The 134,561-nt window shown below is 62.1% G+C and overlaps 5 protein-coding genes across 9 annotated transcripts; 3 read left to right on the top strand and 2 right to left on the bottom strand.

Moving 5' to 3' along the window:
• The first annotated feature begins 52,402 nt into the window (after positions 1-52,402).
• SLC38A10 (solute carrier family 38 member 10) lies at positions 52,403-92,228 on the top strand. 2 transcript variants are annotated; one of them, XM_055323774.1, is made up of 16 exons: positions 52,403-52,787; positions 56,446-56,563; positions 61,013-61,058; positions 62,232-62,325; positions 62,565-62,708; positions 63,660-63,784; positions 66,583-66,685; positions 67,325-67,507; positions 70,421-70,532; positions 71,562-71,668; positions 80,547-80,703; positions 85,970-86,137; positions 86,425-86,880; positions 87,432-87,578; positions 90,307-90,468; positions 90,691-92,228. In XM_055323774.1, exons 1-16 carry the CDS (start codon positions 52,689-52,691, stop codon positions 91,740-91,742), a joined length of 3,273 nt encoding a protein of 1,090 aa, XP_055179749.1. In that variant the 5' UTR covers positions 52,403-52,688; the 3' UTR covers positions 91,743-92,228. The 2 variants fall into 2 exon arrangements, with proteins under 2 accessions (XP_055179749.1, XP_055179742.1); XM_055323767.1 differs by having other exon boundaries at positions 80,547-80,718.
• A 1,851-nt stretch (positions 92,229-94,079) lies between these two features.
• On the bottom strand, positions 94,080-96,261 carry NDUFAF8 (NADH:ubiquinone oxidoreductase complex assembly factor 8). 2 transcript variants are annotated; one of them, XR_008665263.1, is made up of 4 exons: positions 96,087-96,261; positions 95,850-95,960; positions 95,012-95,516; positions 94,080-94,383 (listed from the first exon to the last, which is right to left on the bottom strand). XR_008665263.1 is itself a non-coding variant. In XM_055331637.1 (3 exons), the coding sequence occupies exons 1-3, from the start codon at positions 96,168-96,170 to the stop codon at positions 94,354-94,356; spliced, it is 225 nt and encodes a 74-aa protein (XP_055187612.1). In that variant the 5' UTR covers positions 96,171-96,249; the 3' UTR covers positions 94,080-94,353. The 2 variants fall into 2 exon arrangements, 1 of the variants encoding a protein (XP_055187612.1); XM_055331637.1 differs by lacking the exon at positions 95,012-95,516 and having other exon boundaries at positions 96,087-96,249.
• Positions 96,262-96,402: 141 nt separating this feature from the next.
• Positions 96,403-104,869, top strand: TEPSIN (TEPSIN adaptor related protein complex 4 accessory protein). Its single transcript, XM_055331622.1, has 13 exons — positions 96,403-96,539; positions 96,647-96,719; positions 96,844-96,935; positions 97,054-97,147; positions 98,839-98,906; positions 99,108-99,186; positions 99,321-99,392; positions 100,171-100,380; positions 101,324-101,501; positions 101,589-101,702; positions 101,785-101,863; positions 102,118-102,252; positions 103,204-104,869. The coding sequence occupies exons 1-13, from the start codon at positions 96,492-96,494 to the stop codon at positions 103,750-103,752; spliced, it is 1,791 nt and encodes a 596-aa protein (XP_055187597.1). The 5' UTR covers positions 96,403-96,491; the 3' UTR covers positions 103,753-104,869.
• A 3,374-nt stretch (positions 104,870-108,243) lies between these two features.
• Positions 108,244-124,948, top strand: CEP131 (centrosomal protein 131). Of its 2 annotated transcripts, XM_055332606.1 has the most exons (26): positions 108,244-108,444; positions 110,422-110,623; positions 111,255-111,358; positions 111,794-111,908; positions 112,091-112,218; positions 114,570-114,683; positions 115,165-115,320; positions 116,111-116,228; positions 116,637-116,753; positions 116,983-117,130; positions 117,756-117,850; positions 118,210-118,392; positions 118,771-118,953; positions 119,030-119,149; positions 119,306-119,431; positions 119,810-119,926; positions 121,011-121,113; positions 121,778-121,979; positions 122,067-122,174; positions 122,251-122,368; positions 122,583-122,657; positions 123,385-123,527; positions 123,609-123,786; positions 123,877-124,073; positions 124,560-124,620; positions 124,703-124,948. In XM_055332606.1, exons 2-26 carry the CDS (start codon positions 110,438-110,440, stop codon positions 124,775-124,777), a joined length of 3,270 nt encoding a protein of 1,089 aa, XP_055188581.1. In that variant the 5' UTR covers positions 108,244-108,444; positions 110,422-110,437; the 3' UTR covers positions 124,778-124,948. The 2 variants fall into 2 exon arrangements, with proteins under 2 accessions (XP_055188581.1, XP_055188574.1); XM_055332599.1 differs by lacking the exon at positions 108,244-108,444 and having other exon boundaries at positions 110,035-110,623.
• A 4,960-nt stretch (positions 124,949-129,908) lies between these two features.
• On the bottom strand, positions 129,909-134,312 carry PVALEF (parvalbumin like EF-hand containing). Of its 2 annotated transcripts, none has more exons than XM_055333807.1 (5): positions 134,239-134,312; positions 131,522-131,634; positions 131,190-131,325; positions 130,850-130,965; positions 129,909-130,047 (listed from the first exon to the last, which is right to left on the bottom strand). In XM_055333807.1, the coding sequence occupies exons 2-5, from the start codon at positions 131,625-131,627 to the stop codon at positions 130,001-130,003; spliced, it is 405 nt and encodes a 134-aa protein (XP_055189782.1). In that variant the 5' UTR covers positions 131,628-131,634; positions 134,239-134,312; the 3' UTR covers positions 129,909-130,000. The 2 variants fall into 2 exon arrangements, with proteins under 2 accessions (XP_055189782.1, XP_055189790.1); XM_055333815.1 differs by lacking the exon at positions 134,239-134,312 and adding an exon at positions 133,842-133,869.
• Between the last annotated feature and the right edge of the window lie 249 nt (positions 134,313-134,561).

Raw genomic sequence — 134,561 nt, 5'->3', positions numbered from 1 at the left:
TGATTTCAGCTCAGTTGACCTGTCAGATTTTTTTTTTCAATTACATAGGCTCCACGCCCAACGTGGGGTTCAAACTCACAACCCTGAGATCAAGAGTTGTGTGTTCCACCAACCGAGCCAGCCAGGTGTCTCATCTATTAGAATTCTGTTTTTAAATTATTAATTTATTTATTTTAGAGGTAGGAGGGGCAGGCAGAGAGAGAGAGAGAGAGAGAGAGAGAATCTTAACCAGGCTCCATGCCCCACGTGGAGCCCGACATGGGGCTTGATCTCACAACTCTGAGATCATCACTTGGGCCAAAATCAAGAGTCGGATGCTTAGGCAGCTGAGCCAGCCAGGTGCCCCAATCGATTAGATTTCTTTTGTGGCCCAATAAATGGACAATTCTGTGACTGGTCCATTTGTGTGAAAATAGTAGAGCTTCTGTTCATCCATCACAAAGTTCTACTATAGAGATCTGTTGGATCGCATTCGTGAATGGTGCTTTTCGAAGCTGTCATATACTTGATTGTTTTTTGTTCACCGGGTCTCTGGGTGTCTGAGAACGCTGTGTTAAGATCTATGTGCAGATCTGTGTGCACTATAATCTTTTAAAAGATTTTATTTTCAAGCAATCTCTACACCTGATGCGGGGCCAGAACTCACAGTCCTGAGATCAAGAATCGCGAGCTCTACCGACTGAGCCAGCCAGGCGCCCCCTATAATTTTTTGCTCTTTGTGTTTTGAAGGTGTGTTGGTTGGTTTATAGCAATTCGTGATTGTTGTGGCAAACTGTGTGCCTTGAAGCGGGGGCGTCCACGTGACCTAGTGCTGGCCAAGGAGATGTGGGCAGACACGTCTAAGGACTTCTCCTAAAAATAAAAAGGAAACTTTGTTGAGATAAAGCTTTACCCCTTGGCCCTTCCCTCTTCCTCATTTTTGGAAACAGGATGTAACTAGAGGTGCAGCAGCCATCTTGCCACCATGAGGACACGAGACACATGCTGCCAGAGGCGGAATCTGTGCCTCTGACCATTTCCTCAGGTAGCTCTCTTAATCTTGGACTGCCAACATCTGCGTTTTGCCTCATGAGACCAACAAACTCTGTGTGTGCAGGTCACTAATAAGTTTTATGTTATTTATTTTTTAAAATATTTTTAAGATTTTATTTATTTATTCATGAGAGACACAGAGAGAGAAAGGCAGAGACACAGGCAAAGGGAGAAGCAGGCTCCCTGCGGGGAGCCCAGGACCCCGGGGATCACGACCTGAGCTGAAGGCAGATGCTCAATCACCGAGCCACCCAGGCGTCCCAAGTTTTCTGTTATTTGCAACCAAACAGCTACGGAACAGCTGACGCAATTGGCGCGGCTCTGTGGTGGCTGGACGTGAAATGCGGTGGCCTTCGGGGGGGTCTCTTCCGTGCCTTTTGCCTTGAATTCCATTTCTTTCACTAATATCACTACATATGTTCCTTTTTGTTAGCATTTGATTCAGCATGTTTTCTGTAATCCCATGAATTTTTCTTTCTTTTCGTTGTGGTAAAATATACATGCGAAATTCATCATTTTAACCACGTGTAAGTGTAGGATTCCGTGACACGAGGAACATTCACAATGCCATGCCACCATCACACTGGTCTGGCATTTTAAATTTTTGAATCGAAGCACAAAATACATACAGACACGCACCTATATTAAATGTGTAGCCTACTGGGGCGCCTGGGTGGCGCAGACGGTCGAATGACCAACTCTTGGTTTCGGCTCAGGTCATGATCGCAGGGTCTTGAGATCGAGCCCCACACTGGGCTCTGCACTGCGTGGAGTCTGCTTAAGAGCCTCTCCCCCTGCCCTTACCCCTGTACTCTGTCTCTCTCTCTCTCAAATAAATACATCTTTAAAAGAGTATATGTGCAGCCCTACAAATTCCCGTGTAATGGTCACACCGCGCACCCCACATGCAGATCAAGCAGCTGCACATTTGCCTGCTGTCACCTGTGAGCCTCCCTACATTTTCTCTGCTTGTGCAGTATTTTCCTTCGTGAGGGTGTGCAGGGGCAGGAACTCTGTCTCGCACCGACTGGCGTCACCAATAATGAAGTTTAACATTTCACACGGCAGACGGGGCAAGCCCCGGAGGTCCAGCAGTGTCTCCCAGGCCTGGGGTCCTGTGCTCCGACTCAGAGGTGGGGAAGGGCCGGCTCTGCCCTCAGCCTGGTTGCAGGCTTCCCACCCAAAGCCAGTAGGATCCAGGGGGAGACCAGAACATCTGGGAGCGCGCCCAGAAATAATGAGCTTGTGCTGGAGCACGCGTCCCTTTGCAGGCGTTCACACCCACCCCACCCGGGTCCGCCTTCAGCAGCAGAGTCACCAAGTTTGGCCTGGGCTCTTCTGGGCACCTAGGGGTCTGTGGATCCCTTCTCAGAATAAGGCCTTAAAATACAGGAAGCACATACGATTATTATAGAAACCAGTTATATTGGAATACAATCACCAAGGTCTATAGGGTTTGTGTGTGTTTTGTATGTGTATATTGATATATTGTAACAATCAATATGTGATATTTGAGCATCTTCGTTAACACATACATCACTACAAAATTTTGGAAGTATGGTGGACAGAAGCAGTATTTCAGGGGTGCCTGGGTGGCTCAGTCAGTTGGGCGTCCGCCTCTGGCTCGGGTCGTGATTTCAGGGTCTTCAGAGGGAGCCCCGCATTGGGCTTCCTGCTCGAAGGGGAGCCTGTCCGCCCCTCTGCCTGCAGTTACCCCTGCTCATTCTCTCTCTGCTGAATAAATAAGTAAAATCTTTTATTTTTTTAAGATTTTACTTTTTTTTTTTATGATTTTACTTCATTTACTCATGAGAGATACAGAGCGAGAGAGAGAGGCAGAGACACAGGCAGAGGGAGAAGCAGGCTCCATGCAGGGAGCCCGATGTGGGACTCGATACCTGGTCTCCTGGGTCAGGCCGTGGGCTGCAGGCGGTGCTAAACCGCTGCGCCACCGGGGCTGTCCAATAAAATCTTTTAAAAATAGAAAAGAAACAGTATTTCAAGGGGTCTGCAATAATTGCAGCGTGGTTTGAGGGAGTGTCATTGCAGTCAAGTTGTGTATTCATAACCCGAGGCAACGCCAAGTTGCAGTTGGGAATGAGAGAAAAGATGGGAATAACTGTGTCCCAGGCAGCCCCGTGGGTCCTGGACTCCATCCAGGAGCTTCCCGCCTGGGCTCTTTCCATGGGCCCGGGTTGAGTGTTGGGGCCAGCCTCCCTGACAGCACAGGTCTGGACTTTGAACTTTTTATTTATCTTTTTTTAAGATTTTATTTATTCATGAGAGACACAGAGAGAGGCAGAAACACAGGCAGAGGGAGGAGCAGGCTCCATGCAGGGAGCCCCATGTGGGACTGGACCCTGGGTCTCCAGGATCACTCCCTCGGCTGAATGCAGCCGCTCAACCTCTGAGCCATCCAGGCGTCCCTGGACTTTGAACTTTTATTTATCCCTTTTATTTATAAAGTCTCTGCCTTTGAATGCATGACTTTAACTTCTTCACATTTATTGTGATTCCAGTGTACTGAAACCCAGTCCTGTGATCTAGCCTCACGTTGCCATTTGCAGGTTTCCTGCCCTCACCCCCCACCCGCCATCCCCCTCCCGCCTTCATTTCCTGTTTCTGTAGGATTCGAAATTTATCTTTGTTCTAATTCTTTCTTCTAATGGTTTGGAAGTTGTTGTGTTTTTTTTCTTAAATCATATTTCTATTCACCTAGTGGTTACTTAAAATTTTTAGCATTCATATTTGAACTTACCTTTCCCTACCCATCTCGAGAATGAGTCAGTATCCCGATAGTCCACAGGATTAAGACACACTTTCCAGCTTTATTTCCCTCCTCCTCTCCCCACCCTGCTCAGGATGAGATCATCTGGATTTTCCTCCCAGACTGTTGAGAGTATTTTCCAGCACGAGTTCCCCGATAAAAATAGTTTCACTGACTCCTGTAGGCCATGTCTTCCTCTTGGATTCATTTTTCGTTTTGCTAGAGCATATAATCTAGTAATTATGTCAGATAGTATTTGTTGGAAATAAACTCTCCGAACACTTGGCATGACCCAAAAAAGTGTTTGTTTTTCCTCCCAGCTGAATGGCTGTTAGGCCTGGCAGAGAATCATAGGCTCAAATAATTTTCCCTCCAAACTGTGAAGGTGCCCCTGGATTGTTTGCAATCCAAAGTTGCTGATGTCTGACATCAGGCTTATCCTTTTCTTTCTTTTTTTGGAAGTAACATGTTTTCTTCCTCCACCGCCCTCCCCTGCCCCCAATGGGAGCTTTTATTTGCTCACTTTGTGTTCCAAAGTGTAGTCATGTGTCTTCTTGGGTCCAGGGCGGCTTTCCTGTACTCTTCACTGACGGAGAGCGTTTCCCCTGGTCTCTGTCCTTTGGAATTCCACTTAAATAACTGGATGTAGGAAACTGTGAAATCGTTTTTCTTGTTTCTTAAATTTTCTTCCTACATTATAACTTTTTACCTTTCACTCTGTGTTGTACAGAATTCTTCAGCCTGACGTCCCGCCTCACTAGTTCGTGGCTCAGCCGTTTCTAGTCCGCTCCTTGGCCTACCTATCGAGTTGTGGTTGCTCGTCTCTTCATTTTTTTATTTTTTATTTTTATTTATTTATTTTCTTCTTCTTCTTCTTCATTTTTTTAGTCATCTCTATGCCATACGTGGGGCTCGAACTCACCACCCTGAGATCAAAAGTTACATGCTCCACTGACTGAGCCCACTAGGCGCCCTTGAGTATTTTTTTTCAGCATTTTTTTTTATTTCAATGTCCAAATTTTTTACACCCCCAAGATAGTTGACCTCTGGAAGGTATCTTTTTATTTTATTTTATTTTTAAAGATTTCATTTATCTATTTTCCAGAGAGAGAGAGAGAGAGAGAGAGAGAGAGAGAGAACACATGCAGGAGCAGAGGGAGAAGGAGAAGCAGGCTCCCTGCTCAGTGGAGCAGGACTCGATCCCAGGACCCCGGGATCATGACCTGAGCCGAAGACAGACACTTCACCGACTGAGCCCCCCAGGCGCCCTTGGAAGGGATCTTTTAAAACTCATTTTAATTTTTTTTTCCACAACAAACATGTCTTTGTTGTTTTTTCCTCTGAACATAAAAATAATACATTCTTGTAAAAAAAATCTATGATACCTAAAATTATCAAAAAGAAAAAGAAACCAAACATCATCTGAGACTTTGCTTCCTCAGATGCTGTTTTTAAAGGATAAAAATTCTTTTCTCCCTGATGGTATTACCGATGATGTTTTAAACATTCTACGTGTTCTGGAAACTCTTGCTTCTTCATGTGTTAGTGCAGCTAAACTAATGTCACACGTACACTCCGCATGTAACTGCTCACACTCGTGAGAAGCTTCTGTATCTCTCACCACCTGCCCAGGGCAAATGTTCCAGTCGGGGGTGTTCCACCTGTGACACGTGGCTTCCGCGGTCCCCCTGACTGTCCCCGCTCCAGCCGAGGGAAGGGGAATCATGGAAGAAGGCTCAGAGGAGGTCTCCGTGCTAGTCTGCAGCTAACACACGTCGCTCCTGGCACATGCTTTTGGGCAGAACTAGTTACCCGGGGAGCCCGGGAACTTCGAGCATCGGGGGCCCGTGCTGGACGCGGACACATCTGCCCTTGGACCTCCAGAGGTCCAGCAGCGCCCAGGCTTCCCCTGCATCTCGGGGCGAGGGGAGGCACCCACCCAAAGCCCAAGTCTCTCACATGTGTGCAGCCTCCCACTGGGCCCAGGTGTGCATCCTTCCTGTCCACCTGACGGTCTAGCTGTCCGGGGACCTGCCCCCTGCCCCCTCCAACCTCATCCTTCACTGGATCTTTGCTGCAGCCCCCCCCCCCCCACCGTTGGCCGAGCTGTTTTCCCTGAAGGCCCGGGAGCAATCGGGGTTCCTGCTCTTCGAGGTCTAAGCGCTCGGCTCCCGTCCAGAGGGCCCCCGGCCCCGGGGCCACTCTGCAAGCCGGCCCTCGCTTTTCGCTAACGCCACAGCGAAGCAGCAGGCACCTGCCAGCGCGCCCCCGGGCCCTAGTCTGTCACTGCCCCGGTTTTCCCAAATGTGCTGCCGCGACATAACACGGGAAGTGTGTTATTATTTCCAGCTCACCAGAGCCGTTTCCCCGGCATCCACAAGCCAACCGCTAAGCCAACACCACATAGTTTAGGGCTTCGTCACACCAGCTCCCTGGGCACCCATTTCTGCATCAGTGAGGGTGGGCGTATTAGTCAGCTGTTGCCACAGCAATGCTGCATAACAAACCACTCCGGGTTCGCGGCAAAGCAGCCTCCCCGATGCTCACACCGCAGCTCTGAGGGTTGCTGCGGGCCGGGTACCGGCGGCTCTGGGGCTCCCCCCCGCCCCAGTGAACGAGGCGGACCCCGCTGGCGTACTTGGAGCCCCCGCTCGCTTCACGCCTGCCACCAACGTGTCGGCCGAGGGAGTCACACTGCCGAGTGCAAAGACCAGGAGAGGGGCACATCCCGCTCACCCGGAGGCCGTGGCGTGGCGGGCAGACGTGAGATTCTGGTGCAGGGGAGCGAGGAGCAGGGATCCCGGGAAGTTAAATCACCTCCAACGCACAGGCCCTGGTGTGACAGTGCAGACCTACGAGAAGCTTCTTTCTCTCTGGCGAAGCCACAGGAAAGGCCCCAATCTGGCGGTGGCCTTAGCTCCCACCTTTGTTCAGGGCCCCACGCTGACGGCAACCAGCGGTCTCTGAAGCTCCCGTCACCGGCTGCCACCGGTTAGGCCCCGGGAAGGGGAAGCCTGCGGAGCAAGGTTCTAGCCTGGAAGGCGCGTCTGTCCTTCTGCTCAGGCTCCTCCGGAGAGAGGCTGGTGTCCTGGCCACACTCCCCGGCTAAGGAAACTGAGAAACCGGGGATCCCTGGGTACCTCAGAGGTTTGGTGCCTGCCTTCGGCCCAGGGCGTGATCCTGGAGACTTGGGATCGAGTCCCGCGTCGGGCTCCCTGCATGGAGCCTGCTTCTCCCTCTGCCTGTGTCTCTGCCTCTCTCTATCTCTCTCTCTGTGTCTCTCATGAATAAATAAATAAAATCTTAAAAAAAAAAAAAAAGTAAACTGGGAAACTGGGACACGGCGTCCAGCCCGTGCTCTTGGGGAGGGGCACGCGCCCCGGGGGACAGCTGCAGCGGCCCTGCGTCGCGCCTCCACTAGTGCTGCTCGGTTGCCCACGGGTTGCCGATTCCAGGTGGGTGCTCCTCCTCGGACGCCGAGTTTGCCATTTGTCCGTCAGCAAGCTGTCAGTGGCCTCGAGCCGCTGGGTGGAGGGCCCAGCACGCTGCCGGGGGCGTCGGGGACCGCTCAGGGGGGACACGGGCTCCCTGTGCCTTCCAGGTAGCAGTCACAATAGGGTTTCTTCCTTGTCCACCGTCCGCTGCCGGGCACACCCCAGACCCCTGACCCCCGACCCTGCAGCTGCTGCCCCTGAGCTACCGTCACCTGCCAGCCTGGCTGCCTCTGGGCTTGTAGCTTGGTTTCTTCCCTCAGGCCAGGGCGACCGTTCCCACCATCACCCATCTCCCCAAAGGCCCTGGGGATTTCTGGTCCACTGAGGGCACCTTATTGTTCTTGTGGTTAGAATGGATTTTATTTTATTTTTTTAAAGATTTTATTTATTTATGCATAAGAGACATAGAGGCAGAGACACAGGCAGAGGGAGAAGCAGGCTCCTTGTGGGGAGCCCGACATGGGACTCGATCCCGGGTCTCCTGGATCACGCCCTGGGCTGAAGGCAGCGTTAAACCGCTGAGCCACCCGGGCTGCCCTAGAATGGATTTTAAACTCTTCTGTCATTTCCTGGTTATCGAGGGTGGGAGTCCAGAGACTGCTAGGAAGGGTCTAGACCACCATCTGTACTCAATCTCCTTGTGGCATCTAAACCTGATCGGTTCTCAGGACGTGGGACGCTTCTTCCCTGGGACAACTTCCAAGGCCAAGCTGATGGGGTCTGTGGGGCCTGGGCCGTGGAAAGCCGCTGCTGGCCTTCTTGGACCTGCCTCAGGATCCCCTTGGCCTGGAGTGGGGAACCCTAAAGTGGACACTTAGAGGTCACTGTCTTGTGGCCTTGGAAATAGGGAACTGCCTGGTGACTTTGGTGGCATCAGCTCCAGTGGGGTGGGGACCGAGAATCCTACGAGTCCTGGGACGGTTGTGACATGGCAGGTCCCTCTGGCAGCCAGCACCTCAGTCCAGTGTCCAACACCCTCCAGAGCGGACATTCCAGCGTCTACGTAGGTCCAGAACTTTCAGAGTGAGCCACCCACAGACTGCAGTGCTCAGGTTTCTACTTTGGTTTATTTGCGATTTTATTTTGAGCCCAGATTTGGAAACCAAGGCAAGTTTGGAAGCCACCCTCTCTGAGGCCCGGGACCACGCGTCCTGATTGTGTCTCCTGGTGGAACTAAGGCTGTAGCTTCTTTTTTTTTTTTTTTTTTTTTTTTTATAAATTAATTTTTATTGGTGTTCAATTTACCAACATACAGAATAACACCCAGTGCTCATCCCGTCAAGTGTACCCCTCAGTGCCCATCACCCATTAAGGCTGTAGCTTCTACCTCCAGAGAAGGTAGGGGCGCGGGGCGCGGAAGCCCCCCCAGGAAGAAGCAAGCCAACCTGCTTTTCGTGTGTCTCCCTGGGGAGGAGACCGGGAGGAGCAACTTGGCATCCTGGGGGGGGGGGGGGTTCACCTGGAGCGAACAAGGACATCGTGGAGGGGCCAGAACGCGTCCCCCGCACGGGGCCGGGCGTGCAGGAGGGCTCGGCGGGGACCCTCCCCTGGGTGGGTGCTCCCGGCGGGGGGCGACCCCGCCTGCCCCAGGAGCGGGGCGCAGCAGGCACCAGCCCTGGGCATCTGGGAGGCTCCGCACCTTGCTCAGGGGCGACGGCAGGGCCGCCCCCTGCTCGGGGTGACCCCGGTGAGCGCGGCCACTCCCACCCCGGGGGACCCGGTCTGGGGCGGAGACGCCTCTGAGCCGCACGTCCCTGGAGGCTGCGGCGCTCAGGGTCCCGTCGCTCCCCCCCCCCCCCCCGGGGACACGCGCGGGTCCCGCCGCGCACGGCCACGGCACAGGCGGCTCCGAGAGCCTCGGGCCCCGCCGCGGGCTGCCCGCCTCCGCCCCGCCGCGCACCGCCCGGGGCCCAGGCTCCGCCCCCCGCGGCCCGTCCGGGCAGCCCATTGGCCGAGGCGCGCGCCGCCCGCGTGTCCGCGCGCTGCCATTGGCCCGAGCCCGCGGCCCAGACAAAGGGAGCGGCGGCGGCGGGCGGTGATTGGGCGGCGGCGGCGGGCGGGGGCGGGGCGCCGGGAGGGCTCGGCGCGGGGGCGGGGCGGGGCGCGCGGGAGGGCGGCGGCCGCGGGGCGCGGGGAGCCCGCCCCTCCGCCCAGCACCCCTCCCGCCCCGGGGCTCCTGCCCGGACCGCGGCCGCCGCCGCCTCCTCGTCTTCCCCGAGGGCTCCGCGGCCGGCTCCGCAGCTCGGCGGGGGACGTGCGCACGCGGGGCCCCGGCCGGGGAGGATGCGCCCGGGCCGGGGGCGGGGCCCGGGACCCGGGACCCGCGGCCGGACGCGCCGCTCCCCGGCCCGCGGGGCTCCCCGGGCTCCGCGCGCGTCCGGGGAGGGAGGGACGGGCCGCGGGGCGACCGGCCGGGCGGGGAGTGGCTTCGGGGGCCCCTCGGAGCGCCGCCAGGTACGTGCGTTTCCTCGTTTCCCGCGCGCCCCGAGCGCACCCGGGTAGGGAACGGATGAAACCCGGCTGGTGTGTAAGAGCCTTTCGCTGCAAGCGAGTTTCCGCGGGCTCCGGGGGCGCCGCCGGCCCTGCGGGCACCTCCTCCCCGCGCCTCCGCCCCTCCGGGGCGGGCTCCCTGGAATCCCCCAAAGAGACCACGAGCCCCGCCTCGGCCCGGAGCTGGGGCGTCCGGCTCTGTTCCCCGCACTCTCCACCTTCTCCCCTGGAAAACCCGATTCCTTTGAGCGCTGCGATGCTCAGCTCGCGGGGAAGCTGGGATGGGGAGACCCGAGCTCGGCCGGTGCAGGGCTGCAGCTCCCCTCGTGCTGCAGCGAGCTCCTCCCGGCCCCAGGAGCCCCGGACGTGCCAGTCAGGGCAGGCCGTGGGCTTTGTTTTTTGGGGGGGCTGATAGGGGAGGCCGCATAGCCGGCCTGGGGCGGGCTCGTCCCCTCCCCCATGCCCACGTCAAACAAAAGAAGTCCTCGGAGAATCGTTTTGGGGGGAGAACTCCTCTGATAGTGAACCTGTAACCGCCCCCCCACACCGCCCCTGCTCTTAGGACTGGAGCTGAATCTTTGCAACAAAGGGGAGGGTTGGAGAGGGTCGGTGGAAAGGGCGAAAGGGCGCGCTTCATTTGGGGGATACTTTAAGGAAGGGAAGGCATCTTCCCCTGCCCGCTCTCCCACCCTGACTGACGGCCTTTAGGTGATGCTCGGATGCGGGGTGTTTTTGTTTGGAGACTTTCACAAAAGAATCCTACGTGGGAAGCTGGGAATTCGGCCTCTACCGGGTGGGGGGAAAATCCCCCTTTGGAGTGAAATGTGTTCCTTGCCGGTAGAGGGGAGGCTGAAAAGGAAGAGATTTGATGATTAAAGCGGAGGGGGGCATTTTGTGGCCGTTTCTCCCGCTCCCCCTCCCTCCATAAATGAGAACAAAGGGCCCAGGCGAAAAGGGGTGGGGGCTCCAACGGGGCACACTCTTAAGAAAGGCCTCACCTCCCAGGCCCCCTGCACACCCGAATATTGTCTTTTGAGTCTGAACTGGGAAGAAAAGGAGGCCCCCACCCGGGCTCGGGCTCTGTACCGATACCTAGTCCCTAAGACCCTGCTTCAGTTCGTCCCAAGTCGTGGTCACCCGGCCGGGGAGAGGGGCCCCGATGGCAGGAAGGGCCCCTCCTCCCAGCAAAGTGCAGAGTTTCGGTTTCCAGCTCCAGGGCCGCGGCCGAGGGGTTCGCGGCGCCCTCGCCGAGCGCGTCCCTGGTCGCCCGGACGCGGCGGCCCTGGCGCAGACCCGCATCCACCAAAGCCCCGAATAAAACTCAACAAACCGTAAAGGCTCCCGATTCCCGGAGAAAAGGCGCCGAAGATTTATGGTCCCCCGAATTCCCCACACTCTAATTATCCCTGTTTTTAGTTGACTTATGGGTGGTGACCACTAAAGTCATTTTCCATTTTAGAATTCTTTTTTTTTAAACATGAAAAATGCAAGTTTCACTCCTTTCTTACCCGCTTGGGCGGATCTTTTATCTTGTGGGAAGAAAAGAAATCCGGCCTCCCTCTGCCTTCTCTACTGCCTCCGGTTGGGCGCACCCGGCCGAGCCCCCTCCACGGACCCCTCCACTGCAATTTAGGGGAAGTATTTTTTTCTTTCTCCCGCCGCCCCAGGGCACTCACAGGGAATCCTCCCAAGGAGCCCTGCCTGCTGGCCTGTTGGACGCGCTACCGATGCGCCAGGCTCGGAGACCGGCCCGGGGGTCTCGGCCCCCACCCTAACCGGTGGCCGAGAGTGAGCCGGCAGGAGAGTGAGCCCCCGGGCCTGGGATGGTCACCCTCCGTGGGGGGACCTTCGCCTTCCTGGAGACCCAAGCAGGGTACCGCCTGGGGCATCCTGGGGCCCCCCGCCGTGCTGGGGGGGGACCCCGCCGCTGCCTAGAGGCCCATCCCCCATCCTCCCTTTGTTTGCTTCTCTGGACACTGAGTTGAAAGTGGCAGGAACAAAATAATTAGATGGAAGTCAAAGATTAGGCGGGTGCGCTGGCGGCCTCGGCCAGGCCTGGCCGACACTCCGCCGGCGCCTCATAAATCTGCGGCCGCCTGACACCGAGCCGCGTCCTCCGGTTACCTGGGAGTTTCGAGCCTCTCGACCCCCTCCCTGCCGTCCCCCAACAGCCCTCTTCCGGAGCGCGGGTGGAGAGTCCCTGGGCGCCCCGACTTCTGGCCGGTGCACACGCTGGACCCAGCCTGGAGTCAGTTAATTCTGGAAAACGGACAGAGGTGTCGCCGAGGGAGGGTGTGGTCTGGGCAGCGAGGGCTCGGACCCCGGCCCCCCCTCCCCCGGGCGGGCACGCAGTGCAGCACCCCGCACCCCGGCTGCCAGCCAGGTAACCGCTGCCGGGGTGCTGGACGGCCTGCTCCGCGCTGCTGCAGCACGGCCCGGGGTGGGCACGGACAAGGGGGTGCCGAGTAACCCCTCGTGGGCGACTCCTTTGTCTGGCCCGGCCACCGCGGGGAGCCGCCACCGGCGCGCTAGGCCGCAGGCCCCTCTCCGGCTCAGGTGTGCAGGCTGCGCGCGGGCACAGGGACGTCGGCAGGGGCCGGGCCACGCGGTCCCCGCACGGGGGCCACAGGGCCGGTGCCCGAGCTCTTCGGGGCCCATGTGCGATCCACCCGGGAGTCCCGTCCTGGACGCGCCCAGCCACCGAGCAGAAGAGAACGCCGAGGACGTCCCGGCCCGGTTCAGATTGTTTTAAAAACTCGAATTAATTGGTAAAACGGTCACCGCGCTTCCCAACACGGAGAAGGGGTGAAGGGGGGAAAGCCTTTTTTTAATTATCCCCCCCTGTTGTGGCGGTCCCACCTGACCTCTTCCTACTATTAAAAGAAATGTTGCCACATTTAATTTTTGTTGCCATGAGATATGGAGAGGGTAGCCCCACATTTTGAAGTAATTTGATAAGCCTTCAAGTAGCAAATCCGAAAGGGAGGCTGGCCCCAGGTATGGTTGCCTGATAGCCTGAATTTACAATGAAAGCATTCTCCTTTATGGATATAATAGATTAGATTTCACAACTTAATTCACCGGAATGGCTCCGTTTAAGGGAGCTCCGGCTGATTTTATTACGCCAAGCCAAATTGGATGTTTGTGGTCTTAACGAAAAGCGATTGTGACATAAAATATATAATTTTTTAAAGTAAAAAAGAAAAAAAAACACACACACAACGGGTTCGACCCTGTCTCCCCCCCACCCCCATCCTTCCTTCCCACTCCCCGGCTCCCCAGTTTGGGAAATACCGAGAATTGTTTGTTTGTTGATTTCTGCCCCAGAGACAGGAACTCACACCCCGGGCGGGGGCGGGGGGGAGCAGGGGAGGGGTGGCGGGAGCTGCCGCCGCGTGTCCCCCGCGGCCTCTCCCGCCCGGCGCCGCCGGTACCGCGCACTCGGCGCCCTTTCCCCCCAGCGGGCTCAGGCGCTCCTCTGGGTCCTTCGCGGTGTCGACAGCGCAGCACAGGGCTCCGGAGTCTCGGGCCGTCCACGCGGGCAGACGCGCCCCCCCCGCCCGGCAGGGCCCGCGGGGACCCTGGGGACCGAGCAGGCCCGGCCTTGCCACCGCGCCACCCGCCTGCGCTCCCCGGAGACCGGGGCTCGCGGGACCCTCGGTGCCCTGCCCCACGGGCCCGAGCGGCCGGGGTGGGGGGCAGCCCGGGGAGCCTCCAGGCCCAGCCGGCCCGCCCGGAGCCCGCGCCCTGGGTGCCCCGCTGCCCCTTCGGGTGGCGGCCCTGCCCGCTCCCCCACGTACTGGGTGCTTCCTTGAGCCCTGCTCGTCCCAGCCTCCCGGGGCACAGCCCCCTTCCCTTCCCCCAGGGCAGGGCCTCGCCCCGCCGGCCGGCCTGGACCCGGCGGCCTGGATGCGCCCCAGGCTGGGGCTGGAGCCTCCGGGCCCGAACCCCGCACCCGGGCGGCCAGGGCGGTGCGCGCCTTAAATTAGATCTCCGCGGCGCCTGACCTGGTTTTTTTCTCGGCCCGATCACAGCAGCAGCTGTTTTTTCCAGAATTCCTGCTGCTGGGGGAGGGGCGTTATTATTATTATTATTTTTTGATTGTCACAACCTCCTGGAAATATTCTCAGGCCTCGGAAGGTGTAACAATAGCCCAGCGGATTTCTGGAGGAAGCGCCCCCTCCCCTGCCTTCTGCCGGGACGCCTTTGCCCTCTGGCTGTGGCAGGGACCTCAGCGGAGAGTGGGGACCTCCGCCCCTGCCGCAGCCCCTGCCCCCACCCCCTGCTGGGCTTTGGGCTCCGGCCCTGAAATCTACCTCCGCCTTGGGGGCCGCAGGGCCCGGAACTGGGGACCGAGTGGCCTTCTCCACCATCAGCCCGGCTGCCTGCTGGGCCTCAAGGTAGAGCCTTCCCACCTGCCCCCACCCCTACCCGGGGCCCACTCCAGGTGGCCCCCAGGCGGAGTGTCCCTTCCCCAGGAATCCTATTCCTGTTTGCTTTCGGGGTCAGCGCTAGCCCAGAGGCAGTTAAAGATTAATGGGCCTGGGGCCCTGGGGGCTGGGCTGGGGGCGCCGGGGATGGAGTCCGCACAAGTGTTCTGAGGGCTCTCGGTGTCCCTCTCCGTTGGGCACAGAGTCTCATTCAAACCCCAAGGTCGAGCCGAGGTTTTAAGAGGGTCACAGCCGTGTGTTCACCTGTCCTGCCCGCCGAGATGGGGAGCTCAGTTGCCACCCGCGGTCGCGATCAGCCCTGCAGGCTCCTAGTGGATAGTGTAGAAGGAGAAGGGGACCCCCTGGGCCTCCTGGCTCTGTCCTGTCGTGGTGCAAGAAGCCCGGGAAGGTGGGCTCGGGGAAAGCCAGGCTCGCGCCCGTCCTTGTGGAGTGTGGCTGATCTGGGTCTCTCGCGTGAGCCTGGCCACGTCAATCCCGTTCTGCTCCTCGCTCCCTGGGGGTGTGCAGTGAGTGTGGAAGGGCTGCCGGGGCCCTTACACAGCCATGTTTGCATCGCCCTCCTTGGTCAGGAAAGAGAGTGGGGGGGTGTCACAGCCCCACCCCCTCCTGCCCCAGGCACGGAGCTCTCTCTTCCCAGGACCCCCTGACCCCTCACTCAGGAGGCAGGGACTCCACCTGTAGCCTCCAGGACCAGCCCCAAAGCCTCTGATTCTGCCCATAAATTTATTTACGCTCGAGTTACGCAGGTGCGTGGACGTGACCCCAGCATCCCCCAGCCTGCGTGGACAACAGGAATTGAACTTTAGTCTTGAGGCGATTAAGGCCGCAGGGACTAGACTTCATTAGTAGTTGTTATGCAATAAAGGCGATAAAATGGCCCCTACTTATGATTTCAAAATGCGATTTATTTTAATTTACGTTTTTAAGTACTTCTGGGGTTTGATGGGGCGCTAGGGCATCAGCGGAGGGGCCGCAGCCCCTCCACCGGAGGGACGGGAATGGCCTGGCCCAAGTCGGCCTAGAGCAGCAGGAGACGGACGAGGGGAAGCTGCAGCTGCAGGCCGAGGCCATAGGCTGGCAGATGTAGAATATTCTGGGCTGCCTTTGAAAAATCGGTGAAAAGTCACTCTGAGGCCTTGCCCTTCTGTTCCTGGACCCTGCGGGGCGGGCCTGGGGAAGCATTCCTGAGCCAGACAGCTGGAAGCTTGCTGGCAGGACTGTCCCCCAGGGCCCTGGGATCTCGCGCACAGTGGTCCTCAGCTCATCCTGCGGGCAGCAGGGCTGGTTCCTCACGTTCACAAGGAGGCTGCCCCGAGGCTTTAGAAGCACCCCCCGACCCCCGTCAGGAGCCCTACCTTGGCTCTGCACCACCACCCCCAACTCCTGGCCTTATGTGTGGATCCCACTCCCGTTTCTGAAGGCTCTGGAGGGTCCAGCTGACTCCTGCGGGCTCTCTCTGCCAGGCCAAGGCCTGGGGGCCCAGGGAGCCCCTGCAGGTGTACCTCCTGGTTTCCTTCTGCACCCCTCTGCCCCCTCCCCATCCTGTACGTGGACTACGGGCCAAGGCAAGAGCCAGGACGGGATTGGGGGGCGGTTCCTGAGAGGTGGAGGAGCCAAGGCCAGCAGAGTGGCCCCCAGCGTTGAAGTGGAGGGGCCTGGCTTTGCACAAAAGGGAGAAAGGACGTGAAGGACGAGGACTGGGGACCGTCCAGCAGGACATCTGAAAACCTGAAACACACTCGGGCCCTGGTTGTCACAGGATCCAAGGCCACCAGCTCCTGCCATTCAGACGTGCTGCTGAACTGTCAGCTTTGCTGTTCACACGTGTACACTGTGAGAGCCAGGGCTCCCAGCCCAACCTACCACGTCTGGCCCCCAACACACACTCACACACTCACAGTCTAGCAGCAACAGCCCAGAAGACCAGGACCAAGGCAGCCTTGCCCCTCCTGCCATTTGCCAGTGGCCATGGGTGGGTAGGGGCTGGGGGCGGCCTCCGAATTCCTCTGTGGCCCTCTGAGCTCCTGAGGATCATGGAGTCTACACCTGCTTCCCCCCACGGCCCTCGCCAGGACTGTCCTGGGTCTCTGCCTGCCTCTCCCTACCTACTCTGGGTGCCTCGGTTTGCTGAGTTAATTGGCAAACTTCCCCAGAAGTAAACTTGGGGATGGAAATTAATAATTTTCCTGGCATTGAACTCACTGCTAATCATGCCAGCTGGGAGTCGGGGGCCCGGGTGCACAAGGACCCCTGAAAAGCCATTAGTCAGGAATCCCCCATGCAATTTAGGGGCTGCACAGCCCCGGTGCCCAGGTGGAGCCTCAGCAGGGGTGAGGGCGCTTTGGAAGGGTTCATGCCACCCCGCCTCCCTCCCACTCCAGGTCTCTCACTGGGTGACCTGGGCCTAATGGGGTCTTCTGGGTGCTTCCAATTGAGGACTGGAAGTCCTCACAAGAGAGGTGTGGGAAGTAGGGGACCTGACTGGGTGCCCAGAGACCTCCAGCTATGGGGGTGGGGAGGCCCTGAGAGCCCACGAGGGGAGGCCGGAGGGGGTGCCCAGGGGCCGGGGTGAGGGAGCAGGGCCACCTGCCCCTGTTTGGAGCTCTCCTTTTGGAGATAAGTGACCGTGGTCTCACTGGTCCACTCGCGGCAGAGGGTGCCTGGTGCCGAAGACCTTGTCCCGGGACTCCCCCAACATGGAAAGAGGCACAGCCTCCTCCCTCTCATCTTAGGACTCTGGGCTGGACAGGCCCTGTCCTGTTGGGGTTGTGAGGGGCACGAACGCTCTGGCTGAGCAGGCCTCCTCTCGGATCCGCCGTCCCAGGAGGGAGGCGGTTGGGTCCCCAGCAGGACCTCCGTCCGCTGCTCCACAGGTTCCTCGGCCAGGCCTTCAGCACCTTCTGAAAGATGTGACGGTGCAGGGGTTCTCGGGGTCCCTGGCAAAAACCCTGACGCCAGGCCCTCCCCTGGAGAGAGGCCTGGGAGGCGTGGGGGTGACGCAGGGAGTCCAGCTACTGAGCACCCAGGACACTGGGAGGCGCTGCCAGGCCGGGAACTGGGGCAGTGGCCTGGGATTCATCCGGCCCCGCAGTCCAGCCCACCTAGCACCTCCGTGCTGCCGAGATGTGACCAAAGTGCAGCCGGAGGGGCCAGGCTATGACCGAGGGGGAGGCAGTAGGAACGGAGCCAGCCCTGCTGGGCCGCATGGCATTGCTCACAGCTGCCGGGCACCACTGGACGGGCCTCTCTGCTCACCTGGCAGGTGCAGAGGCCACCTGCGGCCACCTCAGCCATCCTCTGTTTACCCCGAGCCGTGCTGACCCCGCCTTGGGCTTGGTGGTCTTCTGCTAGGCCACCACCCTGCCAGCCCCAGGCACCCTGAGAGGACTGCCAGGCTGCTTGGTCTGGAGGCCACAGGGACAGGGGGCAGGAGAGAGACAGGGAGGAAGAGACCTGGCTCCTGCCCGCACCTGTACCTGCTGCATTTACAGCATTAGCACCCTGGGTCCCCCTGCCTGGGGACGAGGAGCACAGAGAGCTTCGGTAGCTTGCCAGGGCCACACGGCAGGATTTGAACCACGTCTGCCGACTGGGAAGCCGGCCTTTGTCCAAGACCCGACAATACTGCAGATTAATTAAAATCGTCATCCCAGCAGGGCACCCGAGGGGTCCCTCCTCCCACCTGGGACTGTGTCCATGGCCCTGAGCCACCCAGCTGACCCAGCTTCCTGGGCTAGGTGGGCTGGGCGGCCTGCTTTGGAGGCTTCCCGCACAGCTCCGGGGCCCCAGGGTGGGCCAGGGGGCTGAGGGCACAGGAAGCTCTGGAGGACAGTGCTAGGAAAGGGGCGACCCTTCCAGGAACAGTCTCACTTACCCCCTGCCCTGACCTGTCTCTGTCCCGTGGGGTGGCCGGGTACGTGGGTCAGATCAGCACAGGACACAGTGCCCCGTCGCTGACCCCGTACCTCCCCCAACACACACACCATGGCCGAGGGCCTCCGCGCACCCAGGGGGCCTGTCCCTGTCACTGCAGGTGATGGTGTCCTTGAAGGAAGTCCCCACGGGCTTGGGGGAACTTTGCAGATACGGCTGCCCTGGCAAGGCCCCCTGGGTGAGGGCGTCTCCAGGCACCCCGGGGAGGGGGCACGGCAGGACCGGGGAAGCAGAGGGGTGCCGGCTCTCTCTGGGGTTGCAGCCCCTTCTCCCCACCCCTAACCTCTGGACACGCCAAGTCCTGCCCGTCCTGCCCCTGACCTCTTGTCCGTAGCTCCACATCCCCTTCGGGGCCTGATCCCTTATGTGTCACGGCCCCGCTCCCGGCCTCCCTGACCCAGCCTTTCTCCCAGTGGATGCCATCCACCTGGACCCACGCATAGCCAGGAGTGTCCACAGTCCACACACCGTCCCCGGTGCCAGGCCTAGCAGGCCTCCGTCCTCCCTGACCACGTCCCAGCCCCGGGATGGCCGTCCTCACGGCATCGCAGCACCGGGGACATTCAGAGGGGCAGCGCTGGCCCTGGGGAGACCCCGGAACCACGGTGGGCAGCGGGATGCACTCCCCTTCCCACCGGGGTGGCCCTGACAGGTGCGTGCAGGGGCCCAGCTGGGGCCTTGGGCTCTGGGCCCCCCATCCTGGGGCTTGGGAATCTGCTGTTTGGTGATGCTTTCATCGAAATGGAATTTGCTGGGATCCCTGGGTGGCGCAGTGGTTTAGCGCCTGCCTTTGGCCCAGGGCGCGATCCTGGAGACCCGGGATCGAATCCCACATCGGGCTCCCGGTGCATGGAGCCTGCTTCTCCCTCTGCCTGTGTCTCTGCCTCTCTCTCTCTCTCTTATGTGACTATCATAAATAAATAAAAATTAAAAAAAAAACCTATAAAAAAAAAAAAAGAAATGGAATTTGCTCTCTGGTTGTTTATCGATTTGGATTGCTGTGGCCAGGTGGGCATGGCTTGGGGGGGCCACCCCCACCCTGCTGCTCCGACCCTGAGTGGGTGGGTGCTGCTGGTGAGGAGGCGGGTGTGCTCCCTGTCCCCGCTCTGGGCCGCAGCTCTCAGGGCTCCCGTCCCCCTGGGCTCCCGGAGTGCCTTCTGTCCAGGCCCCGGACCTCCGGCCCTGCCGGCCCCCTGCAGGTGCCCCCACGGCTCCCTGTGGGCGGGCACAGGATCCCCCTGTCGGGGGATCCCCCTGGCAGATCCAAACCACACGCTGCTCCGATGGCCTAGTGCCCACTTGGCAGCGGCAAGGCGCACGGGCTGGGAGCGCCGGAGACAGCAACAGAGAGGCCCTCCCCGGGCCCCCAGAGCCCCCACACCTAACCGGCGGGGCTCCCCTCTGCTGCAGCCACAGCACCTTCGGGATTGTGTCGGAGGAGGGCTTGGGGAATCAGGGAGGCCGGCCCCCTCCAGGGAGCCCTGGCCTGACCCCACGCCCCTGGGGCTGCAGGCACTCCACTCCCCCCGCCCCCCGGGGTCCCGTGTGCTCCTCGCTGGCCCCCGGGTCAGCTCTGAGGACGCCCCGCAGGCAGGTGCCACGGCGAGGAGCCTGCCGTCCGGGCCTGGGGGTGGCGGACGGCCCCGTGGAGCCCCTGCAGCAGGAGGGGGAGGCCAGGCCCGCGGTGGTGACCGACTCGCCCCACCTCTCAGAGCCTCCGGTCCCCCGGGTGCCTCAGGTGGCGGGTGTGATGCTCTGTCCACGACACTGGACCTGAATCGAGCCCCAGAGAAGAATGAGGAAACCCCCACCATAGGACGTTCCGCCAGCAACCACTCTGGAGACTTTCAAAGGTCAGCGGCAAAAACGGCGAAAAGGTGGGGTGTCCACTCTACAGGAAAGGGGGTTAAGGAGACGGGACAGTGCGAGGCCTGGGCAGGGTCCAGCCCCCGAGGGGACCTGGGAGATGGTGCCAGCTCCCCCCCCCCCCCCGGGAGTGTGTTCGAGAGCCCAAGAGCCCTTCCCGGACACCAGCTGCCCACCTGCTGGGGCCCGCCCGTCAGATGGCGGAGCATTCCGGAGTGAAGTGTCACAGCGTCCGCCACCGACTCCCTAGTGGTTCAGCGATTTTCTCTCAAGGGAGGAAAGAGAGCAGATGCCACAGCATCTTTTAAAAAAGAGCTGCTGGGAAGTGGGAGGGCGCCGGGCTGGCTCAGCCAGAGGAACATGTGACTCTCAGTCTTGGGGTTATGGGTTCGAGCCCCACGTTGGGTGGGAAGGTTACTTAAATACATAAACTTAAAAAGATTTAAAAGACCAAGAAGCGGGATCTCTGGGTGGCTCAGCGGTTTGGCACCTGCCTTCAGCCCAGGGCCTGATTCTGGAGACCCAGGATCGAGTCCCACGTTGGGCTCCCGGTGTGGAGCCTGCTTCTCCCTCCTCTCTCTCTCTCTCTCTCTCTCTCTCTCTCTCTCTCTCATAAATAATAAATAAATAAATAAATAAATAAATAAATAAATCTTTAAAAAAAAGCTGTTGGATGCAGAGTGAACGTGCACAAATATATTTTATTTGTAGGTACTCGCAGAAAGATGCCTCCTGGGGCCCTTGGGCAGCCCCCGCTCCCGCCAACACCCGCGGACTGTGCGGATCCCAGCGCCCGCTCTGGTTTCTGTGGCTCCAATGGCCCTCGCCTTGGCAGTCTGGGGTGTCCATGGCAGGAGGGTTCTGTCGCTCAAGGGCACCTGAAAGGAGTGCTCACAGCCCCCCCCCCCACACCTGTCCTCACACCTGAGGGACAGAAGAGCCTTGAGGGCCACCCAGAGGCACTTGAAGGGGAAACCTCAGTAGTCACACAGTCTTGTCTCAAATACAGACACCAGGAGTCTGCTGTTAACTCATTTTTATTTTATTATATTTTTATTTTTGTTTTTTATTTTTTATTTTTTAAATGGAAGCAGGCTCCTTGCAGGGAGCCCGACGTGGGACTCGATTCCGGGACTCCAGGATCACACCCCGGGGTGCAGGCGGTGCTAAACCGCTGCGCCACTGGGGCTGCCCTATTTTATTATATTTTTAAAATAAATATATTTTTTAAATATTTTATTTATTTATTCCTGAGAGACACAGAGAGAGGCAGAGACACAGGCAGAGGGAGAAGCAGGCTCCTCGCAGGTAGCCCAATGTGGGTGGGACTCGATCCCAGGACCCCAGGATCACGCCCTGAGCCGAAGGCAGATGCTTAACCGCTGAGCCCCCCAGGCGCCCCTTAACTCATCTTTAGATAGGAAACAGAGGGGCACCTGGGGGGCTCAGCAATTGGGCGCCTGCCTCTGGTTCAGAGCGTGACCCCGGGGTCCTGGGATCATGTCCCACATCGGGCTCCCCACAGGGAGCCCACTTCTCCCTCTGCTCGTGTGTCTCATGAATAAATAAAATCTTAAAAAAAAAAAAAAAGGAAACCAAGGCCAGGAAAGACTAAAGCTCAGGAGAAGCTGGTGACACCGTGGCTCAAGCCGACGCAGACCTCACCATGCACTGGGCCCACGTCATCCGAGCCTCACGGCAGCGCCGTTCCGCGCATGAGAAAGTGGAGGTGCGGACATCACCACTGAGCCCAAGGCCCCCAGCCGGGGTCGGGGGAGCCGGGCCAGGCCCCGGGGCAGCAGCCTGAGCCCGCCTGCGTCTCCCTGCAGCCCCTCCGCGATACCCCAGACTGCCCACGTCCCCGCGCACTGGCAGGGAGGGCACATGCTCCCACCCGGGGGCCTTACTCTCGGCCCACGGGCCTGACACCCGGCTGAGAGCGTCTCATGCGGGCCAGGTGCAAACCACAGAGGAGAAACTGGGCTCGGAGACGGTATGCGGCTTGTCTGGCTCGTGTGGACCCCCCTGGAACCCGCCCCCGTCCACGGTCCACAGCCCTGGGAGGGCTCCTCTGCGCCACTGAGGACGAGGGTCCCGTCCCCGGGAGGGAGGGAGGCACAATCAGCACTGAAGACTGGGGCCCGGGCCGCCTCATTGTCGTGAGGTGGAGCCTCCTGGGCCGCCTGGGCCCTCCAGAGGCGTCGGGGAGGCCGGGGCCTCTCGTCTCCTGCCCCTTGAGACCCCAGGCAGCCTGCAGAGCCCCCTCAGCCTCCCCCCGGCTGCCCCCAGGCCCAGCTCACCAGAGTTTGCCTCTTCTCCTCCCCTGGTTAGCCTTTCCTGTGCATGAGACCCCACACCCGCCGGGGGACAGTGGGCCTCGTGGGGGTGCAGGGGGCACGGAGGGCAGGGCCGGGGCTCTGGGCCAGCTTCCAGGCCTCCAGTCTCTGCTGTCCCCGAGGCTGGGGGTTCCAGGCCGGGGACGGACTCCCAGCCTGCTCCTCAGAGCTCACGTCACAGCCCGGCTCCCCCAGGCTGCCGGCTGCCCGGGGCCCCCCAGGCCCAGCCGAGGCTGACCGTGCTGGCCTCCCCAGCTCAGACGCCTCCCTGGTTGGGACATGCCCTCTGCCTCTGTCCGCTCTTGGGCACGCCTCCCCCACAGCACCGGGCTCCACTTGGTCCCCTCGGGCCAACGGGCATGCCTGCGTCCGTGTGTCCATCCCTTGGAGGTGGTCAGCAGGCTCAAGACAAGAATCCGTATTTCTCTGATGGGGGGTGAGCCTGGAATGCAGGAGTCTGGCTCTAACCCCCCATGTTACAGCAGCACTTGGACTGGGGGGGTGGGGGACCCCAAACCCACGCCCATCGTGTGGGCCTTACCTCCCCCTCAGGGCTGCTCCCCTCCCACGTCACCGGGAGGCCAAAGGACAGGAGTGAGTCCCCCGGCCAGAGAGGGAGGCAGGCGTGAGGCTCGGCCCGGGACACAGCCCTTGTGCACCCCGACGCCAGGAGGCCCTGGCCATCTCCCACCCCCTGTTCCCCACAACGTCCCAAGTCCTAGTTCCTGGTCCCCCGGACCGAGTCAGCCTGGCCCTGCCCAGGAGCCACCGCTCTTCGCTCTGCCAGGAATTTGTTCTCTGCTCCCCGGCAGCATCTCCTTTGTCAGGACTCAGCCAGCTCCGGAGAGGCTGGGTGTCCTGGTGCCACTGGCCCTGGCAGACAGGCCTCTCCTGCTGCCGCCTGGACTGGCCCCCCTTACCCCCCCGCCAGCATGTCCTGAGTGGTCCCAGCCCCCTCCACCAGGGAGCGTGTGGGAAAGCTCTGATCCTGGTGTGTGCTCCCAGGGCCCGGAACGCCTAGCCCTCCGCTCCAGGGGACAGAGGGAGGGGGTCAGGCTCTAGGTCTCGGGAGCCTTGGGGGTCACCTGTGATGCCTGCAGAGAACCAGGACCAGGTGCAGAGGCCCGGAGAGCCAAGCGGCTCACCAGGGATGGAAGAGCACAGGAGCCTCAGTTTCCAGCCCTGCCATCAATGCAGGTGCTCCCCGCCTCGGGTGGAGCCCCCCCTAGCTGAGTGCCCGGGACTCGGGCCTGGATCCTGGGTGCTGGGCCCCGGGGGGAGCGCAGCTGCAGTGCCAGTGCGGGGAAGCTGCCAGGCTGAGCCGGCCGCCCTGGCCCGAGGCCTGCGTGGGTGTGGGAGGCAGCCCGCAGCCCAGCCACACCTGTCCCGCCGCGGGCCCTGGGGTGGGGTTTCCCATCTGTGCTGGAGCCGGCTCAGGTTTCTCACTTCACCCCGGGCCAGGGCGCAGCGCGAGTGGACCCTGGCCAGCGAGGAGTGGCCGCCCAGCCTGCGGCCTGCCTGCCAGGGCTCCCCGGACGGCGGGCAGGGCCGGGCTGGAGCATCGGGGCGCCTGCAGGGGCGGGGGGCTCCCTCAGGGCTGGGGGGGCAGCTCCTGCTGGCCTGGCCCCTCCGGCTGCTCACCCAGGCCCCTGTGGGGGGAAGGGGGCACACGTCCTGAACCTGGGTACCCCCAGGCCCCAAACCGCTATTCGCCCCACACACCTCCTGTCACTTCACAGGTTTCTTTTTTACCTGCTCTTGTCCTGGGAGTTAGTATCTGTGCAGTTGAGGGCGTGACGTGTCAGTTTTGTTTTTTCTAGCACATGCTCAGAGAGATCATGCATTTAAACCAACTTCGCGGGGCCGTCTGTGGATCGGGTCAGGCAGCCCCGCCGGGGGCAAGGCCAGTCCCTGCTTTGCAAATGTGGGGCCCACAGGGGGTCCGGGCAGCGGCGCAGGTGATCTGAGCCCGTGACCCTGAGTCCAGTCTGGAGCCCCCCGCCTCACCTTTGACAGGCCTGGACCCCCAGAAGCAGCCTCTCTAGGCACAGCCGGGGGTGCCCGCAGTCCTGGGGACAGCGTGCGTGCAAACCCTGGGTCCCAAGCAGGCATCCCGTGGGCCCCACACCGACCTCCCCGCTGCCACGTGTTCGGGCTGCGACCCTCGTCTTCTCGGCCTGCACGGGATGACCTCAGCCCCTGGGACCCACGTCTGGGAGAGACCAGCATGGCCAGACCTTCCAGCGGGGCCTGCAAGTCGGGGCGGAGCACAGCTGGGCGCGCCCCAGGCCCAGGGCCAGCGGCCAATGCTGGGCGGAGTCCACAGCCCCCCGGGAAAAGTCAGGGTGTTGGCGGGTCGCGGAGGCGCCCCCTGCCGGGCAGAACCTTGGGCCGCGATCGGCCTCCTGCCCTCTGCCGCTGGCCGCCCCTCTCCCCCTCAGGGGCAGCCAGCGAGGAAGGGAGGAGCCTGCGCCCCTCTGCCCTCCTCCCTGCACCCCGGCCCCTCCTCCAGGCTGCCAGGTGCACCCCTGGGGCTCTGAGCCTGGGTCTGCGGTGGGGGGGGGGGTGCCTGGGAACAGTTTAGAGCCGGACACAGTGTAGACAGGGCCCCTGAGACACCTGGGCTGGGTACTGGGGGTCCGGGGCCATGTTCCCCAGAGGGAGGCTGGGTGTCCCGAGGCCAACGTTATCAGGCACTGGTGACCCGCCAGTGTGGGACTCGTGCAGGCCTGTGTCCACACTCAGAACCTCCAGACAGGTACATGCTGCTCTGGGCACCTTTGACAGATGGGGAAACTGAGGCACAGGGTGAAGGAGTCACCCCTGGACTGGGTTGGGCAGGGCTGGGGGGAGATGCCTGCTGGCCCAGACTCCAGGCAGTCGGCAGGTCAAAGCGCCCCACACGGCCGCCTGCAGGACCCTCAGCCACCCGCAACTGCTCCCCAACATCTCCCACCTTCCCAGATTCCCCTCTGGCCTCAGGGGAGACAAATTTTTTTTTTCAAAAGTAAAAATGGGCTGAAAGAGGAAGGGGGTTTGGTAGCTCCTTAAAAAGCCAAGCACAGAGGGGGGCCTGGGTGGCGCGGTCGGTTGTGTCGGACTCTTGGTTTCAGCTCAGATGTGATCTCAGGGTCAGGAGATGGAGCCCGTGTCGGGCTCTGTGCTGGGGGTGGGGGCGGGGGGTGAGGGGTCTGCTTGGGATTCTCTCTCCCTCTGCCCCTCCTGCTTGCGCGTGGTCTCTCTTTAAAATAAAGAACTCTTGGGGGATCCCGGGGTGGCTCAGCGGTTTTGCGCCTGCCTTTGGCCCAGGGCGAGATCCTGGAGTCCCGGGATCGAGTCTCACATCGGGCTCCCGGCATGGAGCCTGCTTCTCCCTCTGCCTGTGTCTCTGCCTCTCTCTCTCTCTATGTCCATCATGAATAAATAAATAAAATCTTTAAAAAAAATAAAGAACTGGGATCCCTGGGTTGCGCAGCAGTTTAGCGCCTGCCTTTGGCCCAGGGCGCGATCCTGGAGACCCGGGATCGAATCCCACTTCGGGCTCCCGGTGCATGGAGCCTGCTTCTCCCTCTGCCTGTGTCTCTGCCTCTCTCTCTCTCTCTCTCTGTGTGACTATCATAAATAAATAAAAATTTAAAAAAGTATATATTGAAAAAAAAATAAAGAACTATTTTAAAAAGCTAAACATGGAATTACCGTGTGACCCAGCAGCACCACTTCTAGGTCTACACCCCACAGAACTGAGCACAAGGACGCGGACACATGTGGACACCCGTGTTCGCAGCAGCGTCGTCCACAATGGACAAGAGGTGACACAACCAGAGCGTCCACCGGGGCGGGGCGGATAAGCAGGAGTGCTCCGTCCAGGGGTGGAGCAGAGGCACCGGGCCTGGGGCACATGGGTCTGGGGACCTCGTGCCGGGTGAAGGAAGCCAGGTGGGAAGGTGACATAGAGGGTCTGATCCCACATCTCGGAAGCACTTAGAGCGGGCAAATCCGTGGAGTCAGAAAGCAGTCTGGAAGCTGCCAGAGCTGGAGGGAGGCGGAATGGGGAGTTACTGCTTGATGGGGCTGGCTTTCCATTTGGGGTGATGAGAATCCTGCAAATTGACAGCACCTAGGGTCCAGGATGCCGTGGACATGCTCAAAGGCCCCAAGTTCTACACGACAAAATGGTTACGGGCGCCTGGGAGGCTCAGACGGCTGAGCGTCCCACTCTTGGTCTCAGCTCCGGGCGTGATCTCAGGATCGGGGGTTCGAGCCCCGCGTTGGGCTCCATGCTGGGCGTGGTGGAGTCTACTTAAAAAAAAAGGTTAAAAGGGCTGATTACATGTTATATAGGTTTTACCACATTAAACCAATGATTTTAGAAGGAAAGGGCCCATGAGAGGCACGTAGGGGCTCCCTGGGCCCCCGTCCCTGCTCCATCCCTCTGAGGCCCCAGTCCCCAGCCCACCTCCTCGGTGACTCGGCTGCCAGACAGGCCCCGCGGAACGGGAGGCGAAAAGCAATCCTGTCCACTTTGCTTTTCTTCAAAGGTGGATGGGAAAGGACGACGCCACGGGCACAGATATGGGCAGGGCATCACCTGCAGCCTCCTGCACCCCTCGTGGGTCAGCCGCTGCTGCCTGGACTCGGGGGCTCCGTCGTCCCCCTCCCCCCCCCCCCCCCCCCCCCCGTGTGCAGCCCCACCCCTTCTCGGTCACCAGCCAGCACCTGAGCCCCCCCAGTGGCAGGAATGCCAGCCTGAGTTAGGGCCTCCTTCTGCCCCTGCCCGCCGCGTGGCGTCGGGTGCACCGCGACCTTCCTGGGCCGCTGAGTCTGCCTGGAGTCACCCCACAGCATCAGCAGTGACCTCCGTGTGTGAGCCTGAGACACCGGCCCCGGTGGTGCTCCAGGACGGTGCTCCTCCCGCGGGGCCTTCAGATGGCGAGGCGGAGCCCCTGCTCTACCAGAGCCTTCGGTGTCACTTGGCAGCGCCCCCCCCCCCCCCCCCGCCCCAGCCAGTGGGAAGAGCACAGGCCTTGTGGGAGGCAGCGCCACTGCTTTCAAGCTGTGCTGCCTCGGGGCAGAAGCTTAATGTCTCTGACTCCTTTTTCCTTTACCTCTAAAGTAGGGTAACGCCATCCAAGTCCCAGAAGTGTGAAAATTAGTGTAAGAAAAGCACTTATTGGTAGGACACTTATACAGCATATGACCCCTCACAAGTGGGTTCTGGGTGAGGCTGGTCTCTATGTACTGGGTTGAATGGTAACCCCCCACCCCCACCCCCAGATACATCTACCTGGAACCTGTGAGTGTGAGGTAATTTGGAAAAAGGCTCTTTGCCAGGCCACCCTCACTCAACCCACTGATGCCCATCGTGCGGGGCCCATTGTTACACCGTGTTTCCTGCCCAGGTCGCCCTGTTCAGCCCCCAGGCCGAGTGCAAGGGCCACCATGGGGTGTCCGGCCTCCTGGGAAGGAGCCCCGGGCCCACTGCTCCAGGAATTCTGCTTTGTCCCCTCCCCTGGAGCTCGGGGCCCGGGCGCTGGGTCTGACTGGCAGGCAGCGTGCAAGGCGCCAGCAGGCCTCAAGAAGAACCAGTCCGCCTGCAATGGGCCCGGGCACGTCCAGGGTCCTCTGTGAGCTTCCGTGTCCTCATTGGCTGAACCCGGGGCACCCTTAGCTCACGTAAGTGTTGGAGAATCACTGGCGTCATATTTACCCAAAGGCCTCGGTGGCTTGGAAGGCTGCTGTGCTGTTACTGCCGCGAGCGTGCAAATGCTCCCCGGAGGGGGAAAGGCCCCGCACGCACGGTGTCGGCCTGGAAGGCTCAGGGTGCAGAGAGCGCGCTGGGGACTCCCTGGGCCCAGGCAGTCCTTGGCTGACCTGGCCGCGGCCCCGGCCTGACCCCAGCTCCCGGGCCAGCCCTCTGAGGCCTGGGCAGGCTAGGACACGAGGGCCTGGCCCTTGCAGCTCGGCCCTCCAGAGTCGGGGGACGGTGGTCCCAGTGAGAGGAGGAGCACGGTGGGTGCCCCCCGCCTGTCCTGGCCGTTGTCACCCCCACAGGAAACAGGCCCCGGCGGCGGTGGCCTTGGCCTGGGTGCCAGGGTTCACGCGCTGGGCTGCCCAGCCCCACGGGTGTGGAACCGATTTATTCGGTAGCTTTGCTGCTGATTAGTTGCAGGTGAGTGGATGGCACGTGGTTCGTGTTGTAACAATATTTTGGGACAATTAGATTGAAACCACATTGTTGGAGGGCCTGCTGGCAGCTCGCCGCAGCCCTGCACTCTGTGTGCCCTTTGCGGCTCCCGGGCTGGCCGGGCCACCCCTAGCCCTCTGGGGGCCCCGGGGCCTCCCCCTGCACCCCCAGCCGGCTCTCGCCACTGGCCTCCGGCTGACCCCCGCCTCCCCGTGCCCCAGGAAACAACTGCTGGGAGCCGTCCAGGGGAGGTGGGGGGCCTGTGGGGCCCTGAGGGGGCTCCCGGGCTGGAAGGCCACCCCCGCCCCCAACGTTATCTTGCACATCCCTGCCCCTCCTCCGAGAACAGCCCCCTCAGCGCTCCTGCTCCACCCCTGCCGACTGCACCCCGAGACCACACGCCCTAGGAGACAGCTCTCAAACGCAGGACCCCAGAGGAGGAGGGGGTGGGGTCAGGTTGGCCTGCTGCTGTGGGGGTCCTCGGTCCCGCCCCACCCCAGTCCCAGGCCATGGGCAGAATGGCCTAGACGCCGGGTCATCCCTCCCACAACAGGCGGTATGGGCCGTGCACCCTACGCAGGCCCTCCGAAGAGGCTGAGGGCCCAGGGTCCATCCTGCGAGGGGACCCCAAAGGCCAGGCTCAGACTCAGGAGGCGGGCAGGTGCTAATGTCCAAGCACTACAGAGTGGGCGGAGGGCGGAGTGGGACAAGGCCAGCCCCCGCCCTGGAACAGCCGGTGTCACCCCTGGGCAGGGCCGTGGCGGCAGCGGGGGGCACCTGCAGACGGGGATTTTACACCCAGACACACCAGGTCTGAGCCTGGACTAGTGCAGGATGGGAGGTGATGGGGTGGAGGTGTGCTGCCTCCTGGGGCAGCATCAGGGGCTCTGACCTGCCTCCGCTTCTAGAGAAGCTGGGGGGGGCACACTTCAGGCAACAGCCCCTGCCCAAAGCATTCTGGGATAGCCCCTGGGGTGGGGGCTACGCTGGGACCCTGCGGCGGGGGGTGCGGCATGAGAGGAGCACTGGGCCCACCACTCAGCCCCCAGTCCGGGGTGCTCCTGGGTGCTGGGTGCGGGGCGGGAGTCTACCCCAAGGGCCCACCCCTGCCCCCGGGAGACCCCCCAGGACCCCCGCAGAGACACCAGTAGGACCATGGGAAGGAGAGACTGCGTTTTGTGACCAGGTGACGGGGGTTATCCCGACGCGGTCTCCACGGGGCTCGTTAGCAGCCTGTGTTCCTGACGCTTCCAGAGCACCTACGAGTAAGTTTTCCGAATGAGATTTCCCTGGAGTTCTGCTCACTTGCCCACTTTAGCTCCTGCTGTTCCTTGCCTGGGACCCCGGGCTCTCCCGTCTGCCCTTCTGCTCCCGCGCAGGCCTGTGACACGGGCCAGTTCCAGGGACCAGACGGGAACAGGCCCAGGGCCTGAAAGCTCGGGTGTGTCTGACGTCCGGAAGCCACCTGGCAGGTCCCCGGCACACAGAGGGGACAGCCGGCCTTCCCCTCCAACCCCACACGCCTGGCTCCATCCCGGGAGGCCTAGCCTCGCTCTGGGGCCTGAGGCTTGGCGCTGTGGAGGCCCCTCTGCTCCCTGGGCCCTTCACCTCGGGACTGTCTCTCTCTCTGAGTGACTCTGCCCTGTGTCACCGTCCTGTGTTCACGTCTGTGTCCTACCAGAACCCCTGTCCTGGCCCAGGAGTGAACAGGGGGCCGGCGGTATGAGGGCCAGGGAATGGCCCTGTCCCGGGTGGGCAGGGGCCTCTCAAAGCTTCCAGAAGGCTGGCCCATGTCCCCTCCTTTCTGGGTGTCCCCAGAGTAGCTCTTCAAGGCCCTCCGCAGCCCCGGGGCCCGGCAGGGAGAGCACCTTCTCCAGGGGCAGAGAGGGACCTGCTCCCCGTTGTGGCTTTGAGGAGGCCTCAGAGTGGGGGTGGGAAGTACGCACAGAGCACCCTTCTGGGCTGAGGGGGACCAGGCCAGGCTCCCAGCCCCGAAGCAGGAGCTCAGACCCACCTTGTCCCCACATATGGGGTGCTGGCACGGGGACTGGATTCAGGCCCTGACAGCCAGCTCAGGGGGCCCCTATCCTCCCGCAGCCTGGGGGTCCCCGGGCCTCGGCAGCCACTGGCGGCAGCAACCCCCCTCCCGCGGCTCTGGGCTGACGCTGGCCGGCGGCCTTGTTAGGATCCGGGGGTGTCTGGAACCGTGGGGAGCGCCTGCCCCAACACAAGCGCTCCCTCCCACCCACAGCCCCAGGCAGGTCATTCGAGGGCATCTCTAGGGCCTGGCCTGAGTAGGAGTCACTGTGTGCTTGTCACATTGCCTGTGGGCGTGTACACACCTTGGGTGCCCCCAGGGAGACCCCACACTGACAGGTGTGGGAACAGGAAGCGGGAGAGGTGGTGAGGCCCCCACAGGTGCACCCAGCCTCAGCTGCAAGCGGGGGTCCCCTGGGAACCAAGTCCTCCCCGCCCTGGGACTCTGGCCTGGGAGCCAGTGGCCTTGCCTGGGGACAGGGCATCTCCCTCCATCCCTCGCCGTGTGCTGCGTGAGCCCGGCAAGAGCTCGCCTGTGACAGGCCCAGGCCTTAGGCTCAGGCTCATGCAGGCAAGGGCGACACCGCGGTGGCCATCCCTGTGGGGCGCCCAGCCCCTCACCGGCCCTCAGGCCGCCACCAAGGACCCCGCATGAGAGTGGAAGGGAAGCTCTGGGAGGGTGCAGGCCATGCCCAGCTGGGTCCAGAGGGCGGAGCCACACACCTTCCCTTCTGATTATAACCAAGGCCCTTGGGCAGCCCGGGTGGCTCAGTGGTTTAGCGCCGCCTTCAGCCCAGGGCGTGACCCCGGGGTCCCAGGATCGAGTCCCACGTCTGGCATCCCTGCATGGAGCCTGCTTGTGTCTCTGCCTCTCTCTCTCTGTGTCTCTCATGAATGAATAAATAAAATCTTAAAAAAAATAAAGCGAGGCCCCAGGTCACCTCCCATCAGCGGGTCAGCCCCAGGACCCCGCGGAGTTGGGGCAGGGGCACTGCCAAGCTGGCCAATCAGAGCAGGCCACACGTTGATCACCTGGGGGGGGGCCTGGGCCTCCCCCACCTTAGGAGAAGGTGGCCACAAGCAGGGGAGATGCACCTGCTCAGGGTGGCCCAGCACCTCCAGTCGGGCACCTGCAATTAGGAATGCAGACCGCGGGGTGCAGACCTACCTGGAGGGGCGCTGGTCTGCGGCTCGCAGGGGGGTGGGGGGAAGGACCTCCTGCAGCGAGGCAGGCAGACCCCAGGAGCAGGCAGGGAAGAGGGCGGGAGGCCTGGGGCTCAAAGACCCAGCCTGGAAAGCATCTGTATTTCTGTAAAGACAACACAAGCCTGGGGAAACAGATGTATGATCACGAAGTTACAGGATGGGCTGAGAATGGGGGGCCGGCCCCCCACCCCGACTTGCTTTGCTGGGTCCTCCCCATGACCCCCGTGTGGCCGGGAGCCCAGTGTGAGGCTGCCTGGCTCCCAGTGGGTGGACCTGGGATAACCCCGCCCCCCCAAACCATAGTGAGGCTCGCCCGCACCCATGCGGGTGGGGGGGACACAGGAGGCCTGGCACCGTGGGGGCCGGACGCACATCCAGGACTCGGAGGGGCTCTCGCATGGGCCTGTGGGGCTGGGAAAGGCCGCCGCACATGGGACCCTTGCGCTCCCTCCCTTCCAGATGTGCGGGGTTGCCTGCTTTCCCCCACAGATCAGCCCGGAGTCCAAAGCACCCAGGCATCCTCCCCGCCACCCCCGGGGTCTAACCCACATCCCTCCCCCTGCCCCCACCTTGCTTCTTCCCGAGGCTCTGCTCTACTGAGAAGGTGCCATCTACCCGCCCTCGGGGCAGCAGCTACCCCCAGGAACACCCCCTCATTGGCACCCACCCCTGCCAGCACCCCTCCCCCAGCACCCTTCCCCCTAGCACCCCTCCTCCAGCACCTCTCCCAGCACCCCTCCACCCCCTGGCCTGGGGCTATTTGGGAGGGAGGGCTGGGGGACACGGGGGGGGGTTGTGTCTGAGTGGCGTAGGGAGCAGGGAGGCATGAGGTGGCCCTGATGCCCAGTGCAGCCCCCACATGGTAACGCCCTCCTGTGCCCACAGCCCCCAGGGGGGGCCCACCCTGCCCCCGGCACTGCCTCACCGGGGAGCCGCAGACCTGTTTCTTCGGCTAAAGTGTAAAATCAGAGACCCTGGTCCCTGCGGCTGAAGCCCCCAGCTTGGGGGGCCTCGCCCCCACCTGTACAGAGGCCACACTGCAGGCTGCCTTCCTTCTGGGGAGCTGGGATGGAGCTGGGATGTGGTGAGGAGGCGGTGCCCTCAGGTGAGTGGTGGCGGGAGCCCCCCCCCCCCCCCCCCCCCCCCCCCGCGGAGCTGGCATGGGAGGGAAACATGAGAACAAAGGCCAGGGCCCCCCCCCAGGGGGCCAGCAGGGGGTGGGACCCTGGGACAGGCCCTCAGGGGAGGTCCCAGCAGGGGTACTGCGTGCTCAAGCGGCTGGGGGCCTGGGAAGGTCAGTGCCACCCCCCCACCCCCCCACCCCCGTCACAACGGGTCTGGGCCCTTTGGAAGCATCGACTATCCGATTACTTCCTTGGCTGCCCTGGTTTCGCCTCCACACACCTCCCTCGTCTGGCCGGTGGGCGCCAGCGTGACAGCGGAGCCCTCCCTGGGGTGGGCACACGGGGGGCCCAGAGCAGGACCCGGGTTCCTGGAGCTGCGGGTGCCCGACCGCCCGCCGGGTCCCAGGGGCACGCCACAGCCTGGGTGGCCTTCCCGAGCACACATCGGCTCTGGGCTGGGGGCTGGGGGGCTCTGCGCACGACTGCCGTGGGCCCCCCGAGCGTGAGCCTTTAGGGGACACTTCTGACACACGTGTTTGGCGGGCTGCAGCCCAGGGCCCCGCTGCTGACCCCTGTCAGCGCACCTGCATCGGGCTTTCCTCCATCCCCTTCTCACCCCTACGCCCTGGGGTAGCTCCCAGGGCCCACAGGGCCTGCTCCCGGGGGCGCGCAGGGAAACCCCAGCAAGCCTGCTCGTCTCCTGGGGCTGCTGGCGCGAGGACCACAGGTCCGTGGCTTTAAACAACGGACACTGATTCTCTCCCAGCTCTGGAGGCCGGAGCCCGAGAGCCGGGTGCCCGCAGGGCTGGTCCCCTCTGCGGCTCAGAGGGGGAGCCCTGCCTCGCCTATGTCCCAGTTCCTGGGGCTCTGGGCCACTCCTGGCACCCCTTGGCTTGTGGCTGCTTCCCTCCAGCCCCCCCACCCCCGCCGCGTCTTCACATGGCCTTCACCCCCTCCGTGCATGACGTGTATCCTGTCCTCCTCTTACGAGGACACCTGTCTTGGGTTTAGGGCTCCCCTATTCCAGCATGACCTCTTCTCGGGATCCTTACCTGAGTCACATCTCCAAAGGCCCTTCCTTGACACCGTGAGACTCTGGGTGGACACACCATTCAACCCACCGTGGGCGAGTGACCCTGGAGACCCTGTTGTCATGGTGTCAGGGAGACAGTGGGTGGCAGCTGGCCTGAGCCTGAGGGAAAACTCAACAAAGCAGATGTGACAAGAGGAGGCAATGAGGGAATGAGCCCTGGGGGGCTGGCTAGGAGTGGGGGGCCCCCCCGGCAGGGCAGGGGGAGCAGGCCGTGGAACAGAGGCCGGGGCCCTGAGGGGGCATGGCCTGTGCATGCTGACCGTGGCTGCACCTGTGTGCCAGAAAGGAGAGGGGACAGGTGTGGGGCTCCCTGAGCACGCGGCCTTGGCTCACAGGTCAGGCCCACTGGTCTGGACCGCTCCCTGAGCCCGCTGAGCGCCTCGGCCCTGCGGGACCTCCAGCTCCCTCCCTGTGGCCCCAGGCACCCACAGACAGGCTCACTGTGTGGGCGCCTGCAGCTTCCAGTGGTAACTTCCAGCCTCCTCCAGCTGGGGACCCAGGGACAGCTGTGGTCAGAGGGGTGACAGTCGGGAACTGGCGAGCTGTGCGGATGGCAGGACAGGACCCTTGGCGTGGGTGTCAGTGTCCACGGTCGGGGGGGGGGTGGCGGTGGTTGGGAGCCGGGGTGGAGGCCCCAGCATGTTGCAAACACCTGCGAGTAAAAGGGGCTCAGACTGAGGGGCCAATTTCTGGGGACTGAAGCCGTCGCTTCACAACCCGGGTCTAAAGGGAAACCGATAAAACCCGAAACCACCAACAGAAAGAGAAATTTATTACACAAAATGTTTGAAATGTCTGCATGATAAAAGCATCATTATTAATAAATGTCAAAAGGCAACAGACTAATCAGGCAAACGCAGCTCGGAACCACAGGGAGACCCCCCCTGCTGCTCCCGGGGAGCTGGGGACCCAGCCCAGCTGCGGGGAGGCAGCCTGGGGTGCTGGGAAAGCTCGGGCGCCCCGACGCTCCCCCCTGCGGGCTCACCCTTGTACGAGCCGCCTCCTGCTTGGGATGTTCCTTAATAGACAACCCCCCCCAGAACAGCCCCATGGGCCAACCAAAGGGACACACCTCGAATGTGGTCCACCTGGGTCACGGTCCCTAGGCGGCAGTAGGAGGATACACACCACAAACAACGGATATGTCTCAAAATCGTCGTGCTGGATGTAGGAGCTGCTTGTTCTACATGATTCCATTTCTTTTTCTTTTTCTTTTTTTTACATTTTATTTTAATTTATTTATGATAGGCACACAGTGAGAGAGAGAGGCAGAGACACAGGCAGAGGGAGAAGCAGGCTCCATGCAGCGGGAGCCTGACGTGGGACTCGATCCGGGTCTCCAGGATCGCGCCCTGGGCCAAAGGCAGGCGCCAAACCGCTGTGCCACCCAGGGATCCCAAATAATGATTAAAATACATAAAATAAAGTAAAATAGAATAAATCCACCAGGACACGAGTTGTCACCTATCAGATGACAGAGGTCAAAATGGTGAGACCCAGCTGCGCCAAGGACACGGGGCGCGAAGCTCGGGCCTGCGGGGGTGATGCTGGCACACTCTTGCTGGGCGATTTGGCAATAGCAATCGAGATTTGAGACATGCTTGCCTTTTCACCTAGAATATTCTCTTCTAGGAATTGTATCTTCCAGATAGGCTTGCACAAGGGCGCAAAGATGTGAACAGAGGCGTCCTCTGCCGCAACATTTGGTACATGGAGAAACTAGAAGCGTCCAGCCGTGTAGGAGTGGGCGGGGCGCTCGGAAGCTGAACATCTGTCCCAGTTTCCTGGGACCGTCCCGGATTAGCCCTGAAAGTCCCCAGGCCTGGGAAAGCCCCAGCGGATAAGATTAAATAAAATGACCAAGTTGCAGGTGGCATGGAGCCATTCACAGACGTTTCCTCCGGAGACCCGGGGTGCTGGGGAGACGCTACTTCCCCTTTACACCTCCTCGTGCCACTGGTTTCATTTATTTTGTGCGTATACGGATTTTATAATTAAAAAAAATATTTTCTTTAGGAAATGTGACCTCGGTCTGCAGTCAAAAGCGGTGGGTGGGGCCTCTGAATTACAGCCCCCCCAGGCAGGTGGGGACGGGGAGGGTTGTCTCAAGGTCACAGTCTGGGGCCCCGGGTTCCCCCCGCAGGGGAGGCTGTGGACCTCTGGGCGGCCTCCAGCCCTCCACTGCCTTTGGCCGGTGTGGACCCCTCTGAAGGCGCCCCCACCCGGATCCGCCCCCCGGAAATTGGCTGGGCTGCGGCTGCCTTTGAACCCAGGGCCGCCAGCGGCCGCCTCCCCAGCCTCAGCCAAAACAACACAGCCCAGGATTGTCACGCAGATCCGCTGGGGGGGCCCCTGAGCCCGGCTAATTCCTGTGTCTTAATGAGTGGGAAGACGAGCTTTTTATTCATCACTGGGGCTTTAAAGATTGCAGTAAAGTGGCCCACTTTATAAAGAAAAAATCAATAGAGAAAACAGGAGTATGTAAATGGACAGAGTGACAAAAAGCAGGCCAATTACCCCCAAAACGAGACTCAGTTATGGCTCCATTAACTCAATTATATTTTCAAAAAGATTTCTTGCGAGGCCCCCACCCAGCCCACCCCCACACGCCTGTAATTTTTACATCAACTTCAAGCCATTAAGTTGCATTAAATTATTTTGTGGGAGAGAGAGGTGTGTCTGGGGAGGGGGAGCTGCGGGCCTGTCCGGCTCCGCTGGGGGGCTGCGGGCACCCGGGGGCAGGGGCACCCAGCTCTCAGCAACCCCTTCCCCCCTGCCCCCCACTGGCCCCTGGGACAGGGTGAGGAGGATGCCGCAGGCTCCCCACCACGTGGCCGCACCAGGTCCTGCTGGTGTCCCGGCCCGAGGCCCCCCACGCCCTGCCCCTGCACTGGCATCCGCAGACCACCCCCCTCTGCAACCCACCCCTATCCCCACCTCGGGGCTGGTCCTGAGCCTGCAAGTCCATAGTGGGTACCTAACCTCCCTGGCTTTGTGAGCCTTCTCTTTGTCTCGTTCCAGTTGGAAAACTTCATTTTTTTCGAGAAATAGGAAAATTCAGTATTTTTAAAAATCACCACCCAAACTGGAGACTGAACAGGGATATATCCGACTCCCTTTGCCGTCTCCCTGAAAGTGAGGACCCTAAAGGACACTGGGCAGGTGGTTGTCCCCATGTGGGTGGCCCTTCTGTTTGCCCAGGGGTCCGGGGGTGGGGGAGGCCTAGCAGCCCCCTTGCCCTCCCCACCCTCCCTGCCCCGCACTGCCCAGAGCCGGCCCACCTCCGCCCCCTTCCTCCACGGCTGCCCAGCCGCCCCGGAGGCCCGAGGCGCCGGCTGTAACCTGCTTTTCTGCCAGCCGCCCCCAGGGAGCCCAGGCCTGCCCTACATAAGCCTGTGTCTGGGCCAACCGGGATGGCGCTTAATATCAAGGATTCCAGGAGGCTGGAGGAGGAGGAGGAGCGCTGGGGCACAGTGGGGCGGAGGAGCCGTCAGCCTCAGTGTCATTAGGCAAGATGTCCAGGGACATGGGGCCAGGCCTGGGGCCAGAGAATATGAAACCAGCGGAGAGGCAGGCTAAGCAGGGGGTGGGCGACGCCGAGGCACGTGCCAGGGCCCCTCTAGGGCTGGCACAGCCAAGGCTTAGGTCACAACACAGACAATCACCAAAGAATCAACCCCCGCCTGCCATTTGGGGCACGAGACCCAGGCAGCAAGGGGCCCGCTCAGGTCAGGCTCCGGGGACAGGTCTCCAGATGTCGCCAGCACCTGCCAGGGCCTGTGGGGGCGGCGGCAGGGAGGGAGGAGGGACAAGGTGAAGACAGAGGCCTCTGTGACCTGGAGGAGGTGGCCGCAGGGGCAGCTACTGGGTGACGGCAGCATGAGGGCACTTGTGTGACCTGTGGCCCCTCATAACCCCTGCCGCCCACACGCACCCCAACCTCATTGAGCTGATGCAGCTGCAAGACAGGCCCCCACTCCCAGCTGCCCACAGCGGCCTGCTCAAGAGCCCGGGGCAGGGATCCACAGCCGGGGGAAGGGACACGCACATGGATGTGTGTGCACAAGTGAGTGTGTGCGGAAGAGCAGCACCTACGCCCGCTCCTGCCATCTGCGTCCATGCCCTGGGGAGCCTGAGGCTGGGCAGTGTGTGCGTCTGGACCCAGAAGCGGATCCCACAGGAGAGTCGGTGCTCCAAGGTGGGGCCACCGCGTGGCCTGGGAGTCCCCAGGTGGGGGGGAGGCGTGGGGCTGGGGGGGGGTGGTGCCAGGGTGTGGAGGCAGCTGGGGCACCAGGGCTGGCAGGCTGGCCATTGTCGGGGCCCAGAGGCATCAGCCAGGGGGTGCGGGGGTGACAGGCTGGCGGGGTACTGGGGAGACCTTACGAAGCGGGCTGGGGAGCGCCCCACCCCCACTGCAGCCCTGCCCGCAACCAGCACTCCCCAGCATGTGCCCTTTTATCCCCTCATCTGGCCCAGCACCCCCGTCGGGGACCCCCTCTCAGCCCCCAAGCCCTGAGGATGCCTTCCCTAGCAGCCCTCCATCCCCCGGGGCCCAGCATCCCCGGCTGTGGGGGACCCCGCCTCCCTTGGGCCTGGATCCTGGTGTCTCCTTGCTCCATCTTCCTTATCAGTCATCTGTCTGCTGACTGCCAGGCCACAGGCCTCCAGCCAGACGTGCCCTTGCCAGCAAGTGGCCTGAAAGGGCCATTGTCCCGAGGGGCTCGGCAAGGGCGTGGAGACCCGTCTGCTGTCAGCCAGCCACGAGGTCAGACCCAAGGACCGAGGACCGGGGCCGGGCCAGTCTCAGGAGGCTCCCCAGGGCCAGCAGTGCCGGGACAGACAGGGGGGCCCCGGGGGCAGTGCCCGAGCGAGGCCTGGACTCCGTGGCCACCTTCTCTGCGCGTGGTCCTCCTTCCGAGTGGCGAGTCCAGGGCCCCGGAGCCTCTGGTCCAGCTGAGCAGCGGGAGGGGCTTCCCGCGGCACCCCAGCGTCGGTCAGTCCCCGTGTCCTCCTCCTCGTGTGTCTCTGTCTCCGGGCATGTCTCCACCTCACCTCCGCACCCCCTCCCGTCCTGCCCCCAGTGGCCTGGCCCCCGCAGCAGTCAGGCTGCTGGGCCATCAGAGGACAAGGGGTGTCCAGGGGCACCACACCGCAGCGGGCACCGGGTCACCTGCCGAGGGTCCCGCAGCTGGGCGCTGCCCCTGAGGGGAGGGTGCCTGCGCGGGTCTCCCCCCCCCCCCCCCCCCCGTCTGCTCAGGGGGAGGCCCCTCCCGTAACTTCCCCGGCTTTTCCCTCCACAGCATGAGCTGGGGGTCCTCGGCCGAGCTCTGTGGGCACAGTCCGGCAGCCTGAGGACGCGGGCGGGGGCGCGAAGGGGGGTGAGCACAGGAGCTCAGGGAGCAGCTGCTGCGGTGGGCCTGGAGGCCCAGCCCTCGGGAGGCCAGGACCCCCTCCCGCCCCCGGGGACCTGAGGGGCAGCGAGGTCTCAGGGCCCCCCAGGGCTGGTCCCATCTCCGCCCAGGGCTGTGTGTGCGGGGGGTGCAGGTGCGGGGGTCGCCCCGGTGGGAGTGGAGCCCGGCGGGGGGGCCCGGGCCAGCCCGGGCTCCCGTCAGGCCCACGTGCTCTTCCCACCGCAGAGCCCCCCAAGCTGATGAGGGCGACCTTGAGGGCTCTGGCTGTCCCACACCAACGTCCAGGCATCAAGGTCACCGCCAGCCTGCGCTGCAGGAAGGGGGAGGGGTGGCTGGGAGGTCGGGGACGAGGAGGGGGAGGGAAATAAAAAGAGATTAGATTTTGTAAAAGGTGCTCTCGCCGGCTGCTGACACCGTCTCTGGTCTCCATCCGTTTTATAGCCTGACGGCTCAGGCAGCGGCAGCTGGGCCTCCTCCGTCAGGGCAGGGCGGGGGGCGGGGTAGCCGAGGAGCCCCAGGCGGCCTGCTGGACGTGCCACCCCTCCCCGCCGGGCCTCTGCTCAGGGGCCGCCGGGCGGCAGGACGAGGGCGCCCAGCGCAGGCAGGACCCCGAGGAGGGAGGAGAGCCCGGCCCCCGGCGGGCGGCCACTATCGCTGCCCATCTATCCCCCCTGACAGGTCAATTTTCTCCCATGTTTTACAGAACCTTTCAGAGCAGGAAATGTGATCCGGCGGCTGATTTATGTCCTTACCTGGTCTTTGTTCACAAGCTGCCCTCTGCAGGGCTGCGCCGGGTGTCCGGCCCGGCTGGAGGACATCTCCGCGAAGGGGTTCCCACCCTCTCTTCCTTCCGGGGGCGCGTGACTGCAGAGCTCACCTGGGAGATGGGGGATTGGGCCTCACCTGGGAGACGGGGATTGGGCCGCCACTGCGTTCCGTGAGGGGCTATCTAGGGGGTGGTTTGAACCGTCCCGTCCCGCTGGGCTGGCCTGGGGACATCCTCCTCGCCACCTGCGCTCTTGAGTAGCGTCCTGGGGCCCCATCTGGGTGGGGAGGGGTTGTCCCTTGGCAGCGTCTCCCCGTTTGGAAGGGACAGTGACGGGGATCATTGTGCTTTTTCTTTCCACAGTAAATCCACTTTTGTTTCTCAGACTGTGTTCTTTGATGTCGTAGCTGAGCTCCCAGGGCACACCTGGGCACAAGGGTCGCCTCCCAGCAGGTCCCCCCTGGAGGAGAGAGTTGTCCCTTCAGCAGCTGCCTCCGGAAATAATGAGAAATCTTTTGTGTACAACTGATGAGCTTGCAATCTTCCATAAAGTGGCGCAGAACGTACTTAGGAAACTTCCAGTGGACGTTCCAAGGGAAGACCGCTCAGTGTGACGCAGCCCCTGCCCAGCCCTGGACAGGCAGACTCTCCCTGGCTCTGTCACCAGGTGAAGGCCCAGATGGAGTCCCCCCTGGTGTGGCTGACCAGGTGACCTGTCCAGGCTGTGCCTCCTAAGAGGTCGGTAATGCTCTTCCTGCTTCTCATCTGCCCGGGGTCTCTGCTCCCACGTCCACGCTTTAGCCGCCTGTTTCAGCTGTGAGCGATCCCACTATCCTTCCCACCTGATTGATGGTGAGAACAGCCCTGGTTGCTGTCACGTAAAGCTGACTGAAGACATTTGGCCGACACAGGACCCACCAAGATAAAACTGACAGGGTTGGGACTTGAGATTCCACTTGGAGGAACCTGTAGTCCAGGTTATACCCACCCACCCACCCATCTGTCCATTCATCCACCTACCTGCGCATCCATCTGTCCATTTATTCCCTCATCCATCCTTACCTATCTATTCCCACCTCTGCCACTCACCTTCCTGAACAGGCCGCCAACGATATCCCAGGCCTGGTACTAGGCACCGAGACCACCATGGTACACAAGTCCTTCCATTAGTCTTGATCTAGGGGAAGAGACAACAACACGTAAGTCTTGTTTTCTTCAAGGTGCATGGCCCGAGGAGGCCAGAGAACAGAGCTGGGGGCCAGGAGGAGGGCTCGGAGCTGCGGGCCTGACGTGATGGGGCTCACTCTACCAATGGGAGAGGCATGAGCAGTCCTGTGTTTTGGTGGCTGTGGCTGTTGCACTCGGGGTGGGGCTCTGAAGGGACGGGGCACACCAACCAGCTAGGACACCCCAACACCCAACTCCAAGAGACTTCCTGAGGTCCAGCAGGAGCCCTTCCTCCAGCCCCGGGCTTTCCTTCTCCCGGCCACCCTCCCAACCCTCCAGCCACGACTGGCATTTCGGCAAAAGTCTCCTGACAAACACGACTGGTTTCACAGACGAGCGGCCGGGGGGTGCGGCACGGGCCCCAAGCCCAGAAGGGCCCTGTGCTTTATTGTTGTCTTGAAATTCTGAATAAGAAAGAAAGAAAGAAAGAAAGAAAGAAGAAGAAAGAAAGAAAGAAAGAAAGAAGAAAGAAAGAAAGGAAGGAAAGAAGGAAGGAAGGAAGGAAGGAAGGAAGGAAGGAAGGAAGGAAGGAAGAAGGAAGAAAGGAAGAAAGAAGGAAAGAAAAAATTAATTCTGAAAAAATTAATTCTGAATAAATTCCTCTTTTAGCCTGGGTTTGGTGCATGGGACCCTGGAGTGCAGCGAGAGCAGAGGAGACAGGTGCGTGGCCCATGCCGTGCGCCTCGTGGGCAGGGTCCAAGAAGCCCAGGGAGCCGATCTGGGGGCCGTGATGCGAGAGCCCCGGGTGAGCACAGGGTGTCATGTGTGGGGAGCAGGGGGCCCCTGCAGCCTCCGGGGCTCCGCGCTCTGCGGCTAAGGAAGCCAGGGTGGGGGGGTGGGCACGCAGGGGGATCAGGTGACCCTGGGGCATCTGCCTGGCCTTGGGGTGCACTCCGGCGTGTGCTGACGGTTTACAGTTTTCTTCACTGAGAATGACCTTAAGGAGCCAATAAAAGCCCCACGAGGAGGGGAGGACGGCGGACGAGGGAAAGCTCTGTCCTGTGTCTCCTTCCTTCCCCGGCGTCGTCCCGGCCTTCGGCACTGGGCCCCACAGGGCAGGCGGTGGGTCCTGCAGATGACAGGGGGACGTGCTCTTACCCACGGCTGGGGGGCCGCGTGAGAGAGGCCCGGGCTGGCACCTCTCAGGAGTCGCCTGTGGAGGTGACTCCCTCCCACCGGCTCGGGTGACCTCCGTCCCTTGTCTGCTAACAAACTGAGGTGACCCTGTGGCTCAGCCTCCAGGGAGGAGCTCCCCACACAAAGCGTCCCTTTCAAGACCCCCGCCCAGGGCTGGGGCTCCCCGGGAAGGGTGACTGCTTTCCCCAGAAGAGTCGGGGCTTCTAGCCTGCGTGGGCCTCCTCTCTGCGCCCCCAGAACGCTGAGTGTGGATGGGCGGTCGTCTGCGTGGACAGGAGGGGGCAGAGGACTGGCACCGCCGTGGTAAACGGCTGTGGGTTAGCCACTGTGCACTCTGAACCCCTGCCTGCTGGTCCGGGCCGGTGAGCACCCCACTGCCTGCCCCGCGTCAGGGGAGGAGGAGGGTCCTCCCTTCTCCAGACACACCAAGGGGTGGGGAGGACTGGAGGAGCATGGCCAGGAACCCGGGTTTGGGGGACCAGTGGGCCCTGGGTGACTAAGCTTGCTCAGTGCCCCTAGCCTGAAGCCTGAAATCTCAAACCCACCTGTGTTACATGAAAACGTCGTCTGTGTTTGTCCGGGCACCCAAACGACAACGACAGTGACACCAGCTGGCATGGATGGTGTCCATGTCCCCAACACACCTGCTGCTTCACCTCTGACTCCTGACAAGGCAGGTGCTGCAACTGCCCCCTCCATCCCCAGGGCACAGGGGCCTGTGAGGCACCAAGAGCCCAGCGAGAGGAGGCCTGTTTCTCCGGTGCAGAGATAGTCATGGCCCCTTCGTGGCTACTTCCAGAGTGAGGGATGGGCGCCGCCGGGGGTGGGGTCCTGCGGTGCTCCAGCCTCTGTGAGACTCCATTCCTTTTATTTTATTTTATTTTATTTATTTTTTTTGAGACTCCATTCCTGCCTCTGCCATGGGAGGGGTGGGTTAGCAGTACATTTCAGGAGAGGAAACTGAGGCGGGGGTGAAGACCCTGGTCCAGGCTGAGGGCAGCAGGGTCGGGAGAGGATGTGGGCCTCGTCTGGAGCCTGTGTGTGGTGTGCCTGGTGTGCGGGGAGAAGAGGGCTGAGGCCGCCTCCCCCCACGCTAGGCAGGGGAGGGGTGGGGGTCCTGCAGCAGGTCAAGGCAGAGACCACTCCCCACCACGGGAGGGGCCTGAGGATCCCCACGGTCCTCAGGAACTCAGGGGTTAGTCAGACCCCTGCCCCAGCCCTCCGTGGGGCCCCCAGGGACAGCCTGTCCCACCCCTCCCACCTGTGCTCCTCATCTCTATCCCCCCAGGGTGTCACAGGCTCCAATTACCGGGGCTCCATCAGCCCAGGGCCCCTGCACAGCTGGGGAGGCTCTCAGGCTCGTCCCTAGCCTGGGCATGTCTCATTCCTGCATACCTCCCTGTGGCCCAGTGTCCTGCTCTAGTGCAGGGCAGCCTTGGGGGGGCTGCAGCTGCGGGTTGGGGGAGCCTGGATACAGCCCAATGGAGCCCCAGGGCTCCCAGCTGTGTCTCCCTCCCCTCCCCACTGCAGCCCATCCTCCAACCTGGCAGAGAGAGGAGGGTAATTCATCACTCAGGGCCCACGGGCCGCCTGGGGAAGCGCTGGTGTCCTGAGGGCCAGGGGAGGACTTCCCCAGGAGGGCAATGTCCCAGAGAGGCAGGACCATCTGCTTGGCTGGGGTCTTCCCCCATCTGCTGCGGGTCGTGGCCTCCCCTGGAGCCTGGGCAGGGCCCCGGGGCCTTGTGGGATGTGGACAAGCCCTCCCTGGGGGACACCTTTCAGGGGTGGGGAGGATCAGTTCTGGGGAGGCGTCCCTGCATCTGGGGCCCGCCCAGGTGGACCAGTGTAGAAATGGGCATCTCCCCCTGGGGGTGCTGGAGAGGAAGGCCGGCAGGGACCCCCAGGACCTCCAGCCCCTGCAGGCCACACCTGCCCCGGGGGGGCTGCTGCAGTGGAAATGGCTGTTCCCCAGTCTCTCTCAGAGCCTTTGGGGTGTTTCACCCACGTGGCAAGCCTGGGGAGCCTGGGGAGGGCCCAGCAGTATGAGAGTGGCTGCAGGGGGCCAGCGAGGGTGGGGGGGCCCGGGAGGGCTCAGCAGGGGATGGTGGGGCGCTGGCTGTGCCGGCCCCTGAGTGAGAAGGGGCTGAGCGGCCCACAGCCTGCCAGGAGGCCAGGGGAGCGGCTCCTCAATGAGGAGAAGACTGTAGCGATCCGGGAGGCAGATGGTAGCCTGGATCCGGGTGGAACAAGCCGAGTGGTGAGAGGTGGTCGGAAGTGAGACTCTCTGAACACGGGCTCAGCAAGACTTCTCGACAGACCAGATGGGGGCTGTACTGAGAGGGAGAAGCTGAAGACGCCCCGTGGCAGCTGGAGCTCCAGCCATCACATCTGCATTCCAGGCAGCAGGAGTGAGGAAGGAGGGGAAGGTGAAAAGGACACTGAGAAGCCTTGCGGAGGCCGGGGACAGACATGTCTTAGCCAGCTGCCTGCTCTCAGCACTGATGGCGAAGCGTAGCTAACAGGGGAGAGGGGAGCGTGGTGGATGCAGGTCGGGGGGCCGCTCGGGGGAGTACGGGGAGCACAGGGAGCACAGGGAGCACGGAGCCCAGGGCCAGCTCCCTGCGCCCGGGCCAGGCAGCCGGCTGCCGGACACCCCTCCCCTCTGGAGAGGACCAGCAGTGACGTCACTCGGAGCCGATCGAGCTCCAGCTCTCCCCGCAGGGCCTGCGGTCCTCCACCCTGGAACCCCGGGGCCCGACACAGTTCCAACTCCAGGAGCAGCATCGTTTCCACTCTTGGGGCTCAAAAAGGAATGAGGATTTGTTTTCTTGGGGGGGGGACTTTCACCTCTGCCATCCAGCGGCTGGGAGGGGAGGGTCCTGCGTCTCCCAGGCACCTTTGCGGAGAAGCATGACAGGGAGCAGGGCAGGTGGGAACCCAGCCCCCCTGCTCTGTCCTGACCGGGCCTGTCGCTCTGTGCTTCTTCGTCTCCTCACGCGAAGACCACGGGGATCCCATGGAGTGATGGCCTCAGACCCCCAAGCCATCTAGGGGGCGGCCTCCTCACGCCCGCCCCCCCATCCCAGGGCTGAGCTCCGGTCCCTGCAGCGTCCCCCCCTCACCCTACAGACCTCCCGCTGGAGCAGGTGCCTGAAGCGAGCAGCGCAGGCCGGAAAGCTCTGAGAACACGGGAGGCTGCCAATGCCGAGGTGGACACCCCAGCACCCTCTCGTTCCAGAATTTGCTCCAGGAGAAGAGAGCCTGCAAGGCTCTGGGCCTCTGAGCTGGGGTGCGTTTGCGTGAGGGGAGCCCTGCAGGGACTCCACGGGACCCGCGCCCTCTGGGCGGCCGATGCTACAGAGAAGGGCAGAGGGCACGAGAGCCTGAGAAAGCTGGGCTCCTGCCAACAGGGTCTCCGAGGGTGGCACAGAGCCCGGGCTTCAGGCCAGAGTGGCCACCTGGCGGGGCAGGCCGGAAGCGACAGAGGTCAGAGCCGACGGGGAGCAGCACGGGTCCCTGGCGGGCTCCTCACCTTCCCACCTTCTGCGCCCCGCAGGCACCTGCTGGAATCAGGGCAGGTTTCCCCTGGGCATGTGCCTTCAGCAGGCGGCCCCCCGGGTGCTCCAGGGTGACTGCTTCCACTCGGGTGGTCTGTGCCGGGTGTGCAGCTGGCCTGGGTGGCCAGGGCGGTCAGGGTGGCCAGGACAGACGGCGTGCGGGGGGCGGGGGCGGCAGGGCCTGGAACCCGGGGGTGTCCCGAGCGGGCTGCATGCCCCCGTCCTGGGGCCCAGAGCCGAACTCCGTGAGCCGGGGCGTCCAGGCACAGGGCTCTCCCGTCTGCCAGGTGCGGACACAAAGCCCGAGCTCAAGGTGTTGGCAGTTCCGTGCCTGCCGAGCTCTCTCCCGGCGCTGACGTTGCTGGCACCCCTGGCCCGCGGGCGAATGGCTCCAATCCCTGCCCGCCTTCCTGGGGGTGCTCTCGCTGGGTGCACGTCGCCCTCCGCCCTTTTAGCTCACCAGTCACTGCATTCGGGCTGCTCTCCTCACCTTAAGCAATTACATCTGCAAGGATCCTATATCCTTCTCAAAGCTCCTCAAGGGCCCGCCTGCCCCAGCCCTGCCCCCACCCAGGAAGCCAAGGCCAAGGCCCTGGGCAGCTGGGGCATAGTCCTCGTCGTGCCTGGGGGGGGCGGGGGGTTCCAGAGGTGACCCGCAGAGGGGATGCTCAGGGATTCCTATTCCTTCTGCTGGGCCTGCTGTCAGTTTTACAGCCGCCGCGGGGTTGTATAAACAGCAGGAGGTGGGGACGAGCTGCAGGCCTGGGCTTCCCCCAACCCTCCACCAGACACCTCCCAGGGTTTGGGGCAGCCTCAAGCTCTGCAAGGGGGAGAACCAACCCGAGAGGGATGCAGGCTACAGTTTCTAGAGGGTGCACCCACGGGGCTGCAGTGAACAGTTAACCTGCACCTGCCCGGTCCCACACAAGGTTCCCCAACACCCATATAGCCTGTACCCCCCTCCCCAGGTCCCTGACACTCATTTCCTGGCCTCCCGTCATGCCTGCTGGGGGACAGAGATAAAGGCGCTCTGTGGGAGAGAAGGGACCGGTCCTTGTCAGGACGGTTGTGTGCCCCCTCACGGGGAAGCCCGGGGTGGGGTTATTGGCTCCACCGTCCACTCACTAACACGGGACTCATCCTGCCCACTGGCCCACGTTCTCCTGCCACGGGCTCTCCTAGGGCCCTCGCTGAAGTGACCACAGCTTCCACGCAGACTGAACCCAGGGTGGACCCCTGCATTTCTTCAGTGAGGATGGAGGTTGGGGGAGGAGGGGGAGACACACCCCTGGCAAAGCAGCACCCCACCCCCTCCGGCTGGGGAGGAACAGGACCCTCACTGCAGACAAGTGCCAGTGTCCTCCTCTTTGAACACGGAGGCTGGCAGCACCCAGAGTCAGGACCCACACCCAGCCTCCTTCCCCAGATGGTGGTGGGGTGCCCCAGATCAGCCTCACAGAGGGTCACGAGCGTGCCTGGGGTCACACAGCCCTACAGGTGTCTCCCATGTGGCCCATCGGCTGTGGTGGTCAAGCTCACGTGCCGGTCGGAAGTGTGGACAGGGGTGCGGAGTCAAAAATGGCCACGGTGCTTCCTCTCCCTGCCCCTTCCTTTCCCTGACTTACACTCCAGTCCTAAAAACTTCAGGGGTGGGGGTGGGCAGGATGAGGTGAGTGTCTGTGCCAGCAGGGATTGGGAGGTGGGGAGGCCACCCAGAGCTGATGTGGATAGAGACAGGGTCCAGGTAGGGGGAGAGGCGGCCAGGGGTGGGGACGTGAGCCCAAATGAGGTGGGAAGGCATCAACCAAGGTGTTACTGGTGCAGAAGGGGGGCTTCTGGGCCCTGGACCTCCAGAAATATTCAGAGGTCCTGCTGTCGCTTGTGGCCTTCACATATACAGACAGGCTTGGGCTGTGCTCTGGATGGGAGTGTGCGGTACATACACCCCGACCTCCTGGCGCGGCCCACCGAGGTGCCCCGCAGCCGTGAGCACACCTGGGGCTCAGGCCTTGGCTTCTATCACCATTCTCCACCAGAAGGAACCAGGGTTCCTCGGAGGAGCAACTGATGGCAGGAAAAGCACAAGATAGTGATAGTAATGGATCGTAGCCCACCAAATGCAGCAGGAAACCGCGAATCTGCACTGACACCAATTGATAAAATCGGAAGTTGACAGGGATCGGGATATTTGGTTTCACATCACCAGCCTCCAAACCACTCTGTACTTATAAGGGACAAAGGGATGACTTCACGATGGAGAAGCCTGTCTAATCAAGCTGTCCACGGGAACGTTACCCATAATTGGACAAAGCAAAATCTTGCAGCACCTGATAGGATTCAAAGAAAACATGGCATCACCTTTACGGTATTCCTGCCAAAGGAACACAACTTAAAATCTCAAAATGGGGGTGGTAGGTAGGATAATGCCCTCTCCAGAGATGTGCACCTCTTAATCCCTGGAACCTGTGAATATATTTCCTTATATGGCCAAAGGGACTTCGTAGGTGTGACTAAGGTTACAGACCTTGAGATGGAAAGACTATCCTGGGTCATCTGATGATCTCAATCTAATCATATTTCCTTAAAACTGGAAAACTTCCTGGCTGGATCAGAGACATGCACTGCGAGAGGGAGCTGACGCCTTCCTCCCTGGCTCTGAAAGTGGAGGGAGGGGGCCATGAGGTGGCCTCTAGGAACTGGGGGGGGGCGGCTGTCAGTTTGCAGTTGGCAAGAAAATGGGGGTCTTGGTCCTGTCTTCCCGAAGACGCGCATTCTGGCTACTGAAGGAGCAGGAAGCGGATTCTCCCCTCGAGCTTCCAGAAAGGAGGAGGCCTGCCTACACCCTGACTGCAGTCGCAGAGATCCATACTGGATTTCGGTCCTACAGAACAGTAAGATAAGGGACTTGTGTTGGGGAAGCCGACAGTTCAGTGATTTGTGACAGCAGCCATGAGAAACCAATATAGCGAGGAGACAGCAGATAAACCCAAACTGAGGGACACGGGGTTAGTTATCAAACACATAGAAGGAATTCCTGAAAATTGATAAGGACAGAGATAAACAGTTATTTAGAAAAATGGGTAAACACGAATGGGCATTCCACGAAAGAAGTATGACTGGACGATGGAATTTGAGTAGGTGATTGGCCTCATTTGTAACTAAGGAGAACAAAGTAAAAGCAAAATGAGATTTCATTTTATTCACCAGATTGGCCACATTGATGGTACCAAAGGAAGGGGATAAAATATTTTATTTTATTTTTATTTAAAGATTTTATTTATTTATTCATGAGATACAGAGAGAGAGGCAGAGACACAGGCAGAGGGAGAAGCAGGCTCCCTGCAGGGAGCCCGATGCGGGGACTCGATGCCCTGAGCCAAAGGCAAATGCCCAACCACTGAGCCACCCAGCGGGAGACCACAGCATACAGCGCTCAGGCCAAATTGAGCTAGCCAGTGCTTTTGTAAATAAAGTTTTATTGGAACACAGACACTCGTCTGTTTATGTACCGTCTAGGGCTGCTTTCGAAGAGCTGCAACAGTAGAACCGAGTAGTTGTGACTGAGGCCATATGGCTGCACAGCAGAAAATACTTGCTATCTGACTTAAAAAAAAAAAAGTTTATTTATTTATTTGAGGCAGAGAGCACAGGCACGGGGAGTGGCAGAGGGAGAGGGAGAGAGGGAGAGGCAGACGCCCCACTGAGCAGGGAGCCCAGCACAGGACTCGACCCCAGGACCCCGGGATCATGACCTGAGCCGAAGGCAGGTCCTTCACCCACTGAGCTGCCCAGGCGTCCCCCGCTCTCCGATTCTTTACAGGAAAAAAATTTCCAGCCTGTGATGTAAACGAGCAACCCTCGTAAGTCCTGCGAAGAGCGGTAGCTGGTGGCAGTGAGGCTGTGGCTGCTCTCGAACCCAGGGCTCCCCGGGAGGTTTCTGCTCCGCAAACTGATCCAGGGGGAGCCGAGGCCGCAGCAGCCACCGCTGTCGCTGCGCAGGGGCCAGGTCGCGGGGAGTGCTCTGGTGCCGTGGGCAGGAGCCAACACTCCGTGTTGCGGGCGGTGTGAAGAGCAGAGCTCCAGAGTGCAGGGGGAACGGAGGAGTCCGACGAGCAGTACGATGGCGAATCTTGCCAACAGTTGAGCGGAAAAGGACGTTGCAAAACAATACGTATGTATGAAGCCATCGCTGTAAAAATAAAACGTGCGAAGATGCTCTGCCCAGCACACTGCGTGGCTTTCACGCAGCAGAGTCCACGGCAGCAGTGGCCTAAGCTGGGCTGTCTGTGTCCCTGTCACGGAGCAGCACAGCGAGGCAGCGAGGGCTGGGACGCGGCTCTGCTCCGTGACGTGGCCCAGGGATCCAGGTTCCTTCCAGCACCGTCCGGGTGGCCCCACACAGCTTCCCCCGTGACCCCGATGTTGCCGTGGGACGAAGCTCCTCTAGCTGCAAGGGAGTCTGGGAAGTGCGTTCTTTATTCTCGGCGGCCCTACGTGCCGGCAAACCTCGGGAGACAGAGTAAATGGATTCCAAGGGACAAACAGCAGTGTTGCCCGTAATTGCCTGGGGGACGCATCCATGTGCCGTAAACCTTTAAAGAAGAATAGCGGAGTGATGGTACCCGACGGTGATGACCCCAGGACAGCTGTGAGGAGGACAGGAGGGTGGACGTGTGGGGGCACCAAAGGGTGTTCTCTAAGTTTCTGTTAACATCCTGCCTCAGAGCTGCGCGGTGCAGTCATGAGAGTCATTACTCGCTGTTAAAACACACCTTCCCGGGCAGCCCGGGTGGCCCAGTGGTTTAGCGCCGCCTTCAGACCGGGGCGTGGTCCTGGGGACCCGAGATCGAGTCCTACATGGGTCTCCCTGCATGGAGCCTGCTTCTCCCTCTCCCTCTGCCTGTGTCTGCCTCTCTCTGTGTGTCTCCCATGAATAAATAAATAAAATATTTTAAAAAATGAAAACAAAAACATACCTTCCCGCCCCAGAGCCTGTCATAGAAATTTAAGAGGTTGCAGAATGAATGTATGGTTTACACAAAGGTGAACGATGGCGTGGACTATTTTGGCTTTGAATTAAGTACTTTCTTTTTTTCAAGATTTTATTTATTTGAGAGACAGAGCAGTGGGGAGCGGCAGCAGGAGACAGAGAGAGAGTCTCAAAAAGACCCCTGCTGGGGGGATCCCTGGGTGGCTCAGTGGTTTAGCGCCTGGAGACCCAGGGTCGAGTCCCCCGTCGGGCTCCCTGCGTGGAGCCTGCTTCTCCCTCTGCCTGTGTCTCTGCCTCTCTCTCTCTGTGTCTTTCATGAATAAATAAATAAAAATCTTAAAAAAATAAAAGACTCCTGCTGGGGGCAGAGCCCGATGCAGGGCTGGATCTGGGGCCTCGAGGTCACCATCCGAGCCGAGCACCTAGAGCTGCCCCTTAGCCAAGGGCACCCCCCTCCCCGCTCCCGGGTGCAGGACGCCTCCCCTGGGACCCCTCTTCTTCCCCTCCAGCGCGGGTGCAGCAGAGCCTTGCCTAGGGCTGCCCTGGGGAGCTGAGGAGTCAGCTTGTCCTAGGACATAAGGTCCCCCGCGCCCCATAAACGCGGCGGCCCCTGTCCCCTGTCCCGCAGCCTCAGGTTCTTCCTGCACCCTGCTAGGGCCCACCTGCCTGTCCGGAGGAGGCCTTTCCTTCCAGCTCCCCTGTCCCCGCATCCGTTCCGCAGACACCGGGGGGCTGAGCATCTGCCAGGTGCTAGGAATTCACACAGGTGGCAGGGCCTCCCTCCGTTCCCGCTGCTCCCTGGCAGCCACCTCCTTCTTGAAGCCCCCCTGCATTTCTCCGGTCCTCCCCACCTGTCACGTCGCCCGGGTCCGCGTGCACTCCTGAAGGGCGCCGGCCCAGGGAGCAGACCCCCACGCGCTCTCCACGAGCTGTGTGCCCACCGCGGAGCCGCCAGCCCCTCTGTGCCTGCACGTGTCCCCCCGCGAGACGTGGGTGCTGCCTCCGCGGACCCGGCTGGGTGTGCACCTGCAACGGTGACGCGGCCCGGCAGGCCCCGCCCCCGCCGCAGGCCCCGCCCATAGCCAGCCCCGCCGCAGGCCCCGCCCCAGAGAGTCCGCACCCGCTTCCCATTGGCTGGCGCGTCCTCCGAGCCCCGCCCCTTCGGGCCACGCCGCATCCTTCCCCTCGCCAGCCCCGCAAGACTCCCGCCTGCCCTCCCAGGCGCGCCTCTCATTGGTGCGCGCCCGCGGAGCCCCGCCCCGTGACGGCACTTCCGGGAGGAGGAGCCTGCGGAAGGCGGAAGTGTGCGCGGAGAGGCGGCGGTGAAGACCAGGTGAGGTGTCCCTACTTGGTCCCAGGCTGCTCTTCCGCGTCTGGGCGCGGGGACCCGGGGGCGCCCAGCGACGGCGAGTGGGGGACGACGCCATGAGGCAGCCGCAGGGCCTGGCGGGGGCTGGAGGTTGACCGTCCCTGCCGCCTTCCTCGGGGGCCGCCGCCTCCAGGCAGTCGCCCGTCCCTCCCAGCGTGTCGCGTCCAGCCGTGGCCCCAGCTCCTCGGCCCGGGCTCCTGGGCCCTCGGCGCCGCGCAATGACCGCGGCCGCCGCCTCCAACTGGGGGCTCATCACGAACATAGTGAACAGCATCGTGGGGGTCAGCGTGCTCACCATGCCCTTCTGCTTCAAACAGGTGAGTGCGGCGCGCGGGGCTGCGGCGGCACCTGTCGGGCCGGCCCCGGGGTCGCGGGTGGACGGTGGCCGCAGGGCTCCGTGGGGTTTCCCCTTATTACTGTTCCTTTTTTTTTTTCTTTTATTTCTAACGATTTTAAGTAATCTCTAGGCCCAGGCTGGGGCTGGAACTCTGGGGTCGCCCGGGCCCCCGACGGAGCCCGCCAGGCGCCCCCTCTTTGCTCCTTTTATTATTTTTAAGATTTTATGTATTTATTCCTGAGAGACACAGAGAGAGAGGCCGAGACCCAGGCAGAGGGAGAAGCAGGCTCCCTGCGGCGGGGACCCCGCTGTGGGACTCGATCCCTTGACCCTCGGGGTCACGCCCTGGGCCCAAGGCAGGTGCTGCACTGCTGAGCCTCCCAGGGGCCCCGCTACTGCTTTTAAAAGCTCTGAGCAGACCCGCACCTGCTCCGGAGCCCACAGGTCCAGCCCTGCCCTGCGCGCCCCGGGACTCGGTGGGGGGTGTTGGTTCCAGGGTGATGGGATTGTGGGTTTCACCAACGTTTACACGTTCCCGTGGCTGAAAAAAAAAAAAAAAAAGTCTGAAATGTATTTCGAAAACAAGTGTCGTGCCAGCGTTACAGACCGCATGGAAAAAAGCCACGGTTTTTGCACCGTGGACCCATGTAGCTTCTGTTTAATCCGCAAGTAAATGGGTATTTGGGGCTTTACAAAAGGGAGGCTGGTGACGTCATCCAGCGGGGCAGCTTTTTTCCTAAAATTGAAGTCCTCGGCCTCACCTTGACCAGGGGTGGGTGCGGTTGCTGGTCCCCCTGGGCGCTGGAGGGGGCTGGCAGCATGTGGGGGAGGAGGAGTGCGGCACCTGGGAAGGGCAGGTGGCTGCAGGGCACAAGGACCAGCCTTAGGCAATGAAACCAAATAAGGAGAAAAATGGAAATAAAATGCATACTTTGGAACTGAAAGTGGGCACCCGTAGTTTAATTTTAGATTAACAAACGTTTTGCCTTTTCGAACGTAGCATCTTTTGGACAAAAATAGCACAAACTTTTTTTTTTTTTTTTTTAACTAAAATCTGGCCATCACCGATCCCCCACTTCGAGCCGACCAACCTGAATTGCCTCAGAGTTCCCATGTGAGTTATTGATGACTGCGCTGGCAAAGGCGTGGGCAGGAGGACAGGGCTGCTCTAGAGCCCCAGGGGCGGCCGCTGTGACCTAGCACCGTGGATCCCATTGCGCTCGGCCACTTGCAGGCATTTATGGAAGGACCACGTGTCCCAGGGTGCACTGCCACTTGCTAGCATGGAGCTACCTCCCGGGGTAGGTGTGGCTGTGCATCTGCAGGCCCAAGGCCTCCATCCTCCACCGGGGCCTGACTGTGCTTTGCACGCACTTGGAGTCTGCTGCGTGGTGGGCACAAGGCCCCTGTCAGGGCATTTAAACGCGGGCCAGACCAGCGCGCCTGGGAGGAGCGCACACTTAGTGGTAGAGGCCCATGTGCAGGCAGAGAACCGCAGGCGCTTCCCCCCCATCCTGAGGGCCTAGCAGAGTGGGGACCCCTCTCTCGGGTGGACGCAGCATCTTCTCCCGGGGAAGCCCTTGGCCAGAGCACAGCGGAAGGCCAGTGGGCAGCTTGGGGATGCGTGTGTTAGCCTTGGACAGCCATGTCATTTATTTATTTACTTATTTTAAAATTTATTTGAGAGTAAGAGAATGAGCACAAGCAGCAGGGAGGGGCAGAGGGGGAGGGAGAAGCAGACCCCCTGCTCAACAGGGAGCCCCACGCGGGACTCGATTCCAGGACCCCGAGATCATGAGCTGAGCCAAAGACAGACGCTTCGCCCACTGAACCACTCAGGTGCCCTCAGCCATGGTATTTAAAAAATTTTCGTTTTGGGGTTTTTTGTTTGTTTATTTGTTTGGTCTTAGTAACTTGGGTACTTTTCATAAAAATTAGCATTTCACACACACAAAAAAATTAGCATTTCTCTGAAGTATAACACACATATAGAGAGGTGCCCTCTTGGGTGTATTCTTGGTGAGTTTTCAAAAAGTGAACAAAATCTTGAACTAGCTGCCAGATTAAGGAAAGGAGCATGGCTAGCCCCCCTCGTCCCTACTGCCGGGCCCACCAGCCCACCTGTGGCACCCTAGGTCAGTAGTACCTGTGTTGTAACTTTGTTCTGTGCCTCCTCCTGGCTCCCTGTAGCCCCGTGTGGCCGTGCTGCCCTCTAGGCCTTTGCTCAGCCTTCAGGGTATTTCTGACCTGGAGTTCTGCAAACACCTGTGCACAGGCTTTGACGCCATGTGTGCAATTCTCTGGGGTGTTGGTCTTGGAGCAGAGTAGCTGCATCGTAGGGTATGTGTGTGTGTTCACCTCTGGGTGAGACTGTAGGACGTTCGTTTCTTCAGTTTCTATTTTTTCTCTGCGAATATGTTTGATACCGTAGATTACACAGAAGAGGGAGCAGGGCAGCCCCGGTGGCCCAGCAGTTTGGTGCCGCCTTTGGCCCGGGGTGTGATCCTGGAGACCCAGGATCGAGTCCCGCATCGGGCTCCCTGCATGGGGCCTGCTTCTCTCCCTCTGCCTGTGTCTCTGCCTCTCTCTCTCTGTCTGTCATGAATAAATAAATAAAATCTTTTAAAGAATAAACATAAAATAAAAAGAAGAGGGAGCAAGAAGGACAATACATCTAAGGGAGACACCCAAAAATTCTTAAAAAAGTCCCAGGCTGGCTGCAGCCCTCACGAACCGAGTCACCATTGATGTTAGACACTAATATGAAATTTTAAAAAAAAGTTTGCTTATTGCAGCACTCAGGTACTTGTCCAAAAGGAGGGCTCTCTCTGCAGGCTCCTGACTGTGATGGGGACCCAGGTACCTCACCTGGCGCAGGGGACCTGGAAGCCAGAGAGGAAAGACAGATGGAAACACACAGTCAAGGACGTTCTCTGCTGGTCCTGCCTTTGGTTTTTTCCTTGCTCTCACCGCAATCTCAAAACCTGGTCCCAAGACCCCGTGCTTATTTTAAAAAATGCTCTAGCCCTTTAGACTTTCCCTGAGGCTTCCTAGTTCCTGCCCTGAAGCTGTTTCTTCAGCTTTAAATCACGGATGAACCCGCTATATATAAACACGGGCAGACAAGTTTCTGCATGAACACGTGTTCGTTTCTTCTGGATAAATAGCGAGGAGTGCAATCACTAGGTCAGATGGCGTCTATTTAACTCATAAGAAAGGTGTAAATGTCATTTTTAATCTCTCCCCGCCAGAATGTGTTCACCACTCCTCGCTGTTGATCCAAGTGGCTAGAAGGTGCTATATCGGGGTGTGCGCAGGGAGCTGGGGAGGCTGGTTGTTGGCAGTGCCTCACTGTTCGCTGAGACTCGGCGGGGCCGTGGAGGAAGTGGTTCCCTGGCACTTTTTCAGGGTCACAAAGCATGTGGCCACCACATGCAGAGAATTGGTCCCTTTCAGTGCTAGCAATGTCACCCGTAGGCAGGGAAGCGAAGCAGAGCTGGGGCCTGGCATCTGCAAGAGTCTGGGGTGGGGGTGGCGGGGGCGGTGGCGGGGCAGCGGAGAGGGCTCTCAGGAGCCATGTGTGTGAGGCAGCAATACCGGGTCATGTCATTTTGTCTCTTTTCCTTCTCACCCTTCAGTGTGGCATCGTCCTGGGGGCCCTGCTCTTGGTTTTCTGCTCTTGGATGACACACCAGTCCTGCATGTTCCTGGTGAAATCCGCCAGCCTGAGCAAACGGAGGACCTACGCAGGCCTGGGTGAGGACGCCGGCGCTCGGCTGGGTAGCCCTAAGCCCTTTCTTGGGAAGTGCAGCGTTCGAGATCTGGGTGCAGGGCCTTGCTCCTTTATTTACTTTACATCCACTGTATGCTTAAAGAGTTCCTTGAACAGCAGGTTTTCTTCCTTATTTTAAAATTTAATGCCGTTTTTAAAAACCATTATGAGAGACACATGCTTCACCGGGGTGACACTTACTCTCCTGTCTCCCGTTTATGCAAATTCCAGTGGAGCGCCTCCCTTTCCAAATTCAGGCAGGACCAGCGGCCTTCAGCCCCACTGTGCACTTGCTCATCGTCTGCCTGTCCTGAGCACCCAGAGCTTTCCTTCAGAGCTGCCCGCCGGGGGTCTGTGGCATTTCCCTGCTTTGAGGGTGTGGAGGAGACAGCCGTCGGGCCCGGGCTGGTGGCTGGGATCCAGTCCCCCGTCTCTAGCACTGCTGTTTCCTGATGTTGTTGGTTGTAATTTCATATCCTTTAGGTCTTTCTTCCTTTGATTTCGGCCAAGGGTGAGGAGGCTGTGCTTTCTGCTTCCTTTGGGTTTGGACTGCTTCCTGGGCCACTTGGCTCTGAGAGCAGGGCCCTTACATTCCCACCGCCCTCCTGCTGCTGTGCTCTGCATCCTGTGCTGGTGGTATTTGCATGGGGGTTCTCAGGAGCTGAGGAGACTCCCCGGGCTCTGGATGAAAGCCCCGCCCTACCGCCTGCCTCCAGCCAGTGTGTGGCCAGGTCCATGCAAAGCTCTCACAGGGAGAGGAGGCGGCAAGAGGAAGTGGTGTGCAGATTCCAAGGGGCCAAACAAAATAAAAACATCTGCAAGGTCCACGCGTGGGCTTTTGGCAGCACCACCTCTGGTTTCCTTCCAGTTCGTCTGCTTTTCATTGGCACCAAGATACTAGCATCTGTTCTGACCTCAGAGCTGAAGGAGTGCCTCCTTCTCTCCTTTCCCATGAGAATGGTGCCGTGAGGCTCTCTCACTGTTGCTGGAGTCACTTGAGGAAGTGACAGTTACAGGTAAAGGGGCCACGCTGATGTGACCTGACGCAGTTCAGGATGCCACGTGCTCCAGGGCACCCCTTCCTCCCCGCCTGCAGGGCCGTGGCCTTCAGGGTAGCCTATTTCTCCCCTCCAAGGGTCTACATATGCCAGGGTTCCTGTGGCACGTGCCCCTCGAAGTGCTTGGCTGTGTTCTGATGGGACAAGTGGCCCTAGACCGCGGAGGCTGGTGGCTCTTGACAGCGAGCTGTCTGATTATTCTTAGAAAGTCTGGTTTGGCCAGGTGGGAGAGGCTGAAAGGGAAGTGGGCAGTGGCCACCCTCACACTTAGCTGCCTGGGGCTCCTGCCTTCAGCTGCTGGCCGTGACTGCAGCCCCAACTGCTAGAAGCACAAATATCCCAGACCACCTGGGGTCTTCAGTTGTGTCTTTGGTCTCAGAGGAGGGGGCTCCATTGTGTGAGCTCCCACGGACCCTGTGGCCCTGTCTGCAGCATCAGCTGCCTTGGATCCAGGCTCGGGCCCAGGACTGTCTCTCAGAAACAGAGACCCCACCGCTTTGGAAAGGAGCCCTAGATGGGAAGAGCTGAATGTCCCTCAGACTGTGTGGGTCAGCAGCCCTCCAGCACCTGGGCAGACTTACTGAAAGGGTCTTTCTCCTCGCCCTCTGCCTTCTCCTGGGTGGGAGACCCCATGAGAACTTGCACCACAGCTGGAGAGGGTTTCCTGAGAGGAGGCCCCCCTGCATCATCGGCTGGATCCGTGGGCATTGGGCAGCCCCCGGGGGCAGGGATGTGACCAGATGGCCTTCAGCCAGACCTGCAGAGGGAGCAGGGCCTGGAGCGGCAGACGTCACTCAGTCTCCACGACAGGGCTGGGGTGTGTGTGTGGGGAAGTTCCATGGATGTGTCTGCCATGCCCAGACATGAGTGAGACTTTGCCCCATTTCTCGGTTTGGTGAGGCCCCTCCGCTGGGACCAGTCCACAGTTACGGCTCCGGGGCAGCGTCTGTTGACGTCACTTCGGTGTTCTGGTGGTTGCCCTTGGGGCCCGTTGGTGACTTTCATCCCCTTCTTACCTGCTGCTCCCTCGCCCTCTGTGTCTTGTTCATGGAGACTTCTCTAAACCTCCTTTTCAGAAGGTAGACGTGCCAGCCAGTCCGCCTCCCCTGGTGTTGTCAGCCCCGCGGGGCCACCCCAGGCCCCAGCCCCTGCCCTGCTGACTGGGGCTCTGAGTTCTCAGTTGTGAGCGCCCATGGTTTTGGGGCAGTGTCTGCGGGCCCATCGTTTGGCCACCTGGGGTCCCGGGGTCCTGGTCCGCCTGCTGCCTGCCCCTGGGCCCGGGTGGGGCCTGCAGAGGGCCTTTCTAGCCAGTTTTCTCCCTGCCGGCCTTCAGTTGCGTGACCTGCATGTGTGGCTACCTGGTGGGCTGAGGGCTGTAAGGCCAAGCTTTCTGACACCCGGGGGTCTCTACATCCTCATGTATCCAACAAGGGCTTTCTTGTCCCCTGAACGTGTGGTGCTGGGGAATCCGATGCAGCCCAAGGCCTGGCTCTGGGGACGACTGGGTCGAGGTTACCCTCATATCTTGAACAGCGCAGTTTGGCGTGTGTCCCACCTTCTCCGGCCTGCTGGTGCTGGGCACTGGTCAGGAGGAGGCCTTGGACTGCTGGGGGAGAGCGGGTCCTGCACTGAGCCGGGTAGCCGGAGCGTTAGCCCTGTGTCCACAGCAGCCTTAGAGCCACGGGCCAGGCAGTGGCCCCGGGGGGAGAAGCTGCTGCCCGGCCTCCCAGGGGAAGACGGGGAGAGCCCTCCGGACGCCCATCCTCGCTCTGCACAAGAGCACTGGTTAGACTGGGATGAGGCCCGGCCTCGTAGCCGCAGAGTGCCTGTCACAGGGAGGGCTGACCCAGGAGCTCCGGACTGCACCGAGGCATGCTTGCTTAGAAATCCTTTTGCAGGGGATCCCTGGGTGGCTCAGTGGTTCGGCGCCTGCCTTTGGCCCAGGGCGCGATCCTGGAGTCCCGGGATCGAGTCCCGCATCGGGCTCCCGGCATGGAGCCTGCTTCTCCCTCTGCCTGTGTCTCTGCCTCTCTCTCTCTTATCTGTGTCTATCATAAATAAATAAATCTTAAAAAAAAAAAAAAAAAGAAATCCTTTTGCAGACACCTGCCAGCCCCCCGAGGAACAGTCCTGGGCCCCCTTCGCCCTTCCAGTGTGTGCTGGGTGGGAGGCTGAGGGCTGGGGGCTGCTGGATCTGCAGCACATGGATCTGCACATGAGGTGGGCATGGGGGGACTGGGGGCAAGAAAGGGGTGAAGGGAGGGCGGAGAGGCCAGAAACTGGGACGGCCCCATCCAGGAGGTCGTCCTGGGCGGCCCCCTGCCTTGCTGGAGTACCTCGCTGTCCAGGGTGCAGGTGTGTCCTGGAATTTTTCTGGCAGCTGCTCTGAGCATTTGGAATGTGCTGTAGATACTCAGCTTCCTCGAGGGGAAGGGATGGCCGGAGCGGGGCCACCTCTGTGGGGCACGGAGTTCCGAGTCTGGTCTAGAGGCGTGGCCGTCCTTGGGAGCCTCCGAGTGCCTCCCTTTGGTGACAGCGGCCCTTGGGCTGCTGGCTGCTGTCTGGAGTCCTTGGTTTGTGAAGGTCTCAGCGTGGCCTTGAGTCTCCGGCATCAGAGGAGCCGGGGAGGCCGGCGTGACCGTCAGGGCGGGGCCCTGTGCTGCTCACCGGCCCTCTGCCGCCTGTGTCTCGTGCCAAGCTCCCTTGCTTTTGGCAACGCTGTACCTCTTCCTAAGTAATTTAGAAGTGACGAGTGTTGTTTGGACTCATTCACAGCAACTGGCTGCATGTTTCCTGCTCCCCGAGCCTCCTGGGACCAGCAAGCTGGGCTGTGCTGTCACACGCACCCCTTTCTGGTTGCTCCCGGGAGATGGGAACTTCCTAGAGGGTGGGAGGACGCAGGGTGCCCGGGCCGCGCTTGGGTCCTGGGACACGTCTTGCCGAGCCAGCTCTTGGTGTCTCGTCTGCTCGCAGACTTCTGTCAGGAAGGGAGGACGGGCAGCTCCTCTCCGCTGGAGGACGTGCAGAGCTGCACTGGTCGCGCCATACCCCCTCCGGCCCCAGTGTGCGCAGCTTCGTTTGTGGGCGCCCCCCACCCCAGACTGTGTGCAGAGGCCGCCACTCCACCCCAAAAGCCTTTTTTATGTTTTAATGAAAAAATTCAACTGCCTGTGTCTTTCCCTCTTTTTTGTTCTTTTTTTCTATGGTTTCCATTTGGATGGTAGAGCTGAAAAAAACACGAGACTAAAATCTTAAAATGCTCTCCTTATACCCTTGAAATGCCAGATTGGCCTTCCTGGCTTCCCTGGGTGGTGTCCTGACCGGTGTGCTTCTCATGCTGTCGGACTGAACGCTGATTCTCTTTCTCTGCACTAGCCCTGCACGCGTACGGAAAGATGGGGAAGATGCTGGTGGAGACCAGGTACGTGGTGCTGCTCGCCGGCCTCACCCCCTTCCTCACCTGCCCCGAGGAGGAACCTGAGCGCCGTTCTACGCTCACCCACACGTCTTGGACATGGACTGCTGTATGAAGTCATACTTTCCTCAAGTGTCCCTAAATAGTTTAAAGTTCAACTTATCGTATCCTTAAAATGAGTGTCGGGCAAAAGTGTTATTTAAGTCTTACTGAAGAGGATGTAAAAGTGGGGAGCTGGGGACTCAGCAGAACCAGAGGCTTGGCTGTAGCTCCTGTTAGCATCGCCCCCAACACCTGCGCCCAGCCCCGCACGCTGTCGCCCCGAGGTGGCATTACACGGGAAACGTCCTGTCTTTCTCCCTTTGTTTGTTTGTTTTTTAAAGATTCTATTTATTCACGAGAGACAGAGAGAGAGAGAGGCAGAGACACAGGCAGAGGGAGAAGCAGGTTCCCTGCAGGGAGCCTGATGTAGGACTCGATCCCTGGACTCCAGGATCACGCCCTGAGCCAAGGGCAGGTGCCAAACCACCGAGCCACCAGGTGTCCCATGTTTTTCTCCCTTTGAATTTTTAAAAAAAATTTTTTTTTTTTTATTTATGATAGTCACAGAGAGAGAGAGAGAGAGAGAGAGGCAGAGACACAGGCAGAGGGAGAAGCAGACTCCATGCACCCGGAGCCCGACATGGGATTTGATCCCGGGTCTCCAGGATCGCGCCCTGGGCCAAAGGCAGGCGCCAAACCGCTGCGCCACCCAGGGGTCCCCTTTTTCTCCCTTTGGAGTGAAGTTTTACAAGATGAAAAGAATTGCTGGGAAATTACACTTCTAGGCTTATAAATTAGGGAATTGTGAATGCAAAAGAACAATCCTCTGAGAGCAGTCGATTGTTATTTTAACTTGTGTAGCATCACGGTGGGTCTTGGTAGCCCTGGAGAGAACGTGCACAGCCTCCTTGGGAGAGAAGTGTAGTTATTCAGTGTTTGTTCCAAGTAAAAGAGCCACTTGCACCCGGCACACCCCACGTCTGCAGGCCGTCGAACGCTGGAAACTCCATCTTGTGTTGTGCCAGCCCCAGGCGGTCATGGGCCGGTTGCATTGGCACGGACAGGGCTCGGCTAGTGGAGGAGACGGTGGACTCCTGCTAGGATAGGGCCCTTTCAACGCCACCTCCTTTTCCGCAGCATGATCGGGCTGATGCTGGGGACCTGCATGGCCTTCTACGTTGTGATTGGCGACCTGGGGTCCAACTTCTTTGCTCGGCTCTTTGGGTTTCAGGTGAGAACCCGCTCAGGGGCCTGGCGCGTTGGCAGGCTGTGGCTGCTCCTGTGGCAGCTCCGTGTGATCCCCTGCAGGGCCATGTCTCAGCCCCATGGGGACAGGTGAGGGTGAGACCAGCAGCCTGAGGTCGGTTAGGAGAAGCTTCTGGATGCCCCGGGGTTAGTTCTGGGCCTGCGGGTGGGAAACTCTGGGGGCTCAGTGAGGTGATGGCTGCCCAGATGCTCGGTTCCCCCCAGGTGACCGGCACCTTCCGTGTGTTCCTGGTCATCGTGGTGTCCCTGTGCATCGTGCTCCCGCTCAGCCTGCAGAGGAACATGATGGCCTCCATCCAGTCCTTCAGCGCCATGGCCCTCATGTTCTACACCGTGTTCATGTTTGTGGTGAGTGCCGGGGGCCTGGGGCTGATCTGGCCACCAGCTGCTTCCTGGGGGTGACGGGGAGGTGGTCGAAAGCTGGGGAAGTGTTAGAGTTATTCTGGTGAACCCTGGGAGGGCACACGGGCCGCCTGGACTTGGGCCAGCACCGCGAGGGTGCTGGGGCAGGGGCACGGCCGATGCCCCAGGAAACTGAGTGTAGATGCTCCTCATTTTACCGAAGGGTGTTCTTTGTGCTCAGGGGTCAGGGTGCCAGCGCTTTGTCACAAGGGGGCGGGTTGTTTCCTAGATGAATGTTTATAGCCGGCCAGTTCTGGGAGGTCCGGTGTGGAGCGCCCAGACGCCTCTCAGTAGGAGCCTCTGGAGCCTGAGGGTCAGAAGTCTCACTCCTGAGTGAACGGGGTAAAAATCTTTGCCGCTTTCCTTAGAAAGCTGAGTGCTGGGTGGACGTTCCCGGTCCCCCAGGTGTGAGGGCTGCTGCCCAGTGGTGGTAGCACTACTCTCCAGACAGCCCGGGCCTCTGGGGCTTTGTCTTAAAATGTGGGGGCGGGGGGGGGGGCACCTGGCTGGCACAGTTGATAGAGTGTGTGACTCTTGATCTCAGGGTCGTGAGTTCGAGCCCCACGTAGGGCACACAGGTTACTTTAAAAAAAAAAAATTGTCCAGATGGGTCTGGGAAGGGCCTGCCCGGTCTGTAGGGACCGTCCTTTCACCTGAGGTAACGGAGGTGGGCAGGCAGGTGGGCCTCACTGTGCCCCCTCTGTGCTATGCGTTTGGAGTGCGGGCAGCTGCCCCGAGTGCCAGGAGGCCCTGCGGCAGGAAGTCCAGCTCGCGGCACAGCACGGGACAGCGAACTGGGGGGCTGTGCGTCTTTAGGTGCCCAGCCCGGCATGGGGGTCCCGAGTCCTGCCCTGTGTGCGGGTCGGTCCTGAGCGCTCCATTCTTGTCCTCGTGCAGATCGTGCTCTCTTCCCTCAAGCACGGCCTGTTCGGGGGGCAGTGGCTGCAGCGGATCCGCTATGTGCGCTGGGATGGTGTCTTTCGCTGCATCCCCATCTTTGGCATGTCCTTCGCCTGCCAGTCGTGAGTACCGTCTGCCCCTGGGGGCCCGAGGCGCGGGGGTGCTCCTCAGGCGGGGGTCCGAGGCCCGGGGAGGGGCGTCGTCTGCTCTCTGTATTGGGCGATGCAGGCCACTGACTCGTAATGTCTCTTTCCTCTGTGACTTGTTCCCCCTCCAAGCTGAGGGAGAGAGCTGTGTGTATTTTTATCGAGAGAGAACTCGACTTTATTCCTGAGATGTGCTGTCGGCAGCACTGGGGACAGTGCCCAGTTCGCCCCCCTCCCCCCAGAAGAGTTGGCTGTGGGGAACACAGAACAGCCCAAAACCATCTGATTCACACAGTCCCAAGCATTTTGCCAGAATTGAGCTATTCGTGTGAGAATATTTAAAAGGAAATTGCACAAACATTGACTTCCGACTGCCACCGGGGCGCCTTCGGAGGGGTGTGCGCGTGCGCGAGTGCGCTTTCTCTCTGGCACACGGAGCTCTGTGAATGCAGATCAGGCTATTTCCATAATTCCAGCAGCATTACCTTCGCCACCGAATGACAAGAGCCAGTGATTCATGCCCGGTCGGAACGGTAACCCGCTCAAAAGAGAGGCGTAAATCCGGCACGGACGGGAAAAGACCATCAGTGCACGGGGGGGTTGGCAGAGCCAGCCCCCCCGGAGCTCCAGTGGGCATGTATTGTGCCAATCGTAAACTAATGTGGCAGATAGAATTTGCTCGTGCTGCTGTGTTTACACCCACATGCGAGATCCAAATCGTCATTTCCCACTTACTGTCTCTCTTGGCAGCTCGGTTTCCACCAGAACATGCTCCTCTCTTGCTGTTCAATGTCCCCATTATAATTGGTGACAGAAGTTACAATCTCTTACGGTGTACCTTGTTACCAGTTGTCCTTTTTGTCTGAGTTTGCTTTTTAAAAAATAAACCCGCGGTTGGGCTTTTTGCTGGTGGCCACGTCGTAGCCGGCGCACATCTGTCAGGTTTGGTTCTTAGGTCAAATTACAGCTTCTGGAAGGGCTGTGAGCCCACATCCTGTTCTTCTGCACGAAGGGGGCGTCGGCCCTATGGCTATGCCCACGTTCTCCGCAGTGAGTGGCTGGCAAGGGGGGTCCACAGAGCTTGGAGTGACCAGTTTGCTGACCTCCCCGTCCTTAAAAACATTGGTCTTTGCCAAGGGCCAAGACAGAGCTCTCCACTCCTGCTGTGTCTCTGCACCAGAGTGCATGAGAGACAGGGACTTGCCCGGTGACCCCCAGGTGACCACCAGGCCCTGCCTGCCTGACTGGTGGCCTTTTTGCAGGGATGGGCCAGGCCTCTGCTTTGCTCTTCCTGTCTGGCCCTTTCTGGTCTTATTTCATCGTAAACAAGTACTTTGTGGTGCAGAGCCAATTAGGCCCTGTGGGCCAGAGAAGCGGCCAGCACAGTGCTGAGCCCAGAGGGGCCTTGTCCACGTGGAGGCCCGGGGCTGTGTGTTGGGGCTACATGTGCAAAATCCATCTGACTGGGGTAAAGTGAGTCTTGGGACTGCTACGCAAGGTGGAGGGCCGAGCTGGGTGGTCACGGACATCTGCAGCTCCCACCAGTGGGTTCCTGGGGCCTGGGCAGGATTAGACAGGCCCGCCACCGTGGCCTTTCCACACTCGTTCATGTCCCCGCACAGGGCACAGCCCTGTCCCCACAGTACCTGCAGCTCCTGGTGTGTGCTAGGGGCTGGGGGAGGGAAGGCCCGTCCCAGCCCGAGGAACGTTCGTGCTATTTCCCCTCTGGGCCTTCTGCCGTCTGCTTGGGGTGCACGGCAGCCTCTGCCTGGTGCCCTCCAGCCAGGCTGAGGGGAGGGCAGCTGTCCCGGGCGCTCCCTGCCCACTGGGTGCCCCGGCGGGACGGTGTGCCTCAGCCGGGAAGCTCGGGGGTCAGCTTCTGCCCGCCGGTTCTCCCACCGGCTCCTGTGTGCTTTTCAGTGACGTTTCCTCTTACTTTCTCAAAGGTGGTTTTGGGGTTTGGCTCAACTGACTGTTATGCTTGTCCATGTATTGGCAACGATTGTCTGCGTCCTGACACACCCCTGCCAGCTGGCATCCTGCATGCGTGACCGCTGGCCGTGGCTCCCTCTCCTCCCGCCGGGACGCCAGGGTACCCAGGGTGGAGAGTGCTGCCTCTCCATCCGTCACTCTCCGCACAGCTTCAGCCCCGCCTCTTTGTCTGGACTCCCCGAGTGTGGCCTCCCTTCCCAGGTCTGCACACGGCCCTCCCCTGTGCCTCTGCCCCCCGCCCCTCCCACCTGCTCCCCTCAGGGACTCTGTTTGCCGAGAGCCCGCTGGACGCGTCTCTTCCACCGCCGGCAGCACCGTGTGGCTGGCCCAGTGGCTGGCCCTGGGCCGTGCGTGGGACAGAAGCTGCTCTTCTGTCCCTGCGGGCTCCAATTTCCAGCACGGAGGCGAGGGCAGGTGGCCCGGCCCTGCTTCTGTTTGTTTAACTTTCTGTCCTCTTGACGGCAGCGCTCTGAACCGCTTCCTGCTTCCCCTGTAAACACGTGCTGCCTCGGTGCAGCCCAGCACTCTGCGCGGTGGTCACGCTCCTGCTTCGGCGGGACAGACGGCCTTTCATTCTGTGGCACTTCTGAAATGTTTACAGAGAGCCCGTGGGGGGGGGGCGCTCCGCCATCCAGACCCCGGCCGTGGCCCCGCGTTAACTGTGGCGGTGGGTGTGGTTGGAAGGAAGGTGCTGGAGACTCAGCGGGGGACCTGGGAACCAGGCAGCCAGGGGCGTGTCTGTCTCTGGGATCCCCTTGGTGAAGTTGCTCGTTTCTCTACAGCCAGGTTCTGCCCACCTACGACAGCCTGGATGAGCCGTCGGTGAAAACCATGAGCTCCATATTTGCCTCCTCCCTCAATGTGGTCACCACCTTCTATGTCATGGTAGGAGCCCTGGCGCGCTGCCCCCGCCTGTCCCGGGTCAGAAGCCGGCTCGCTCTCCACCTCTTGACCCCTCGCGGGCTTGCCCTTTGCTCCTTCGCAGCAACCCTCCCCTGGCGGCCCCGCTGTCCCCCTCTCCCCCCAGGTTAGGGTGGGTGCTCGGCGGCACCCTGGCTGGGAGTCTCCTTCCTTCTCTCCGAGACCTTTGCCGATCCGCTGTGGAAGGGGCTCTGTTTACTGACACTGAGAAGTGCCAAGTAGTGGAGGAAAGTTGTCTTTGATTCCAGCCCGTGGGTGCGGTTACAGTTAACACGTTGGTAGACTTCTCATCCGGCCTCCGTGTTCCCGTTTGTTCTGCTCCCTGAGCTGCGTGGCGTCTGCGTTCCCGTTAGTTCCTATACCTGCCCCACGCACTGTTGTCCACACCGTGTGTCTGTCCATGGCGAGCACGGCTGGCCCCTGGCTCCCAGGTTTGGATTTCGCCCCAGATGGAGGGCAGCTTCCCTGTGCCTGCCGCCCGCTGCTGTAGGTGCAGTTCCCCAAGCAGGAATCCCACGAGCGGGGTGGTCTTGCTGCAGCCCCCGGGCTGTGTCCAGGGGGAGTGTGGCCCACCATGCGCCCCCCACTGTCGCCCTTCCACAGGTAGGCTTCTTCGGCTACGTGAGCTTCACTGAGGCCACTGCGGGCAACGTGCTGATGCACTTTCCCTCCAACCTGGTGACTGAGATGATGCGAGTGGGCTTCATGATGTCGGTGGCCGTGGGCTTCCCCATGATGATCCTGCCGTGTCGACAGGCCTTGAACACGCTGCTTTTTGAGCAGCAGGTAAGGTTCTTGAGGCTCTTCAGGCGGCACTTTGCCAGGAAAATGTTACTCTGCTCATCTTAATTATGTTCTCTTCTGTTGGCTTGCACAGGTTCTCTAGTTTTCGGGGCTGTAGCAGGGGGAGCTTTTCCTGGTTAAAAATGGAAAAGCTGGAACAAAATAAATAAATAAAAAAATGGAAAAGCTGGGATCCCTGGGTGGCTCAGCGATTTGGCGCCGGCCTTTGGCTCAGGGCGTGATCCTGGAGACCCGGGATCGAGTCCCACGTCGGGCTCCCTGCGTGGAGCCTGCTTCTCCCTCTGCCTGTGTCTCTGCCTCTCTCTCTCTTTCTATGTCTATCATGAATAAATAAATAAAATCTAAAAAAAAAAAAAAAAGGAAAAGCTTTGCTTAAAGTGAAATCTCTTAGTAGGGATTTTTTTTTTTTTTTGAATCAACTCTGGAGGAGAGAGACTGTGTCAGAGCACACAGGGGTCTGCCCACACGGGAGGCATGGAGCCGTGCCCGGTGTCCGAGCAGATAAGGCCCCCCTTGGGGGCTGTCACCCCCAAATCAGAGGTGGAACAGGAAACCCCGAGGTGGGAGGAGCAGGAACGTGGAAGAGCTGGCTTTGCAGGCAGGAGTTGACCACAGCCAGGTCAGCAGCTGGGCACTGGGGTCAGTACACTTTGCTTTTTATGTTTATATAACTGAAAATTTTAACAGTTTGACAAGAAACAGCCTAAGAGGCTGGGTTTCATTCACTTTCACATGTGCAGCGGTGGCACTGCTTTAATCCTTCATTCATTCATTTATTTACTTTAAAGATTTTATTTATTTGTGAGAGACAGAGAGGCAGAGGGAGAAGCAGGCTCCCTGTGGGGAGCCTGATGTGGGACTCAATCTGGGACCCCAGGATCAGGCCCTGGGCTGAAGGCGGCTCTAAACCGCTGAGCCATCCGGGCTGCCCATGCTTTAGTCCTTTATGAGAACTTTTTTTTTTTTAAGATTTTATTTATTAATTAATGAGAGACACAGAGAGAGGCAGAGACCCAGGCAGAGAGAAAAGCAGGTTCCATGCAGGGAGCTCGATTCAGGACTCGATCCCGGGACCCCAGGGTCACACCCTAAGCTGAAGGCAGATGCTCAACCACTGAGCCACCCTGGTGTCCCTTATGAGAACTTTTCAAAGGTATAAGATTGGAACTAAAAGTGTCTCGGCTCTCTAAGTGTTGCTAAGTTAACAACAATAGGTCCATGTGTGATAGCTGGTGCCCCATGATGTGGGGGTGACCCCGCACCTACCTTGGGAGCCCACAGACCCACCCACAGCTTTTCTCTGTGGTTGTGTCTCGTGTCTCTGGTCTGAGGTCCTAAGTGTGGTCTGCAGTGTCAGCAGGACTCCTGGCAGCCACACAAGTTGAACTGGGGGCTTGGGGTCTCAGACCTCCAAGAGAGGGGGTCCAATAGCCAGACTGGGGAAGGTGGACCACTTGGGTCTTCAGAACAGTAGAACTGGGCCTGCTGTCCACGTGGTTGGCATGTGCTCAGGGCAGCTTCCTGCCAATTTTGCCACCAGAGCCAGCACCTCACGGCAGAGGCTGAGCCCCGAAGGATTGGCCATCCTCCCCACTCTTCATCCCCCACCCTGTTAGCTGTTCAGGCACCTAGGCACCAAGCGTGGCATGATTTGGTGCAGTCCCTGGGGTCTGCTCCCAGGCCCCGCCTCTGCGCTGTGAGTCGCTGGCTTCCCTCTTTACCGGTTTGATGCAGACCTGTGCTTTGTGTATGAAGGCATTTGTGTTTCCATATATAATACATTTTTATCATTAAAAAATATAAAATCCAGAGTGGCCTGAGAGGCAGTGTGAAATCAGGAAAGAAAATGCAGTTCCGTCCATCCTCCCACAGATGACGTGGCATTTGTGCGGGCCTCTTTAGAGTCCTTTCACTGAGCTCTCCTGTCTTCCCTGGGTGTCTCCATGGAAACCCGTAGCACCTCTGCGCTCTTGCTCTTCCAGCTTTTGTGGGATGCTCTGGTTGTTGCAGTCCTTCACGCTTGACCTCTCAGGGATGACTCTCGCTGACCTTCACACACACAGTTTCCCCTTCTCCCTCTCCTCTTGGGCCTCTAGGTAGATTTCTAGGCAGGAGTTCTTGGGTCCAAAGGTCCAAAGCCCTAACACCCCTCCTCGCCACAATTGGTTCAAGTTGTCGTCCTCAGGTCGATCAGAAATCTGGGTTGCAGTCGCCCCTGCCCATCCTGAGACAGCTGCCTGTGTAAAGATCTATTGTGGAAATGGGGTGCTTTGAAATTCTACTTACAGAAAAGTTCTGAGGCTCGCCTGGAGTGGGGTTTTCCTAGCCCAGGAATGGGAACCATGCATGGTTGGCCCTTCCTCGTGCCCAGCACTGCTCTAGAAGCTTCACGCCTGCTACCTGATGGGGAGATGTGTCTGCTGAATGGGCCCTGGGGGAGGAGTAACTTTGGGGTTGGCGCAGTGTCCACTTTCCTTCTCCTGGGACTGCGTGTCAAGCACCTGGAAATGAGGACAGACTGCAGGGCAGTGGGTGTGCGTGGGAGTGTGTGCCACCCTGGGAACCCTGTGCCGCCCTTGGAACCCAGCAGCCTGGCTCCGTGGGACTGGGGCTGGGCCTGGGTCTGGTGGCCACGCTCCTCACCTGATCCTGTTTTGAATCTCTCAGGCTCTGCTCTGATGGAACACGGAAGGCCCGATGCCGTCCTTGCGTTGTGCTGCCTTGGGTTCTGGGCTGGGTCACCAGTTCATAGGAACGCTGTTCAGCCAAGTGATAAGGCTCTGGAGTCACCTGCCGGCCACGCACACCCACCCACCTGGAGCACCAGCCCTTTACGGGAGCAGGGAGGAGATCGGTCATTTCAAAACCTTTTTGTTTTTGTTTTCTTTCACCTAGCAAAAAGATGGGACCTTTGCTGCTGGAGGCTACATGCCCCCCCTCCGGTTTAAAGCGCTCACCCTCTCAGTTGTGTTTGGAACCATGGTGGGTGGAATCATGATCCCTAACGGTAAGTGGGAGGGCTGCCCCGGCTACGGGTTTCCTGCGGGCTCTGTCCTCTCCCCTGTCCTCTGTCCCCGTCCTTGCTGTGATGTGGAGGGACCCTGCGGCGGTTGCTGCTGGAGTCTCGGTGTTTAAGTAAGACACCCAGAGTCTCACACCACACTCTCTGGTCTCAAAAAAAAAAAAAAAAAAAAATCTAGAGACTCCTCGTGAATCCTTCCTTTGGCTCCCTGAGAAGCACAGGACAGGGCGGCAGCCTCCAGGACCACAGGCAGGGGTACAAACCTGAGCCATTGACCCTGGGTGGGGACTGAGACGCAGGGGCACTGGCCTGATTGGTGAGATTGTGGTGATGTGGCGGCTCCTTCCTTGTTGTTTGTTGACTCCTGATTTCGATGGCACGTCACCAAGGGAGGGGGAGGTCCTGAGCGAGGCCAAAGCTGTCACACACTTATCCCAGACACAGCTTCTCCTATCAGACACCGGTGGAGCCTGCATGGGCTCCCCCAGGCAACCAGCCGGGGTGCCGATGCCCTGCCCACGTCCTGTCGGTCACTTGCCGAGAGGGTGGTGATCTAAACTGAGCCATCAAGAAGCCCCCACTGGACCCCAGGTGCTCTGTGCTGCAGGCCTCGCTCTGTGCTGGGCCCCGCGGGAGGACACCTGCTCCTCCTGCCTCCCTGCTGCTCTCACGATCAAGGGACAGAGCTACGTTGCCTCCATTTCACTGGCCAGGATCCTGAGGTGCAGGGAGCGTGGAGCTTGCCCGAGACTCCTAGCTGGAAAGGCATGGCCTCTGCTTCTCATGGGGCTGCTGACCCCACACTGTCCTTTGTCTGCGGAATCAGACAGGATACCCTTCAGGGTGCTCGGGGCACAGAGCCGTGGGTCTCTGCTCCCACCAGCGCTCTGGAGGCGTGTGAACGTGGGCCTGGCGGCAGGGCTGGCTTGCCCGCCTGTGCTCGCTGGAAGCCTTCGTTTGCTTCCTCACCGGAGCCCCTGGCGCTTACCCCTTCCTGTTGTTTCTTGTTCCCAGTGGAGACCATCCTGGGCCTCACGGGCGCGACGATGGGGAGCCTCATTTGCTTCATCTGTCCAGCTCTGATCTATAAGAAAATCCACAAGAATGCCCTTTCCTCCCGGGTGAGTGCTGCTCAGTGCCCCCCAGGACTGGCCTGGGGTCGTGTTCCCAGATGAGCTTCTAGTATAAAAGGTTCTGAGGGTCTGGGAGGCTCCGGGTTAGGCCAGGCCGCTACCACTTGTATGTGGGGAGGTCCCCGGGGGCCTGGTGTGTGTGTACAGAGACTGGATGGTCCGTGTGCCCCCACCCTGTTCCCATTCCCCTGCTGGGGCTGCCCTCACTGTCTCGCTAGGGGACTGATGGGGTCACCTCTGCGGTGCTCTGCCATCAGGGAGGAAGCTGTGCCGATCCTCCGTGGACATGAGTGTTGGGATGTATTTGAGAGCGTGTCTGTAGGAAGCTTTCTGGAAATGGAATCCTGGTGTCTGAGAGTGAGTGTGTATACCCGCGGTGGCTTTCAGCCGAGGCCCACGCAGAGGTCCGCGCCGTCACTCCACAGCCGAGCCCAGGCCTCTTTCCCCTCTTCAGCCTTCAGGGACGTCGAGCGTCTTTTCCTGTGTTTATAAGCTACTGCATTTCCTTATCTGTGAACCGTCCAGGTTTCTTGCTCATCTTTTATGGACTTACTGAACTTTTCCTTTTGAAGATGTTTGGTAATGGTTTCAGGAGCGCCGCAGAGCCAGCAATACAGCAAAGCACCTAATTCTCCATGCAGCTTGATGACCGTTTGCCAAGTGAACCAACCACAGGGCCACCGTCTAGGGCAGGTTTAGAACATTCCAGCACATTCCAAAGCTTCCCTGTGGTGTCTCATAGTCTTTCCCCTCCGAGGGTTACTGCTCATCTGTCTCCTAACATTTGGGAGTAATTTTTTTAAAAAAGATTTTATTTATTCATGAACGACACAGCGAGAGAGAGGCAGAGACACAGGTCGAGGGAGAGGCGGGCTCCCTTCGGGGAGCCCGATGCGGGACTCCATCCCGGATTCCGGGATCACACGTTTGGGAATAATTTTGCCTGTCCTTGGAGTTGGTGTAAATGGAGTCTCACAGTGCGTGGCTGTGTGTGCGTATCTGGCCTCCTCACTCCAGCGTCACGTCTGAGCCGAGTCGCGTCACTGGAGGTGGAGCAGCCCGTTCTCCCTGCTGCGCGATCCTGCCCGGGTCCCCGGAGCACAAGGTGGGGCTCTCACATGACTCGTCCGTGATGTGTGTCCAGTGTGTCGGTGACCCACGGGGGCAGGGTTATTATCGGGTCCTGGGGTTGTGACTGTGCAGCTTGAGGAGATTTCGCCGGCCTTCTCCTGGTCTTCCGAAGTGGTCCTCGGGCACCGAGTCGGAATTCTAGCTGCGTTAGCATCTGCGTGCCCTTCACAAACGCCAGCCGCTAGCCCTTCCCTTCCGGGGCCTGTGGTGGTACTTCCTTTGGGTTTTAATTTGCGATGACTAATGATGTTGAGCACTTTTTCATGTGCTCATTAGCCACGTGAGCACCTTCCTTTGTGAACATCTTTCACGTTTTGCCCCATATTACCTCCTAGGTTGTCTTCTTCTTAATGATTTCTGGAAGTTTTCAAATGATTCTAGATCTAAATCTTTTTTCAGAAATACAGATTGCAAATGTTTTCTTTCACTCTTGGCTACCTTTTCATGTTCTTTATGATACTTTTTCACCAATAGGTGTTCTTAATTTTATCTTATTTATTTTTGTTTTACTTTTTTGAAGGCTTATTTATTTCTGAGAGGGAGAGCGTGTGCGAGCACCTACAGTGGGGAGGGGCAGAGAGAGAGGGAGTGAGAATCACTAGCAGATTCCGTGCTCAGCGTGGAGCCCCACCTGGGACTCAATGTCGTGACCCTGCGATCACGACCTGTGCAGAAACCAAGAGTCCGATGCCCACCAGGCTGTGCCACTGCCACCCAGGCGCCTCAGGTGTTCTTCGTTCAAGTGTAGTGCAGTTTGTCACCTCTTGTCTTGGCTGAGTGCTTTTTACACGCTGCCCACTGCAGGGTCCTGCAGGTCGCCTCGGAGGTTATGTTCTTTTTTTTTTTTTTTAAATGTTTATTTATTTATGATAGTCACACACACAGAGAGAGAGAGAGAGAGGCAGAGATACAGGCAGAGGGAGAAGCAGGCTCCATGCACCGGGAGCCCGACATGGGATTCGATCCCTGGTCTCCAGGGTCGCGCCCTGGGCCAAAGGCAGGCGCCAAACCGCTGCGCCACCCAGGGATCCCTGGAGGTTATGTTCTGGTAGCTTTTTATTTTCTCGTTCACACTCAGATGCGTGCTCTGTCTGGAATGGTTGGGGAGGTAGGGTGAAGGCTCTTAGCTGATGGTGCCCCTTTCCCTGGCACTGCGGTGCCATTGTTGTCACCTGTCACCTGTGCACACAAGGGACTGCTGGGGACACTTCTGCTGCTGGTCTCTTGGTCTTGTCCTCATGCAGCCCTCATGTCCATGCATGTCCCCACGCTCCGAGTGCTGCGGCTTGACAGTGAGTCTTCTCGGTGGGCGGTAGGAGCCCTCTCCCTTTATTCTCCAAGAGGGTCTTTGCATCACCGGCCCTTTGCATTTGCAGCTAAGTCGCAGCGTCTGCTTGCCAGCTGCCTCCCACACAGCCGTGTTGGATTTTGATGGGGTTCCACCAAACCGTGGACGGAAGGACTGACCCTACCCTTCAAGTCATGGCACTTCCAAATTTTCCTCGTGTCTTCTTTTACCCAAGGCTGCTTTGGATTTCCAGACCGTGGGGATTTCCTAGTAATCTCTTGTACCAACTTCTGGCGCAATCCCACTATGCTTGGAGAATACACACTGAAAAATTTAAGTTTTGTTCCTTTGACATTTGTGAGACTTGCTTTGTGACCCAGGGTATGGTTTGCTCTGATGGATGCTCGGCAGGCTGTGTGTGGCCAGATCGGGTTACTAACTGATTGTCAGATTTTACATGTTCTTGCTGTTTTTTAATCTTGTTTATCAGTTATGGGAAAGATATGGCAAGCTCACCGTAATTGTAGATTTGTTTATTTCTCCTTTTAGTTGTATCAGCTTTGCTTTTTATCTTGAAGCTATGTTGTCAGGAGCATACAGTTTTAGGACGGTTGTATCTTGTTAAACTGACCCTTTTTCTTCTGAAATGTCTCTTTTTATCTTTGGAAATGCTTCTGTCCTTAAAGTTGGCCTTGTCTGATGTAGTATGTGACCGACCCGGTTTTGTTTTGGATTTATATTTACACAATACAGGTTTTTCCTCTTTTCTTTTTTGATCTCTCTGTGCCTTTATATTTATAGCATGTCTCAGATAACAGCATATTTATCCAGTTTGTTAATAGGAGTATTTAAGACTCTTTATAATGAATGTAATTACTGATTTGCGGGGGGGGGGGTGCGGTTAAAGCTTTCGTCTTGCTCTGTTTTTTACTTGTCCCATCTGTCCTTTTTTGTTTGTTTCTTTCTAGCTGACTTTTGGATAAATCAAGCATTTTAAGTATTCATTTTTTATTTTTCTATTAGCTGGAGTTGCACATTTCTGTTCTAATGGTTATACAAGGCAGTTTATTGAAGTTGATTATTAAGTTGTTTTACCACTTTCCACACAAGGCAAGAATCCCATGATATTTTGCCTCCACTTCCCCTCCTCTTGCCTTTGGTGGTGGTGTTCTTGTGTATTTTACTTTTCCACAAATTTTAAATATCCCAAGACATTATTACTACTGTTTTAAATTGTCAGCATCTATTTTTATTGCTCCTTTGCAGCCTCTTGGTTTTCTGTCACTCGGTCCTGCCTTCTGGTTGCTTGGTAGTTTGCGGCCACTGTGTTTGAGAAATGGTAGAGGTTCTGGGTGATGGTGTCTTCCAGCAGAAGGCCTGTGTTCAGTTGAGAGGAGTCTTTTCCTGGTTTGCCTCACTCCTGGGGCACAGCCCTTCCAGGGTCTCAGCTAACACCCTGCCCTCACGTTGCTAAGTTCTCTGCTTAGCTTCCATCGTCTTGGCAGCTGCTCTTTGCGCCTGTCTGCATAGCTGGTAGCTGGCATGTGCCTCGGGGGGTGGGGGGTGAATTGCACACCGAATGTGGGTGCCCTTCGCTGAGGATAGTGGCTGCCCAAGTTCTGGCTGCTGGAGAGCCCTCAGCCCTGACCCCTGGAGTCTGCCCCAAGCGTCACGCAAACTCCAGGCTTCTGCTCTCTTGCCTGGTGCTCAACACCGCAGATCCCGGGGGAGCCTGAACTCACAGGGCCTCCATGCTTAGCTCTATCCTCTGAGGTGTCACCCCAGTCTGAGTGGCCGGGGTTGTCTGCCAGTGTCTTAATAAGGCAATTTTAGTGAGTTTGGGAACTTACGGCATGAGGAGATTCAGTAGCCCGCTGCTGCCAGATCGCAAATGTTTTTCCATTGGTCAAGTCCCTTGGACTCTTGTAGGGGAAAAAAAGGTCATTGTTAGAAAGGCTCTTCTTCTTCAGTATTGTTTTTAAAAATTCTTTCCTCATTTCTAGTACTTTCATGACTTCATTTTTTCATTTAAATCTTTGATAAAAAAATAAATCTTTGATCATCTGTGTTTTATTTTGGGGCTCCCTAGACACCGAATCACTGGTGCTGTCACGGATGTGCAGCATTGCCACTCCTACAGACTAAATCTTGTACGTACTCGGGGCTCCTTTGGGACTTGGCATTTGAATGTGCCACTGGCCCGCCCGGTCATGCAGCCTTCCATGCTGCTTGCTGCCATGGCTGTCGCAGTGCCCCCTGCACGGTGACGCATCACTCTGGAAACCATTTCTTCTTTTTAAAATTTGGATCCAACTTTTTAAAAGTTTATTTATTTATTCTTATTAATCCCTACACCCAGGGTGGGGCTTGAACTCATGACTCTGAGATCAAGAGTCACACGCTTACTGGTGGAGTCTGCAAGGTGCTCGGCTCTGGAGACATTTTAATTCTTTTTTTTTTCTTAAAGATTTTATTTATTCAGGAGAGACACAGAGAGAGGCAGAGACACAGGCAGAGGGAGAAACAGGCTTCTCAGCGGGAGCCTGATGCGGGACTCGATCCCAGGACCAGGATCACGCCCTGAGCCAAAGGCAGACGCTCAACCACTGAGCCACCCAGCTGTCCCAAGACATTTTAATTCTGGTCCTCTTCCTCACTTTTATTCATGACATTTCTGGATATGCTCGCCTGTTTGTTTTCCATATAAATATTCGAATTAGTCAATCTGACTCTTAACAAAACTAAATCCAGTTTTTTGGGTTTTTTTGGTCTAATTGGAATTCATTGAAGCTGTAGATTAATTTAGAAAGTGTCATTGTCTTTGCGCTCTAGTGAATCTGCTGTGTGTACCTAGCAGCCTCCCTGTGCAGTCATGGGTGGTGTCCAGCTCGCATGTCCCGGCCACCGGACAGTCACATGACGGTGTCTGCCATCCCCAGAGCTCCTCTTCCACTAACTCTCCCCCTGCTCGTGCAGGGAGCCTGCCTGTTTCACGTATTAACCCTTTACCTCCTCACTTATTGCACTCTTAGGGCACCTCTGGGTAATCTCACCCCCTCCTTCCCAGCTGCTAGGACTTGTCTTTTGTCATCTGTGTGGCCTGCACCCCCGGCTGTGCTGCTGGCAGCGTGAGGGGCCAGCTTGTCATCTCCTGACTCAGCCGCGACAGCCCCAGGCGCTGTGGAGCCGGGTGAGGCTGTGGCTTCACGCATGGGAATGAACATGCACATTCACACAGCTCCACACACACTCCGCAAACACACGTGAAATCGTGTTACCGAAGTGTCTGTCTACGCCTGCTTCACTATGGTTTTTAAAATCCAGAAAGCACACAAACCGAATTAACCAGCTGTGGAGATGGTTGAGTCTCTCCCTCTGGAGAGTCAGGTCACAAGGCAGTTCTGGGCCATCTGACTGTGGCATGCTGTCCGCACGTGCTGCTGTGTTTTATTTCCAAACACGCAGCTTTAATGTTTTGAGGAAAAGAAATCTTCCGAGGTACGAACTTGGCAGTGTGGCTGGAGTTAGGTGCAGACCTTGGTCCGGGGGTGCACCTGCTGGGCTCCTGGCTCCTGTCCCAGGAGCTCTAGCTGCTGCTCCGATGGAAGGCACAGCCCCGGCATCGGGCCTGGATCCGCTCTCCCGGCCCACCGGAGCGCTCCTGGGCACAGCGGCGCTTGTCCCTGGACAGGGTGTGTGGGTGCTGGGTGCGCCGGGCCTGGGCTGCAGATGGTCTCAAACAGAGGAGCGTCCTGAGAAGCATCCTCGTGGGAGGAGCAAGTACCGTGGACACACCGTGAACCCTTAGTGAATCCAGAAGTAACTTTGTCTGCCATCGTGAGTTCATTTATCCCCAGAATTGGAGAAATTGGACGTGGGGGGAGGTGCCGGGAATTGACGCGCCGCGGCCTGGGAGCCAGCAGGGGGAGCAGGAGCTGCCCGGCCCGAGGAAGGAGCCGAGCTGCGGCTCACCCTGCGGCCCTTCTCCGGGCCTGAGTTGGTCGGGAGCCCAGCGGGCAGCGGCGCCCAGGCAGGGACCCGAAGGCCGGCCCGGTGCTCCTGGAAGGGTGTAAGTGCGTGCATGCACACCGGGGCTCGGAGGCAAGTGAGCCCCCCGCGGGCTTCGTCCCACCTCGGCCAGGGCACCGGATCAGCAGGCTGGGGGCCGGGTGGCTGTTGGACGCCGAGCACACCGGCCTGGGGACCAGAATCGGGCCGTGTGGCTGCAGGGCGGCCGGGCCCCCGCCCCCAGGGCTATTTGAGCAAGAGGTGCGGGTTGGAACCAGTGTGTAGTTCAGACAGGCTCACGTGTGAGAAGTGGAAGTGAACATCTCCATCCTTATGAATCCACCATACGTCAACAGTCTTCTCTCCAGGAAGCTTGCCGTCCCCCAGCATTGATGGGGTTCATGTCTTTTATTTTGAGTGTGATGTATTCCTTTTAAGCCCAGAAAGCCGAGGGTTAAAATGAGTCGTTGCAAGTCACAGGTGAAATGTTGCCGTTCCAGTCTCCTGTAGGAATGCTCAGGGAGGTGCCGCGAGGGTCACATCAGGGATGGCCCCAGCGGGCGCCGGCCTCAGGCTGCTCCGGAGCAGTGTCCTCCCTGCACAGCCGGTGACACCGGCAGAGTGGCTCATCCCTCCGTGCGAGTCCTGGGGGCTCTCACCCACCTGTCCTTGCCCTGTCCGCACGGGTCCGTGTTAGGAGATGAACTTCTGTTGTTGCCTGTCAGCAAGGCCATTTCTGCTGTTGGTTGGAGAAATATAAAATGCAAGGGATTTGGGGATCCCTGGGTGGCTCAGCGGTTTGGCGCCTGCCTTTGGCCCAGGGCATGATCCTGGAGTCCCGGGATTGAGTCCCACGTCGGGCTCCCGGCATGGACCCTGCTTCTCCCTCTGCCTGTATCTCTGCCTCTCTCTCTCTATGTCTATCATGAATGAATAAATAAATATTAAAAAAAAATGCAAGGGATTTAAAGTGTCCTTCTTTTGACCTTTAAAAATGACCTTGGTCACTTCTGGACACCGTCATTGCTCCACTCATCTTAACTTCCCGGGGAGAGGACATGGTGTGCTAAAGCTGAGCGTCCTCAGGCTCTCGGGACAATAACTTGGTGGGAGGTCGTGGTCCCGATCATACTGTGGAATCTGCAGGCGCTGCTCTGGCCTCCCAAACCCCTGCGTGTACCTCTGGTGGCCCCCTCACAGCTGGCTGTGGCAGGTCAGGGGTTCACCGTCAGGGGCCTCTGGTGTCCACAGGCCTCCAGGACCGAGGGCTGACCTTGAGAGCGTGCCCTGTCCTTGGCCCCTGTGAGCACCCAAGCCGTGCAGTGGACTTGTTCTGGAGGCTTCTATAGCTGGCCTCACCCACCTTGGTGAACGGGGAGGCCCTTCCTCCGAGGAGCACCCCTTCTCCCCCTGGGTTGGACCTAGGAATGGCTCCCGGGTTGTTTTGAACTGATGCATTTTAAAGTCAACACGCCTTCTAGAAAAAGGTTTGCATCCTGGCTCTGAGGCTGTGTAGAGGTGAGGAGTGGTCCCCCTGGCTCTGGGGGCAGGTCTCCTCCAGGGCCTCTCCCACAGCCTCTGCAGGACCGGGAACCAGTGCTCCCTGGAGAGAGCCCGGTGGGCCGGTGTAGGCAGGGCACGAATGGCCGTGTCCACTGCTGTGGCAGCACAAATAATTGTGCGCGCTGGTCCAGCGTGTGCGAGTCCTAAAATAGGTGCTGCAGGAGGCGACGACGTTGCATAATGCAGGGCTTGGGGCACTGCATACCGAGGGCTGCGTCTCATCTGCTGTGGCTCCCCCACAGGAGGGCCGGGGCCGGGGTCGGGGTTGGGGTGGGGACAAGGCTCTGGGCAGGGCTTGTAGCCGCCTCCTCCATGGCTTTCTTCCATCCCTGCCGGCGGCTCTGGGCGTGTCCGGCCCAGTGGGTGATGTGGGGGGCAGAACGATTGCGCCCAGGAGCCAGGTACCCAGGGGCCTGGGCTGCCTGCACGCCTGCTGGGTCGGAAGGCGGGGGTGCCGGGGGGGTGGCGGCAAAGTGCCTCCTTAGGGTTGGGCAGCTGCCCTGAGGTTCTTGCTCGTCTGACCAAGGCCTTTGGGAGCCTGACCTCTGCAGCCATGGGTGTAGGTGGGTTTGGCCCCTGCTCTCCAGGAGGCCTGGTCAGTGGGCTTGGGGGTCTACTCTGCAGACCGCCCTTGTGCTGCCCCAGCCCACCCCTTCGCTCCTTGCTAGCCCGGCTCCAGCAGGTTCAGCTGATGACTGGGTCACGCTCACTAGTTAGGGACCATCGTCTCCTAGCGGCCAGCGTGAGTGGTGGGCAAGCCAGCAGGACTGCGGTACCTGTGCGCACCGTGGTCCCCATGCCCCCTCCTCACTTGCACAGGGCAGGGGCGCACAGACCACCTGACCCCTTTTGCTCTTGGGTCTTTGTCTCGTCCAGGTGGTGCTCTGGGTTGGCCTGGGCATCCTGATGGTCAGCACACACACCACCCTGTCCGTGAGCGAAGAGGCCCCGGTGGACTTGGCCAAGGAAGCCCTGGCTGGCCGGCTTGAAGAGGCTGAGGGCATCATAAAGGCAGAGGCAGCGCGACTCCCAGGTACGCGACTCCCAGGTATGCACACGGCCGCCCGGCCCCGCAGCCTTCTCGGGGCCCCGGCAGCATCATCTCAGGTTGTGGCCCGCAGGTGGTGCTTCCAGGCTGTCTTACCTGCCCCTGTACCATCTGGGTGATAGAAGAGGGCGGGGGGCTTGCACGCAGGGGACAGGGTGGCACATGTTGGGCACTGGACAGCGGGAATGGGTTCAGGGCCGCCGTTTGCTGTGCCTCCAGGTGAGCACAGGCGGCTGTTGTCACGTTTGCTGGCTCTGTTTTGGGGATAAGGGTTCAAGCCAGGTTTTGCTTTGGACAAAGTCAGCAACCCCCCTTGGCTTCGTTTGTTCTGCGATGCTGGTGACCACTTGGCCTTCTACAGCTATGGGCCTGCACCGTGTGGCTGTCACCCCGCCTGTGGCCATACCTGTCACGGTCAGGGTGGTTTCTTTTTTCTTTTTAAATTTTGTTTATTTGAGAGAGAGAGTAAGCATGAGCAGATGGGAGAGGCACAGGGAGAAGCAGACTCCCTGCTGAGCAGGGACCACCCCACCCCTGCAATGTGGGACCCGATCCCAGGACCCCAGGATCATGACCTGAGCTGAAGGCAGACAGTTAACCTGCTGAGCTAGCCAGGCGCCCTGCTGGGTGGTTGCTGAGCGTGGCTTTCCGGGGCACAAAGGGGGCTCCATGGTGTCCAGAGTTGGTCGGGAGAGAAGAGTGTTCTGTGAACCCCTGGCTGTCCCAGGCATTGACAGGAGGGTACGGGGAGAGCCTCCTCCGTGCTGGCCCCTCACCACCAGCAGCGCTGAGTGGCATCAAGCTGGAGCACTCCCTGGTGGATTGTGCTTCTGTGGTGACGTTCATTCTGGGGGTTCTGCTCTGACGATGGTTGGGTTTTATGCATTCACACCAATCGTGTCCATGTGGGTCCGACTCCCCTCCTCTGCAGATAGACCCCTGCTTGGATTGAGATTTGCCAGGATGCATGCCCCTGTCGGGAAGGCCCCTGCAGGGGGCAGTGCCTGTGCTGGTGGGTTTGACAGTGTTGGGAAAGGAGAGCCTGCCCCAGGTAGGAGCCCTGGTCACCCCACCTCCATGATCAACAAAGAAAAGGTCCCAGAAGGCTGGCAAGAGAGTTGAATGTGCCCTGGGTCCCTGCTGGGCCGGGCCTGCCAGCAGTGTCTGTGCCTGGACTTGGAGAGCCCCTGGCTGGCATCGCCCCCCCCCCCCCGCCCCGCCAACCTCCCCTGTGGGAGAACAGTCTTTCCTGGGGCTCCGAGGAGCAGGCTCTGCTTTCTTTTGCCTTCTTGGGATGATGAGGGCTGGCAAAAAGATTCCCCTTTTGGGGTCTGCAGGGAGGACCCCGGGAATGACGGGGTTCACCAGGGAAACAGCATGGTCAGCAGCCACCTGAGTGTCTTGCACCGAGCTGCACGGATTCAGCAACTTGGAGAAAGTCCACTTGAAGAGGGAAGTGTGTGGCAGGCACCTGCCCCTGCTGACGGCCCTGGCAGAGCTGGACTCGGGCACCCGTGACCCCGGCTCAGCCGGCCGTGGATTCCCCGGCATCAGGGGCACCGGGTTGCCTGTCCCCATGGCGCTGCGCCGCCGTGGTCCACGGCCTGTGCCGGCAGCTGCATCCTGTCGTGGCAGCCGGCCGCGGGCTCACCTGGAGCCCGCCGAGGCCACATCTGGTTTCCATTTCTTCCACGAGCCCGTAACAAAACACATGGTCCCCCTCAGGAGCACATGCCGTGTGTTTTTAGCACGTTCTCTGTTTCTTTCGCCCTCGGCCTCCCCCGTAATTGACGGGCCGCCTCGTGGAAGCAGGGCTGGGACCGCGGGGCCTGCGCCATGTGCGCCCTGTCGGACTTCTGCCCGGCAGCCTGCAGTGGGGTTTTATTGGTCCCTTTGATGTTGCAGAGGCCAGAACGGTGCTAGCTTCCCTTAGAGCCCCGAACTGGCCCTGGGACAGATGATGGCGGTCCCGCCCTGCTGGGGACACGGGGACTGGCACTCCTGGAGACTGGAGCCCGGGATGCGCGGTGGTGTGGTGAACAGCACGTGTGGAAGAAAGAGGTTGCTGGGCCCTGCGAGGCAATTATCTGTTAAAAAGCCTAATTAGGCCATTTATCTCCTATCTGGTAGCACCCCGGAGGGTCCGGCAGCGCAGGTCGGATTCTGTAACACGTTTGGCTCCGTCCTCCGAATGCGGCCACGTCCCCTCTCCCCCTTCCCCTCCCAGTGTCCCCACCCTGTGTCATGGTGTCTGGGCATCCCTGATGCACGCTCTCCCCGCCCCCCGGGCTCGCGGTTGCTTCTGCTCTGGGGGGAGAAACAAGAAGGGCCAGGATGGGGCCTCTGGGTGTTAGGCCGGGGAGCCGGCTGAAGGCTGTGGGCAGCAGCACAGCCATGGCCCTGGACGCAGGTGGCAGAGGGTGACCCAGGCCTGAGTGGGAGCTTGCCACAGGGCCCCCTGCCCCGTAATCTCCCAAGGGCTCGCCCCTGCACAAGGCAGGAAAGTGTCCCCACTCTGCGGCAGGTGCCACGCGTGTGTGAGGGAGACAAAGCTCTACATACGTCTGCCTCCTCTCTGCCCGGCGGCTTGGTCCCTGCCGAGAGGGGCTTTCCTTGGCCACGTGTGTCAGGACGCCGCAGTGAGCTCGTCTCACCCCTGCCCTCCCAGGCGACCTTGCCAGCCCCTCCAGACCACATTCGCAGGGTCCCCTGGGGCAGGGAGGGCACTGCCTCGTGTGTGCAGCCCCCAGTGACCTGGACCTGCCCTCGGAGGCTCCTTGGGAGCCACTTGCCCACCCCTGCCCACGGGTAGACCTTCCCACTCTAGGGGACCTTGAGGAGTGAGGCCGGGGCCACCGTGGCCCCTTGAGCAGGAGGCTGGGGTCTGGGGAGCTATTGCAACTCCGCACACTTGGAAAGATGAGAGAATGCAGAAGTCAAGGCTGCGCCTGCCAGCCAGACTACAAAGGGGGGGGTCTGAGAACCCCGCGCTCCCTAGCCCGCTCCCACAGCCACCTCCAGGGCAGGCGCTTTGGGGGGCGCCAGAAACCAGTCACACGGGAAGCCACCTGAACGCGGGGCCTGGCTCTCTCAAGTGCTGTCAGGCGGCTGCTCTGGGTTTACAAGTGCGTGGCCCTGGGGTCCCGTGTGTCTCCTGAATCGGGGTCCTCTAGGGGGCCAGGAACCCCATCTGTGGACTCAGGTATGATTGGAGCTTGATGGTCTGAGATGATTGCCTTCTGTCTTAACTGACCTCCGGGCCCCCAGGGAGAGGCTGGTCGATAGCAGCCACCCACAGCACGCCCCCCGACCCGGGCCCTGGCTGCGGGCTTCCTCGGCGGTGGGCAGGGCCACTCTAGGGGTCATGCCGTCCACACTGCCTCCCTGATTCTAAAGACAGCCCGGAGCACAGTGTCGGGGTCTTTGGGCGTCCTTCCAGCTGAGCTAGAGTTACGGCCTTGATGCCCACGTGGACCCTGGACAGGAAGGCCCGATGGGTGACCGTCCGTTGGCCTGTCCCGGGGGTGCGCAGCTTGCAGCACCGTCAGGCGGATCCCTTGCCACGTGCAGTGCAGTTCCGCTGAAAACCACTGGTCTCCGAGCACCGGGTGGAAAGCGGCAGGGACGTGGGCTCGGCGTGGTCTGCCCTGGGTCACTGGGTTGCTGGTCCCCGGGGGCGACAACCCTGATGGCTCTCTGTATCCCGTCTGCGTGGCCCCAGCTGCTCTTCGGTCACCCATCCCGAGGCTGTGTTTGGCTGGTGGGGAGGCCCTGCTGGCAGACTGTGCCCCCGGGGAGCCGGTTCCAGCTTGGGGAGCGCCTCTGGTCGCTGTGGACTGTGGGGCCACCCAGCCAGGTGCACCTCACAGGTGGTAGAGTCGTGTCCCCCGCCGCGGTTTCCAGGAGCCCCGCAGGCTGACTCGACCACCATCGGTCCCCGCCTCGCCACCCGCACGGGGGCCCTCCTCGGCCCAGCCCGTGTGCCAGGCCTCCCTGGCTCTCATGGCGACACCCTGGGTCCTGCTGAGTCCGGACCATGTGCGGGCCGCTTGGTCCTATGATAGCGCGGCAGTTTCCTGTTTTCTCCGGTTTTTCCTTCCCCTTCTGGCCCTTTTTCTTAACTTCGTGTTGTGCTGGACAGACCCCTTGATTTACGGTGGTTCCTGGGTGAGCATGGAACCTCTTGGGAAGGGGTTAATTGTGTGACGGAGACTGGGACGATTCACCTGCTCGGGGACATTCACACACTGACTGTTATCAGCCACTTGGTTAAACTGTAGAGTCCAGAGTCTGCTTCCTGCTGGCTCGGCCCTGCCACCTGGCAGGGCCCCGTCCCCGCAGCGATCCAGTGAGGGTTCTGTCCCCGGCTGCCACCTGGCACCCATGCAGGTGAGGGCACCACCCCGGGCCAGCAGATCGGTCCGCCTGGGACATTTCCTCTCCTTGGGGACAGCCAGAGGCCTGTCCCTTCTGGCCTTGGGGCGGCTGGTGTCCTGAGTTGGGTCACAGAGGCTGCTTCCGGTCTCTGGGATGAAATGATGGCTCTTTAAAGCATCTTTTCCCAGGATGTTTAGTTTCTGCCACATTTGCCAACTTTTTAAATAGAGACCATGTCCTGACAGACTCTGTTCTGGTCCTGCTGTGCGGGCGAGCTGGCACGGGTGGCCGCGTGGGGACGGGCGTGGGGCAGACACACGGCGTAGGGGCGGGGGAGGCGCCGCTTCTCCGGCTCTGCCTGTGGCCCTCTCTCTCCTCCTTGGAGCTGATCTTACTGTGGGCGGGGTCATGCGTGGGTTTTCCCAGCAGCATTCTCCTTGAGCATCTCAGCACCCCCACCGCCCCCGGTGCTGGCTTGTAGTGGGGGGGGGGGGCAGTGTAGCAGGGTGGTTGTCCCCAAGGGGGGACCCTGGGCAGATGCTGGCCCCAGGCCGCAGCCCCCATCGTGTGGCAAATGCGGGTTCGTGCTGCCATCTGGTGGCGGCGGCCGGTGCTCCATGGCGCGTCCCTTTTCCGCGCCCAGTTAGGTGTAAATTACATCTTGACATATTTTTGTTATGAATACACATGAAAAATGACAGTTTTTTGTGGTACTTAGCTGCTAATGATTGAACAGGAAAAAAAAATAACTGTTTAGGCTCTGCCATTCGACTAGGAAATGTGACTACAATCTAGGGAAAACCGCCCAGTCCCATGCTGACGGGCGGTGTAACCACGTGGAAACCCTGCTCAATTAGCTGTGCCGGGCTTGCAGGCCAGAATCCAGTCGTAGACGTGGCCGAGGACGGCCGAGACAAGCCGAAGCTGCCCAATGACAAAGATGAGATGGAGCAGGCCCAGATTAAGGGCCCCGTGAACGTGCCCCAGAGGGAAGGCACCAAGGAGAAGCAGGAGCAGGCGCAGCTGGACCGCCCAGGCCAAGGTAGGGTGGCATGTGTGGCGGGAGGGCCGGGGAGGGGCCCACCTAAATTCTGGTCCTTCCTGCCTCCTCCTGTGGCTCAGACGCATGTCCTCCCCCGGGCCCCTCCAGCTGGCTCGCAGCTGCGCCTTTTCTCAGTCTCTAGAAGTAGCCTCAGTGCTCAGGAAACAGTCCCATCTGGGAGAGGTAGCACTTGCCAGCCCGTGTCACCAGGACTCCGTTCACACTCCTGGGAAGGAGGGCCGGGCCAGCCTCCCCTGCCGGCTCCCTGACGTGTCTGTCTCCTCCAGGTGTGGCGGTACCTGTGGGCGAGGCCCACCGCCACGAGCCCCCTGTCCCTCACGACAAGGTGGTGGTGGATGAAGGTCAAGACCAAGACCAAGCGGAGGAGAGTGAGCATCCGTCCAAGCACATGGATGAAAAGGCTTTGGGGGGCAAGGCGCAGATGGTACCTCCTCCGCCAGAGTCAGAGAGAGACCGACCCAGACAGGACCAGGTCTTGGAGGTAGCAGGAGGTCTCCCTGAAGATCCCCAGAACATTCCAGAAGGAAATGGTCAGCCAGCCATCAAGCCCATGAAGGAGGACCAGGGGCCAGGCGACAGGGGTCTGCAGCCAGGGCCCCAGGCCTTGCCCCCCGACGGGCCGGATGCTCTGGCAGCCGGCGCAGGGGAGAGAGCCGCCGCAGTCCCACTGCCGGGCCGGGCCGCAGGGGCCGTGGGCAGGCTGGCGGAGAAGAGCGAGCCCGGTAGGTGTCATCTGGGCCCCTGAGGCCCCTCTGGGGGGGAGGAAGGTGGGGCAGCAGGAATCGATCGTTCCTCCTTCCGCTCAGACCCCTCCCCCCGGCTCCCAAGATCAGCACGCGAGCATGTGAGTGCAGTGGCCCTGCTGCAGCTGCTGGGGAAGCCGGGGGTGGTGGCCTGACAGCTGCCGTGGTGTCTGCCACACTGTTTGCAGGACCACTAAGTGTCAGGTGCCGCGCTGCTCCCATGTGTCTGGGCGCTCATGGGGACGTGCGGGAGCGCTTGACAGGTAGCACGTTGTTAAGTGCCGTCTAAGCGCCTAGGACGGTTCTCGCATGTTAATTGGTGAAGGTAGTTAACGCTGGCTCACCGCCACGAGCCCATGGGATTGTTAAATATGTTTTTATTACTTCCCCGGTAATCATCGGGTCGGATATAAACTGACGGGTGGGGGGGTGGGGAGGAGGGTGGTTTTAGGAAGCATCTACCCCCCTTCTGCCTCCCCACCTCACTCCTCTGAGTTCTTTGCCAACCTCTCGAATCTCCATGTGTGCAGGCGGGAAGGCTCCCCTCCCGGTGAAGCTGGCCCCCGAGGCCGGGCCTCAGGCAGAGCTGCGAGAGCAGAGGAACGCGGAGGGCCCGGGCGGAGGAGGCCAGGGCGGAGGAGGCCAGGGCGGAGGCCACGCTGGCAGCAAGCTGGAGGGTAAGGCTTGGCTTTCTTGCCGCATCCTCCCTGGGGCCCGGAGCCATCTGCCCCTTCCTTCCAGCCCCGCAGCCATGACCGGGAAGGAGCCGCAGGTGCCTTCTCTGTCCCCTGTCCCCCCCACCGCCCCCCACCACATAGGTTTTGTCTTTCTCCTCTTTTTCCTCTTAAAAAACATCTGTCGTCATGTCACATGGTTTTCTGTTCCCATTTGTAGCTCTTTTAAATCAGCTGTGTCACTGCTCCTAATAGGAGTGGTGTTCAGCACCGCCAGAGTGGGGGTGTTCGTGCCCCCGGACGCTGCTTGTTTTCAGGATGTGCCTTCCCGGTGGCCCGGTCGGGAGGGCAGGTGGTTGGTCCTGCCCGCCTCACCTCCGCCCCCGTGTAATCCGCCCCCTCGGCTTGGGGGGACGTTTGTGCCCGTCTGCTGTGAAGACCTAGCACCTGTCCTGTGAAACAAAAGCTTGTCACACCTTATCTCTCCGGTAGTTAATCCTCCTTCAGACCTTGGTGCCTGTTCTGGGGTGACTTCAGCTGTTGGTTTGATGACCGCCCCCTCCTCGCGGCCCCGCCCTGGTGGGCACTGCCTCCGTAGTGTGGGTGGGGGCAGCCTTCCTGACTCCTGATCTCCTGTCCTCATTTGGTTGGTGACCAAGGGGCCTGTGCACAGCTGCTCCCCAGTTAGAATCCATCCCACCACCACCCCACCCGCCTCCCGCATCACCGAGTCTGTCTGCGGAGCGGCCCCACCCCTGTGAGCTGTGCGAGGGTGTTTCTTGCTGTGCCGCCGGGGTCTGGGTGCGTGGGTCTTGGTGGAGCAGCACTGGGGGCTGTTCCCGAGACATATGTGTCTGCTGCCCCCCTGGGCTGCCTCCCAGCCGGAGCACTGGGCTCGGGGCTGCCCGCTGAACCCAGGGACAGCCAGAGGCCTGAGCCAGGAGACCCTGGAGGTTGTCTGGAGTTAGGGGGCTGCTCTAGGGGTTTCACACGTGTTGCTTCGTGTCTGGTTGCCTCCCTGTGTTCACTGATTCCTGTCCTTATACTCTGTTACCTAAACCTGTTTGATTCTTTTGATTTTTTTTCTTTCTGAAAAGACAATTTTCACGGTTTCCTACTCTGCCTTTCTTCCGTACGCCTCTCAATGGGATGAGCAGCTGAAATCAAAAAGATAGTAGCAGGTACGGACCCAGATGAGCGTGCTCCAATCGAAGGCCTGCTTGGGGGGGATCTAAGAGGCCAGAACAGCGAAGGCACAGGCCTGTGTTCGCACGTAGCCTGCCCCCACCCCGGGCTTGGCCCCGGCCCGTCAGTTGGGGCCCCCCAATGTCCCAACTCACACCTTTCCATAAGTGCCCCGGTCCTGGAGGACGATGGGTGCCGTCTGTATGTGCTGACAGGGGCCTGCGTGGAATTTCCGCCCTGTGCATGGCCGGGTACTAGTGTGTCCTGCATGTGCATTGACATCCCATCTGTGGTCCTGGTGGGCTGTGGTCTGCCCGAGGACATGGCTTGTCACCACTCTGTTTCGCATCTGCCCCACCCGTTGCTTCTGGCTGGACATGACAGGCACCACTTCCCCCCCTCCAGCACCTGCCCTGGGGATGGGCAGTTGTGGCAGCATGTGAGGCTGTCCCTGTACTGTTGACCATTATATGGCCACGAGCCATGGGTATCCAGGGTGACAGTGAGGCTCATGGCCGGTGGCTGGTCTAGAGCCCTGGGGGGACGACGCTGCAAACGTCCCCCATATAAAAGGCTGTGTGTGGAGCCCTGGTCCCATCCACAGGATGTGGCCCTTCTGAGGCAGGCACCTTTGTGACCCGAGGGCATCTGGATGACAGCGGGCTGGGAGTGGGGACTGCTGCTCTGGGGCTGGCTGAGGGGCCTCGTGCTCACAGGGTCCGTCCTCCACGTGCCTCGTTCTTGCTGTGGGCCTCTCGGTGGGGACGCCAACCACTGTGCTATTGTGGCAGGTCACAGGTCACCCTGGTGTGTGCCCAGCACGTGGGGCCTCACTGGGATGTGTGCTCTCACCACTCCTTGTGAACTTGCCCACCCACCTGCCCTAACCGCTCATGTCACCTTAAGGACACACGTGTCATAGCAGTTACACGAGCCATGGCTGCCTGGAACATAGCTGACCCAGGGCTGAGGCGTTGGTAGTGAAAGGCGGGCCCCCTCATGCACACACTGCTGGCGCCGGGTGCTCAGACTCAGGGCCTCCTCCTGGGCCCAAGTTCTGGGCTAGGGGTGTGGGGAGAGTGTGGCGGGGCCGCTGACGCACACCTGCTGCGCTGCCCCCCACCCCCGTGCCAGCCTGCACCAGCCCCCCGGGTGGCGGTCAGGAGCAGCCTCAGGACCCCTGTATTATCTGCAGCTGGCCTTTGCCTCATCGAGGTCCCAGTGCTGGTCACTGCTGGAAAGGAAGACAGTTTGTTTCTTAGATTCTCCCCTTGGAGGAAACTCTCCGAGGGCTGCTATTCTGATTTTAGAGCAGTTTGTAGGTTGTACCCTCTAGCCCAGGACCCTGCTGTCGTTCCCACTGTGGCAGACCTCCTCTCTAGCTTCTCCCAACATTTATTCCCAGCGGGCGGCAGTCTGAGCAGTGGGGCCCACGGGAGCCAGTGCAGGCGTGGGGCGTCCCAGGGCGGGCATCCCACCACTGTCTGCCCGGCACTGCGCTTGTGTGGCCGGGACAGGCTCTGACTGTGCGCCTTCCCCTCGCCAGAAGCAGGCCGGGCGGAGCTGCTGGACCACGCCGTCCTGTTGCAGGTGATCAAAGAGCAGCAGGTCCAGCAGAAGCGGCTATTGGACCAGCAGGAGAAGCTGCTGGCGGTGATTGAGGAGCAGCACAAGGAGATCCATCAGCAGAGGCAGGATGGCGAGGACGGCAAGTCAGGGCCGGGTCGGGGAAGGCGGCTGTCACTGGACGTGTGATCACCAGCTGGGGCTCCTGGTGGCTCCGTGTGGCTGGGTCTGTGGCCCCGGGACCTGCAGTCCTGTGGGCAGAGCTTTGATTTGTGTGTGATTGTTGCGAGTTCCCCTCTCTGGTCCCCGTGGTGGTAGCTTCTGCTTATTTCTGTGGCTAAACTGAGACTTACTTCGTTTGCAGCTGAAGCGCAGCCGGAGCCTGGGGTGGCTGTCCCCAGAGGTAAGGAGCAGGAGTCCCACGATGGGGAGACAGTGGAGCCTCACCCCCAGCAGCCTTTGGAACCTGCACGTGGAGCTCCTGGGCATCCCCCTGCGCCGCCCCAGGGACACGGCCCGCGCTCGGTGGAGGAGCCCGAGGGGGCTGCAGGCAGAGCTCCAGCTGCTCCTCCGGGCGCAGCCCGCACGGAGCCCCGGGCAGTCCAGGCCGAGCCGAGGGAAGGCCGGCAGGGCGCTGTGCCCGAAGCCGCCGACGCTGGCGTGCAGGAGCAGGTGCCTGAGCCAGGCCCTGCCGAGGTGCCCAGGAGCCCAGAGAAGTTTGTTGCTGCCGAGGTCCCGGAACCGGGTCAGGACACTCTTGGCAGAGGCTCCCACGAAAGGAGACGATCCAGAAAAGAGGTGGGAGCCACTGGTGCCAACGTTCAGGAGGTAGAGGTCTTAGGAGCAAGAGAGACTGGGGACCTTCCTGCGAAGCCCCAGCCAGTGAGCCGAGACCGGGGACCTGCAGGCCTGTCCAGCAGGTCGGGAGGAGCAGCCCCTGGGGCCCAGGCCGAGACCGGTCAGCTGGCACACCGGGCTGTTTCTGCCGGGGGCCAGGCTGGGCAGCAGGGCGGTCACCTGGAGGCCAGAAAGGAGGCCGTTGGCGGGGACCGTGTGCCTGCTCTGGGGGTAGACCCTGCCGTCCAAGAGCCTGAGCAGAGGCCGGACCCTGACCTTGGGCCCAAACCAGCTGTCCCTGGGGCTCAGAAGCCAGACCATGCCAAATCCAACCGAGACCTGAAAGTCCAGGCCGGTTCTGACCTGAGGAGGAGACGGCGGGATGTGGCTCCTGGGGCAGGGGGGGACCCAGCCCCAAGGGACAGGGTCATCATCAGCTTTAACCCTCTGCCAGATGTGCAGGTCAATGACCTCCGCAGCGCCCTGGAGACCCAGCTGCACCAGGCCGCGGGGGGCGCGTTGCGGGTGGTCCACGGCCGCCAGGTGAAGCAGCTGGCCGGGGCCCGGGAGGAGTCCTGAGTAGCCACTAGCCGCCACGGTCCTCCTGGTCGGCAGGTCTCCTCCCCCAACCACGCGGGGACCACGTGGGTGCCGAGTCAGAGGTCCCGCGGTGGCAGGGGTGTGGACGGCCTGTGTCTTTGCCAGCCCGCATCTTAAACTTGCCGGGGTGACCGAGCTCACCAGGACTCAGACGATGCAGCGGCCGGCCGGGGAGCGTGGCCCCGAGGTGACACGGGCTGCCGTGAGGCCCACCGCCCGCCGGACTGCCTCTTGCTCTACATAGTCGTGGTTCACGTGGTGCTCCGAGTGTGTGGAGAACTGTCACGAACTTGGCCTCTGCTCAGCTGCTCGGTGGCCACGGCTCCACGTGGGAGGACATGGGGCTGGGACTGCGGCGTCTCGGTCAGCCAGCTGCCCGAGTGCGTGGCCGCCTCGGCCCTTGTCACGGTCCCTCTGCGCTCCCTGTGCTTTCCCAAACTATAAAGTTGTTTTACAAATAAGAAACATCCCAATGTTGGGTCAGTGAAGCCGGTGTTGAGAGGAGCCGGTGTGGCCACGTGCAGGGAGTCTGCTGACCAGACTGGCGGTGGGGTGCAACTGGGCACGGCACGGCCCCGGAAAGACCCTGTGGGCAGCCGGGTGGCGTTTGTGGTGTCGTATTTTCAAGGAACGGGAGAGCCGGTGGGCAGGGGTGGCCGTGGCAGGCTGTCCACCTGCGTGCCGAGGGCCCAGCAGCTGTGCCCCCCCGAGGGCCGTGTGTGCCCCGGACCCTGCCGCCAGGGGCCGCTGGCTGGAGGTGCCCAGGCCCTCGGGAAGACCACCGCGGCTCGGCAGCCCCAGCCCTGGCTTCCGGTGTCGTCCTGCCCCTGCGCCTTTGAAATCCTGTTTGTTGTGGTTCCCGTGTTCTCGGGCAGCCTAAGGACTAGACCCGAGGAGTTCCTCCTGAGGCCGGCGCCAGCGCTGGCAGGGAGCCCATGAGGAAGGGGGTGAGTCTTGGGGTGCTTCCTTGCTTCCTGGCCTTCGCTTAATGACTATCCTAGACAAACCCCGCTCAGTGGGAAAACACCTTCTGGAGGCTGCCCTGAGGTCGGAACTCTATGTGTCCATATGTTTTCAGGGTGGGATTCTATTCCCAGGTGTATTTACCTGGACGTCTTCCCTCAACCCAAGTTTTATGTCTTCCTGGAGGTAAGGCCTTTCTCCTGCCACAGGAGGTCATTTCCTTAGAGCAGGGACCCAGTCCCTGTCCCCCCCCCCGCCCCCCCGACCCTTGGGGTCTCCCTACCATTCATGCTCTCCCGGCCTCCCCAGCCCGAAGTCCCTCAGGGAAGAACCGGGACCTGTGGGTGGGGCTCCTCGCCAGAACCACAGGGAGCTGGCAGGGGCTGGGGGCCGTAGTCTGCTTTGTGACCACAGAAGACTGGTGTCAAGACCAGCAGGTGCAGTGAGTGGTCCAGCCAGAGCAGCAGCCCGCAGGGCCATCAGTGACTGACTGTCCTCGTAGGAGCTGCCCCAGGCGACTGGGGTAGGATCTCGTGAGGATTCCCTTTCTAGGGCAGGGCCACCAAGCCCAGAGGGCCGGGTAGGAGTAAGGATGGAAACCTGGTGCACGCAAGCCCTGAGTTCAGATGCTGCCTGAGGACGAAGGGTTCTATGTGACGATGCAGCTCCAGGAATGGCTGCATCCAGACACCAGTTCTCTTGTATTTCCCCCAATAAACATGGTCTTGAGGATGGACTGAGTTTGGGGATGCCAGAGAACTAGGACAAAGGCCAAGAAACTTGGGAGTTTGGTGTGTAGCCCGAAGAGGAGGGACACACAGGAGGACGCCTGTGGAACGCGTCTTGCAGGCTCCTCACAAGAAGTGTGCCCCGGACCCTGCCGCAGAGGGCGGAGTGGAGAGCGTGAGGGGCCAGAGAAGCCCGGCATCACAGTGTCACGGATGCCTGGCTCCAGCAAGCCAGGGGCTGGGTGGTGCCCAAGGGCAGGGTGACCTCCGTGCCTCAGGAGGGGCTCCTGGAGCACAGTCCCCAGGCATCCAGCAGGTGGCGCTCCGGCCCCGTGCCAGGCATTCAGGGGCGGTGCCACCCCTACTTTCATTCCCAGGTCAGGGGCGGGGCAAGGAAAGCCAGGAGGGCTTAGGCTCTGACCCTGGGGGGCCTCAGAAAGGCAGGCACCCCGCACTGCCCTGGCTTCCTAAGCCCAACCGTCCCTCGAGGGCACCTCTCCCTTCTCTGGTGTGGCTGTGCTTTTATCTTTGGCACGTCTGTAAACTGGCAGCTACATCTGGCGGCTCCGTTAGGCTCAAATAAGGCATTTGGGGTAAGAATTCTTGAGAAAGTGAGACTCCTGAGCAGCGTGTTCCCACAGCCGCGTCCAACAGGACAGCTCTCACGTGGTCTGCCGTGGTCTTTATTATCGCTTCAGCATCTTACTCTAACCCAAAGCCTCACACGCGAGGCAGAAAAACCCACGCCCGCTCGCCCACCACTTCCCCGACGCGCCTGCAGTCCTTCTAGCTCTAAAAGTGTCAGACGTTTTGGACGTTTGCCCTTGGCGGCCGTCAGCACCAGGCGCCCGGCTCTGCTCCCTGGGGCAGCAAACAAGTGCAGTGCTTGCTCGTCCATCCTAAAGGCCTCCCCTCAGGGTCTTTCTGGCCTAGAAAATAAAGAATTTGGTGTGAACAGGTTAAGTTAGAGGAGACCATAAAACAAGAAAACCATCCCACCAAACGCCGTCCGGCAGCAAACATCTTCCAGAGAGCCGGGCTGCGGGCGCCGGCACGGCCGCGTGGCTGGAGGCTCAGGTGCTCGGAGCTGCCGCAGGCCAAGGCCCCCAAGCCACGCCGCCCTGGACCAGGCCCCGTGCAGGCCCCCCCAACACAGCGCGCTCAGTGCTCACGAGGCGGCGGGAGCTCCTTACAGAGAACGCTGAGGTGAAGCGCCGAAACACTTGCCCAGAGACAGGGCTCCCTGGCACGGAGCTGGACGGGACCCAGCACCCTCTCTGCCTCCTCAGGCAGCTCTGTGCAGGGCTGGGGACTGCAGCAGACTGGGCAAAAAGGTGCTCATCGGTGCGTTTCCTCGTGGTGACAAACACTCAAGCACCCTCGTCCTGAACGTCAGGTCCCCCAGCTCGCAGCGGGTCATCTTCCGTGATGGAGGCGTGGGAAAGAGCCCCCAAGCTTAGGGCGCGCCGTGGGAGCGTCTGTAGGCGACCACGGCAAAGGAGCACACGGGCGCCTGCAACAGGTGGGCCCTCCCCACAAAAGGTGCCACGGAGAGACCTGTGTGTAGGGAACGTGTCTGGTCCTTCCACGGAGCTTCTTCCAAGCCGCAGCCGCAGAGCGGAGAGTCCCCCGGGGAAGACCGCAGAACCGGGGAGGAAGCGCAGGGGACAGGTGTGCCTGGCTGCACGGACCACGTCATATGCGAGGCTGGCGAGGGGGGGGGCGGTGCTGGCTGGCGGCAGGACCAGGCCCGAGCGTCCCCGGGGAGGTGCAAGATCTCCGAGCCCCCGGGAAGGGAGCCTCGCACCGTCCTCTCCCGGACAAGCGGCCAAGGCACAGGTACCCGCTCGGGATGATCCCGGAACGTCGGGGGACGGTCGGCCTGAGGTCCCCGAGTCCGCCGAGCTCAACCGCCCTGTCCGCGTCGCGTTCTCTGCACCAGCAGCTCCGGGGGACACAGGGGGCCGCGGGCATCCCGGCCCAGCCCAGGGCCCCCTCCTCGCGCGCCGGGTTCCTGCAGCATGTCCAACCCCATGCGCTCCACGCGACCCGTGACTCTCCGCTTTGGGGCAGGGCAGGGCAGGGCAGGGCAGGGCAGGCGGTCACTGCACCTCCGCAGGCTGCGCGTCGGCAGCAGAAGGGGCGCGATGCGGCGCGGCTGAGTCCCGGCCCCGGAGCAGCAGCCCCGCGGGGGCCAGAGGGCCAGCGAGCGCCGCTCGGGGGCTGCCCTTCCCGGGGAGCGGCCTCCTGAACGCCCTTCGCCGTCGGGGTCGGGCGGCGCGGCGGGCCTGAGCGCACGCGCGGGAAGGAGGCGGCAGGTGCCGCGGCGCCCGGGCCCCGCCCCCCCGCGCCCCCCCGCGCCCCACTGTCCCCCGGGGGCGCGGCGCCCACCTACCGCGGCGGCGAAGCAGCGCCGCAGAGCCTCGAACTCCGGCGCACAGAGGTCCTTCGCCAGGCGGCCGCCCGGGGCCGTGGACGCCTGCACGCACCTGCCGTAGGCCGCGGCCTGGAGGGCGGGCGGGACGCGCCGGGATCGCGACGGCCTCCGCGCCCGCCGGTCACCGCCCCGCCCGTGCGGGCCCCGCCTGTCCCGCGGGCCCGCCCCGCCCCGCCCCGCCCGGCGGCTCCTCACCTCGGCCCCGCAGGCCGCTAGGCGCCCGGGGAAGGCGCGGAGGCGGCCCCGCACGCGCCCCCACACCGCTCCGTTCCCGGACATGAGCGGCTCCTCCCAGCACCCGTGGGCGCCGCCATCTTGCGCCCGCCCTCTTCCGGCGCCCAGCGTTCCGTGCGCCCCCTGATTGGCCGGGCCTCAGCCCGACCCCACCGCCAGCCCCGCCCCTCTTCCGGAACGGCGCCCCGGCTCCGGGAGCACTGCAAGTGGCTGGCGGCTGTGTCTGTCTTTGACGTGGGGCTTCGGATTGGTTCAGGCTCGCGTGGTGTGCCCGCCCCGCACGAGCGATTGGCCAGCTGGGCCAGGCGCGCGCGGGGATTGGAGGGGGGCCGCGGCGGCGGGCGGGGCCGGAAGGTGACCGGCACGATGGCGGCCACGCCGGCGCTGCGGGACCGGCTGAGCTTCCTGCACCGGGTGAGTGCGGGCGGCCGCTCAGCCCGCGCCGGGGCCTCTTGCCGTCGCCCTCGGCCCCCTCCCCGCGGCGCTCACGCCTCGCGGGCCGGGCCCTGTTTCCTCTCCAGCTCCCGCTGCTCCTGAAGGGAACGTCGGATGACGACGCCCCGTGCCCGGGTTACCTGTTCGAGGAGATCGCCCGTATCCTTGGCGTCCGCCGCTCGCCCGCGGGGCGGGGCGGGGCGGGGCGGGGCGGGGCCCGGGGGCGGCGGGGGGGGGGGGGCGCGGCCGACCCCGCTCAGCCCTTCCCTAACCACGGCCGCAGGCATCTCCCACGAGTCCCCGGGCAGCAGCCAGTGCCTCCTGCAGTACCTTCTGACCCGGCTGCACAGCGGCTCCGGCCGCGTGAAGCTCAAGGTGAGTCCTCGTCGCGGCAGGGCAGGCCCAGCTCCCACGGGCGGGCGGCGGATGCGGGCGGGGCGCGGGGGCGCGGCGGGCGGGGTGCGAGCCGGCTGCCCCACCTGCCCGCCCCCAGGTGCTGAAGATCCTGCTCCACCTGTGTGGCCACGGCTCCTCGTCTTCCGTGCTCATCCTCAAGCGCAACCCCGCCTTCATCCAGGAGGCTGCAGGTACCCGACCCCCAGGGCAGGGCCACCCCCGCCGCAGGACCCCTCCTGGCAGCTCCCGGCTGCGCCCCAGCCCTGCTGCGTCGGGCCCGTCACTCTCCGCCCGTGTGTCCTGCCCGGCCTGGGCGGCCCAGGCCCGACCCGCCCGAGATGCTCCGTGTCCTCAGGGCCCCAGCCAGGGCGCGCTGTGAGCTTGCTCCAGGGGGGCCTGGCCTGTCGCCGTCTAAGGCGACACATGGGGCTGCAGGGGAGCCGCCCGTCTCACCCCACCCACGCCGGGGGCTGTCCTGTTTGTTTCTCTTTAACTAGAACTTGGGGGACGGGGCTAGAGACCTTCCCTCAGGGGAGGCCGGAGTCCCGGCTGCAGCATCTACAGGCCCCGCCGCACGGCCTCGGGGAGTCTTGGAAGGGCCCACGTTCAGGCAGGAACCGTGCACACCCAGCTGGGCCCGTGAGAGCCCCGGGGAGGCACCTGGTGCGCACGGAGGACCCCCATCGTTAGGCAGCACCTCCCCGCCCCAAAGCCACCGTCAGCCCTTCACAGACGGGCTGGGCGAGGCTGGGCACTCAGCGCCCCGGGGAGCATCCTGCCCCCAGACTTGGCCGCTGCCCCCGGTGTCCACCGGGGCTCGTGCTCGTCACCAGAGCCCCCCAAAACTCCTGTGCAAAAACAGCAGGCCTGCTTCGCTTACTTTCGCCGGCCGGGGCGTGTCTGTGCCGCCAACTTGCACACAAGCCGTCCCCCAGTCCTGCGCCCCAGGAACACGTGGCCGCAGCCTCCGTCTGCCGTGCTCCAAGCCCAGGGGACAGTGCCAGGCTGTGGGGAGGTGGCCCCAGGGCAGGAGTCCCATGGGAATGAGGGGGTGCCATCCCCACTCACTGGAGGTTCGGCTCCCTGCTGCGGGTCCTGGGCCACCGGCCGCAGTGGAGACAGCACAGTGCCATGGGGCTGGGAAGAGAGGTGCGTCTCTGACGGATGAGACAGAGCCTAGGGTGGGCTCGTTCTTTCTGGAGAATCTCCCTTGCTGTGACCTTGAGCGCAGACCTTCGAGAGGTGGAGCTTGTGGGTCATGATAAAGAGCAGGCTTTTGTTGCCCAGCCCCCCAGGACCTCTGTGGGGCTTTGGATTGGACTAGATCCTCTGTGTGTCCTCCGGGCGGAAGGGGGTGCGAGGTAGTAAGGCTGCCCCTGCAGGAACTCAGAGAGACGGTGGGGTCAGGGAGGGGGGCACCCTCGTAGTGCTCTGCAGGTCGACACGCAGGCCTGGCGTGAGCATGGGAGCTGGGGCCTGCAGGGGTGCGGCCTCCATGAGCCAGGATGGGGGTGCAGCTCTAGAAGCAGCCTGGGGCAGGGCGTCCTGGATGAGGGGCTCTGGGTGCTCCCCAGGCTTTGTCCACGGGGCAGAGCGTTCTGGGAGGTGGCAGCTTTCGCGGGCTGATGGCTGCTGTAAGGACTTTGACCCAGAAGTGCCGTCATGTGGGGGATTTGAGGTCCAACCTGTGCTTTAGGGAGCTAACCCTGACCCTGGGGCTGCCAGGGCCACCTGCCGGGGATCAGAGTTGTAGGGACCCCTGCGGGGCCTGGCCACGGCCGGGATGGGCTGCAGCTCACCTCCCAGGGAATGTGAGTGTTGGAGCGTCACCCCGGCGGTCAGCAGCGCCCGCTCAGCGCTGGTTCTCTGGCTCTGCCCTCAGCGTTCTCAGGGCCCCCGGATCCTCTCCACGGGAACAGCTTGTACCAGAAGGTGCGGGCGGCCGCCCAGGTGAGTCGGGACTCAGGTCGGCTCTAGGGCAGCACTGGGCCTTTGTTCTCCCACCGCCTGGGACCCTGGCTCTGTTCCTGCTGTGGGACCAGCTCCCCCCCGCCCCGCCCTGCCCAGCCTGGCCTCTGAGAACCCTGGGGACAGGGGGATGGGGGGGTGGCAGCCCGGCTGCACGTGCTGAGCACCCTCCTCCTCGTCTAGGACTTGGGGAGCGCACTGTTCTCTGACAGCCTGTCCCCTCCGCCTCCCTCCCAGGCTCCCAGGGGCCTGCTTCCAGCAGGTAGGCCACCGTGTCCATCCCTGCCGCTGGGTGTTCCCTCGGGAGGGCCTGGGGTCCCTTCTCCCCACCTGCTGTCCTCGGCTGGCGTCCCACTCTGCGCAGGGCTGAGGATGAGTGGCCACACTTGCCTGCAGGCATGGGCTCGCAGTCCAGACCCCAGGGCGCCCTCCAGGGCTTCGGCTACAGCAAGGAGCGGGGCCACACGGGTGAGTGCTGCGTGGGCTCCCAGAGCCGTGGGGTCGAGGGCCTGGCAGCTCGGGCCTGCCGAGCCCTGGAGGGTGGTGTGGCCGGGCTGGCGTGCCCTGCCCACTCGACCTTCTCTGCCGGGGCCTGTGGGACGAGGCCGGGCGGCGGGTCTGCTTAGCCAGCAGGGGAGAAGCCAGGTTGGGCCTCATTTGCACACAGGGCTCCTTCCAGGGCCCAAGGGCGGAGGGCGCTGGGCCTGGCTGCCACAGGTGACTCGGCAGGTGCAGTGCAGAGCTGGCTCTGCGTGCCCGGCCTGCCTCGGTGGCCTGCTGCTACTCGTTCTGGTCACGGCTCTGATCCCCCGGCCCTCAGGGAGCACTAATTTCTAAAGCGGGTCTGGCTCGGAGGCTTGGCTTGTCCTGAGGTGGGGTGACGGTGCTCGGTCCTCGTAGGGCACGTGGGTGGGGAAGGGCACGAACCACACCTGGATCGCGAATGCTGCGACGAGCACCTGAGGAGGTTCCCTGCTGCCACGTGTGGCCGAGGGGACCCCGGGGCCTGGCTCTGCTGTAAGCTGTGGGGCACCCAGGCTCCATCAGCCCCGGGAGCATCCTGGAGCAGAATCCACCGGGGAAGCTTCCAGAAGAACTCCGGTCCCCCACGTGGCCTCTGCTCTGTAACTAAGTTCAGATCTCCATCTTTCAAGCCCAGAGCGGAAGCAGTGCCTCCTTCTGGGAGACACAAGAGAGCGCGGGGGACGCGACCAAAGTAGGCCATCTCCCTCTCCCTGTGGCGCAGGCTCTGCGGGCGAAGCCTTCCTCTCCACCATCCAGAAGGCTGCGGAGGTGGTGGCCAACGCCGTGCGCCCCGGGTCCGAGAGCCCCAGCGCCCAGAGGCCCCTCCCGCGGGGCGATGCCTACCAGCCCGCCGTGACGCCTTCAGCCAGCCACGGTGGCTCGGCTGCTGGGAAGCCGCTCTCCAGGGGCTTCTTGGGTGCCCGAGGAAGCGGTAAGAGCCTTCTGGGGGGTCTGGCTTCCCCCTGCCAGGGTCTGGGTGAGCAGAGGAGGCTGCGGAGACTGAGGGACGGGACTCCCTTAGTGTCAGCGGCCACAGGGTGTGGCTTGGGGAGGGAGCTGACTAGAGGCCGGGGAGGGCGGTGCACCCTGGGTGGGGTCAGGGAGCCCTGCTGTCCTGTCCTGCCCGGCCCCAGAGGCGGCATGCTCTGCGATGCTCCCGTGGCCAGAGCCCTCCACCAGCGTGGTGCACGTTCACCGTGGTCTGTGCTGGTTTCCTTCTCGCACAAAGCTTGTGCGTGGCGCACAGACGCTACCCCGCCAGCGTCTCACCAGTTGCTTGGAGTTGGAGCTCGAGTGTTACGGCCCCAAAGCAGGCAGGGCTTCCAGAGGGTCCCCCCTGTTCAGATATGGACCCGGGACCCCAGCTCAGTTTCTGCTGGTTCAGCTGGGGCCACAGTGACGCCAGGGCCAGCCTCCACAGCACACGTGTCCTAGCAGGGGCAGTAGGCAGCGCAGGTGCAACACAGAGCACGGTGAGGGCGAGGAAGGACGGCGGGACAGGCGTCGGGGTGATCTGCACCTCCGCCTCTGGCAGAAGCTTCTGGGAGCTTGGCTGGCTTGCGGGAAGAACACGAGGACTCACTGAGGATTGAGTCCTGCCCCGTCGGGCACTGTCTCTGCTGCCCAGGCCGGGTGGCCCTGAACCTCCTGCCACGAACCGCCTCCCACCTGGCCTTCGGCGCCTGGCACTGCTGTGTGTTCATGAGCTGGCCCTGGGGCAGGCGTGTCCCACGTCACCTCTTACCAGGCATTTTTCTGGAGCTCAGGGCCTTCCTGAGCTGGTCCAGGTGCCACAGGAAGGGGCGCATGAGGCGAGTCAGAACCCCCACCCCCACCCCCCGCTCCACTCTGACTCCCAGTTCCATCCCTCACAGTCCTGAGACCACAGCCGGGGCAGGCTGGAGGGGGCTGGGACGAGCACGACAGCAGCTCCAGCTCCCAGAATTCCTCCCAGGAGAGCGGTGACCGGAGCAAGGCCTTGGACTCTGGCAGTCGGTCAGGCAGTGACAGCCCCTCTGCGGCCAGCCAGGCGCCCAGCGACCTGGCGGAGCGGTGAGTGGGCCCCCTGGGCGCCCTCCCTGGGTGGAGGTGTGACCCAGAGGGGTCTTTCTCCGACCCTGACCACTGTGCCCCCCACAGGGTTGAGGCCGTGAGACTGAGTGACTGCCAGCAGGAGCAGAACCTGGTGCAGGCCGTGACCTGTGGGCCACATGCCTTTCTGAGCCGAGAGGAGGCACAGCACTTCATCAAAGAGTGGGTCCCCTGCCCGCTCCCCGCCCTCCCCGCCCCTGCCCTGGCCCCCTGCCCCCCATCTCCTGGTTGCCCCTTCCTGCAGGTGTGGATTGCTCAACTGTGAGGCTGTGCTGGAGCTGCTGACACGCCACCTGGACGGGCCCAGCGAGCGTGCGCAAATGGTGAGGCCCTGCCTGTGAGTGGGGGGTGGCCGCGGGTATGGGGGAGTGGGCAGGGGAACTGGGGACCTCTTCACGTGGGGAGAGGGGGCTCCGCCCTGGGAGACGGGCAGCAGGGGGAGTAAGCACAGGATTCCAGGGGGCCTGCCCTGGGCTTCCCCAGCGTGGGGCTGTAGTTGGGCCAAGAGGAGGAAGGGAGCTGGTCAGACGGGTCTCCATCCTGGGGGGGCCCTGCTGACCTCCTGTCTCCCTGGCAGAGAGCCCTGGGCGCCATCGCATCCCTGGGGCGCACCGACCTGCTCTCCCAGGAGCACATCTTGCTCCTCACCCGGCCGCGGCTGCAGGAGCTCAGTGCAGGCAGCCCTGGACCTGTGACCAACAAGGCCACCAAGGTGGGCAGCGGGGCCCAGAGGAGCGGGTGACGGGGTGCCTCAGCAGTTCCACACCTGTTGGGGCCAGCCTTCCCCAGACGCACCTGTACATGCCTGCTCCTGGCTGCGTGGGACAGGTCGTGCCCTTAGGACAGCTGTGGTCCCTGGTTCGTGGCACCTCTTCCAGTTCCTGAACTTCCCAGTTCAGCTGCCTTACTGCTCAGCAGCTCTGCTCTGCAGGCAGCTCCCCACTGCACACACACACACACCCCTTGGCTCAGCTCACGGGCAGCCTTCTGCGGGAAGCCCTCCGTGCTTGCTCAGATGGATTTACCCTCCTGTCCTCCACTCTGGGTCGCAGTTCACGTATGTGCTAGGCGCTTCGATCCCTCCCCGGCCCCTAGGGGGCGGAAATGGTCTCATTCACCTGGAGTCCCTTTAACGTGCCTGAATTGTGTGCAGGCCTCCTGACTCTCACTGGGCAGGGAGCCTCTGGGCAGCCCCCCTGCAGCTGGGCCCCCCACCTCCTGCCTGGTGGCATCCTGGGCATCTCCGTTCTACTGTGGCTGCAGAAAACTCAGATCCTCAGCTGCTTGTCTTTAAATTGTCCTTCATTGAAGAATCAGTGACCTGGTCATAGTAGTGTTTGTGGGGATGAGAGAGCGGGAGGAAGCCCTGTGCACAGCAGTGGGGAAGGAGCAGAGGGTTTAGGGCACGTTCCTTCCTTCAGCGTCTGGGTTGGCGCTGGCATGGTGCCCGACAAGGGACACCCTCTCCCTGAGCCGGCTCGTCACACAGCCAGGCTTACCGACAGGTGCGGCCGTGCATGCGCAGAGGGTTTGGCCGGTGTTGAAGGAGGTCGGGGGAGGACAGGAGGAGGAGGTCTGGGTGGGTGGCCGTGCTGGGGACGGGTGTCTCTGTGCCCCCAGGGCACACGAACCCTCAGCCACCCCCCTTTCCTTCTGCGTCCAGATCCTGAGGCACTTTGAAGCTTCCTGCCGACAACGGCCCCCTGCCCGCAGGCCGCCCGCTGCACCCAGCCCCGCTGCTGCCCGCGTGGGCCCGTCAGACCTGCTCACCGACGCCGTGCCTTTTGCCGGGAACCAAGCCTTCCTGCAGCCTCTGAGTTCCACTCTCTTCTCGCCCGAGGGCTCTGCACTACCCCCTCCCCCGGACAGCTGCCCCCCGTCAGTCCCTGGGGACGCCAGGGAGGCTGAGACCAGGCTGGCGGGTTCTAGAGAGCGGGGGGCTGGATCTGAGTGGAGCCCGTTGGGCGCGGGCCCCCAAAAAGGAACACCGGAGTCTAGCCCGGGGCCCAGCTGCTGCCTGCAGAGCCCAGTGCCCAGTGGCAGCTGTAGCTCCCTGTTCGCTGGAATGGAGCTGGTGGCTTGTCCCCGCATGGTAGGGGCCGGGACTACCACAGAAAAGGCGCCCCAAGCCCCGTGGACGTTGTCACAGAAGGCAGCAGCGAGAGAGCCTCCTGGCCCAGAGCCGTCAGCTTTCCCATTTCTAAACTCATGACCTTGCCACCCTGGGCCACACGTGGAGTCCTCATGGCCCCCGGCCTGGAGCTCCCAGGACCCCTGACTCTGTGCTGTCCCATCTGACCCAGCCCCCACGGCCCACCAAGCAGTGGTTCCCCTTGGGTCTGTGGCCGGCCCTGCTCTGTCTGGCGTCTTCCCCTTGCTTGCAGAGGACGAGGTGCAGGCCACTCAGCACAGCAGATAGGACGGAGCCAGGTGGAGCCAGGTGGCATGGTGCGAGGGAGTCCTCGGGTCGGCTCCCAATCCAAAGACAGGTTTCCCACTCCCCCGCTGGGGAAGATGAACCCCTTCACGGGGCGGGCCCTCTGGCGTGGGGGTCATAGTAGCGTAGGGGCAGTGCAAGGAGAGCAGGCCGGCGGGGGGAGAGCAGGCCCCATGCGGACCCTGCGGGTTTCTAGGCAGAACCAGGAGCTGAGCTGCTTGTTCAGGTTGGCCGCTGGGAGACCTGGACTGCTGGGCCTCCTGCGCAGCACCTGGCCGGTCGTCCTGTCTGCAGACGCTGTCAGGCCCGTTTCCCTGCAGCCAGAGGGGTCAGAACGGGGCAGAGGGCACAGCGTGACGCCGGGCGGGGCAGGACGGGAGGTCTGGCTCTTCACTCAGAGCTCAGGGTCCTTGTGGGCACCCAGCTCCTCCGTGGGGGGACACGTCAGGAGGAGACGGAGCCCCGGCTGTGGCCCTTGCCAAGCTGCTACTGTTTGCAGTGACCAACCACCCTGAGAGGAGGGCGTGAGGCTGCCTCAGTTTCCCTGTGTCTCTTATCAGAGGCTAGCTGTTGGGACTTGAATTCCTGTAGCAGCAGGCAGGCTCATGGCAGGGCCTGGCAGTGGGGACCTCAAGGGTGCCCTGGAGGCCTGTGCCTGCCTCACAGCAACCAGGCTTTACATGGATTGGGAACCACGACTTGGGCCTTTATTTTCAGTTCAGATCGCTGCTCTGAGGCGGGGCGGGGCTGTCTACAGGGGCAGGTCACTGTGCGGCCGTGGTCCGTGCTGCGGCTGCTTCCTGCAGACTGCGGGCTGGCCTCCCGAAGGATGCTGCTGCTGCAGGGCTCACGCCTCCTGCACGTTCTAAGTAAACACTAGTGTTCACACAGACCTGCACTGGTGCCTTTGTGTGTGTGTGTGTGTGTGTGTTTCAGTGAAAACAGCATTAACAAGGGGCACACTTAGAGGCCTCCTGATGGTAAATATCGGGGAGAACTCCCTGCTGGAGCCAGCTGGTCCCTTAATATTAACTGTGAGGTTTTAACCATGAAACAGTTTCTCAAGCAGGTGCAGGGCTCTTCAGGTCATCTCATCCCACGTGAGCATCGGGAATCTGTCTTCCAAGGAGCCGGTCCATTCCACAGAAGCTGTGTGTCTGTAGGGTCTGTAATGGTGCTCCATCCTTCATTTCTTAGGTTGATGACTTTTTCCACTTGTTCTTGATTAGTCTGTTTAGAAGTTTGTTAATTTTTTTTTCAAAGATCTAAGCCTTTGGTTTTATTTTTCTACTGCTTTTATGTTTTGTATTTCATTGCTATCTGCTCTTTATTTTTCTACTGTTTTGAATTCGTTTTTTCCTTTTTTTTTTTTCTAGTTTCTTAAAAGTGGAAGCTTAGATTAGTGGTTTGGGACCTTTATTATTTTTCTAACGTTAAAATCTTAATGCTATGTTTTTCACCAGATTGCATCCCATGGACTATGATAGTTTTATTTTTTTTAAAGGTTTTATTTATTTTATTTCATTTTATTTTTATTTTTATTTTAGACAGAGTGAGGAGAAGCAGATGGAGAGGGACAAAACTCTGTGCTCAGTCTCACGACCCTGAGATCACTACCTGAGCCAAAATCAAGAGTCAGACAATAAACCTACTGAGCCATCCTGGTGCCCCTTTTATAGTTTTATTTTCTAATTACCCTTGGGACGTCCTTTTATCTGATGGATTGTTAAAGGTGTGTTTTTCTGTTTTTACTATTTTAATCCTGATATAGTGAGAGCATGTTTTCTATAATTTAAGTTGTATTCTCCAAGATTTGAAACTTTTGTTGAAGTTTGTTTTATGGCCCAGAATAGTCTATCTTGGGGAATGTTCCATGTGCACGTGGTCTAGACAACTAGACCAATCTCCTTGATAAACTAAGTTTTGTTTTGTTTTGTTTTAATTCTCAAAAAAATATTACCAAAATGAATCCAGCAGCGTATTAAAAGGTTAACATGTGGGACACCTGGGTGGCTCCAGTTGAGTGTCTGCCTTCAGCTCAGAGCGTGGTCCCGGGTCTGGGGATCAAGGCAGCCTGCTTCTCCCTCTGTGTCTCTGCCTCTCTCTGTATCTCTCATGAATAAATAATTTTTTTTTTTAAAAAAGGTTCATATGTCACAAGAATTGGAGTTTATCCCCAGGATATAAGGCTGGTTCAACATCTGAATATCAATCAGCGTAATTCACCAAATTAGCACATTTACAAAGAAAAATCACATTTTTTTTTAAAGATTTATTTATTTATTCATGATAGACATAGAGAGGCAGAGGGAGAAGCAGGCTCCATGGCGGGAGCCCAATGCGGGACTCAATCCCGGGTCTCCAGGATTGTGCCCAGGGCCAAAGACAGGCGCCAAACCACTGAGCCACCCATGGATCCCTGAAAAATCACATTTTATGCAGAAAATGCGGGAGACATGAAATTTAACATTTCATTCATGAAAAAAAAAAAACTTCACATATGAGAAATATGACCGTTTGTTTGACCTGGTCCCAGAGCTGACATCATAATGGTGTAGGACTGATTGGGAACAAGGCAGTCCTATCCATTCTAACCACTTCTGTTCGGCGTTGTACTGGAAGCCCTGGCCAGTTCAATAAAGCAGGAGGAAAGGGGGACAAGTATGTCAGAAGGGGAACTTATTCACAAACATTACTGTCTATGTAGAAACCCCCATAGAATCTACAAAAATTCCTAAAACTGATGAGTGAGGTAAGGAAGGGTGCAGGCTGCAGGGTAAACTATACTGCCAAATATTTTTGCATACTAGCAATAACACGGTGTGCAGAAAAGCACAGGAGACTGACAAGAAGGCAATGAAGGCCTGAATACACGGGCATACCATGCTCATGGAATGGAAAACTTTCCCCAAATTCATCAACAGATTTAACATAATTCTCATCAGAGTTCCAGCTGGGTTGTTTTTGTAGATGCTGACAAGCTGATACTGAAACTTACAGGAAAAGTTAAAAATTGAATAGCTAAGGTAATATTGAGAGAGAAGAACAAGGATCCCGGGTGGCCCAGTGGTTTAGCGCCTGCCTTTGGCCCAGGGTGCGATCCTGGAGTTCCAGGATTGAGTCTCACATTGGGCTCCCTGCATGGAGCCTGCTTCAGCTCTGCCTGTGTCTCTGCCTCTCTCTCTCTCTATCATGAATAAATAAATAAATCTTAAAAAAAAAAAAGAAAAGAAAGAGAAGAACAATGAGGATCCCACTATCTGACTTGATTTACTACTCAGGCAGCACTAATGGAGACAGTGCGGTGTTGGCAGAAGTTCCCACAGGCTCAGTGAGCCAGTGTAGACAGTTCAGAAACAGACCCACAGGGATCCGTGGGTGGCGCAGCGGTTTGGCGCCTGCCTTTGGCCCAGGGCGTGATCCTGGAGACCCGGGATCGAATCCCACGTCGGGCTCCCGGTGCATGGAGCCTGCTTCTCCCTCTGCCTGTGTCTCTGCCTCTCTTTCTCTCTCTCTCTCTGTGACTATCATAAATAAAAAAAAAAAGAAAAGAAAAAGAAACAGACCCACACAAATGTGGTCAGTTGGTTTTCCACAGAAGCGTTGAGGTAATGGGATGGAGAGGATAACCTGACAGATGGTGCATGCTTGAGAGATGAGGGGCGGTGGGCCTGGGGTGCGGGTCGGTGACCAGGGACCCGGGCTAGGGCTGCCTGGGAAGGGGCGCCAGCGGGGCTTCCAACCCGCAGGTAAGCGGTAAAGGGAGCTTTGTGGGTACGGGGACGCAGCAGGACCTGTGTCCAGACGCCGGGAGGGTGTGGGCAGCAGGAGATGGTGTTGGGCTCGGGGGTCGGCGTGGGTGCCCGCAGGTCAGCGTGGGTGCCGCAGGTCAGGGTGCCCGCAGGTCAGCGTGGGCGCCCGGGGATCGGCGCGGGCGACCAGGACTGTGGGCGCCGGGGGCCCGCGCAGGCCGACTGGGTCCCAGAGAACCAGGCCGGGGGAGCCGCGCGCCCCCCGCCCCCCGCGCCCCCCGAGGCCCCGCCCCCGGCCGAGGCCCCGCCCCCTCCGGCCGCGTCCAATCGCCGGCCGCTGCCCCTGGCGGGAGGGGGCTCCTCGCCGCGCGGCCCCTCCCACGCCGGGCGCCCCGACCGACAGCCCCGCGCCCAATGAGCTCCGGGGCGGCCGGGGCGGGCGGGCGGCGGCCAATCGGGGAGCGGCGCGGCAGGAAAGGCGGGCCCCGCGGCGGGCGGGGGAGGGGCCGGGCCGGGGCCGGGGCCGGAGGCTGGTTGCTGGCGGCGGCCGCTCGCCCTCGGCCCGGCGCTTCATTGTCACCTGGGCCTCGGGGCCGGGCCGGGGCGGGGCGCGAGGTCGCCAGCGCCGAGCCTGGGCCCGGGGCGTCGCGCCTGGGAGGGCCTCGCACGGGCCCCGCCGCCCGCCCCGCAGGCTCCGCAGGCCGGGCTCGCGCAGGTGAGGGCTCGCGCAGGTGAGGGCGCCGCGCAGGTGAGGGCGCCGCGCAGGTGAGGGCGCCGCGCAGGTGAGGGCTCGCGCAGGTGAGGGCCCCGCCCCCTCCCCCGTGCAGGTGCGGGCGGGGCGCTCACGGGCCGCGGTGGGGGGTCGGGCCCCTGGAGCCGAGCGTTCGGGCCCGGAGCTGCCCGGGGGAGACGCCGGGGCTGAGGGGTCGGGGCAGGGGCTGGGACCCCGGCTCGGGGCGCGGGGCGGGCGGCCTTGTGCGCACGCCAGGTCGGCCCGGACGTCTCCAGGGAGAGGCTGTGTTTACCGCCCGAGCCCCGAGCCCCGAGCCCCGAGCCCCGCGTGCTGCAGCTGCAGCCCAGGGGCCGGCCTGGGTTCCGCGGGTGGGGCCAGCGCTCCGGGGACAGACGGCGCTAAAGTCACCCCCGCAGCCGGAAATGCTCCAGTGAGGCCGTGAGTGGCAGGGACAGCCCTGGGCTCCCCTGGCCAGGGCCCCCCACTCGGCGCCTGGGCCCGGGGGAGGCCGCTGCGCTGCCCTGGCGGTAAGGGAGCCCGTTGGCCGCCGCAGTGCTCCGTGGCAGGGAGGGCCGTGCCCTTTCCTCCCTGGTCGCCGTGTCCTGCCCGCGGGCACCCGCTCCTGCTGCTGGAGGGCCTGCCGGGTGCCGGGGCCGCGTGGGCCCTGTCCTCGCCGGGCTGATGTTCTTACGAGGGGTCAGACAACGCAGACCCACCTGTGTGGCCAGGCCGCGGGAAATAAAGCAGGAGCGGGGAGCAGCGAGCCGGGCCCGGGGACTCTCTGAGTGGAGGGGAGCCCGGCGGAGGGCCCGCGGTGCAGAGGCTGCCATGGGAACCAGTTCGAGGAGCAGCGGGGGAGCAGCGGGCCGGCTGGTTTGGCTGCAGCAGAGCGACGGCCCCCCCGGGGGTGGGGGCAGCGAGGAGGTCACAGAGAGAGCAGAGTCGGATCCGAGGGGCACCGGGTGTTTAGACTTCATTCTCTGTGCCCCGGTGCGGGGCCCCCGGACGGGTTTTGGCGGGTCACACAGTGTGACCTGAGACCCGCTGCAGAAAGGTCAGCTCTGGCCACGGGGAGGGGGAACGAGGGGCTGCTGTGCTGGTCCAGGTGCAAGGGGAGCTCATGGAGGGAAGGGCTGCGTGGGGAGAGGGCGCCCGCTGGCTGGCCGCCGGGGGAGCAGGGGTGCTGGCCAAGGGGGACATGTCAGCCTGGGGCCTAGGGCCTGGCCTGGGCCGGCCACAAATCGTGGCCCCTGGAGGCAGAAGTCAGTGCCCTGTTTTGGTCTCTTTGGGGCCAAGGCGCCAGATGCACAGGAGGTCCTGAGGCAGGGGTGAGAAGAGGGTGGGGCGGGAACCTCCAGCGTCTGGGTGGAGCTCAGAAGCCAGACGTGGGCCCCCAGGTGAGAGGGTGGGTGGAGGAGAGGCCAGGCCTGAGCCCAGGACCCCCTGACCTGGGGGGTGGGGAGCAGGAGGGAAGGGACAGCCGGGAGACTGGAGGGTGGCGGGTGCTGGGAGGGTGCAGGGCCTGGGAGCGGGCGGCCGATGCCAGGACGCCTGGGGGTGCTCCTGGGGGCGCTGGGGAAACTCAGGGGTGCTGTGGCCAGATGAGTTGCAGACCCCGGGTCAGGCGGCAAGCATCAGACCAGGTCCCCGTTAGAACGTCTCTCGTGGTGCGTCCTGCCCGCCGGCCTCAGGACGACCCCGGGGGGCGGCCCTCTGTAGACACCCGCCTGTCCGCCCAATGAAGGAAGGGAGGCTCGGGCAGGTGGGAGGGGGGTAAAGGCTGCCCTGGCCACCCTCGGGGGGGTCCCTCCGGAGAGGCGACCCTGCTCTGCTTCGTGCCTTCCCTGGCCCCGGGACTCCCACCCACCCCGCGAGGAGGTGCCTGCGAGGCCGGGCAGGAGGTGGCGGTGGGGCGGCCCGGCTCTCAGAGGGCGCCCGCTGCATGTCTCGCCTGCTCAGGGCCTGCTCCGCCCCCATGAAGGGCTCCCGCGCCTCCAGCCGGCCCGCCAGCACCCCCGAGGGCAGCTCAGAAGGCGTGGACCTCAGCCTGACGGGCCTGCCCCCGCCGGTGTCCTGGCGCCCCAACAGCGCCTCCGCCGCCAAGCCCATCGCCCGCTCCTTCTCCGTGGTCGCCGGCAGTGAGCCAAGGAGGAAGGCGCCGGTGAGTGCCGGAGCCGGGTGTCGGGCGCCCCGAAGAGCCGCCCCACCCCTCACGGCTGTTGCCTCGTCCTTGCCCGTGGCCGCCCCGAGATCCGAGATCCGGGGAGACTCCAGCTCGTATAGACCAGAGACCTAACTCCCACGGGGTCAGGCCAGGGTCGGGGCCTAAATCCTGCTGGCACCAACCCCTCGGTCCCTCCTGCTCCACCAACATTTGGATTAGTGGGGCCCTCGAGGAGCAGGAAGGGATGAGCTCCGGCGCCCTGAAGGGACCCGATGGGCAGGCTGGCAGCAGGTGCTGCGGCGGGAGCGAGCGGGCCACGCTCCTCGGGGAGCCGTCGCCCACGCCCCGGCCAGGCCCACCCTCTTCCTCCCGGACCCTCACCGTACGGCATCGCAGGGAACCACACTGCTCAGGGAAGACGAGGCTTCTAGAGGCTGAGGACCTGCCCGCGCCCCGGGTCACGCCCGGGACCCCGGGGGCGCCGTCCTCAGAGCCGGGAGACTGCGCTCCTCTCTCTGAACCCGTTCTCCAAGGCCCAGGGAACCCCAGGAGCCCCAGGGTGGCATGTGGTGCTCCGGCGAGTGTCTGCAGCCCCCGCCACGGGGTGCTTGTTTCTCTCTGTCTGCAGGAGGGGCCCGGGGGTTCCCGAACCATCAACAACCTCCGCAGATCCAACAGCACCACGCAGGTCCACCAGCCGCCGGCTAGCCAGGCCTGGACCGGCCCCCCCAGGTAGCCCCCGGCGCCCTCCCCTCCTGCCTCCGTCAGCCCCTCTTGCAACCTCACCAGGCTGGGCCCCGGCTGGACACGGGCCTGACGCGGCCTGCACGCAGGCCAGCCCCACGGGGGGCAGGGGGGCAGGCGGGATGCGCCTTGACCCATCCTACCTGCAAGTAGAGGTGTGGACCCCCAGGCCAGTGGCCCTCTGCCCGCTCGTCTCCCCCTGTCCCTGCGGTGCCCTTTGTGCAGGTGTCAGGGTGGCCAGGACGCGGTGGGAGCACCTTCAGGGGCGGTTGTCAGATTATAGCCGAGCCACCGGCCCAGGGACAGAGTTTCCTGGTGGTGACCTGGCCCCTCCCGTCCCCCTGGAGGACGTGGCGTCCGTGCTCCTGGAGCTGGCTTCCCAGGGCTGACTGTCCCTGCTTGCCGTCCCCTCTCCCGACACAGGCCGGCCGAGAGCCCCCACGTCCTGACGCTCTCCGAGGGCAGCCCCGGTGGGAAGAAGAGGGCGGCTGGTCTGAGCAAAACTCCCAGCGAGAAGGCAGCCACCTGGAACGTCCTGGTGAGGGCCGGCGCCAGGGTCTGCGTGGTTCCCGCTGAGTTCTGGGGGCACCTTTGATCCCAGCATCAGACATGGGGGAGGGACACAGAAACCCGCAGCCTGTGGGGGAGCCAGTGGGGGACGAGCCAGGGGCCTGGGCAGCAGGTCATGGTCCGAGGAGGTGGCATCCGTGTCGCCAACAGGATGACCAGCCCAGGGCCTTGGCCTCGCCGCCCAACTCCCGGAGCCCTAGCACCGTCGGCGCGCCCCTGGGCCCCCGCAGGAGAGAGTGCACCGTACCCCTGGCCCCGAGCTTCACTGCCAACAACAGGTGGGAGCCGCGGTCGGGGCCCAGCCACCGAAGCCCTGGGGGGCGGGGGGCACGCTGCATCTGTCATACTTGTCCAGGACCTGCGTGCTCCAGAATGAACGAACGAGTGGGGAAGCCAGTGACTGAACTTGTCACCCGGGGCCCAGGGAAGGAGGCCGCAGGGGAGGCGTCTTGCACGCGGGAGCTCCTCTGGCCTGCGCCGCCCTCTTCCGCACAGGCCGGGCCTGGCGAGGCTCCTGGGGGGGCCCTGGCCGCTCTGCGAGGCCCGGCTGGCATCTGGGGAGGGGCGCAGCGTGTTAGCCGGGGCCGCGGCTGGTCGGCGTGCGGGCTCCGGGGTCCCTCGTCGGCCCCCACGGCGGGCTGGAAGCGGGGTTTGCTGTCCCGTGGGCGCCCTGCGCACCGCCCCTCGGCCGCTCCGTGGGCAGGTGCGCGCCCATCTCTGGGGCGGGGCTTCCACGCAGGGCCAGCACCGCTCTGCTTCATCCGGATTCTGGGACTTTGCGTGTTTTTTTTTGTGTTTCGTTTCTGCCGTGGAACTTGTGGACCCGGGCCCCGGATCCTCGCCCTGTGGGTCGTGCTCGTGTTTGCCCCGCGGAGTCGGGAGGGTTCGCCGGGGAGAGCGCCGCGCTCGGGTGCTGCTCCCATGGGGCAGGCTCGCGGCTCCCGGGCCCTAAAATGATCCTTTTTCCTGCGTGTTGTCTGCGTCCCGGCCCTTGTCCCGGACTTGATGATAGAACCCTGAAGCTCCTCTGCGCGGAGAAGGCCCTCCACAGGCTCCTCCGCCCGCCCCACCCCCTGCCCCCTTCCCCTGCACGTGTCCCCGCCTTGGGGGGGCCCTCCTTCCTCTGTCTTCTGGGCACAGCCTCCTGCAGACCCCCCTCCCCCCGCGAGGGCACCGGGAGGTGACGGGAGGGCCGGGTGAGCCCAGGGCGGGCCGGGAAGGGAGCCGTCAGGGTCACCGTGGCTCCAGGGCCCCTGCTGCGGAGTCTGCCCTCCCGATCCCCGTCCTCTCCCAGTGCCGCGTTGTCTCCAGACGCGCTTTGTGTCGTCCCCTTGCTCCCCCGCGTGGAATCTCGGGGTGCCTCTGCGCCCTGGGGCCTCCCCACTCTCCTCGGTGCCCCCACCCCGTGCTGATGCTCAGGCTGCTCGGTCCCGGTGTCAGTGGCCCAGTGAGCCTGCTGGAAGGTTCTAGAGAGCCAGCACCTCCCCGATCGTCATCTCCTCTGCCTCCAGCATCACCCCGAGGGGCCTGCGTGCCCCGTGCCGCAAGCCTGCCCTGCCCCAGCCCCGCGTGGGCCTCGTCCCACAAGCTCCTCCTGTTGCCGGGGCGGTGGTTCTCGCTCCATCTCCTGGGGCTCCGACGGCAGCAGGCGGGGCGGTGGGGCCGTGGGCGCCGCTGCGGGGTCACCGGCTGGGGGGCTGCGCTCCCACCCCGTCTGCGCTGCGCCATCTGGGGTCCACCGTGCAGGCCGCGTTGAAATCAGTGCAGGCCACCAACAGCCCGTGCTCAGACGCTGTCCCTAGGGTGTGTGGACACCGCCCCGGGGCCCGTGCCGATTCCCCGAGACGCCCCGTCCCGCCCCCTCTGGTCGTCCGCCCTTCACACGGTGTCTCCTCACGTCTGGAGTCTGGCCCTGGGGCCTTTCCCAGGGGTGCCCTCAACGTTGCCTGGTGGCTCACGTGGGGTGACCAGGAGGGCCGGGCTGCCGGCCTGGGGGTCTGCGCCGTCGGCGTCTGGGGCTTTTCTCCTGGTGGCTCGGTGCCCCTGGGGAGGGATTCTCCGGTCTCCCGCCCGCCACGGCGTCACCGGGAGAGCCAGCCTGTCGGAGCGGAGGGACGGGCTCGGTGCCCGGGTGCCGAGGGAGAAAGGGGTCTGCGGTGCAGCGTAGCAGAGCCGGGTGCCTCCACTTCCCGCATCTCTGTGGGGCTCCCCTGGTCCCCAGCCCCCTGTCCCCAGCCCTCCACGTGTCACTCACCACTGGTCCTTCTGATCCTCATCTTGTTAAGCTCCGTGGTCACGTCTTCTGTCCTCGTGTGCTTATACCACGTGTGTTCCTTCCCGGACGTTTGAGGGGCAGAGGGGACGGTGTGTGTCTCCCGCCCTGTTTCGCTGCCCCAGGAAGGCTCATCCCCATCGACGAGTGGTCTCTGACCCATGTCCCCACTGCAGGCGTGTCCACTGCCAGGGCCCGGGTGCTCCCTGCACAGCTCGGGTTCTGCTCAGTGGAACGCCCGGGGGCGGGGGGGGTGCTGTCCCGGGCCCCGAGAAGGCCCCCGCTGTCGGTGTGGCGGCCGTGGAGGGGCCCCAGGGATGCCTGGATGATGCCACCCCCTCTCGTGTCTTCCGGCAGGAGCAATAAGGGCACCGTGGGCAACTGCGTCACCACCATGGTGCACAACCACTACACCCCCCCGGAGAGGGCGCCGCCCCCCAAGAGCTCCAACCACACAGCTCCTTCCCTCAAGTAAGGCCTGGCTCTGGTCTGGGGCAGGTCGGGGCGCTGGTGCTGCTGCCCTTGCCCGCGACGGGCACCGGGGCGGGGGGCACTGTACGGGCCGGACCTGGTGGGCAGTCAGGCCAGCCTGGGGCTCAGCCCCGCGTGGGGTTCTGCTGGGGAAGCCGCGGCCACCCCTAGAGTCTCCAGAGCAGCCCCGTGCAGGCCAGTCGGGGGCCGGGACTGCCCACGGGTGGCTCGGGTCACTGTCTGGCTCTGGGATCCTGTGACTCTTGAGACCGCTTTGCTTTTCTGAACATAATGAGCTCGTTAATCACGGGGGCCACCAAAGTGGATGCCACCGAATGGACCCCGGGGTGGGGCGGGGGGCGGGCAGGCGGTCCTGGGGATCTGCTGGCACTCGGGCCCGGGGAGCAGGCTGTGCTCACTCCTGAGGTCCGGGGGTGCGGGGCCTGGGCCCGCCAGGAACCTTTTCTGCCCTTCCCGGTAGCAACATCCTCAAGGCGGCCACCGGGGCTGGGGGCAGCGGCAGCTTCGGGAAGCTGCACGGGGACCAGGCCGGCAGCAAGCATGTGGCCCAGAACAACGCGGGGGGCGCCCCGGGCCCGCTCAGACGGAAGGAGGTGACAGAGGAGGAGGCCGAGAGGTGACCGGGAGCTGGGGGCCGGGGGGGGGGGGCAGGGGCTTGAAGCTCCCGTGAGAGAAATTTCCAGTTGATAATAGTGTTAGAAGACGGAGGCTGCCGAGCTCAGGTCACACGACGGTGAGGTCGGGCGCCGGCAGCTCCGTCACCGGCCTGGCCGTGTGCCTGTCCCGCAGTGGCCACCCCCCTGTCCTGGGTGCTCCCAGGGGGGCCTTTGCCGAATGAACCAGCAAATGGTCCCAGGAGCCGAGATCAAGGCTTTTTAAGGTTGACTCCACTTTACCCAAGTGAACTGACTTGTGAGATGCTCCCGCAGGATAAGGGGTGGGCTTGGTGAGTTTGGGCACACGTGTGCACCTGTGTCGTCTACACACACAGCCACCGAGACACAGAAGGTCCGTCACCCCCACAAGCCCCCACATGCCTTTTATCCAGCTTCTCCAGGCCCTACCCTGGCCACAGCGATCTGTCCCCTTAGGGCTTTGCGTTTTCTAGAATGTTCTGAGGGGGCAGCACTTGGTCCGTGGCCTATCACGCCTGGCCGTGTCCTTGGCTTGCCGCTCTCTGTGGGGCGTTGCCATCTGTGTCAGGATGCAGCGTTCACCCCCAGCCAAGCGGTGGGCCTTTGGGTTATTCCTGGGGTTTCATTTCTGCGGGAACGTGCAGCCGTTAGCTTCCCTGCCCACCTGGGCCTTTGGGGATCCAGGGACAAGAGGCCGTCGCTCAGCTGCCTGGTTCCACGGGACACGGGGCCCAGCCTCGGTCCCGAGCCCTGCTGCCCCCTCCCCCCCAGGTTTATCCACCAGGTGAACCGGGCAGCTGTCACCATCCAGCGATGGTACCGCCACCAGGTGCAGCGGCGCCAAGCCAGAGCTGCCCACCTAGAGCACCTGCCAGCATCCAACCAAGAGGTCAGCGTGGGTGTGTGAGCCGTGCCCCGAGGAGGCGGGCGAGGGTCCCGGGGGTCTCAGCCGCATATAGTGCGGTTTCTGGGACCCGTGGGATTGCAGCCTGGAATTGCCCTGTGGCCCGTACCCAGTCTGGGGGCCCCCTGCTCCCTCCCTGCCCCGGGTCAGGGCCTGGGGATCGGGACACGCCTGCCACCTACAGTCTGAGTGGGTTTCTGGCTGCAGGGCCCCCGCCCTGAGGTGCAGAGCGGTCTCCCCACCCGGAGGAGCCACTGGCTGCCTGGACGGACGCTTGTCTCCTCTGGGGCAGAGAGACGGCAGGTTGGGGGCCGGGGTGTCCCGTGGAAACCAGGTCTGCACCGGGCGGCTCCGTCTTCCCAGTCAGACCAGCTATGGCTTTGGCTTCCACAGGAGCAGCGGCGGCAGCTGGGAGGGGACAGCCTCCTGGATCAGCACCAGAAGAAGGAGGCGGCCAGGAGGAAGGCCCGGGAGGAGAAGGCACGCCAGGCCAGGCGAGCGGCCATTCAGGTGCGCCAGGTGACCCGAGGCGTGGGGACCCCGTGCCAAGGCAGCAAACGCTTGCTGGGTCTGCCCTCTGTGGCTGAGAGCAAGACCGTGCCCCCGGGGGACCCCTGCCCACCACCTTCCCCGACCCCACGTCCCTGGTTGTTGGGCGTCGGGCAGCTCGGCACAGGGTGGGGGGACGAGGGGCCTGGCTGTGCCCAGCGACGCTGCTCAGAGCTGCCCCTCACGGCAGGAGCTGCAGCAGAAGCGAGCCCAGAAGTCAGGTGACCCCGAGCTGAAGGAGGCCTGGGGGCCAGAGAAGCCCCGGCCTGCCCAGGAGCTGCCCCCGAGGCCGGGGGGCACCACCCACGCCCCCCAGACCCACAAGGCCAACAACGCCGGTGAGCGCAGCAGAGCCTGCAGGCCGCCCTGTCCCCTGCCGCACCTCTGCCTCCGGCCTGTGCACCCCCAGGGTCATCAGCCCACCCCCACCCCTACCCCCTCAAGGTCATCACCCCACCCCGACCCTTGTCAAGGTCATCACCTCACCCCGACCGCCCCCCAAGCTCATCACCGTGCCCTGACCCCCTTCAAGATCATCATCTCACCCTGACTCCTCTCAAGGTCATCACCCCACCCCCCTCAAGGTCATTACCTCTGCTGACAGCCCCCCCCCCCCCCCGGGGCTGTGGCCCCTCCCAATATCCCCTACCCCACTTTGTGCCACGGCCCGTTTGGCCACGTCCCCCCATGGAGGAGGGGCCTCGGCGTCAGGCTTTGCTGCCCTGCTCCTCTTCCTCTGCAGCTGGTCAGGGGACCCACGGAGCAGTGAGGCCGGGAGTCCTGGGGTCGCACTAGTTCCCCTGACCCTTCACCCAGAGGAGCCCGTGTTGCCCAGACTCCCCGATGGCCCGTGTTGTCCTGCTGTGCCTTCCCGAGTGTGGCCCCTTCTCAAGGGCTCCTCTGGATTTGCTGCCCCGGCCGGGGGGACACCCAGGTGGGCCAACGCTGTGCTCTCTCGCGCAGGCGCTGGCTTCCCGACCGCGCGCCCAGAGGAGCCCTGCCAGTCCGCCTCCCCCTCGTCCCCGGAGCCCTGGCAGTTGGCAGAGGACAAGCCTCAGGTGTCCTACGGCTCCTCCTGACTTCCCTCCCTGGCTTCAGCTTCGGGGCGCGTCCATGCCTGAGGCCACTCACGCCAGGAAGGGCTGGGTCGTTGCTCCAGTGCGGAGCTGGGGAGTCAGGGCTTGCTCTGACGTCTCCCCCAGACTTTCACAGACACCCTGGGGTGGGGCCCCCTGCACCCACTTGCAGAAGGGAGCAGGAGCCTCCGAGGTTAGGTGTGGGCCAAGGGGCGAGAAGGCCAGCCCCAGGGGCGCCCTGCCTGGCCACCCTTCTCGTTTCCCTGGAGGTGGTCAGGGCGAGTCCAGGCCACGTGGCTCGAGTGGCTTCAGTGGGTCTCCCTCCTCCGTGTCTGCTGCAGGATGCCAGCGCCCAGGGCGTGCCTGGTGAGGATCTGGAGGTGGGGGGCCCTGCCCGGAGCAGGGCCAAGACCAGGGCGACGCTGGACGAGCTGCTAGACACACTGAAGCTGCTGGAAGAGGAGCCCGAGCCGCTGCCCCATCCCAGGGCCTACCGCAAGGACAAGTACTCCTGGACGGATGAGGTGACTGTGGGCTGCGACTGCACAGGTCACGGGGGCACCGTGGGGGCACCTGCCTGCTTCGGTCGGGACCCCAGTGAGGGCCACGTAGGGCTTCACTGAGTCCCCCCCACTCTTTTGAGGGCTCGCTGAGATTTAGGATGCTCAGTAATCCTGGGGTGGGGAGAGAGGGCCGCCTCCTTGCTGGGGGCCCTCAGCGATGCCCTGCAAGCACCTGGGCAGCCGGAGAGGCCCTTCCTTCCAGACCACGTCCAGCCGCCTTCCCCAGCTGCACCTGCGCACGCTCCTGCCCCAGGGTCCTGAGCTGCTCCTGGAGGCCAGCGCAGAGCCCTCGGCCACCCCACAGCCTCTGATGCTGCGCCCCTTCCCCTGTACCTGTAGGAGGACGATGCCAGCAACCTGACAGCTGACAACCTGGAGAGATTTGGGAAGCTCAGCACGTGCGACGGTCCCTCCGAAGACGGGACCCTGCTCTCTGAGGCCAAGCTGCAGAGTATCATGAGCTTTCTGCACGAGATGGAGATGGAGCAGTCGGGGCAGGACCGGCCGGCCTCGGCCCCCCAGGTGTGGAGGGGCCCCGGGAGGGACGGCAGGTCCTCACCGGGGGCCAGGGCCTGCCTGACGTGCGCTGCCTCCCCAGGGGCTGGCGCTGGAGGACGGGCGCCCGGAGCCCGGGTCCACGGTGAGCACATCTGTGATGCGGCTGAAACTGGAGGTGGAGGAGAAGAAGCAGGCGGTGGGGCTGCTGCAGAGAGCGCTGGTAACGCCCCCGCCCCCGGCCTCGCCCACACGCACGCACACGCTGCACCTGCTCCCCAGCCGGGCGCCTTGCCAGTGCTGCTCCCTGAGAGGCCTCACCTTCCGTGTCCCCCTCCTGGCTCTCTCTGCCCCGTCGCCGCCCCGGCACCCCTCGCAGGTGCAGCAGCGGGACCTCACCGTCCGGCGGGTCAAGGAGACCGAGAAGGAGCTGGGTCGGCAGCTGCGGCAGCAGAGGGACCACTACGAGGCCACCATCCAGCGGCACCTGTCCTTCATCGACCAGGTGCCTCTGCCGGGCAAGGGGGCGCCAGCGGGGGGGGAGGGGACCGGGACCTGCTGGGCGCATGGGGTCGTCGGGGTCCAGGCCGGCTCGGGCCTCTCGGAGACTTCTAGATCCACGGGCCTCCTCCCCTCTGTGGAAACAGGCGGCACCTTCCCCTGTGGGAACTGCTTGACAGGTCATCCAAGGCATCACGGTGTTCCCCCCACGGCTGTGACCTGACCCTGCCCCGTGGCTGTGTCCCCCACCCACGCTCTCCGTCCACTGGCCGCCTGGCCTCCCAGCCCCAGGGCCCCCTGCAGGCTCCCACAAGGCGGGTGGTGATCAGGGGGGCAGGGACCCTCTGGGGGCAGCAGCTTCAGCCCCGGCCCCTGATTGCAGTTGATTGAGGACAAGAAGGCCCTGGCGGAGAGGTGTGAGGCCGTGGTGGCCGAGCTGAAGCAGAGGGACCAGAGGCGCAAGGACAGGGAGGCCCAGGTGCAGGAGCAGCACGAGCTGGTGAGCCTCTCGGCCCGGTGGCCTGCGGCTGGAGTGGCCGTCTCTGCACCGGCCGTCCTGCGGCCTGCCTCCAGGCCCGCGGTGCTCTCGGGCCCCGTGGGGGCAGGTCCCTGCCTGGCCACCCCAGAACCGGGCCGCCTCGGAGTGTGAGAGTCACGGGGGCCTGTGCACCCACCATGTGGAGCCAGGAGCACGCACGTGAGAGCCTCGGGCCTGTGGCCCACACACGGGGTGCCAGCCAGCGGCCCAGGCAGCGGATGTGCCGCCCCAGCACCAGCACCTGTCCCCTCCCTCCCCTGGAGCAGCTTCCCTCTGACCACCTGGGTGCTGGACACTAGGGCGGGGGCCGAGGGACTCGCAGTCCCCCCGCCGTGTCATGTTGGAGGTGGCAGGGAGTGCTGGCCACGTGTGAGCCCGAGCGGCCCCCGCTCTGGACCCTGGGGCAGGGGAACTCACCTGTTTTTCCTGGTTTTGCCGGCCGAGGACTGGACTCCTGCTCATCGTGCTGTGCCGGCGGCCGCCATTCACAGGCCCCCTCCTCCGCCCGGCCGCTCTGCGCACACTGTGGGCAGCCGGTCCCCACGCCCAGAGCTGACTCTGCAAGGGCGGGCACTAGCAGTTTTTTTTTTTTTTTTTAAGATTTATTTATTTGAGAGAGAGCGTGCCTGCAAGCAGACACACAAGTGGGAAGGGGGCAGAGAGAGACGGGGGAGAGGACCTCAAGCAGGCTCCCTGCAGAGCGTGGAGCCCAATCCAGGGCGTGACGCCACGACCCTGAGATCACTACCTGACCCGAAACCAAGAGTCGGGCGCTTAACCGACTGAGCCACCAGGCGCCCCAGCACAGGCATGCCTAAGGTCCACCCCCCCGGCCAGCGCAGGGTCAGCTGGTGCTAGGCACTTGGGGTGCCCTGTGGGGCCCCCGTCTCAGGCCTCCAGACTGGACCCTGCCTCCACCTCTGGGGAGGGCCGAATGGGGTCATGGGCATGTGCGGGGGAAGGGGTGGGTGAGGCACAGGGGTCCCTTTGCATCTCCAGCTTCCTCACCGCTGCCCTGGGGACTTCCCCGTGTCCTTGCTGGCAGGAAATCAAGAAACTCAAGGAACTAATGAGTGCCACCGAGAAAGTCCGCAGGGAGAAGTGGATCAACGAGAAAACCCGAAAAATCAAGGAGATTACAGTCCGAGGTGGGGGCCGGCCAGCCCCTGGGGCGGGTCAGAGGCTGACAGGCCAAGAGCCCAGAGGCAGCCACGGAGGGGTCCTGGGCAAGGACAGTGGTTTCCGTTGCAGCCACGGGAGTGACCACCTTCCCGGGGAGCCCCAAGGCCTCAGGGTGGGTGACCCCATCCAGCTGGCTTGGAGGCCTGGTCGGTGGGGGGGAGGCAGGCCACAGGCCTCACACGCAGGTCCAGGAGGGGGCCCTGCTTCCCCTCTGCCCCCGAACTCCTCCACCTTCCAGGGGAGCATGGGGGGTGCCCTGGGGTTCCCTGCCACCTGGCACCATCGCTGCTCCTCCCGCATATAGAGAGTGGGTCTGGGGGCTGACGGGACCCCTTCCACTGTGCCCACTAATGCCTGGACCAAGGGGAGACCCCGCAGGCCTGAGCCCCAGGGCGGGGAGTCGGCTGGGAGTCACAGTGCCGCAGGCAGAGGGATGGGCCTGCCCATGGGGACTCCACCGTGCTTTGGGCTTGAGCCTCCGGGGTGGCCGGGGGCGGGGACCCCCTGGCCGGATGGCAGCCCCAGTGTCCCAGTGGGTGGGAACTGGGAGTCCCTGCAGCCCCGGGGTGAGGCTCGGGCCTCGGGTCAGGGGTCCTCTGCGGGCCCCGCAGCGTGGTGCCCTCCCTCCAGGCCTGGAGCCCGAGATCCAGAAGCTGATCGCCAGGCACAAGCAGGAGGTGAAGAAGCTCAAGAGCCTGCACGAGGCGGAGCTGCTGCAGGCGGACGCGCGGGCGGCCCAGCGCTGCGCACGCCAGGTGGAGGAGCTTCGGGAGCAGCTGGAGCGCGAGAAGGAGGCGCTGGGCCAGCAGGAGCGGGAGCGCGCGCAGCAGCGGTGGGTGCCCCGGACACGGGCCTGGCCCGGGAGAGCTGGGACGTCCAGGGGCGGGGGGTGCTGAGCCCTCGGCCCTCGGTCCCGCAGCTTCGAGCAGCACGTGGAGCAGGAGCAGCGGGCTCTGCAGCAGCAGCGGCGGCGGCTCTACGGCGAGGTGGCCGAGGAGAAGGAGCGACTGGGCCAGCAGGCAGCCAGGTGCCACCCGGGGGGCCCGCCCGCCGCCCCCTCCCCGGCCGCCCTGCTGACCTTGCTGACCTGTCGCGGCCCACAGGCAGCGGGCGGAGCTGGAGGAGCTGAGGCGGCAGCTGGAGGAGAGCAGTGCGGCCGAGGGCCGGGCTCTCAGGGCCGAGTTCGAGAAGGGCAGAGAGGAGCAGGAGCGCCGGCACCAGGTCTGCGCGCCTCCCTCCCCGCCCCTCCCCTCCCGCTGCGGTGTGGGGCGCGCCCGCCTGGGGTGCAGGGGTCACCACCCAGCCCCGCCGGCCTGGGAGCTGGGCTGAGCCGGGCTGGAGCAGCGGGGCTCCCCGGCCAGCGCCCTGCGCACCCACAGCCTGGCACGCGCCCCGGGGGCTCGGGGCCTGCTCTCACGGTGCCGCCGCCCCCCAGATGGAGATGAAGGCCCTGAAGGACCAGCTGGAGGCGGAAAGACAGATGTGGGAGGCCAACTGCGCCAAGAAGGAGGTGGGGAGCGGGAAGCAGCGCCCGGCCGGCACCCCGGGAACAGCCGCGTGTGGGTTCCCGTCCTGTGGCCTCCCGTGGGCCCGGTCTGGGTTCCCCGGTCTGGCCGTTCAGGGTTGGTGGTGGGGTTGGTGGACGCACCGGACCTGAGTGCGCTGGTTCAGGCCTCCTCCGGGGAGACTGGGGCCGGGGCGGGTCCCTCTGATGGCAGAGGAGGACCTTCCTCCCCCTCCCTTCACCCACGTGGCTGCCCCTGAAACTAGCGGACACCGCCCGCCCGTGTTCGTGTTCGGGGAGCACCGAGGAGGCTCCCTCCTCAACTTGCGGTGCCTCCCCCGGGAAGCGCCGGCCTGCACTGCCGGGTCTTCTGGAGAGAGGCCAGTGTGGGCAGGCGCCCGGGGCCATGCAGGAGCCGGTGGCCCATAGGCCTGGGGACCGAGCAGCCTCCTGTCTGCCCCGTAACCGTGCGCAGGCGTCACTGCATTTGTGAGGCACGTTTGTGGGTGGACGCGGGGCGGCTGGGTCAGAGCGTGAAGCCTGACACGAGCCTCCCAACTGCCTGCCCTGAGCCCGCCCCGTCCGGGCCCTGCCCGCCCCAGGCTGGAGGTGTCCAGTCCCCCCTCGGACCCCGGGCCCCTGCCGGGTCCTGACCACGGGGCCGACGGGGCGCAGGGCAGGGCGAGGTCCTGTGGGCACCCCTGCGCCAGCCCCACCTGCCCCTGCACCCCAGGAGGCATGGCTGCTGACCCGGGAGCGGGAGCTGAGGGAAGAAGTCCGCAGGGGCCGGGACAAGGAGATCGAGCTGGTCATCCACCGGCTGGAGGCCGACATGACGCGCGCCAGGGAGGAGAGCGAGAGGGCGGCGGAGAGCCGGTGAGGCCCTGTCCCCGGCGCCCGGCTCGGCCCTGAGCGCCCGGGCCCCCTGACCCCGGCCCTGCCCTGTCCGCCCGCCAGCGTGCAGCGCCTCCGGGACAAGTATGACGCGGAGCTCTCGGAGCTGGAGCAGTCGGAGCGGAAGCTGCAGGAACGGTGCACGGAGCTCAAGGGGCGGCTCGGGGAGGCGGAGGGCGAGGGCCTGCGGCTGCAGGGCCTGCTGCGGCACAAGGAGAAGGAGCTGGCCCGCGTGACGGCGGTGAGCGGGGGCGGTGAGCGGGGGCGGACGGCGGCCCCATCCCCACGCCCCCACCCCGGCCACCCGCTCACTCCCTGCGCGCCCGCCCAGGTCAACGAGCAGCTGGTGGGCGAGCGGAGCGGCCTGGCCGAGGTGCTGCGCCGGGAGTTCGCCGACCGGCTGGCCGCCTCCGAGGAGGACACCCGGCTTGCCAGGGCCGAGCTGGCCGAGCTGCGGGCCCGCCAGCGGCTGGAGCTGGAGCAGCTCTCGCGGGAGAAGCAGGCGGAGCTGGAGGAGGTGCACCAGAGGTGGGCACGGCCCTGGGGGCGCACGAGGGGGTGGGGGGGCGCTGGGTCTGAGAAGCGGACGCGGGCTGCGGGTCCACCTCTCCTGGCAGCTGGGGCGGAACTGGGCGTCCAGGCCGCTGGGGGCTCTGTGTGACGCGTGGCCCGAGGGCCTGGCCGGCTGAGCACCAGGCCCCCCAGCAGGACCAGCTCCCCAGGAGCGTCCCATGTGGGTCTGCGGAGAGGCAGCTCCGTGCACCCCCCACCCCCACGCCCCCATCCCAGGCCTGGATGAAGCAGCTCCTGTGTGGGAGGAGTCCAGGCTCCGAGGGGTTAGCAGGGGGGCACCTCCCCTCCATCCCAGGGCTGGGGTGGGGTGAGCACAGCCACCCCCCTGGCCCTTCTGGGACGGGGCCCCTCCCGGCCACTGTGCTGCTCCTCTGAGCTGCACATGGGCCCCGGGGTCTGGCCGGGGGTGCGGCCCCGAAGCCCACCGCGTGCTCCCCACAGGGTGAAGCTGGCCCTGGCGAAGAAGGAGGAGGCCGTGCGCAGCCTCCGGAAACAGCATGAGGTGGGTCCCCGAGGCCGGGCCTGCCCTGGGGGCGCGGGGTGGGGGCGACTCGGGCCTGACCGTGGTGGACGACGTGTTGCAGGCCGCGGTGAAGCGGGCCGACCACCTGGAAGAGCTGTTGGAGCAGCGCAAGTGGCCGTTATCGAGCGCCAAGTGACCACCGCAGCCCGGAGGGGTCGACAGCAGCAGGGCGGGGGGTGCCTGGTGTGAGGCGGACCCCAGCCCGGCCCCGGCCCCACCGACCACTCTAGTCCTCCACCCTGGGCTCCGGTCATCCTGACGTTAGAGCACCAGCCTGCATTTTAACAGTAAAGTGGTGTTTTTCATACTTTGTGCAGCCCCTGCCTCGTCTCTTTCTCCTGGGCTGCGGGCTGGGGTGGCAGGGGCTGGAGGCCAGGCGTGGGGTGTCCCCAGCCCCTCCCGGTGCCCGTGCCTGCTGCAGCCCCTGGGGCTGGGTCCCAGGCCCCCAGCAGAGAGAATGGCTCTCGTTCCAGCCTGAGCCTCGATGGGCCCTGTGGCTCTCGGCCCCCGTGGCTCCTGGGCTCCGTGGCTCTCAGGTCCCGTGGCTGGCCTGCTCTGCCCCCAGAAGGGGCTCGGAGGATCCTCCCCTTCCTCTCCAGGAGCCCTAGCAGCTGCTGTTCTCTTCTGATGGCTGGAGACAGTGTGGCCCTCCCAGGAGACCCTTGTTTTCCTTCCCTCACTTGAGGACACCCCCTGGAGGTGCAACAGCCGGGAGCCCCTGAGGAGTGGGCACTGGCCAAGAACTGCCCGTGAGGAGGGCGGAGGCCCACCTGAGAGTCGGGAGGCATGAGAGGGGAGGGCCGAGGTGCTCCTTGCGGACGCGCCTCCCCACCCTCTGCCGGCCCTCGCTCACCACGGGCCCCCCTTGCTGTTGCCGCCCTCCCCGCTGCCTTGGGGTGTGTCCAGCTGCGGTTTCCTCACCTGCACGAGTCTTTTCTCTCTTTGGTGCTGGGGCGGGGCGCCGCGGGGACACACGCCGGCTCCCTCTGGCCTGACCCCTCCTGGGGCGGGAACCTGGGCTGGCCCCTGGACAGCAACCCTGAGCCCGAGCCCCTCCTCACGGGGCTGTCGCGTCCTGTGAGGTGCCTGGATGGGGAGGAGAGCTCGTGGCCGTGCAGTCGGGTGTGGCTGGGGCGTCCAGTTCCGGGGCGTGAGGTGAGGGGGGCTCTTCTGGTCTCTGCGGAGCATCGGCCCCCGCTCACCGCTCCATCCCTCGGGGCCAGGGTTGCCCTGCGGCTCACCCTCTCCACCGGCTGTTCCAGGATCCAGGCTGGCCTCCGACGCCTTCTGCTGGAGCCAGGAAGGGCGCGGGGTGGGGCTCCTTGAGGGGAGGGCGGCGGGCACAGCTCAGACCCCTCCCTGGGCTGCAGCTGCAGCCAGAAGGAGCTGGCTGGTCACTGGTCAGGCTCCCAGGAGCACGGCGGGGACCGCACAGGGGAAGACAGGTCTTCCTGTCGAGGCTCTGACCTCCCTCCACCCACCAAAAAAAAATGGTATTTTTGTCTGAAGCTGTTATTAGGAGTTGCCATGGGGAAGTGGCTGTAAATTACTCAACTACGTAGTTTTGCAAGTAAGGTACTCAGCAGATGGGAAGGCGGTGGTGTCCAGAGAGCGGGGCAAGCAGGAAAGCCAGGTAACCCGTAGAGATGGGCGGAGGTGATGCTCCAACCAGAGGCAGGCCTGACCTCCCGGCCCAGGTGGCACTGGCCACCACCAGCAGGAGCACCCCAAAGCCCCCTGTGGACAGAAGAGGGAGACACCCTGGGTTTCTGGCGGGGTCCCTTCCCTGGATGACCATGGGTTATAGGGGCAGCTGGAGGGATCTCTGGCGCCACCTCACCTGGACCCCCTTCCCAGGCCCCCTGTACCCGTGGCCCTCTGACAACCTGCCTCCGACCCACCCCCCTCTCTGGATACAAGTGACAGCACAGATGCGTCGTTGAACTTGCGGTTGGATCTGTGCTGCGCGGAACTCGGAGCCAAACAGACCCCCAGCCTGCCCTTGTGGGGTGTGCGCTCCTGCAGGGGGCAGGCCAGGGGGCGGGGGCACTGACTGGCCTTGACCCTTCAGAAATCCTCCACTCCCTTCCCTCGCCTTTATTTTATTTTTTTTAATCTTTTTTTTTTTAATTTTTTTAAACTTATTTATGATAGTCACAGAGAGAGAGAGAGAGAGAGGCAGAGACACAGGCAGAGGGAGAAGCAGGCTCCATGCACCGGGAGCCCGACGTGGGACTCGATCCCGGGTCTCCAGGATCGCGCCCTGGGCCAAAGGCAGGCGCTAAACCGCTGCACCACCCAGGGATCCCTTCTTCCCTCGCCTTTAAATGGGATTTTCTTTCCTTTCTCTGACTTCTTGGGGAGAGTTCTTAGACCACTGATGGTTGGGCTTTCCCTTCCCAGTCCACACAGCAAACACTGAGTTTCCTTCCAAGCAACATGAGGTTTTGGTTTATTGTAGTTTGGTTATTCTTAGGTTCAAGATATTTTCTAATTTCCACAGTGGTTTCTGTGAACTGGGAGTTGTTTTGTGCTGCATTGCTTTTCTTTTTAGTTTACGGTTTCTAACTTGATTTACCTACGGTCAGAAAGCGCGTTCTATATGTTTCTTCAATGCTCTGATTCAACTGAGACTTGCTTTATGGGCACGGGCACCATTTGGGCAATTTTGGTAAATATTTGTTTATTTAAGGAGAATGCAGTTGTTGGATGCAGAGTTGATCTGTATCATTTGGGTTGAGTTCATTCATGGTACTTCTAGTCTCCTGTATCCTTTTTTTTTAAGATTTTATTTATTAAAAAAAAAAGATTTTATTTATTTATTCATGAGCAACACACACAGAGAGAGAGAGAGGCAGAGACATAGGCAGAAGGAGAAGCAGGCTCCATGCAGGGAGCCCGACGTGGGACTCAATCCCGAGTCCCCAGGATCACACCCTGGGCTGCAGCCGGTGCTAAACCGCTGCGCCACCGGGGCTGCCCTCTCCTGTATCCTTAATGATTTATTTTCCCTCCTTGCTCTGTTGGTTCCCAAGAGAAATGCTAAAATGTGCCACCATGATTGTGCATCTTCTCTTTCTCATTCCAGTTGGCTCATTTTTGCTTTATGAATTCTGAGGCTGTGTTAGTGGGTGCGTACATGTTTAGAGCTGTGTGTCTTCCCAGTGAACTGACCCTTCATCTTTATGAAATGGTCCTCTTTGTCTAGCAGTGCCTCTTGCCTGTGGTCTCTTACATCTGATAGTGGTGCCTGTACCCACTTGCTCACGGTAGTGTTTATATGGTATATCTCTGTGATTCTTTTTACTTTCAGGCTTTGTGTGGTCCTCCAGTTAAGTATAACTTGAAAACAACCACAGATAATATGCAAATAAATGAGTGTGGCCAGGTCTGGCCTGCACTGGGCCATTTTTGGCCCCTGGTCCACAGGGATTTCTTTTGCTCTGAGGGGTAGTGAGGCAGAAGGATTGGCCTAGCTGTAGCCAGACTCCAGTCTCTGTGAGGACTGGCTTGGTTCTCCTGTCCACACTCACCTCTTCTAGCCCCTTAGAGCCCCAAGCCAAGCCCCTCCTCCTCCTCCCTGGCAGTTACCAAACACCCAGGAGGCTGCTGGATGCCCTCCTTAGCTTCTCAGTCTCTTGGCCACCGTTACCAACGACTGATGAGCAACCTGTGCCAACATCAGGCTTACCTCTCAAAGCCTTTCTTCCCTGGGGTCTCAGATCCCCATGTCCTTGACACTTTTCTTACTCATAATAAACATAACAAATACATGAATATTATGGTATATTAGTGGGAGGTGAGTACTATGGGGAAAGATACCAGGGCAAGGAGATGCAGAGCATGTAGCGAGCCGAGTGTGATGTGCAAACTGTGGGTTAGGATTGACTTCTTTGGGAGGTCACATTTGAGGGAATTTAGAAGGAGACAAGGGAGTTAGTCATGCAGATGTGAATCTAGAGAAGAGCATGCCAGGCAGGAACAGCCATGCAAAGGGAGCAGCATGGCTGGAATCAGGGCCTGGAGGAGAACCAGGACATGAGGGGCATTCCAAGGACTCGGCTTGACAAGGGGGCCTCTAGAGGGTTCTGAGTGGAGCGATAGATCTGACTTGTTTTTTTCTAAGCAAGCTCTATACCCACCATGGGGCTTGAACTCATGACACTGAGATCAAGAGTTGTGTGCTCTACCGACTGAGCCAGCCGGGTGCCCCAGATCTGACTTCTATTTTTAAAGGACCTCCCTGCTGCTGGGTTGAGAACCACCTGTCAGAAGGTAGAGGCTGGGCAGCTAATCTGGGGACTATGGTAGCCACCCAGGCAAGAGGGGTGGTGATCAGGATGGTGGCAGGGACAGGGGGACGTGGCTTCCTGAGGGTGGAGCCAGTGGGATTCTCTGGAAGGTGAGGAGAGGAGGGGGAAGGTCGGGTCCTCTGCCACCTTCACTTTGGGGCTGGTCAGGCCACCTCACAGCTTCCTAGAGGGTGTAGAGTCCCATGCAGCAGCGGGAGGACGAAGCCCTCCTGTAAACCCGCCCCGATGCTCACCCCCACTGGTGGACCTGGGGGCCCGGTGGGGGGCCCAGTGCTCTCCCGGGTCCAGGATGGAGGGGGAGTGCAGCCAGTGCTCCCTGCGTGTGGGCCGCAGAGCTCCCGGCCTGATCAGCCCAGGCCCAGGAATGATGCACAGCCGACTGGTGGGACTTGGGACTCTGTGGAGCTCGGCCTCAGGCTCTAAGTCTGAGATGACATCTTCACATGGCCCAGGGCGTCAGGAAGCCTCAAGGGCTCAGGAGTGGGGAGCAGGGCGCAGGGGGCAGGGAGCCCCGGCCCACAGATGGGGCCTAAACCACAGGATGGAACCCCCCAGGGGCAAGCAGCGGAGCCCAGAGGCCCAGCTGGGGGCAGAGGGAAGCAGGCAGGCAGAGGACTGACCGCTGGTGTGCGGCTTGGGGCACATGCCAGGTCCCCCTCGGCTGCACCCTGGGGTCGCAGGTGTCCCTGCGCTGTGTCCCTGTGCAGCTGTGTGAACCCAGGGCAGCCTAGCGGAGGCCAGCTGGGGCTGGAGAAGGGGTGTCGGTGCAGAGAGCACTGCCAGGAGCGGCGAGAGCCCCGTGGTGTGGGGACGGGGAGGCTGTGGGGCCGGGGCCGCTGCACCCACCCAGCCAGCCTGCGTGCCCCCCCTCACTCCCACACTGGCCCACCCCCCCAGCTCACACACTCCCCCCAAGAAACACTCGGGCTGCATCGTTCATTTAATGACACTGTTCTTCCATTTTCCTGGCATGCGCTGTGTCCACCCCCATGGCCCCCTCGGTCAGGCATGCGAATGTCCCACGATGCCCAGGGCCGAGCGTGGTACTACTTCTTCTTTGGAACTTTTTCCTTTTTGATCAGTTCAGAAAATTCTAGGATAGGAGACAGATTTCTAGTAAATAATCCCCGGGCCTTGTGCCCCTCAAGGCCTGCAGACCCAATGGGGAGGCACGCCCCATTTTACGAGGGGGGGGGTCTCACCTGTAGGGGATCCCGCGGCCTGCCCTGCTGGGCCCTGGGGAGCAGGGCTGACCAGAGCTGTGCCGTCTGCACCCCCCGTGGTTGCTGTGGGCCCTGTGCCCCCACCCAGGGCCTGCGTGGTGGACTAATGATGGACTGGGTCATCCTGCCTTTCTCAGTGGGGAGACTGAGGCCCAGTTGAGAGGCTGGGGTGCTGAGTCCTGAGCCATCCCCTCGGCCAGGCTGCCCTCTGCGATTCTGGGGCTACCTGGCAAGGCAGGCTTTGCGGGCCCAGAGAGCTGAGCTCAGGCTCCCAGCGGGCAGGGCGGTGTGGAGGCCTGTCCGTCCCGGGCCCCGAGCCTCGCTCGGCTGTTCTCAGGGGCCACGTGCTGCCCTCTGCCTTCTGGTCCCCAAGCCAGCCCGGGGGGTGCTGTGAGGGGACCAGACCTCGGGGTAGCCACGGGGGCCTTGGGCTCTGGTTCCCACCTTCAAACCTCCGCCTGCCCCTCAGACCACCCCGCCCCCGCCCAGCTGACTCTCGCCCACTTAGAGACTGTGGGCCCCCCGCCCCCGCACACTCAGCATCTCTGACGCTTGGTTTCCCGCTGTGCGGGGCTGCACCCACCCACATGGCCGAGCGCCCCGTGCCCGGGGGTGGTGTCTGGGGGCCAACTGGAGGCTCCTGGGGTCCCCCCCCAGTCCGCACCCACCCACCTTCGAAGTCAATCCTCCCGTCGCCGTCCGTGTCGGCCACCTGGATCATGGCCTCGGCCTCCTCGTCCGTCAGTGGGGCGGTAGGCCCGCTGCTGGGAATGGTGGACAGGATGTACCTGGGGTGGGGGGCGGGGGGCGGGCTCGGGTCAGAGCTGGGGGTCCGGCCGGCACCCAGTGGTTTGCACGGGGCCCCCTCCCCATCCTACAGGTGGGGAACGAGCCCTGCTGGAGGAGGTGTCTGGGCCCGGCCCCAGCGTGGGGCGCCTAGACTTTCTGGCCGGGCCCAGCCCCCCGGGGTGCTGGGGGGCTCAGTACCCCACCCCCGGCCACGGGCCATTACTTGATCTCGTTCCACTCGATGAAGCCGCTCTTGTCCTTGTCCAGGGTCTGGAAGGCCTGGCGGATGGCGCTGTCCAGCTGGCCCGCGGCCTGGAACTTCTGCATGTACTCCAGGAACTTGAGGTAGTTGAAGGAGCCTGGGACGGCCGGGCGCAGGTCACCGGGGCCCAGGGGGACGCTTCCGCCCTGCGGTGGGGACGGCCCCCTCCCCCCACCCCGTGGGGCCAGCGGCTCAGTCCTGGGAACGGGGAGCCCGCCGATGGGCTCCTGTGTCCGCGGCCCGGCCGGGCCTGGGGCGGGGGGACAGTGCCGGGGACACGGGGCGCGCTCTACCGTGATGCCTCATGTCCGTGGGCAGCAGCTCTACGTCCTTGTCCGACAGGGACGTGCCCATAGCCAAGGCCATCTTCTTCATCTGAGAGGAGAATTCCTCGTCCATCGTGGCCCTGCGGGGGACGGGAGGCAGCTCGGGGGCGCACACGGCAGGGGACGGGGCGCTCTGCTCGGACCGGAGCAGACACAGTCCCCGCAGGCGCCAGCTCCTGCCTCCTGAGCAGGGTCCACAGGGGCCCAGACCAGGCGTGCGGCTGCCCTTGACCACAGAGGACACTCCTGTGCCCGGGGCCCCCCTCTTGCTGGCGGGTCACCCTGAGTGTCGCTTGCTCTCACAGAAGAGGCCGAGGCCCCCAGACGGTCAGTGAAGAGCACAAGGCCCTTCCCTTGGCTCCGAACAGGTGGTGGCTGCCCTCGGCCCCCACAGCGCCGTGCCACCAGGGAACTTCCGTCTGTCCTTCCAAGCCCGTCTCAAAGCCACCTCCTCCGGGAAGCCGCCCCAGTACCCGGTACCCGAGGCCCCACCTCCTTCCTCCGTGACTGCGGCCCACAGCCCTGGCCTCGCCCTCCCAGGCCCCGCAGCGGGGCGTGCTGACAGAGGCCAGCCTCGGGTTGGCTCCGGGAGACGGGCGCCCGGGCGCCCCAAGCGGGGAGGCCCGCTGCCCCCCGTTCACGGAGAGTCGCTGTCAAGCAGGAGCCACTGAGGCAGGCCAGGCTTCCAGCCGGGTGGGTGGGGGTCTGGTCACAGGCTGAGGGGCCAGCAGGTGGGGACCGGGCTGTCCTGTGGCCCTCAAGGCAGTGCCTTGTGACCTGCCAGGCTCTCGGGTTGCTGTCCCCAGGGGGGGTTGGGTTCTGGGGCTTGTGGCAAAACAGCTATTTCAGAGGCTTCTTGGCCTTCTCAAAAGTTCACGAGGTTGCAGAACTTTCTGGAACATACTCCCAGGGCCAGGGGGGCAGCCCAGGGGCCCGTGCATCCTGCGTGGGCCTGGGCAGTGGCCGGAGGGGTCTCTACTCTCCTCCCGATAGAGGAGCCACGGGTCAAAGGTTGCGGCTCAACCCTGGCAGGAGCCTGGGGGGGGGCAGGGCGTGCTGCCTATGCCCCCGGACTCCCTGGCCCGGGAGCGCCCCACGGCTGCCCTGGGCCTCAGTTTCCTCATCTGTGGGGTAGGGAGACCCCTGCCCATCCTGCCCCTTCTCAGGGTCAAGTGAGGAGCCAGGAAGGAAGGTAGATGCTGGGGGAAGGGCTCCGGGCCTGAGATGGGCCTGGAGCGGGTCCCCGGCCGTCGTGCCCGGAAGGAGGCTCCTGGGGGCTGGCCCGGGAGGCGGGGGGCAGCTGCCGTCGGAGGCCCGCTCAGAGGCGAGACCCGGCTTCCACTCTCCCGGGCCAGGGTCTCAGAGCTCCATGCTGCAAGGAGGTGCCCTGCCCGCCCCCCTGGGCGCCCTGGCTGTGCCTCTTCGCCACCCAGTCCCACGCCGCTGCTGTCAGGGGTGCCCCCGCAGGAAGGCAGGGGAGCCGGAGCTCGGAGCTGGAGCAGGGGCGAGCCCGGGGCCTCGGCCGCCCCGTTGGTTTATTTATAGCCCTGATCCAGGGCCCGGGCTGGAGCCACACTCACCCCAGAGGGAGGCTGACGTGTCCCGCCAGGGCTGGGGGCTGGGAACTGCGGGCACCACACAGAGCCAGCGTCTGGTGCCCCGCGGCCGCCCCAGCCTCCTGGGCTGCTCCCACTTGGCGCCTCCCGAGCACGACCCCTCCCTCCCTCCCTCCTCACCCGGACACCCGCCGTCCTGGGGCCGCGTTCTGCTGGCATCTGCCAGCGAGTCACCCACCAAGCTCAGGTGCTGACGGGAGAAGAACGCTGCACTGGCTGGGGGCGGGGGCAACTGAGGCGGGGGACCCGGCAGGGGGGTCCTGGGTCCCAGGGAGTGCGGGGCTGGGGGCTGACAGAGGCAGGGACTCACGTGAAGCCCTGAGGGTGCCACCAGAGTCAGTGGGTCTGTTGGCTCTGGGGGCTCCCTGTCCCCCATTCTGCACCCGGGGTCTTGAGGTCTCAATCTCCCCACATGGCTCCCCAGCTCCTGGTGCTGTCGGAGGCCACGGAAGGAAAGTGCACCCCGGGCCCACCCCTGTGGCCCCCAGCTGCCCCCAAACTGGGGGTCCCCCGGGGCCGCCCCTCCCCTTCCGCCTCCTTGCCCTGCGTGCCCTGGGCCTCCCTGCGGCCTCCTCGGCCCCCCGGGCCTCCGCTTGTCCTGCGGATGATAACGCGGCTGGGCAGCCCGGCTGGGCCTGGAGCCCACACCGCCCCTCCCGGGCAGGGCTCACCTCCTCCTGGTTTCCCTCGAGGGTTCTGGGGAGGCAGGTCAGGCTGGGGTGCTGAGAGTCTGCCCCAGGGGCCCCAGCTTTTATACCTGCGAGCACTGGGGCTATTGACAGCCGGGCTGCACCTGTCCCCCCGCGCCTGCCCCTCCCGGCCACTCCCGCCTGGCGCCGCCTCCCCCAGGGGCTCACTGGCACTTGGCGCCTCCACGCGGGGCAGGCTGACCCTGGGCAGCGCCCGGCCTCCCCGAGCCCAGGGCGGGGGGGGGCGAGTGGGCAGCTCGGGGGCAGGTGCGGTGTCCGCCGTGTTAGGTCCACCCTGCCCCCGGCCGTACGGTGTGAGGGAGGGCGTCCAGGACGGGCTGGCAGGGGCCGCCAGGGTCACGGGGGCGTGCAGGCTCACCCGCAAGTCCGAGAAGCCACTGGACCGGGGACCTCCTCCGGTGAGCAGCCAGGCCAGGCAGCTGTCCTTTGTCCCTGGGTCACCGTGGGGGGCCAGGGAGCCGCGGTGGGGCGGGCCAAGGGGGGGGGCGGGGGGGTCCGTCAGTCCCAAGGTCCTGGGGAGCAGGGCCATGGGACCCCAGGCAGCGCTGGCCTCTCCCTGGGGGTGCCCTGAAGGACTGTCACCGGCTTGAGCACGAGGAGACCAACGCAGATGCACCCGAGGGCTCCTGCCTGACCCCCCTCAGGTCCTCTGGTTCGTAACAAGCTGCGCAGACCCCCGGG

This window comes from Nyctereutes procyonoides, unplaced genomic scaffold (genome assembly GCF_905146905.1).
Source record: "Nyctereutes procyonoides isolate TBG_1078 unplaced genomic scaffold, NYPRO_anot_genome, whole genome shotgun sequence".
NCBI classification, from domain to species: domain Eukaryota; kingdom Metazoa; phylum Chordata; class Mammalia; order Carnivora; family Canidae; genus Nyctereutes; species Nyctereutes procyonoides.
This window is presented reverse-complemented; position numbering and strand designations above follow the sequence as displayed.

Bases quoted from the DNA above. Each gene is read 5' to 3' on its own strand.
- PVALEF (XM_055333807.1), bottom strand. From the start codon at position 131,627: ATGGACGAGGAATTCTCCTCTCAGATGAAGAAGATGGCCTTGGCTATG. The intron at 130,966-131,189 runs GTAATGGCCCGT...CCCCCACCCCAG, and splicing joins ATCGAGTGGAACGAGATCAA to GTACATCCTGTCCACCATTC. The intron at 130,048-130,849 runs GTGGGTGGGTGC...CTCCTATCCTAG, and splicing joins CGGGAGGATTGACTTCGAAG to AATTTTCTGAACTGATCAAA.
- CEP131 (XM_055332599.1), top strand. From the start codon at position 110,405: ATGTCTCGCCTGCTCAGGGCCTGCTCCGCCCCCATGAAGGGCTCCCGC. The intron at 119,927-121,010 runs GTGAGCCTCTCG...CCTTGCTGGCAG, and splicing joins TGCAGGAGCAGCACGAGCTG to GAAATCAAGAAACTCAAGGA. The intron at 124,074-124,559 runs GTGGGCACGGCC...TGCTCCCCACAG, and splicing joins CTGGAGGAGGTGCACCAGAG to GGTGAAGCTGGCCCTGGCGA.
- SLC38A10 (XM_055323767.1), top strand. From the start codon at position 52,689: ATGACCGCGGCCGCCGCCTCCAACTGGGGGCTCATCACGAACATAGTG. The intron at 52,788-56,445 runs GTGAGTGCGGCG...CTCACCCTTCAG, and splicing joins TGCCCTTCTGCTTCAAACAG to TGTGGCATCGTCCTGGGGGC. The intron at 61,059-62,231 runs GTACGTGGTGCT...CCTTTTCCGCAG, and splicing joins AAGATGCTGGTGGAGACCAG to CATGATCGGGCTGATGCTGG.
- TEPSIN (XM_055331622.1), top strand. From the start codon at position 96,492: ATGGCGGCCACGCCGGCGCTGCGGGACCGGCTGAGCTTCCTGCACCGG. The intron at 97,148-98,838 runs GTACCCGACCCC...CTCTGCCCTCAG, and splicing joins CTTCATCCAGGAGGCTGCAG to CGTTCTCAGGGCCCCCGGAT. The intron at 100,381-101,323 runs GTAAGAGCCTTC...CATCCCTCACAG, and splicing joins CTTGGGTGCCCGAGGAAGCG to TCCTGAGACCACAGCCGGGG.
- NDUFAF8 (XM_055331637.1), bottom strand. From the start codon at position 96,170: ATGTCCGGGAACGGAGCGGTGTGGGGGCGCGTGCGGGGCCGCCTCCGC. The intron at 95,961-96,086 runs GTGAGGAGCCGC...CCCGCCCTCCAG, and splicing joins TAGCGGCCTGCGGGGCCGAG to GCCGCGGCCTACGGCAGGTG. The intron at 94,384-95,849 runs GTAGGTGGGCGC...TTTATTTTCTAG, and splicing joins GGCGCTGCTTCGCCGCCGCG to GCCAGAAAGACCCTGAGGGG.